Raw genomic sequence first — 144,179 nt, 5'->3', positions numbered from 1 at the left:
TCTCATATTCTTGGGCTCAAGTGTCCTTCCTGCCTCGGGCTCCTGTGTAACTGAGACAACAGGAACATTTCTATTTCTATCTGGCTTCCATCGTGTGGTTTGAAAGAGCTTCCATGGTCTCTTGCATCAGGTCCCCTGAGTAGAAGGTGCTAACACAGAACTAACCACAAAAGGATGTGAGCTACAACACACTTGAGAGCCAACGAGGAATCCCAGGGAAGGAGTTGGAGTTGTCTTTAAAGAGTTCAGAGAGGCTACCAAGATGGCTCAGCAGATCTGAACACTCGCCACAGAAGCCTGGGTGTCCACATTCAATCCCCAGAACCCACGTGGAAAAGCCAGATGCAGTGGCCTGAATCTGTAATCTGTGTATTCCTAGGGTGAGATGCAAGGTGGAGACAGGAGCACCGCCTGGACGCTTGAGGATCGGCTGGCCTGGAGTACACGACTTGGCAGAAGCAATAAGAGAGCTCTGCCTCGAGAAAGTGAGAGGAGAGAACTCCTAAAATTGTCTTCTACATGTATCCCACATCATACAAGCACATCCATATACATGTACACACACACACACACACGTGCGCATGCACATGACAACAACAATAATAATAAATAAATTTAACAGCAACAATAAAAAATTATGCCCAAAGACCCAGACCCAGTAGTATGTAAGTCTGACTTGAGTAAGGAGACAAAGAAGGCAGCCTGGGCAGAGGAGTCCTCAACTAGCCTGTCATGCTGCCCAAGGAAGCTTCAGACAGCTTGAGGAGTACGGTTCTTAAGCCAATACAATATGGCTTATCACAGAGGCTCTGTGTCTCCTAAGTAGCATAGTTGCCTTGGTGCATTCACTGCCTCAGCCAATGGGAAGGGAATCTAGGGAAAGCTTGACTGTGAGAACATGGGATAGGTTCCAGATCAGTCACCTGGTACATCATAGTCACCCTCTTCAGAGTTGGAAGAAAGCCTGAGGCTTGGCTTCATGCCACTCCAGTGTCCGTGGACTACATAAGATAGGATTTTCTCTCTCTCTGGCTCTCTCTCTTCCTCCCTCCCTCCCTCCCTCCCCCTTCTCCCTCCTTCTCTCTCTCTCTTTCTCTCTCTCTCTCTCTCTCTCTCTCTTCCTCCCTCCCTCCTTTCCTCCCTCCCTCTCTCTCTCTCCCTCCCTTTCTCCCTCCCCAAGGTCTCTGAAGCTGCTCTTACTCCTCCTCCCATTCCCCAAGTACTGGGACTATAGGTATGTGACACCACACCTGTCTTTCACGGGCTCGATCCAAATGAATGAAATTGCAGTTTCTCAATGTCCCTTCCTTACACAAGTAAAGGAAGGTAAACTTTGTGGCCCTAAAAGCACGCATGTCACACACACCCCAGCCCATCCTATTAGCACATAAGCATGTGCTGCTGTCTGCTTTGTGGGGGAGTGGGAGCTTGTATGTGCACAGGCTTGCTCAAGAAGGCAACGGATTGTCTTGTTCTAGCTAAGCAGCTGTCTTCCTTTTTCAGGAACCAGGAAAGGCCTCAGCCTTTTTTGCGCTTGACTGTTAAGGGCCCATTGCTCATGCCTAGCCTCTTGACTAGCGTCTGTATAATAAAGAAATTTGGGTACAAATTGGCATAAAGGGAGAAAGAAATACCCTGCAAAGATGAAGGCAGACACCCAGTGTCTTCTACCAGCCAAAGAAGACCAAACTTTCCCAATAAAAACGCAGCCGAGGAAGAGGCGTGCAACAGGCTCCCACGTGCTTTTAATAGGAACCAGCTCTGCTGGCAACTTGACCTTAATCTTCTAACCTCCAGACCAAGGCACCTCTTGTGTTTAAGGCACCCTGTCAATGGGTTGTCATATCAGCCCTGGAAAACTAACATAGAAGAGGAAGAACCAAGTTAACATGATAATCACCTTCCATAGTTCTTCTCCAAAGAAATGGTTACCTTCAAGATAATAATATCACTAGGAGAAAAAAAAAACAAAAACAAAAACAAAAAACAAACAAACAAAAGCAGTTGCTTATCAGAAGACGCAGTCTGCTGGGGTGATACACAAATGTTTTCAAACAGTTGGGACCTTGTGAAAAGAGCCCCCTGTCAACAGGATATTCCTGTTGGCATGGGACTCCTTATTTGCCTAAAACAACAGAGCCAACCTACACAAACAAGGAAATCACGATAAATGAGAAAATGCAGACATCATAGAAAATCATGAACGTGGACAGTGCTGGCTGGAGCACAAGAGATCAGGTGCACACAAAAGCGTGCCCTTTGAAAGCTTGAACGTTTTCCTGAGAAGGTTGCACCTGAGTACCTCTAAAAGGGAAAGCATAGAAGGCCAGGGCTGGAGGAGAGCTTAGGGATCAGCCATCTCATCTTACTGGTTGAGGAAACTGTCTTCCAAAGAAGGGACATTTGTCCCGAGTCACAGGGCAGCAAATGGCTGATGAAACTCTTGACCCCAGCTTTTCTGACATGAAGTCCATGGTCCTTCACTATATGATCCCTCTCTCTCTCTCTCTCTCTCTCTCTCTCTCTCTCTCTCTCTCTTTCTCTCTCTCTCTCACTCTCTCTCTTTCTCTCTCTCTCCCTCGCTCTCACGCTCTCTCTCTTCTTCCCTCCTTCCCTCCCTCCTCCCTCCCTCTCTCTCTCCCTCTCTCTCTCTCTCTCTCTCTCTCTCTCTCCTCTCTCTCATTCTCATGCCCTTTCCCATTCCTCTCTGTGACCCACTCTGAAGGTTTTCTGAATGAGAGCCTCTCGCTGCTTCTACTGCTTCTGTCACGTGACCCCTGAGGTAAAACTAATGGCCAGGCAAAGTCCTCAGTCATGACTCCCTGTGTCCTTAGGAATGTTTCCAAGGGAATCCTTACATCTTCAGTAACATGTGGGACAGGAGAGGCTTGAGGACATCTATAACAGCACCCAACACCCATTTCAGGGACACCAAACATTCACACTTCACACCCATGGCAGATACAGACACACACAAACACACACATGCGTGCACATACACTCTTCACAGACACTGCATTATCCCCTAGACCCTGAAGGAATGAGATTAAGTCCCTGCAGAGTATAGGCTGTGGAATATGGAGTGGTATAAAGAGGAGAGTCCCACCCCCTCCCCACTGTCTCATCAGCCTCTGTCCTAAACTTAGCCAGGTCCCTGACCTTCTCTGTGTTTCATTGGCAGTGCCTGATCTCAGGCCGTCTGTGTGCACACAGGGTGCTTCGGCCAGAGCTCACTCCTTACCCTACCACAGCCTGAGAGCCTGCCCGCAGTCCTTCTGTGTAAACCGCTAATTGCCTGGGGTGCTGCTTGCTTCTGACCTCTGGGCCTCTGTGTAGCAACAAGATCGACTCCATGGAATCTGACAGGCTAGTTGAGTCAGCTTCATTTTCTCTTTCCCATTCCCCCTACCCTCCAGAGGGACTGTGCTCAACTCCCAATCTGTTGGCCTTCTTCCCTCCACAAGAAGCTCCTTTGGCTGTGCCTCTGGTCCAGGACCAAGTCCAAACTTCTTGGCTTGGCACCTCCTTATCCAGGGCCACCCAGGAGTCCTCCTGCTCTCTTTTTTCTAAACACCTGTTGACAGGCTGCTCCTTTCTGTCCTTGTATATACTCCCCCACTCCTTGCAATGCCTGTCCTGCTCTCTCTGACCAACATCAATGGTTCTCAATCTGGTCCCCGGCTCTGAGAAGTGCTGGTACCTGGAGACTTAGAAATATAAATCCCAGCCCACTACTGCATTGGGAACGCTGGTTACAGGGACCCACAGTCTGGCTTTTAGCAGGCCATCCTGGTAACTCTGGTGTGAGCTGAAGCTGGGGAAGCCCCACACACACACTCCTGAAGGGGCTCTTAGGCAATTTCAGGTGCTAATTGTTGGTGGCAGCCTTCCCAGCTCCCCAGATTCTGGAAGTGAACCTAGAATTCTGAGCACAACCAGAGGCCTTCTGCACTCTGGTGGTGTCTCCATCCACTGACGGATGCAACCTTCCCACAGTTAAATCCGGCTCTTCCCCAGTGCCCAGATCAGGGCCTGAGAGGGGATGAAGATCCCCATAAGTACTACCCTTGAGGTTTGTTCAGGCTGTAGGCAGACAAGGCATCATGGGTGTTTACTTCGGAACTTTGCTTCACCGCTTTCCCAAAATTCCATGGGTCCCTCCCGCCTGCTAACTTCCAAATGACCAGAAAGCCTACGAAATCGCGAGCATTTCATCTGTTAGATTTTGCATTCAGTTCCCTAATATATCATTTCTCCTCGCCCTCTCTCTGACAGGTCTCCCGTATTCCAGACTGGCCTTGAACTCGCCTTAGAGCTGAGGCTGTCTTGAACTCCTGACCCTCCTACATTCACTCTCTGAATGCTGGCACTACTTGGCTTACACTGCTACTGCTAGTTTTAATCCATGCTAGTGATTAAACCCAGGGCCTCGAGAATGCTAGGCAAGCAGCCCTCTACTCACTGAGCTATGTCTCCAACCCGATTTTCCTTTTTAATTATAGCCAAATCTATGTAAAAGACAGAAAAAACTATCCTAACATTTTTATATACAGAATATTGGGTAGGCTCGTTCTATGCTGGTTTTATGTTTCCTTCTGTGTTCTGTAGAAGGAAGGGTTTGTTTGGGCTCATGCTCAGAAGACAGTTTACTGTAGGGAGAATGCATGGTGGACCACTGATCACGTGGTATCCAAAGCCAGGAAGCATTGATGCTGGTGATCTTTATGCCTGTTTGAATAGGCAGAAACAATGACAAATTACTTGAAAGCAATTCAAATTTACTTGAAAGAAAATCAAGCAATCAAGTATAGCCATTGTATTCCTACTGAGTCATGGACCCCTCCAAGAGACATACATGATACCTTTGAGACTCCTGGATGTAAAGTTCTGTGCTATGGCTATTTCAAGCATCGCTGAGAGAACTGTACTGTGACCCCATGAATCGGGGGGCCTAGTGTGATAGTCACCACAAACACTGACATCATGCTCGCTAGGATACACGCCCTATACTAACTGCTTTCCAGCACCCCGTATCTAGAAAATGATATCATCTCTACATTGCAGAAGGAACAAGCAAGGAATCAAAGCAAATTGCTAATGAGCTGTGGGACTTGGGCTGCAGACCACAGAGTCACTGTGTTGAAACCTCTGTTACTGCCGAGAGCCCAGATGCCGGCGCTCTGGAGGTACCCACATCTTGTGGGAGTACAGAAGTCACATTGCCTTCTGGCTCTGGGCATGTTTTCCTTCACTTTGTATTTGCGGATTAAAAACAACCCATGCAGCCTGCTCACCACCAGGCCATCAGGTTACTCTTCAGTCTCAGCCTGTGTTGGGCCCTGTGGACTCATCACCTTGTTTAGAACACTATCAGGGCCCGAGTCTTCCGTCTACCGCCTGGTTCCCCCACCTCCACCCCGGGGCACAGTATGCCCTATTTCTCTCCTCAGATCCAAGCTTCCTCCTTCAAAATAAGCATAGTGTGAGTCTACAGTGTCTTCCTTAAAGCTCACCCATCCAGGTACATCCCAGAACTCAGGCTTCTGGTTTCTGAAAGGCGAGAGGCACACATAGAATGTATAATAGGGCATCTCCACTGAAGTCTGGGGCAGCGCCCTGATTTTTTGCACTGAACATGAGTATTCATACTGGTTAAGATAAAAACGAACTCATGTTTCTCCAGACCAGCCCTTATCACCAAGCAAGTCACAAAAGGGCTTTCATTTTTCCAGAGCTTTCTGGAACGTGGAATACCAGAGACTGTGAATTTAGAGCTGCCCCTGCCTTTGAGGGTTGCTACAGGAACCAAGCACCCTCGTACTGTGCTTTTTTGCTGAGTCTGTCATCCACAAGAGGTACAAAAACACTTGGCAAGAGGTGGCTCATCTCTTCCCCCATCCACTTGCCCAGTCTGCCCTTTTCTCAAGCCGCTTCCAGACTACCTCATTCGATTTGTATATTTGAAATCTACCTTCGTTTGCTGTTCCTACACCTGTTTTTGAATTCTTCCCTTCCTCCCTTCTTTCCTTCCGTTCTTCCTTCTGTGCTGGGAATTGAATCTAGGGCCTCAGGCTTACTAGGTATGGACTCTGCCTACCCTGTTTGCTGAGAGAGGGGCTCCCATAGCCATGCTAGCCTTCAACTTGATATAAGCTGAGGATGGTCTTGAAATCCTGGCACTCTTGGTTCCAAATCACCTGTGCCGAGAAGGATGTTTCCCATCCTCCTATTGACTGGAGTCTTTCCAGTTGTCTGTTTCCAGATGTGTCCAGTTGTCTGTATCTAGCCTTACAGCTCTGGACTTCTCTTTCCCCAAAATCCATGATTATGTACCTCACAAAATCAATCCGAGCTGGCTCACAGAACCCCTTTGTGGGTTCCTGTCTATCACATCCTGTGTTCCTTGGTTAACTAGCCTGTGCCATTTTGTTAGGGCTGTTTAAGGTAAACTTCTTGCAAAAGTGTGGTCACAACTCAGGGACAGTTATAGAGGGATGGGCACGATCGTGTCTCTACAAGATAGCCCACCCACATAGCTCTCTGTTTGCTGAATGGTGGCACAGGAAGAGCGAACCAGCTCAGCCCAGCAGTCCCTTGGGGAAGAGCCCAGGGCAGGTCCCTCTGGAGCCTGGCACTTCCCTGGAGTCCTGCAACTCCACACACGTCCAGGGAATGCTACTGGAAGGCATAGAGGTGTGGGCAGGGCAGAGGCAAGGCGCCATTGTGTACCTACTTCGGCTGGCGGAGCCTTGTTGTTGCTGTCATGACAATATTGCATCATGGAATGGGAAAGGCCCTTCCCTGATCTAAGCCATTATTATGTGGGTCCTATTCTGGCCACAGACACCACGTGGGCAGTCAGGCCTCCGCTGTTATTTCAGCCTCAGGGGCGAAAACATCCGAACAGTGGAATCTTTTTTGTTCCTGGCTCCAGTCTCGGAATGTACAGACTTTGGATTCACCGTCGCCTCCACCACTCATCACCCCAAGCACAAGGGCTCCCAAAGCACCTCTCTCCTTCCTGAGTCTGGCTCGCAGCTGGTAGCCTCCCCATCATCTTATCAGGTGCTTAAGAAAATTTTAGAAATCCAGGCAACCGCTGATAGCACAGCACAGCTGGATTGAGTGAAGGCGAAAGAACCTTGGTGGTGGCAGCAGAGCCCCCAGGGCTCCAGAAGAAGGTTCCTAGAGGCCCCCTGAGTTGGGTAGCAGCCAGCATGGCCAGTCCTGCTGGCGCCCCTCGTGGAGATCGTTGGAACTGCATGGGTTCTTTTTTTTTTTTAATTTATTTATTTATTAAAGATTTCTGTGATGTGGCTCTGTCGCCGGCTTTGATGGGCCAAGCGGGCCTCTTCAGAGGAATGCAGACCTGTCTGCACCCGAAAACCAAAACCGTGCCCAAGGGGCGGGGCTGAGCGGCTGGAAGAGAGGCCTCACCTCACCTGGGCGGACGCGGCTTCTGGAATGAGACCAGGCCGAGTGGGCGCGGGAGGTGGCTCCAGGCCCGGGGCCAGCACGCAGCTTTCCCACGTGTGCACAAGCAGGCTTCCTCAGAACAGATCCTAGGAAGAGATCAGGAGGCCTCTGAGGAAGGCAGAGTGTGGCATCCCTGTCTTCTTCGACCCTCAGGCTGACTGGGATTTGGAGGCTCCAAATCTAGAACCCTTCCTTCCAATTCCTGCCAATCATCACCCACGCTGGGCTCCTATTCCTACCCAATAGGCATCCGTGGTTAATGAGTGTTTCACACGTGCTTCTAATACGCACCATATTTTGAAGATAGAGAAGGGTGATTTTTTTTTTTCCCCATGGTACCGGGTTTATGGAACTCAGTGCTCACACGTGCTAGGCAAGCTCTCCATCACTAGGCTACGTCCCCGGTTCTTTTTCTTATTATATATATTAAGATGTAGGTTTCATTATATGGCCCAGATTGACTTGTAACTCCCCATCCTGTCTCAGCTTCCCCAATACAAGGGAGGGATTACAGACATATTCAGTGGTGCTCAATTTTCTTCATTGTTTGTTTTCTGTTAATAAAACGTAAGTTAACTTTACTCATTTCTTTTTTCCTTTTCACAGTGGACACGCTGAACGTTTAAAACGGCACCTTATTATAACTACAGAAAGCCTTAAAGTACTTCTTGGTTCTTCCAAAAAACTTGTTCCCCACCCCGGGGCCTTTAAACTTGCTGGTCCGGACTGTCTTTCTTTCTGCAGAAGTTCCTTCCTCCTTACTAATTCAAGTCACAAATCTCACACGCCCAGCTCCTTCCCTCTTTTCTCAGACCCCTTCCAGTGAAGGTCTTCATGGTAGGTGGCATTCTCTTTGTGTTTTATGGGCTGTCTGTCCTCTCTCACCCCAACCTTAGAACATAAGCCCCCTGAAAGCAAGACCTTAAATTCCGTATTGGCTAAGTTGCCCTTGGTCCCCACAGTAATTATTGCTGAGTGGGTCCTGAAAGGCTCCTTCAGGAGGGACTGCTTCTTTGCCTCCGTCCTAGGCCTCGAGCAGGAGATCTTACTGATGGTCCCACACTGAGCTTCTGGGTTGTGGAAAGCGGAGAGGACATGCGCCTCACCCTAACCGCCTTCCATTTTGCCAGCTTCCAACCGTACTTTGGAGTGAACGGCTTCCGCCGTGCCTAGAAATGCTTCTTGTCTGAGTTCTGTCTGTTCTGTGAGATTGGAGAGTGGCTGTCTCTCTCTCCAAGGCCCAAGGTCCCCTAAAAGTCGCTCTCTAAGGGCCCTTCCTGCCCAAATGCAAGGATTAGGGATTCTGTTTGAAGATTTAGGTCCCTCCTAAGGGCAATTTATTCTGCTCCTAAGTCGTGTAGCTGGCATTGTCAGATCTCCATGAACCATGCAGCCAGAGTGCTCGGGGCTAAAGGTGTCCTGGTTAATTTAATTTCTTGGCTGAAGATCAACGACAGAAAGCATCCCTATTGAAAATACAAATAGTATGGGAATCCATTCACCGGCACTAAAAAGCGACTTCACTGGACAAAACTGACCTGTTCTTAGAAAATAATCTGGCATTATTATCTCCTCCTTAGAATTAAAACTGAGCCCTGGGGCAGGGTCAGGGAGACCCTTTGAATGGGCCTCGCCGTGACACACCTCTGAGTGACTTTAAACTGAGCATAACCTCCGCCTCCAGTGGATCTGTTTTCTTGGGGTGGGGGGGAGGGGAGAAGAAACGGGATGATATCACCCAGCCTCCGGGGATGTCATGGGAATGAAGGTCAATAGGAAGAATAAAGTGCTTAGCACAGAGCCTGGTGTGTGGCAGGTGCCTGGCACTTGATATTATCTGCCATGTCTCTGAGCACCACAACGTGACAGAGCCACATATGTCATTAAAGAGGGGTGAATGCCAGGACAGGGCTAGCCTCTGGTCTTGGCTTGCCCCCAGACAAGCTGCCTTACTCCTTGGTCTGCTTCCTCTTTAGTAAGATGAGGGGATCAGGCTAGCTCCCCGCTTGTACATGGAGGTTGGAAGCCCCTGAGTTTTCTATGAGTCTTGGAGGTGTTCATTTGTTTGTTTCCTTCTTCTCTGGACCTTGGTCTCAGCTAGTCTGGAAGGCCAGGCTCCTTCTTCCCTAACCAGGTTCATTCCAGGCTTTCTCTTCCCAGGGAGATCCAGAAAAGCCGACTTACTGCCCAGCTCAGTGATTGTAACCAACCAGCCAAAGCCTGCCTTTATGGCAGCTGCATAGGCTGCCTTCCCTTGGGAAAAGCTGTCCTGTGACGCCCTCTGGAGGAAGGAGGCTTCCTTTGTGGTGCCACCAACTGCGCAGGCTCGTCCTGTGCTCTGGGAACTGACTCAGGCCAGGCCTACAAATGTAGACCTCCTGGACCCTTCCTAACTTTGCAGCTGAAGTCCTAGGCAGGCCCCCTCCCCAATCTCCTGCTTCTAGACTTCTCCTGAGAGGCTCGCTCCAGCCTCTGTTTAAAACCCTTAAAGTTTCTCATGCTAGTCTGTCTGCTAGACACTCAGAGCCCTCTGCGAAGGCACTGAAAAGGCTGGTGCTGTGTGGGGGCTGACTTCCTCCTAGGACTCCCTCTCCATTACCATCAGCTAGGTGTTCCAAGCACAGCCACCAGATTCGTTCCCCAGCTGCTCCGTGTGCACCCACACTTCCCAAAAAGTTTAAAATAAAAAGGCTGCCAAGTTGAAATTGACGAGTGTATAATTAAATGTCTACAAAAGGTAACATTATGTCAACTGTCTTTGCAACTGGCCTCCCCTGTTAGGTAGCTATATATAACTCATTTAATATGCAAAGTGGGTGAATTTTAATGTGTCTAATAGAATGTGGGCGTGGGGCCTTGGAAAATAACAGTGCCCAGGGCCCTCCAAGGTCAAAAGGCATCCTACCCTTCACACCTTCTGCCTTAGCCATCCAGAAACACTCGCTGCTCCTCCCACGGACTCCCCTCTCCCCAGTTTCTAGGCTTTGCACCTGCAGTTCCTCTACTCCCCGTACCTTCTAGCTATGCCCACCCCTCACCTTCTCCACCGTCTTGGCTGATTCCTGTGGATTTTGAAGTAGACATTTCAGGACCCACACAGTGAACTCCTTTTTGAGTTCATAACTGTGGACTTTTTGGCAAATCAGGAAGCCCTACACTAGCATCTTCTGCTTCCCTGATCATCTCTGCACTGGCCCGAATCACCCTGGTGACTAAGACTGAATATCATTCAGCCTTAATGTCTCCACTACTTGGCTCAGTTCCTGGGTCATAGACTCTAAGTGATGACTGGTACATGCCCAAGGATTAAGAATGATAGACAGATGATCAATAGATGAATGGATGGGTGGATAGGGTAGATGGGTGAATATTTATTTAGATGGAATGGATGAGTCATTGGATGGATGAATGGAGGGAGGGATGAGCAGATGGATGAATGTAGATGGGTGGGTGGATGATGGATGAGTGAATGAGTGGATTGATGGATCATGATAGATGGTAGATGCGTGGGTGCATAGATGAGTAGAAAGGTGGGTGGTGGATGTGGGGGTAGATATGTAGAAGAATTGATGAGTGAGTGGAGAGATAGGTGAGTGGATAAGAAGAATAGATGAATGGATAGACAGATGGATGCGTTGATGGAGGAACAGATAGCTGGAAGTATGTATACGTGTGTGTGTGAGGGTGGATGGGTGGGTTGGTGGAAATGCAGAAAGTGCAAAGCTCCAGCACTGAGTATAAGACAGGAGACTGTCTCTGACACCTAAGTTTTCTCTCTTCCACGCTGTCAACTGACCATCTAGGTTCTTCTAAGTACATATGTCTTCAGGGAGCCAGAAGCTCCTACTTTCACCCTTTAGTTTATGATCTGACCATGTTCCGGTTCTATATTGTGTTTTTATGTTTAGAAGAGCTAAAACTTAGCCAATTATAGAATTATAAGGGGTTAAAAGGGCAATGTGTGGGACTTGATTTAAAATAACCCAATATGTGTAAAGATCGGGGCATAGGGATGAGGTGACCATTATGGGATAGAGAAGATAAATTTGTGTGTTGACAGGCCATAGTGGTGCACTGCTTACTGGCTTGTTCTTCGTGCTTTCTCAACTTGCTTCCTATAGAACTCAGGATCACCAGCCCAGGTTTGGCCCTACCCACAATCAAGCTAGGCCCTCCTCCATCAATCATTAATTAAGAAATTAGAAAAGTCTTACAGACTTGCCTGCAACTCAATCTTACAGAGGCATTTTCCCAATAGAGGTTCCCTCCTCTCAGATGACTTTAGCTTGTATCAAGTTGACATAAAACTAGGTAGCACAATGATATACTCTCGGTTTTTAAGCTAGACACTTGCTTCAATTTATTTCAAGGAAATACTAGTCCCACCCCCCAAAAAGAAGATAAGAAGAAGGCATATATCAGGAATAAATATATGTCAACTAGGATGTATTCAACAGTGAATAACTTTTACTTTTCTTAATTTTTGAGATTATACAATAATTATACAACATTTCTCTCTTCCCTTTCTTCCCTTCAAGCCCTCTCAGACACCTATCCCTGCTCCCCTTCCAAATTCAGGATCTTTTCTTGCATTAATTGTTATTGCATGCATATATGCAGATGTATATACATGTATATGTTTCTAAATACAACATGATCAGTCCATATGCTATTACCTGTATATGCTGTTACTTTAAAAAAAGAATAAAAGTACATTCACAGACTTAACAACAGCATTTGTCATATAGTTATCACGGAGTTTGGAGATGAGCAAGTCAACGCAACAATCATCTCAGTATCGCATCCAAAAGCCCAAGGTCCTCTGGAGTTCAGCTCGGCCACCCTCAGTGTATTGACTTTTCACTCTCTGGTTTGTTTGTGTCTTCAGCTTCACAAGATGCCAAGTAGATTACCAATCGCACTTAAGGCAAAAGGAGCTATTTCTTCCTACTGAGAAGTGTAACAGTTAAACTATCTGCAAACCCATAGAAATGTCTCTAGTCTCACGATTAGAGAAGAAGGATTCCCCCCACACACCTATGAAATAGTCGGAAGCATTTCCGAATCTGTTCTAGAAAATGATTTGATCTTCTTCTCACACACCTCTGACCACCTCTACAGCCCCATTCACATTTTTGTCTCTCTGGATACAAGGTACAAACCACAGAAGCTGAAGAGCAAATCTTGGGAAAGAACAGGGAAGTCATTCTCTGAAAACAGCTTAGGTTTGAATAAGAGAGCATTTTCAAACCTATTCAGTTGCAGGAATAGAGAGTTGAACCATTCAATGGGCAGATTAGAACTACAGCCACTGGAACCTTGAATTATAAAAATAAATAATAAATAAAAAAAATTGTGTGTTGATGCATATGGTAGGTGGTTTTGTTCCTAGTTTTTAGTGTGTTAGAAATTTTACACAATAAATACTTTTCCTCCAAGATTTTTCTATCTTTTTTTTTGAAGCAGAGTCTCATATAGCCCAGGCTAACTGCCAACTCACTGTGTAGCCGAGGATGTCCCTGAACACTTTATACTTCTGCCTCTACCTCTACTTGTTGGGATTATAGCAAGCACCAGTGATGTGGGATGTCCTTCTGTATATGTGTTGCTTTTATTGGTTGATAAATAAAGCTATTTGGGCCAATGGCTTAGCAGAATAAATCCAGGCAGGAAATCTGAACAGAGATATAGAGAGAGAGTAGATGAAGTCAAGGAGACACTATGTAACTGCTGAAGGAGAAAGATGCCAGAACATTGATACCTTACCAGTAGGCCACCACCTTGGCCTACACAGGTTAATAGAAATGGATTAATTTAAGACATAAGAGCTAGGTAGAAATATGCTTGAGCTACTGGCCAAGCAGTGCTGTAATTAATAAAATATCTCTGTGATTATTTGGATCTAGGCATCTAGGAAACAAATGAGCAGCCTCTGTCTACAAAATGGTGCCCACCATTTGTGGCGTGGATCCACATAAGACCTATGCAATCCAGACAGACACTGGGAACAATTTCACATCCGCTCCCAAACGGATGGACAAGCTTCAGTCACCTTCCACTCCTCAGTGTCTGTGGGCTTCAGCTCAGCTATGCCCACCATCAAGTCTTCTGGTCCTTCTACAGATGACACACCCACCATATGCAATGGATTTAGCATAGGGTGCCCCTAAAAGAGGAGGAGATCCGAAAGAGGAAAAGGAAAGCAGGTTTTAAAGGGGAAAGGGCAGAGCCCACACTCTGGGATGTAGGCACTGTCTCCCTACCCTTCCGGCAATCATCAAATCAGGAAGGAAAAGCCATCTTTGAGCCACCCAAAGATATCCTTAGCTTCTCCTTCCCCTGGATGTATGATGACATCTAGTCCAAGTGGCACCTGACCTGCCTTGAATGCTCACTTTAATACTTTGTTTCTCCGACAGCCTACAGAATGGGAAAAGATCTTCACTAACCTCATATCAGACAGAGGTCTCTTCTCCAAAATATACAAAGAACTCAAGAAATTGGACACCAAAGATCACATAATCCAATAAAAATAAATGGAGTACAAACCTAAACAGAGAACTCCCAATAGAGAAATCTAAAATGGCTGAAAGACACTTGTCATCAGAGAAATGCAAATCAAAACTATTCTGAGATTCCATCTTACACATGTAAGAATGGCCAAGATCAAAACCACTGATGACAATTTATGCTGGAGAGGTTGTGGGGGAAAGGGAACACTTCTGCATTGCTGGTGGGAATACAAGCTGGTACAACCCCTTTGAATGTCAGTGTGGCGATTTCTCAGAAAATTAGGAAACAACCTACCTCAAGACCCAGCAATACCACTTTTGGGTATATATCCAATAGATGCTCGATCATGCCACAAGGACATGTGCTCAACTATGTTCATAGAAGCTTTGTTTGTCATAGCCAGAACCTGGAAACAACTTAAATGCCCCTCAATCGAAGAATGGATTTAAAAAAAAAATGGTACATTTACACAATGGAGTACTACACAGCAGAAAAAATAATGACAGCTTGAATTTTGCAGGAAAATGGATGGAACTAGAAAACATTATTTTGAGTGAGGTAACCCAGACACAGAAAGACAATTATCACATGTACTCACTCATAGGTGGTTTATAAACATAAAGCAAAGAAAGCCAGCCTACAAACCACAATCCCAGAGAATGTGGACACTAAGCGGGACTCATATAGATATAATCTACATGGGAAGTAGAAAGTATAAAAAGACAAGATCTCCTGAGTAAATTGGGAGCATGGGGACCTTGGGGGAGGGTTGAAGGGGGAGGGGGAGAGGCAGGGAGGGGAGGAGAGAAAAAATGTAGAACCCAATAAATATCATGAGAAAAAAATTTTTAATTTAAAAAAAGAAAAAATAAATAAATTTTGCAAATTTAGGGCAAAAAAAATACTTTTGTTTCTCCTTTAGAGAGAGTGAAAGCCTGGTCCACAGCTAATGAAACAATAAAATTCTAGAGCCTTCAGGGGCAGCTCTCCCTCTGCATTCTCCAGTCTCCTTGGTGCCCCAGGGGCCTTCTCTGCACTGGGTATCACCCTTCTTTCTGCTTTCTTTTCTATTCTTGCAGAAGACATATAAAATGTATCTGCTTCATGCATTTGTATCACTACACAAGCATCAATATTATCAATAATTTAATTTGTTTCACTTCGCAAATGGCTCTTTGTCTAGACCTAGTCCCTGTAGATGACACCCCTACTTTCTAACAGGGTGACACCCCCTCCCTCCTGTGTGTGTTATAAGGAGGAGCCCAGGTAGCCCAAGGGGGTCTCCCACTCGCTTACATAGTTTAAAGTGGCCTTGACCTCTTCCTGATCCTTCTGCCTCTTTTCTCAGGCGCTGAGATGACAGGTATGAACCACCATGCCTGGCTCCCCTCTTATTAACATGGCTTTCTTTGAGTGTCATGCCACACAATTTAATGGGTTTCCATGGCTTTTCCATACATATTCTCTCCCTGAATTAATGACTCTTTGTAAGTTTATATAAACAGAGTGGCAATATTTTGTGATCGACTGCCTTCTTTTAGAATAACGTATTCAAGGTTCATCTGTGTTGTCCACCTTAGAGCTCATTTTTGGGGGTGTTGTTAAATGTTCAGAACTGAACCCAGAACTTTACACACACCTGCAAGGACAACCCCAGCTCGATTCCATTACTCTTCCATTCCTTTAAAGGTACAGGCCACTTTTTCTTGGTTCATTTATCTGCCCGTGGACGCTTGCCCTGCCTCAGCCCTTCTCTACTGGTGTGAGCACAAATGCGTAAATTTTCTGTTTTGAAAACTATTGGAGATCTCGCCAGAAGTAGAATTGTTGGGTCGTGTATAAGTCTATGTTTAATTCTTCTAAAAAGCTACATGTTATTTCAATAGCAGTTGGATCATTTTACATTCCCACCAGTCTGGGCTAGGATCTAAATTTCTTCACAGCCTTGCCAACGTGTGTTATTTGTTCTTAATTGTGTTGTTGCTGGGATCTTTCCTTCCTTCCTTCCTTCCTTCCTTCCTTCCTTCCTTTCTCCCTCCCTCCCTTCCTCCCTCCCTCCTTCTCTCCCTCCCTCCCTCTCTCCCTCCTTCTCTCCCTCCCTCCCTCCCTCCCTCTCTCCCTCCTTCTCTCCCTCCCTCCCATCCTTCCTTCTCTCCCTCCCTCCCTCCTTCTCTCCCTCCCTCCCTCCCTCCTTCTCTCCCTCCCTCCCATCCTTCCTTCTCTCCCTCCCTCCCTCCTTCTCTCCCTCCCTCCCTCCCTCCTTCTCTCCCTCCCTCCCTCCCTCTCTCCCTCCTTCTCTCCCTCCCTCCCTCCCTCTCTCCCTCCTTCTCTCCCTCCCTCCTTCCCTCTCTCCCTCCTTCTCTCCCTCCCATCCTTCCTTCCTTTATTCCTCCTTCCTTCCTTTATTCCTTCCTATTATGTGGTGATTGTTTGTTGAATTTTTTTTATAGGGTCTTACTATGCATTCCTGCCTGACCTGGAACTTTGTATGTAGATCACTCTGGCCTTGAGTTTTAGGCAGTCCTGCTCTGCTTTTCATGTTCTCAGATTACATGTATGTGTCACCAAACCTACTACTGCCGTTTTTGAAATTGTTATTTTAATGCATACTCTGGGGCATCTCATTTGTATTACCTCTCTCAACATGTGAAACCTTAAGCCCCCATGATTTATTGAGCCCCTCTTCTGGGATCAGTTTGTTTGTCCTTGCTTGTCCCCCCAGCAGGGCTTGTCCTCCTCAGGACAAAACTGTGAGCGGTTTTCTCCTTGTGTGTCCAGAGCTCAAGGTCCCGTTACATCTCGGTGACTCAGATGTTGAAGTCTTGCATCTAACCCCTCTGTGGGCTGCTCCTCACAGAGCCAGGCATGTGTCTGGAGGGGAAGGGTGCTAGCAGTGCCCAAAGTTCTATGCGCAGCCTCTGGAAACCTTTGGTGTGAGGACCTGCAGGCAGCATAGCTCTTCGGTGCAATGCCCTGGGAGTGTTATTTTCAACAGTACTATCATTGTGCCATTTGGAACTGAGGTGGAATTCTTGAATGAATGTCTCTCATGCTCTGAGCCACAGGAATTTATATTAGTCAGTGGTGCTGCGTTATGGAGCTCTGTTTGGGACACAGAGCCTTCCAGGGTATATTTTTTGATGAATTTGATCTATCTTTGATATGCAGTTGCTTAGAAACAGACATCTGTGTGAGGTCCTCAGAGTCTGCCTTTTCCATGCTTAAAATCAGAATGCTATGTCTGGCTAAGCATGTGTTTTTGGGAACATTAGAAAATATGAGATTGGGACCACCGCAGAAAAATCTCAGAGTTATGGACTCTGGAGAGGTGTGGTGGTTTTAATGAAGCACAGAAATACAATGCAACCTAGGTGGTTCTTGTCTCCACGTTCACCATCTTCCCTCAAATGAGAGGATACACACTGCAGGATTGGTTGGTCTTGTCAGTTAGATTTCGACAACCCAGACAATGCACACAAACATGTCAAGTGGAGGGTGGGTTTGAAAAACATGGCCCCCAAAGGAAGTGGCACTATTAGGAGGTGTGGCCTCGTTGGAGGAATTGCATCAGTGTGGGGGCGGGCTTTGAGGTCTTTTTTGCTCAAGCTTCCCTCAGTGTAACATGGAGTCCAGTTCCTGTGGACTTCAGATAAAGATGTAGTCAGCCTCCTGTCTGCCTGATCACCACCATACTCCCGTCATGATGTTAATGGACTTAAACCTCTGAGACTGTAAGCTGCCAGCTCAATTAAATGTTTTCTTTTATAAGAGTTGCTGTGGTCACAGTGTCCCTTCACAGCAATAGAAACACTAACTAAGACAGGGATATACCAACAAAAACAGTCTTTTTGTATGTGCTGTTCCTTTACTTGACCCCCTTCTTGCCAGTGGTGCTGATGAAAGTTTAAAATGTGGCCAGCCTTAGACGTTTTTTATCTACTCATATTCCTACATCAATACACAAACATACCACTCTGTTTTCTAAACACAGGTCACAACATCTCATTATATATTATCTTACAGCTGACTGCTCTCATTTAAACTATGTGGGAGAGTTTTCAAAGCCTCAACACTCAGTCTTTGTGTGCGGGTGTGTGTGTGTGTGCGCGTGTGGATGTTTATATGTATGTGTGGGTGTGCATTCATGGTGTGTACACGTGGGGACCAGAGGTGGGTGTAGAGTGTTTTCCTCAATCACTCTCCTTTTGTTTTTAAAGACAGGGCCCATCACTTCACCCAGGACTGATTCATCTAGACTAGCTGGCCAGCCAACCCCTGTCTCTGGTCCCCAGTGCTGGGAATTCAGGGGCACCCTGTTACAACCAGTTTTGGGCATGGGTCCTGGGGCTCTGAACTTAGGCTTGCACTGTAGGCACTTGACCCACTGAATCATCACCCCAGCTGCTGGATACACAGTGTTGTTGTAGCTGATAGATTCACTTCATGGCTGTGTGGTACTTTCCGTCATGGAGAGCTTGTGACTGACTTAACTACGCCTCCAGCAGACAGACACTGAAGCTGTGTTAGGCACTTGGCTGTTGCTGTGACAGAATGCCTTGACAAACAGCAACCTAGACAGGGCGTCCTTGGCTTCTGGTTGCAGAAGAGCAACGTTCAACACGGCAGGAAGACCAGGCAGCTGCTGCAAAAGGAATGGAGACAGCAGTGGGAAGTTCATTGACTGTGTTTCATCTCCTCTCGGGAAACAGAGAGAAAACAGGAAGAGCACCAGGCTAGAAATCTTCCAAAGTCTTTCCCCAGGGAACGTCCCAGACAGCACCACCAGCTGGGAACCAGTGTTCAAACATATAAGCTTATGAGGCCTAATTCCAAAGATTGCTGTCAGTTATTCGCTATTATAGCAATTCTGGGATGAAATATGTAACCATTCTGCTTTAAAAAAATATGGAAATGTCTCTTGAAGATGAATATACCAAGGTGGTATTCAGAAATGATGAGGGACTCTTTGAGGCAGCCGTGTTGCCTTTGGAAATGTAGTTTATCTTGGTCCTGGATAAAACTCAACTATTTTCCTACAAATTAAACTTGGCTGGATAGAGCACAGGTTGGAATGCCTACAGCAATCAGTAGTAATGTAAATGATCTGAGAAGTGGGTATAAATCAATTGAGGGAAGCCGGGGCAGAGTAGCTTGTCACTCTGTCCCTCTGTCTATGTGGCCTCTATTCCAGCCAACACTCAGGAGTTCTTAGTTCTGACAAATACTCCATGAGAACCTGAGTCTTGCAAAATGTGAACTCTTCAGGGTATCCAGTGTCATTGCTTGCTATAGTGTGACTCTGAAGGAGTCCCGAAAAGCCCACGTGCTTATTTACTTGGTCCCCAGAGTGGCCCTATTGGGAAGGTGTAGGATCTAGTGAGGAGTCTGCATATCATTAGGGGTATGTCCTTGAAGGGGTTAATGACATCCCCGTCGTCTTCTTTCTCTGTCTCTCTGTCTCTTTCTCCCCTTCTCTCTTTCCCTTCCTCTCTCCCACTCTGTTTCACTTCCTTACTACAAGATAAGTGGGTTTTGCCCTGCCATGATGATGTGGGATGTCCTTCTCTATGCCGTGAATATGTTTTATTCCCATTGGTTAATAAAGAAGCTGATATAACCAATAACCAGGAAGAATAGGGCCAGGTAGGAAATCCAAGCAAAGATACAGGGAAAAAGAAGGCAGAGTCTGGGAGATACCAGCAGTCACTGGAGAAGCAAGATAGGAGGTAACAAGCCTCAAGCCTCACAATAAAATATAGACTAATAGAAATGGGTTAATTTATATTGTAAGAGCTAGTTAGTAGTAAGCCTGACCTAAAGGCCAAACAGTTTATGACTTATAATATTAAGACTCTGAGTGGTTATTCTGGAACTGGTGGGCAGGAGAGATACACCCAGTAACATCACATAGTATTCACTGTAGTTCCAACAGGCAGAAAAGCAGTGTGTTCAATGGTTCATGGATTACAGTCACCCGAAGCCAAAATAAAGCTTGTGTATGTGTGTGTGTGCGCGCGCGCGTGTGTGTATGAATAGTGCATGTTTGTGTGAGCGTGTGCACCTTTGTGTGTATGCGAGAGCCAAATATCCACCTTGTATTTTGAGACAGTGTCTCACAGTTCTTCAAACAAGTTATGCTGTCTGTCTTGCAAGCCCAGATTTTCTCCTGCTTTTGCATCCCAGAGCTGATATCACAAGCATATGCCACTGTGCAGGACATTTTGCCATTTTGCATGGGAGTTGGAGTTCAAGCTCAGGTCCTCATGCTTGTGTGGCAAGCACTTACCCACTGAGCCACTCCCTGGCCCTCTAGAATCATCTACATTCACTTTCCCTTTGTTCCCTACTGTCAACTCTGCTCCTTACAATTGGCTCTTGGATGCCTTGACAGAGGGAAGGCATCAGTTACCTCTGAGTTTTCAGAATTCCTTGAAACCTCTACTTTCAGCTGTGTGCTGTTCCTCCACTAGAAGCACTCAGTCTTTTTAGAGCTGCAGGTAACAGCAACCCAACCACAGAGGCTTTACAATCATGAGTTTTCCTGTCAAGAAGCCAGGAACCTGCACCTGAGAAGGAGATCACCAAGCTCTCAGGCTCCTGCCTCTCCTGCTCCACCACTCGAAGCTCGTGACCCTCTTTCTCGGGCTCCAGGGACAGCTGTGGGGCCTCCAGGCAGGAAGTGGGGGGAAGGACAAAAGATAAAGTCATAATCCAGTTGAGCCTGTTATTTTCTTATCAGGAAAACAAACAAGAGATTCCCTGGAAGTCCCACCCACTGTCTTCAGTGGTCACCTGCAGCCCTTGAACACACAGGTGACTTGGAGTCTTTGGTTTAAGCACACTGCTGTCCTCAATTGCTCGGGTCTCATTAGCAAGGAAACAGAAGATTACATGGAGTCTGAGAAGGCTCCTAGAAGTGTCCCTCATTCTGAAGATAGCCTTTTCCTTTCTCCCAGTGACAGCGTGTTTGTTTGAAAATGTTATTTTTATCTTCGGCAATGGTTGGGAGTCCTGTCACCTTGAACACTGAGGCTATCCACGTGCTGACTCTGCCCAAAGCTGTAACTACAGGGTCTGCCAAATGCATGTGGTGACCAGGACCCTTGGGTCTGCACACTGATTGTTTGGTCTGGAATTGAGGGGCTGAGGCTCTACGTGGCTGTGAGGGAGATAGTGGTAGATGATGTCTCAACCCACAGGTTTCATGGGGTCCAGTACCTCCTGTCTGCTGTTCCTGCTACCTTTCCCTTTTGTGTGTGTGTGTGTGTGTGTGTGTGTGTGTGTGTGTGTGTGTTCATGTACACGGTGTTCTCATGAAGGTCAGAGGACAATTTGCTGGAGTTGGTTCTTCCACTTCGTAGGTCCTGAGACTTGAACTTGGGTTGTCAGTATTGATGCCCAGCACCCTTACCCACTTGAGCCAGCCATTGACCCCATTTTAGTCTTTTTTTTTTTTAGTTCTTTTTTTTTGTGTGTCGAATCATTTTTTTTTAAATTTTTTTTTATTGAGAAAAGGAGAAAAAAAACATAAACAAAAAAACAAGTTTCCACCTCCTCCCAGCCTCCCATTTCCCTCCCCCTCCTCCCACCCTTCTCCCCCTCCTCCCACTCTTCTCCCCCTCCCCCCACTCCTCTCCCCCTCCCTCTCCAGTCCACAGAGCAGTCCGGCATTTTAGTCTTTTTTGATGTTATTGTTAGAAATCTTTTTTTTTCACTCTGTGTGCCTCTTCCCGGTCTCTCTGTCTCTCTCCTGGTGGCACTGCAGATTGAACCCTGTGCCCCTTACGTGCTACTGAGCCACTTCTCCAATCCTGCCTTCTTACTTTTGACTTAAAAAAAAAACAGTTTATTGTAACATAAAGCACAAACACAGGAAAACCACAGCAACCAAACGCTGGTTCAATGAATTATAATAATGTGGACTGCACCTGGAAACCAAAGAAGGGACTTTAATTAAACACTTTCACTCCCCTTGGACAACTCCAGGCATTGTTCACGTCCCAGCTACATATTATTATGGTTGCCATCTCCCTACATAGCATAGACCATGTACACACATGAGTGTCCCAGCTAGGCAGGGAGGCTCCCACCTGCAATCCCAGCGCTAGGCATGGTGGCTCACACTGGTAATCCGAACACAGAGGAGACTGAGGTAGTAGGACCAGCAAGTTTTCAGCCAGCCTAGGTTACACAGTGAACTTCAGGCCAGCCTGGGCTATAGAATGAGACGTAGTGCCCCCCCCCAAAAAAAAAACAAAAAAAGAAGCAGGGAGGATGGGTGAGATGTCTCAGTGTGTAAGTACACCTGCTGTGCCAGCATGAGGACCTGAGTTCAAATCCCCAGCACCCACATTTAAGATAAAGCCAGGCACAGTCACACACACCTATAAGCCCAGGTCTGTGGATAAACAGATGAGGGGATTCCCTGAGAGCCACCAGCCTAGCTCCAGGTTCAGTGACAAACCCTGTCTCAAGAAACAAGGTGGACAGTGACAGAGCAGGACACCAGACATCCTCCTCTGGCTTCCACCACATAGACCACACACACACAGACACACACATGCACAGCAAAACCCTCCCATCATGAACTGACCCACATGAAGGTCAAGAGCTTACCCCAAGGATAGCAGCGCCCCATCATGATGGAGCCCTGAAGCAGCATCACTTGGGATATGGTGGTGATAATAGCAACAGGAGCCATTTCTTCCCCTAGCCCGTCACTGTGTGGTAGGACTTCCTGCTTCTCTGTGTCCCATTTCTGGACAGAAGGTGAGGGCTGGGCATTCTGGGACACAGAAGCAGATGGCAAGTGCAGGTAAGGAATTTGGAGAGTTCCATAAAGACTCCCATGTTCAAACTATGGCCAGGACTTGAGGTGTTGTTTTTACATTTGATTGGAGGAGACACAGAAGTGCCCCTGGCACCCAGTTCTGAGACACTGTGTTAGGAACCATTTCCAGAGAGGGTCTGCCGTGTGAGCCTCTCTGATTTTCATTGCTGATGTTTTAGACATTTTTCACTCTGTATCTCAGGGCTAGTCACGAACTCACCACGTAGCCCAGGCTGGCCTCAAACTCACAGCTGTCCTGCTTGAGCCTTGCAAACACTGGGATTAAAAGTTTCCTCTAGCATATCCACCTGTGGCGGTTTGACCTGGAATGGCTCCGGAGACTAGCTTGTGTGAGTGCTCGGTTACCCGGGAGTGACACTCTTAGGAGGTGTATCACGGGGAGAAGGGCAGACTTGGAGGTCTCAGATGCTCAAGCATGGCCCAGTGGCTCACTTGCTTTTCCTGCTGCCTGCTGATCGAGATGTGGAACTCTCAGCTCCTTCTCCAGCATCATGCCGGCCTGCATGCAGCCATGCTTCCTACCATGACGATAATGGACTGAACCTCTGAAACCCTAAGCCAACCTCAACTGTTTTCCTTTGTTTTCCAGTGGTCACGGTGTCTCTTCACAGCAATAGAAACCCTAACTAAGAAACCAACTCTATGAATTATTTTTGTTTGTCTGTTTTTGAGGCAGTCTCAAGCAGCTCAGGCTGGCCTTGAACTTACTAGGTAGCTGAGGATGACTTTGAACTTCTGATCCTCCAGTCTCCTTCTCTTGAATAAGGGAATTATAACTGTAAACTACCACATCTGGTTTATGTGATACTAGCTGTGGATTAAATCCAGGGAGAGCTATGCATACGTATGCTAGAACAACAGTCTACCAACTGATCGCATTCTTGACCCCCCTAACAATTATTTTGAAGTATTTAATTCTCTGTTATATACTGCTTTTTGCTTAAAGCAACTAGAGTGTTTAAATTGAAACTACTTGGATGCTACTGAATCCAATTAGAGAAGAGCCATCATTGGGACCGTGTTCATTAACTAAGATTACATGCAATTTTCCCACTAAAATGAAGAAGGTGAGCTAAACCTGCTGCTGTAGGCCTGTAACCCTAACTACTCAGGAGCCTGAGGCCAAAGCATTGCAAGCTCAAGGCTGCTGGGCTATGGAGTGAATTCAAAATCAACCTGGGAAACTTAGCAATACTATATCCCAAAATTGAAAATAAAAAGAAATTTGAATGGCTGCAGAGGTGACTCAGTGGTGGAACATGTAAATGTGGGATCTCCAGTGCTTCAAAATGAAAGAATACGAACTCACCGAATACTTTCCTAATCCTGACAGTCTGCTGTGAATTGTGTAGAGATTCTTAAAAAATCATGAGCATCCTGCTCACCTCAGCACCTGAAACAGAAGTGTCAATTTATGTGGGGCTTGCTGCCATTTTTAACCTGACGCCCATGGCAGACATTACTAATGAATCGTACACTCCTTTGCCTTGAGACTGGGCATTGGCTCTGTCTATCTTTGTATAACACATCAAGTGGCCATTTCCAGTTGATTGGATTGGGAGGCAAGAATAAAGCAGTTTAGCTATGCCGGCCTAAACTAATGGATTTGAAAGTACCAAAACATTTATGTGGTTATGTGGTGGCTTGGATGGGACTGGCCCCATAGACTCACAGGGAGTGGCATTATTGGAGGTGTGACTTTGTTGGAGAAATGGGGGTGGGCTTTGGGGTTTCAGAAGCTCAAGTTATGCCCAGTGCCTCACCCTTTCTTCCTGATGCAAAACTCTCACCCATCCCACCAGCATGTCTGCCTGTGCGCTGCCATGATAATAATGGACTAAACCTCTGAACTGTAAGTCAGTCCCAGTGAAACATTTTCCATTATATGAGTTGCTGTGGTCACAGTCTCTTCACAGCGATAAAACTCTGAGACTGTAGGGAACGTCAGAGTCAGCTCAAGATACCCCAAGACCAGGTTCTCAGCACAAAGGAGGCTTATTTGCCCCAGAGAAACAAAGGGCAGGGATAAGAGACAAAGACAGGAGACAGAGGAAGAGGGAGAAGGAGAGGGAACAAGGGAGAGGGGAGAAAAAAAAGAAGGGAGAGGGATAAGGAGTCTTAGTCTCAGGGGTCTTAGTCTCTGGATAAAGAGGAGACAGACATGGCACATAACAAAATGACAGTTAGGATGAGGTGTTTAATTTTAACTGGGCATTGTTAATTAGGAGAGCCAAAGGAGGTTTCAATACTTTGGTAGTTGGACCTTGGTAGCCAGCCTCAGGAGGAGGGATTTGTGGAGGCCCAAAGTTAAGAGCCTATTTCCAAAGGTCAGATAGTTGGAACTTACAAGGTTATTGTGCTTCGACGCCAACAAAGGCCCACCTAGGTGTTGGTCAGAGAGTTCTGCTCTCTCAAGGTTATTGTCAACAGGTGTGGTTAATTGTCAGTCCTGTACTCTAGGAATAGAGAAGTAGATCTGTTCCTACCTCAAACAAAAGTCTAAGGACCCAACTAAGTTCCAGTTCCCTTTATGGAGATAACTTGGGATTCCACCCAGGGAGTGGTTTGCCTACAGAACGTTTTGGTCGAGCGTGTCGTGTCTGCAGGACTTGTTCTAGCAACAGAATGTTTAACTAAGGAATGTAATCCGTGACCTTCAATTGGTCTGTTCATTTCCTTGTATTGTGTATATGCAGTCTTTTGTCTTACTCTTACCTTTTGGGGTCCGGGGCATTTTAAACACTTGGAAATTAAACTCAGGCGAATTTTCAGTACTCACAGAAATTCTGTTCCAAGACTATCCTATGTGTTTATCTGTTTAATTATTTTCATTGGTGTCTTCCTATTTTTTTACTATATTTCTAAATCCCCATGCCTCTACCCTCACAAGAGGTAATTTTTGTAGAGGCTGGTCAACAACAGGTATTGGCCAAATAAAGGAATAGACTTTAATAACTAGCTTCTGGACTATAATCTAGCAGGGCACAGGGAATGGGGGGGGGGGGGGAGGCAAGACCTGCCAGAGCCAAGCTCACCATGCTCGCCATGCTCAAGCTGGCCAGGGTCCCTTCAAAGACAATTAAGTCTTTTCATGATTTGCCTTTGAGTGTTTCGAGCAGGGCTCTGTGAATGCTTCAGTAGAACCCAAAGAACCTCAAGAAGCTTCTCTAGCATCAGGAGATAGAGTCGTGTGAATAATGATATTGCAAGAACTGAAGGGATGACGGGAAGATGCACCTGAAGTGTCCTGGGGATGAGCACGTCCTGATGGGAGCTGGCAGGACAGTCTTGGAGGACAGCTGGCAGGACAGTTTGGGCTTTAAACTTACAGCAATATGGAGAGAAAAGAAGAGATTGTAGGTGGAGAAGGGGAACTGACTGAACAAATACCCAGAGGGCAAAGCAGAGGTCAAGGTGAACAAAGAAGAGAAGAGGTGGTACCACATGGAATAACAGACCGGGAAGTGGAGTGACCGAAAGGTTTAGAAGATGCCCTGGCCTAAGACAGCTCAGGGCCCTTTGGCTTAAGGATGCTGGTTTTTGTCTGTAGAGGAAAGCAAGAAGGAGGAGCTTGAAATGGAAGGATGGTGGCCACGCGGGCACTCTTAAGAACAATGACTTTGTCGGGCAGCGGTGGTACACACCTTTGATCCCAGCACTTGGGAAGCAGAGGTAAGTGGATCTCAGTGAGTTCGAGGCCAGCCTGGTCTACAGAATGGGTTCCAGGACAGCCAGGACTATTATACCGAAAAACCCCATCTCAAAAGAACAAGGACTTTGTTGTTCAGTGAAAAATGTGTGGAAAACGCCAGATCCTAGGAAGAGTTGTCACTGGGTGTGCATCACACATCAGACAAGCCCCAGGCCACAGACAGAAACATACCTGCAATGGAAATTTTAATACAAAGATGGTTTTGAAATTTTTCGTGAAATCTACTAGATTTATCATCTTAACTTTGTTTTTCTTTAAAGACAGTGTCTCTCTGGATAGCCCAGGATCATTTTGAACTCAGAATAATCATCTTGCCTCAGGGTCTTAAGTTCTGAGCTGAAGGCAGGTGTCATTTTAACCACAACTTTTTTTTAAGACAGGGTTTAGGTATTCCAAGCTGACTTCAAACTTGGAGAGTTATAGCAGGGCAGTGGTGGCACACACCTTTAATCCCAGCACCTGGGAGGCAGAGGCAGGCGGATCTCTGTGAGTTCGAGACCAGCCTGGTCTACAAGAGCTAGCTCCAGGACATGCTCCAAAGCTACAGAGAAACCCTGTCTCAAAAAGCCAAACACCAAAAACAAAAACCTTTCATAGTTAGCCAAGGATGACCTCGAACTTCCAATCCACTCCCATTCCATCTGAAAGACTAGGAATACAGGCATGTACCACCAGGCGCTATTTATGTGCAGTAAAAATCGAGGCTTTTTATATATTAGACAACATTCTATTAGCTGAGCATCCCCACAGCTCCGTTTGGACCGTTTTCAAAGTGCCATTAGTGACCGCAAGTACATTCATATTGTTACACACAACTGTTAGTGTTGTTCTTTTTTAAAAAAATGCTGCAAGATCCCCGCGGCAGTAGGCAGCAGAAATGCTGTAGGTCCCAAATGGTGGCGGTGGGCCATGTGGCGGCAGACAGCGGGCCCTGGGAGCAGCCAGTCCCAGGCAGAGACGGCTGCCGGTCCTGGAGCGGTGGTAGCAGGCAGTGGGCCCCAGGCAGAGACGACTGCTGGTCCCTGAGCAATGGCTGGTTCCAGGCGGAGAGACATATGGTGGGCGGGCAGAAGACAGAAACATGGATAGACACGACATGCAGGGTGAGGTTGAATGTTTATTCAGGGGGTTATGGAAGAGGAAGGGTGAAGGGGGGGGACAGAGAGAGAGGGAGAGAGAGAAAGAGAGAAGAGGAGAAAGAGACAGAGAAGGGGGGGAAGCAGAGAAGTGGGGAGAGAGGCAGAAGCGAAGCTGCCTCTCCGAGAGGAAGATGGAAAAAAGGGCGAGCTCAGGCCAGAAGCTGAAGATCAGCCTGCCTAAGCGGATGGGGAGGGGGAATGGGAGTGGCTTGTCTCTTAAAGGGACCAAAACCATAACATTCCCAGATCTTCCTTATAATAAAAAGCATGCATGTCAAGGAAGCAGAAAAGGAAGGGCCCAGGGCTGGAGAGATGGCTCAGAGGTTAAGAGCACTGGCTGCTCTTCCAGAGGTCATGAGTTCAATTCCCAGCAACCACATGGTGGCTCACAACCATCTATAATGAGATCTGGTGCCCTCCTCTGGCATGTGGGCATACATGGAGGCAGAATGTTGTATGCATAATAAATAAATAAATCTTAAAAAAAAAAAAAGAAAGAAAAGGAAGGTCCCAAGATGGCTGCGGGCAGGTCAGAGGTAATGGGAGTGGGCGTGGCTTGTCCCTTAAAGCGACAGGAAAGCACAACAGTTAGTATCTCTGGTACAGTACCCAACAGCCAGCCAGCAGGTGAGCTAGACTGTCCCCACCTATTGGATTCTGTTTCCCCAAAACCCACTTGGCAACCTATCCCCCACCTACCTCATCATCCTCTCCGGTGGCCATTCCTTCCCCGAAACTCCAACAGACTCCATAGCTCACACCAGTTAGAAGTACAGCACCCGGTCCACTGGGCTCTATATTCTGGTTTGCAACTTCCGAAGAAGACTTCGGCTTTACAGGAGGCCAGGCTGGGTCTAGGCACCAAAGGCCCCACAAACCTCAGCAAAGAAAGCCTACTGGACCCGAAGACTTGTCAGTCACCAGAATCCTGGGCCCACCTAAGCCAGAAGACAAGAGAGGAAACAGAAAACAAAGAAGCAACTGTTAGCACCATCGATCTCCAGAGCTCCTTTTAAACTGAAGTCTGTCCCATGAAGCACTAACCTCCCATTTCTCTCTTCCTTGTTGTTCTTATGCAGTTAAGTATTTTAGAGAGCTTGTAAAATTGCAAAGGACTTTGTACAAGGGCAATGTGTGGTCAATATTCAAAAGCTGGGCAGACTCTGAAGGATGCCGAAGTCAAGGGGACAGCTGAGAGAAAACAGGAACTAGGAAAGAACCAAGTGCCTAGCTAGTAGGGCTATCTTCTCTTCCCCTCTCCCTCCCACAAAGCTGAGATCCAAGGCTACGGGATCAAGCTGCGTTCTGGTACCCAGGAAGCTGGCCACGGGGCATGCATTACAGGCATTGGAAAAGAAGAGCCCTGCTGGTGGCTGGAAAGGTCACTAGAAGGTGCAGGTATCATTCAACAGAAGCAGTTTCCTGGCAGAGGAGAATTTGCTGGAAGTCGCGGGTGAAAGCCAGCTCCGTGCCACGAGTAAGGAAGAGTGCTGGCAGCCCTGTCTGCACTGGTGAATGTTCACTGAGCCAGTGGGCAGCAGCCTAGGTGGAGAAAGGAGATAGGCTCAATGCTGCATTCAAAGGCCTTGAGGGTTCAGTTCCAGTATCTCCAAGCAAGGCTAAGATCCATGGATTGCCCCTAAGAGGTGACACCTTGGTAAGTGGTGAACTAGAAAGGAGTAACTGGATCGTGGCTGTGTGGACAATTATTTGGATTCATGGGGAACACCCACAGTTACCTGAAGTGGGGATGGACCGCACTGCCAATGCTGTCTTGAGTTTCCAGAGTTTTGCAGTGTTGTGTTGTGTGTGTGTGTGTGTGTGTTCATGTGAATGCACTTGCTAGCATGTGTGCAAGCCAGGTGTCATTCCTCAGGAACCAGCCATTTTTTTTTTTGAGACAGTCTCTCACTCTTTTACCAGAAATTTCCAATTCAGCTAGGCTAGCTGGCTAGAGAGGTCCAGGGTCCAATCTCCACTTTTACTGGGATGGCAAGAACCAGTGTACTCGGCATTTTTATGTTCTGGGTTCTGGGGATGGAATCTGGTCTTCATGATGTCTGGTCACATGCTTTCCTGGCTGAGCTATCTCCCTAGTCCCAGACTGCGGTTTTCATGCTGGGTGACTAGTCAACCATCTAGATCAGTGATTCTCAACCTGCAGGTCGCGGTCCCTTTGGGGTTGAATGACCCTTTCACACATGTCACCTAAGACCATCAGAAAACACAGAAATCACACATTATGATTCATGGCTGTACTGTAGCAAAATTACAGTGATGAAGTAAGCAATGAGAATAATTTTTGGTTGGGGGCTACCACAGCATGATGAACTTTATTATTAGTAGTAGTATTAATTATTAATTATTATTTTTGCAGAGAGTCTATGGGTACCACCATCCCTAGATTTAGCATCTACATTTCTATAAGATGCTTGGATAGTTTATAGGCACCTTGAATACGAGGCATAACATCTTTTCTGTGGTTCTTTAGAAAAACACACATCCCTGGCCTCATTGATGAGAGTCTCATGAGCTTCCAGGAGAGTCTGATGTTGCCAGTCCCTACAGGACTTAGCTATAATTAACAAGACCCTGACATACCATTTCTCTAACTTGGCTGAACACTGGGAATACTCGGCCAGCTTTAACCTAGCCAGTGTCTGATCCTACCCTCAGAAGTTCTGATTTAAACAGGTTTGGGTGAGGCCCATTCAAACTCTGGCACTTCTAAAATCTCCCGAATTGGTTGCCACGGGCAGCCAAACAGTCCAGGGCAGAGGTTCTAGGTAAGTAGCCAAAAGCAGCCGGCACGTCGAGTTAAGTTGGCCCACCCAGTGTTTCACAGTTCAACTGCCAACATTTAAAAACAGAAATTTCACATAGGTATGCATATGAAACCCAGGTTTCCAATTTCTCTTTAAAAAACCCTAAACCCAGCACCCTCAGCCCCAGTACCTATGAAGCTACCATGAGTCAGTATGACATAGTGACTGCCTTCAAAAGCCCCACCCACCTGATCCCCACTGTTGTCTTCCCTCTACTGTTGCCGCAGTAGGCAACACTCTGCCAGCCCAGAGGGAACTCTGGAAGGAGGTGCTGGACCCTCTCCACTGGAATCTGTCCTTTCTTGGCTCTGCTGCTTGGCTAGGGGACAAACAGTTCTTTCCAAAATCAGGTTTCATATTTTTGAAATACAATCAGCCAGTGTGTTGTAAATCTGGGTATTTTGCCCGTGTGCCTTTATCTTAGATTTGTTACAACCTGCATAGCATTGTTTTACAGGAGCTCTTGGATGTTCAAAGATAAATGATGATCTCTTGTTGGAGAAATCTTATGATCCACTTGGTGAATCAATGCCCGGCCAGCTTTGCTATTTCAAGGGAACGCTTCAGCCTAGATGGTTAACTCCAGACATCGGTTGTTTGCATTTACACTCAGAATCAGAAATCTTCACAGCTCACAAAGCTCCTTCCCAGGCAGAGAAAGACTCTGTCTTTCATAGAGTCTCCAACGTGAACCAAAATAGATGAGGGAAAGGAAGGCTCAAGGAGAGTAGTGAGCTTCTGAGGCTGGCATGGGCTACTTGTCAGGACTTTCGGTCTCTGTACTGACTCTGAAGCACTATCCTTGAAGAAGAAAACACTTCTTGGAGAGACCTCAAGAGAACCATGGCCCTCGCCCACCACAGGACATCAGTCTGGAAGCCAGAAGGTTCTGGAAATGCTCACTTCTGCACATCTGCTTCCGGACCTCACGCTGCTCATATCAGATGGTTCTTGGAAAGGTCTTAGTTGTTCAGAACAACAAAAGTTCCTAAGAGCTGTGCCTTAGGGTTTCTATTGCTGTGAAGAGACACCAAGACCATGGCAACTCTTACAAGGAAAACATTTATTTGGGGTGGCTCACTTATATTTTCAGAGGTTCAGTCCATTAGCATCATGGTGGGGTGCATGACAGCATCCAGGCAGACATGGTGCTGGTTATATCTTAATCAGAAGGCAACAGCAAGTGAACTGTGACACTAGGCAGTATCTTGGGCACATATGAGATCTCAAAGCCTGCCTCCCCAGTGACACAATTCCTCCAACAAGGTCACACCTACTCCAAAAAGGTTACACTTACTCCAACAAGGCCATACCTCCTAATAGTGCCACTCCCTATGAGATTATGGGGGCCAATTGCATTCAAACTACCACAGGATGCTTCAACCAATAGAAAGAGTAAGGACGGGAGAGTTCTCCATACCTGTCCAAGAGCCACACAGCCTCACCCCACCATCTTAACCAAGGACAGTCAGATGCATCTGACTGTTTGAGCTTTATTCCCAACCAAAAGAAAGGGATGTAGATACAGCGAACAGACAAATAAAAGAAGAGGAGGATGGGGTGTAAAGAAGGCATACTCGACCTCAGTAGATAGGATCCAGGAGCTCAGAGTGGACAGGAGGCTGCTCAGAGAAAGGGCAAAGAAAGTCGTTGAAGTAACAGCCTCTTTGAAACTAGCAAGCAGGTACCATAGTTTACTAGAAGTGTGTGTGGTTCCAGGTAATCGTCTCCCACTCTACCAAGGTTATTAAGATGTTGTTCTGATCTATACAAACTCACTCCCTTGCTGGAAGGAGTGGGACCATCCCTACACATTTGGATCCATAAATTTATATAAACATCAATATGGTTATTAGCTGTGCCTCCAGTCTTGAAAGCAGACATAACAGTCAGTGGAAATTCTCTGTTTCCATTGCTCATGTCCTGGTTCTTGCTTCCACATGTCTCCACTGGACACCACCTCAGATTCCCAAACAACCTCCCCGATTCTTCTTCTCCTTCAGACTGACCCATCTTCCCTATTTTAGCTACAGACAGTGAGCATCTTGTTGCCTGTACCCAGGAATCAACTGGAAAACTAAGGTAACAGATGGCAAGGTACTTCAAGCGGTTGGTAGCAAGTAAAGAGTCTGAATCATGACCCCCTGGGAACAATTCACTGCACGATTCCCTGGAGTTGAGGGCATGATACTTCCTTGTGGAAGAGTCCAATCCAAGGTTCAATGCCACACCTGCACAGCCTGGAATCAAAACTGAGTGAAGGACATCAGGATTGAACACGCATACACCTCTGAAGCTGCTGGTAGAGGAAGCCCTTGATTGAACAGCACCACGGAGGTTTGTATACCTAACACAGTCAGGTGGGCCAACAGGTGAAGACCCCATCGCCTGATCCTCAATCAAAGGGCAATGTGTGCTCAGGAAGCAGAGTTGATAGACAACTTTGACACAGCTCTCAGAAGCTCAGATCACTAGCAGGGAAGAGCAGCTGGAGGCCAGGACTCCAAATAGTCCCAACAGCTCAATCTTCTAATTGGTTAAATTTAGCTCACCAGAAGTCATTTGCAAAAGTGTAAAATAGATACACACCGGTTCGCCGGGCGATGGTGGCGCATGCCTTTAATCCCAGCACTCAGGAGACAGAGACAGGCAGATCTCTGTGAGTTTGAGACCAGCCTGGTCTACAGAGCTAGTTCCAGGACAGACTCCAAAGCCACAGAGAAACCCTGTCTCGAAAAACCAAAGAAAGAAAGGAAGGAAGGAAGGAAGGAAGGAAGGAAGGAAGAAAAATACACACCGGTTCAGAAACATCTGAGATCTGAGAAAATGGAAATCATTAAATAGAAGAGGGTCAGAGGTCATCAGTAGTGGAGTGTTCATTTAGACAAGGTATTTGGTAAAGGAAAGGGATGTCCACGCAAGAGTATCTTCTGAAATAATTGGCTTTGTCTACACCTGCTCAACAAGACAGCCACCAATAGACAGGTTAAGAAACAATGTATCGGGGACTGGAGAGATGGCTCAGAGGTTAAGAGCACTGACTGCTCTTCTAGAGGTCCTGAGTTCAATTCCCAGCAACCACAAGATGGCTTACAACCATCTGTAATGAGATCTGGCGCCCTCTTCTGGTGTGTGGGAAGCAGAATGTTGTACACATAATAAATAAATAAATTTAAAAAAAGAAACAATGTATCAGTGTACCTAGTCTTACACTGAGGTCCTTGATACATTTGGATGATAAATATGTGTCTATTTTCATTCTTCCACATATAGCCATCAGTTTGACTAGCACCATTTGCAGAAGATACTATCTTTTCTTCAGTGTGTCTTTTTGACTGTGGGTGGGGAGGGGGATCAAGTGTCTCTAGGTGTGTGAAACTATTTCTACGTCCTCAATTCTATTCCTGTTATCTGTGATCTACATATCTGCTTTTATGCCAATATGATGCTGCTTTTACTACTGTAGCTTCATAATACAACTTGGTCTCTAGGATGGTAGTTCCTCCAGCAGTTCTTTTAATTATTCAGGATTATGTTAGCTAACCTAGGGGGTTTATGTATGTGTGTATTTCCAAATGAATTTTTTTTTAATTTATTTATTAAAGATTTCTGCCTCCTCCCCGCCACCGCCTCCCATTTCCCTTCCCCTCCCCCGATCAAGTCCCCCTCCCTCAACAGCCCAACGAGCAATCAGGGTTCCCTGACCTGTGGAAAGTCCAAGGACCATCCACCTCCATCTAGGTCTAGTAAGGTGAGTATCCAAACTGCCTGGGCTCCCCCAAAGCCAGTACGTGCAGTAGGATCAAAAACCCATTGCCATTGTTCTTGAGTTCTCAGTAGTCCTCATTGTCCACTGTGTTCAGCAAGTCCGGTTTTATCCCATGCTTTTTCAGACCCAGGCCAGCTGGCCTTGGTGAGTTCCCAATAGAACATCCCCATTGTCTCAGTGTGTGGGTGCACCTCTCGTGGTCCTGAGTTCCTTGCTCGTGCTCTCTCTCCTTCTGCTCCTGATTTGGACCTTGAGATTTCAGTCCGGTGCTCCAATGTGGGTCTCTGTCTCCTTTTATCGCCTGATGAAGGTTAATATTCAGGAGGATGCCTATATGTTTTTCTTTGGGTTCTCCTTCTTATTTAGCTTCTCTAGGATCGCGAATTAGACGCTGAAATTTTTTTTAAAGATTTATTTCTTTATTTTATGTACATGAGTGTTCTCGCTGCATGGACGCCTTTACACCAGAAGATGGCATCAGATCCCACTACAGATGGTTGTGAGCCACCATGTGGTTACTGGGCATTGAACTAAAGACCTCTGGAAGGGCAGCCAGTGCTCTTAGCCGTTGAACCATCTCTCCAGCCCTCCCTATGACATTTAAGAATGTTCTTTCAACTTCTGTGAAGAATTGTGTTGGAATTTTGATGAGATGACATTGACTCTATAGGTTGCTTTTGGTAAGATGGCCATTTTCACAATATTAGCCATACCAGTTCACTTGCATGAGAGACCTTCCCATCTTCTGACGTCTTCTACAATTTATTTTTTCAGTGGCTTAAATTTGTATTCTACAAGTTTTTTGTGTGTTTGATTAAAGTTATTCCAAGGTAATTTTTTTTGGGGGGGGGCTATTGTGAAAGTATTATTTCCCTGATTTCTTTCTCATTCGTGCAAGGAAAGGCTACTGACTTTTATGTGTTAATTTTGTATCCTGCTACTTTGCAGAGAGGATTTATTAGCTGTGGAGGTTTTCCAGCTGATTTTTTAGGGTTGTTCATGTATACAGTTATATCATCTTCAAACAAAGATACCTTGACTTCTTTCTTTCCTATGTTCATCCTTGATCTCTTTCCGTTGTCTTACTGCTCTAGCTAAGGCTTCAAATACTATACTGAAGTCAACAAGAACTTGTCTTGTTCCTGATTTTAGTGGAAATTTTGAGTTTGTCTCCATTTAGGTTGATACCAGTTACAGGCTTATTGTAAATTATCTTTATTGTGTGGAGATATGTTCTTGATATCTCTAGTCTCTCTAGAAAAATGGTCCTCTAACCTTTCTAATGCTGTGACCCTTTAATATAGTCCATCATGTTGTGATGACCCCCCCACACCTTAAAATTATTTTCATTGCTACTTCATTACTGTAATTTTGCTACTGTTATGGATCAAATATCTGTGTTTTCTGATGGTCTTGGGTGACACCTGTGAAGGGATTGTTCAACCCCTAATAGGGTCATGACACACAGTTTGAGAAATGCCACGCTGGACTTTTTATCACAAAAGGGATGTTGAATTTTGTCAAAGGCCTTTTCTGCATCTAATGAGATGGTCGTGTGGGTTTTATCTTTTAGTTTATTGCCAGGATGGATTACATTAACTGAACCATCATAAATCTCTTGGATGAAGCTAACTTGATAACGGTAAATAACCTTTTTAATGTGTGTGTGTGAGTATCCAAATACCGATTCCATGGGAGACATTCCTCATGTCCACCACATCTCACACGCACAGAGTTCTGGATTGGATGCCCAGAATCACATAAAAACTAAGCATGCTAGCTCATCACCCACCGAAATCCCTGTGCTCAAGAGGTCGAGAGGTGGAAGCAACAGAAGTTCTAGGTCATTCTCTGCTACTTAGAGAGTTCAAGGCCAGTCTAGGAGATTTGGTGTGCAGGAGAAAGTTTAAGACAGACAGGGGTCATGCCCAATTGCACCGTGCCTGTTTCTTAGGTTAATTGTGTCCCCTTCCTTCACACCCCCTTCCAGTAACGACCAGATTGGTGACTATGGGACCCTTCAAACTGATGACTCAGCTGACCGTCACCGTTCTGCAGATCCACGTGAGACAGCTACTGTAAATTCTTTCCCCAAACATGGGGTGAGAGCTCTTGCTTGCCTGATGCCTGATTCCATCCTCCAGGTGGAAGCAATTAGCGGCAGAGGCCTGGACGGCGGCAGTTTGGAAAGGATTCCATGCTCGTGTTATGTTGGTTCAAAACACATTTCCATATAAGCACAAACATCTGTCTCCACGCTCCCTCTGAAAGATTCTCTGCTGATAGCTTCTTGGCATGCTCACTGAGCAGGAGGTCTCCTTTCCAACACTTTGCTCGCATGGGAATAGGATTTGGAACGCCGTCGGGCCGGTAGACTGCACGGTGTTGGGAGTGTGTGCACTGTCCCGTTCCACCTTCAATGTCTTTGCCCACAAATTATGTCACTTCATCTTCATCAAAGTGCCATGGGGAAGGTGTGAGTGCTACTGTCACCATAAAGGAGAGACACCTGAGACAAGGTCATGCTAAAGCCCAAATACCTCAGTGGTCACTGGTACACCTAGGTCGCCAAGCAAGGAGTCTTGACCCTAACATCTAACATTCTTAACCATCATCCATTCATTCAATCCTCCATTTGACAGGCATCTACTGGGACCGTCACACAAGTAAGTGCGGTGCCAACTTCTGAATATTCCGCAATGAGTGAGACATGGCTCCGCCTTTGGCAGCTTCATCTGATGAGCTGAGAGGCAGGGCTGCGCCGCATGTGTGGGAACACTAGTAATATACCTTGGAAAATGCAGGGAACCTGGGGGCTCCTGCGGGTATTGGGGACACATCAAAGAGGCAGAATAAAGAGAGAGGGAGAAGCCATAGAAAGAGCTAGGGAGAAGACTCAGGGGGTATTTTGTGACATACAAACATAGGCCATGAGTTTAGACCCCATCACCCACACAGAAAGAAGGCTGTGGCAGCAAGCACCTGCAATCTCCGTACTGGAGCAGTGGGTACATGAGGATCCTCATGGCGTAGTGCCAGTCAGCCTAGGCGAATTGACCCATTTTAAACTACAGGCTCAGTAAGAGATCTTGATTTAAGGTGGATTGCTGGCCTGGTGTCTCAGCTGGTAGAGGTGCCACCAAGCCTGACAACCTGAGCTTAATCCCTAGGACCTACATTGGGGAAGGAAGGTATCTACTTCCAAAAGTGGCCTTCTGGGCTCCAGATGTCCACGGTGGTCCTTACACCCTGTGTACATACATGCACAAGGATAATGCGGGGAGAAGGAGCAGGATGAGAGAGGGCAGGATGCAAACGTTCCAGAGGCATGGATCCTTGACACTTTCAGGAGACATCAGAAACCACAGTATGGCTGAAGAGCAGCATGCACGCTGGAGAGTGGAGGAGCGTGGGGTGGAGGAGCTAGAGGGCCCTTGATGGTTCGAATCTGCATTCTCAGTCGAGCTGGGCTTGTTCCAGTCGGCTCTGGGCCACTGAGTCATCTGTGTGGATATTCCTGATTTTCCTGTTCAGTTCACAGCAAGTCAGCTGCTCCTTGAGAGCAGTCACCTCCACACTCGGATTGTCTCCTCCTCACAGACGGTGTTTGATCTGACCCAGTTATTCCAGAACATTGCTCAATCTGAGCCTGGCTTCCACAGAGGCAGCAACAGATAAGGAGGAGAAGAGAGATGGTTGAGCAATCAGGGAAGCACCCCCAGGCTGTGTTCAACAAGAGCGACTGTGAAGTTCACATTCCTGGGATGATGTCTGCTGTTCTCTTGGGCAGGAGTAAAAGTTCTCCCTGCACTGACTGAGCACGGGTCTGGGCCTGCACGGAAGTGCGTCAGCAGCTATAGATTAATTAAATGGAGCCCAGTGGCCAGTACATGTGGGTGGAGACTGTCCCAGGAAGGTACTCCTCTTCTGGTCAGCAATATTTTGTTGTCCCTAAAGCCTCCCCTAGTCATCAAAAACCATTGGGTTTCCTCTTGTCCCTCAGTTAATAGGGAGGGGTTGGAAGGGGGGTTGTTCAGGTAGTGGGGTAAATAGAAAACCAGTTTAGCATCCTTCATTTCCTGCACCGATTTCCAACCTCAAATACAGCACATACTGGCCAGTGACTTGCTCAGCTCCTCAAAGTTTCAAAGTTTACATCTTATCATCCCAACCAAGACCCTTGAGAGCGTTCTATTGCTACCCAGAATTGCAAGACTGGCTACTCACTGTGTTTGTTCTAAATACACCACAACATACAGCCAAATCCAGGACCTCATGAGAGCCACCCAAGAGCCTGAGGGTAGACCTTGCCGCCTCCACTTATGGTTGAGGGAAAACATGGGTTTCCTCTTTGTGGCTCCAAATGGTTACTACCAAGAAATTGAAAGAGGAAGGGCTCACAGAGACTGGGTAAAGGTCATTGGCTCTTTTGTACCAGTTTCTGTGGTCAGCATGGTCTTGTTAGAAGCAACATGCACTGTGAATCCCGGAAAGTCGTCACCAAGCACAAATGCCAGAGACAGTACAAACTTGGTCTTCAGTACACGTGGCAATTCTGACAGCAGCATGGGGATGGTTTGCAGAGAAGGAAAACAAGCTCTAGAGAAATCAGGTAGCTTGTTCAAAGCCACAGAAGTAGTACATGAACCCAGCAATGTGCTTTTTCCATCCACTCCGCTGCTTCCATGGTGACATCACCCTATATGAAGGGCCTTCAGGAGGTTATACTTGGGTAATGAGAGCTATTCTCCAAGCTTCTCCCTCTCCACTTTAGTAACCAATTGTAACGCTGGCCTTCAGGCAGTCATGGAAATACTCCTAAAGACCAGCCAGTCTTGCTTGTATGAAATATGTACATGAAAGAAGAGAATAAGACATCATTATGCCTATGTTTCTTTTGTAAGTTTTTTAGATTTATTTATTTTCTGTATATGAGTGTCTTGCCTGGATGTATGTGTATGCACACGTGTGTCTGGTGCCTGGGGAGGTCAGAAGAGGGCAGTAGATCCTGTGGAACTGGAGTTACAGGCAGTTCTGAGCTACCACAGGGATGATAGGAACTGAATCTGAGTCCTGTGTAAGAACATCAAGTGCCCTTAACCACTGAACCTTCTCTCCAGCCCTGATACCGACTTTATTTTTCCTGCAGGAGGACTGCTTTGAAGACAGAGACAGAGGAGAGCTCTCCCAGGGCGATTACAACTCCAAGGTCACCCTGGGGCCTGGAAAACCCAGAGCTGCCCAGGCTTGGGTGTAGTCCCCTACCTGTTAATCCCCCTCCTGGGATTCTGCACATCCTTCCTCCTCCAGTTTCCATCCTAGGTAGTTCTACAACATCCCTGGGACCGGGATCCCATTGCTGCCACCCTTCCCAAATGACCAGGCCCATAGTTCTCAGCCGTCCTGGCCATGAGCAACTTAGACTTGAGGCCAATTTCAGAACGTGTATCTTCCTCAGTGCTGCTTGTGAGTCTCATCCCATGGCTCTGCGTGGAGAGTGACCTCATCCTAGCAGGCTTGTTCAGGTGGCTGCAGACTCTTGCCAGGTTTTCTCTAGAACACTGTGAGTTCTATTAGACTCCTGTTGGTCTGAAATTTTCCAGTCTTCTCCAGATAGTCAAATGAATGTGCTCCATCCCCTCATTTCTCGGTGACAAGAGATAGCACAGCACTCCCTCTGAGCTTGGTGGTGGTGCCTAGGCTCAGGCCATACAGGGCCTGCAACACCAGAGTCTGGATCACCCAAGACTGTGTGCATAGCAAAGGTTCAAAAAGGTCACTCCAGATGCCCATGACAAGTGAAAGTCCAAAAGTCAAAACAGCCTGAATCCAACAAAGAATCGAAGATGACAATCAGGAGCTATAAGAGGCCATCATAGCACCACGGAGCACACCACCGCTCACACATTCTACAGTAGTTCACCAAATGCTAACCAGAGAGATTAGAAAGATTCTATTAGTTCACAAATACTAAGCCAAATGAGGTGGCTCTGTGTTGGGATATGCTCAGGTTGGGCCTAAGGTCAGGGTGTGAGGCTGGGCTTAGGTTTAGTGGGGCTGACTTGTGATAGGGTTAGAAGTGTCTCTCTTGGCTTTAGGGAGATGGGGCAGCCACATGGATGCCATTATTTCCCTTGTTATCCATGTGGGATAAGAATTAAGCCCAACAGTTGCTCGCCATGCTAAAGACAGTTCCCTTGTGTAAGTCTTCTGTTTTCCAGTAGTCACCCCCACTATTTCTACAAGAAGAGACTATAAAAACCACCCTGACACGATCCACTCCTTTCTGGGTTTCTCTCTCTTATCTGCCTGCCTGTCTGTCTATCTATCTATCTATCTACCTACCTACCTACCTACCTATCTATCTTTTTCATGCAAACCCTGGAGAAACCATGTTCTTCTTATCACAAGATCCTAGACATTGCACAAGTCACAGGTGCAATACTGTCAATGTCAGTTTTGCTCAAGACACACAGGTATCAGTACTTCTTGTTGCTGTGACAAAATAGCTTCTGGACGGAACTTAAGACAAGAGCATGATCATATAGCGCATTGTGACCGGAAGGAGTGGTGGCTTGGTGAGACCTTGAAGTGCTCTCTGGTCCCAGCAGATCTGGACACCTGGTCCCATTGTTCTCTCTCTCTCTCTCTCTCTCTCTCTCTCTCTCTATCTCTATCTCTATCTCTTTCTCTTTCATCCATACACACACACACACACACACACACACACACACATATATATATATATATATATTTTAAGTAGTTAGAAAGGAAAAACCCTAAGAAGGATGTCCAGAATATCCCTATTCTGTATTTGATGGCTCAATAATGCCTTCTTTTAAAGAAAGGCTTAATGCCAGACAAGTAACCAGTCCTAGATGTCAGAGCAGGACTAGCACTGACTAGAGCTTCACAGTCCCTTGAGGAACCAGAGTTTGGGCTCCAGCAGTCTCAAAGGTCAGTGTGGGGGTAGGGTTATAACTTCTGAGGTCCCCACAGTCACTGTAGGACCAGGAGTCTGTACCCTTATGATGCCAGAATATAGATGTGGTCTTTAGGTCCTATCCTCCACCATCAGCCAGTGCACAGATCTCAGTGAGTCTGATGTTTGAACTCTTGTCTTGAGCATGTTCAGAAAAATCCAAAGAATGACTTGGGTTTTGACTCCAGTTGGTCTTCTTGGTGCTCAGCTTGCAAACTTACCCTTGATCCTGTTGGCCTATAGCCAAGACAGGATGACCTCAGTGACTCCATTTGCCAAACAACACCAAGTTTGACCAGCTGACCTTCTTACAAACACCCCTCCAGGGAGAGTAATTGAAAACAGAACCTCCAATGAATTTGGAAGAAGGGGAAGTCAACACTAAAGACAAACACATTCAAATAGATATGCAAAACATTACAAAAAAACCTCAATGGATAGGTTACAAACACCACCCATGAACCATCCACAGCTGACTAACTCCCCTGTAAAGGAATAAAAAAATCACAGAGATAGCTGACATGTGTAAGATGGAATTTGGAGTCTTACTCTTTAAAAGAATTAGGGGTCACATAGAAGATTCAAACACACATGCACACGAATTAAGGAACTCTGTCTAAGACTTCAACAAGATAGTTTCCAAAGTGACTTCAACAGTTAGTAAATTGAAGGAGAAAAGTCCCAAATGTGGATTAAAAATCAACAAGGAGGTTGAAACATCAGAATACAACCAAACAGAAATACTTGAAATGACAGAGATACTTAATCAAATACAAACCACATCAGATAGAATTGTTAACAGATAAGGCTGTGCAGAAGAATGAATTTCAGGAATGAAGGACAAAATAGAAACAATATTACAAACAGACATATGGAAGGAAAAATATTAAGGAGCATTAATGGTATTTCCAAGAATTTTGGGGCACATTCAAGGGGTCTTTCTTAGTTTCGGTTTCTATTGCTGTGAGGAGACACGAAAAGACATGGCAACTCTTATAAAGGAAAATATTTAATTGTGACTGACTTACAGTTCTGAGGTTTAGTCCATTATCATCATGGTGGGACATGGTAGCATTCAGGCAGAGATGGTGCTAGAGAAGGAGCTGAAAGTTACACATCTTGATCCAAAGGCAATAGGAAGTGAACTATCACTCGCTGTAACTTGAGTATAGAAGACCTCAAGTCCCATCTCCACAGTGACAGGATTCCTTCAACAAGGCCACACCTACTCCAACAAAGCCACATCTTTTAATAGTGCCACTCCCTATGGGGGCCATTTTCTTTAAAATCACCACACTGTCAAACCTGGGAGTTCATGGTGTAGGAGAAGGAACAGAAATAAAACTAAATGGAATCGAATATTAATGGCACATGGTGCACAGACAAACATACAGGCAAAACATTCATACACATTTTTTTTAATTTAGAGGAGATTATAGGGGGGAAGATAATGTAACAATTTTAAACATTTATGCACCAAATATCAGAGTTGCTAATGTCATAAAACAAACATTAAAAGGCATAATTGACCATATAGGCCATGACACAAAAGTAGGGATTTCAACACCCCAATCACATATTTAGATAGGTTCTCCAAAACAAAAATAAGCAAAGAAACTTCAGAGCTAAAATATACTATGAATCAACTGGACTTAAACACACATATAAAGAGTATTGTGCCAACACATATAGAGTGCATAATTTTCTGAGTGGCATATGGAACATCCTCCAAAATTGATGATATCATAGGACACTGTGGTGGTTTGAATGATAACAGCCCTCATAGTAAGTGGCACTATTAGGGTGTGTGGCTTTGTTAGAGTAGGTGTGGCTTGTTGGAAGAAGTGTGTCACTGAGAGTATGTTTTGAGGCTTGTGAAGCTCAAGCTATGCCTAGTGTCTCACTCTCTTTCTGCTGCCTGCCGATCCAGATGGCTCCTTTTCCAACACCATATTTGCCTTTGTGCTGCAATGTTCCCCCTGTGATGACAACGGATTAAACCTCTGAACTGAAAGCCAGCTCGAGTCAAATGTTTTCCCTAAGAGCTGGCCATGGTCATGGTATCTCTTCATAGCAATAAAACCCTAACTAAGACAGATACAAATCAAGTCTTAACAAACAAAAAAATCACAATAAGTCTTTTTGTCCTATCAGGGTACAATGGAATAAAAATAGAAATTGGCAACAACAACAAAACTACAGAAAACACTTGAAGGTTAAATAATACAGATTTTGAACAAACAATTGGTCATTTGAGAAATCAGAGAGCAACTTTTAAAATGTCTAGAGTTAAATAAAAGTCAGAACCCAACCTATGAGAGCTCTGAGGTGCAGCCATGGGAGCCCCAAGAAGAAAGTTTATAGCAGGAAGTGCTCACATTTAAAATGCTGAGAGATGGCAAATAAATAACCTAATGATGCACTTGAAGGCTTTTGAAAAACAAGCAACCAACTACAAACATAAAGAAAGTGGGGAAGAAATTAGTGAGGTAGAGACTAAGAGAATAATACATTATCAACCAAACAAAGAGCAGGCCCCTTGAAAAAGTTAATAAGATTGACAAACTCTTAGCTAATCTGACAAAAAGAAAGAAGGAAAAGGCATGAATCAACAAAATTGAAATGGGAAGTGTGTGGTTACAACAGACTTCAGTGAAGTCCAGGACATAACTGAAGAATATTTCTTAAAATATTCTTTGAAAATATTGGAAAACCTAGCAAATTAGATAAATGTCTCTATACATATGACCTACTAAAATGAAATCCAGAAGATATAAGTAATTTAAACAGACCTATTACAAGCAACAAGATGAAAGATATAATCAAGTCTCCTCTCCAAGAAAAGCCAGGTGAATTCACTGCTGAAGTCTATCAAACTCTCAAGGAAGATCTCATAGAAATTCTTAACTTGTTCCACGAAATAGAAAGTGAAAAAACACTACCAAATTGAATCTAGAAAACATTACCCATTACCAAGCCAGACACAGACAAAAAAAAAAAAAAAGAAAATTACAGAGCAATTTCTTAATAAACATAAATGCAAAGTTCTCAACAAAATACTTGCAAACTGAATTCAGGAATACATTAAGAAGTCTATAAAGGGGCTGGAGATGTGGTTCAGCAGTTAAGAGCACTTACTGCTCTTCCAGAGGACCTGGGTCCAATTTTCCAGACCCACATGGACCCACTTCAACCATCTGTAATTCCACTTCCAGGAAATCTGATGCCCTCTTTAGGCCTCCACAGGAACCAGGCAGGCACATGGCACACAAACATACATGCAAGCAAAACAAAGCAAAAAGATTCTGAACTTGACTAAATTCCTTGATATAGACAGAAAAAAAAATCATTGTATGAGAATCCATTTCCAATACATTTGCAATTGAAGATAATTACATAAAATAAAGAGAAAAAATGTTTGGGGGGAGAGGGTCTCACTGTCTCTAGAGGAAAAAAAGGAAATGCACATGTAACTGTTGATAACAGTTGAGGAGAAAGGAAGGTCTGGGTATGAGAGATGACAGCAGACAACCTGTAATCCTAGTATTCAGTAGACTAAAGCAGGAGCGTGGAGAGTTCAAGGCCAGCCTAGGGCTATAAAGTAAGACCTAGTCTCCATAAATAGATAAATTAAATGACTACATTAACCTGTAAATAAAAATATAAGTGGGGAGGTTGTATTTCTTCCTCACGGAGATATGCATCCCTCTGCCTCTGCCTCTGCTGGAATTAAAAGGCATGTGTCACCACACCCGTCCATTTTTTCCTCTTTATTTTTCTTCTGTCCCTGTCAAGGGATTGACTGACTTAGTTATATCATATATTTTGAGACATAGTCTCTTCATGTTGCTCAGGCTGGCCCCAAACTCTCAAGCCTCCTGCTTTAACATGCCAAATGTCTGAGACTACAGGCATGCACCATGATACCCAACCTCTTTTGGAGTCTCACAAACCTTCTCATAGGGTCAACCGCATTGTTTGTAGGACCCAGTGTGAAATGGAAGGGTAAGGCCTTCTGTTCAAAAATGACTGTGAACATTCAAACAGCTACATCAGAGGAGTAAGGCAATTAACATGAGAGCTATTTGACATGGGCCAGAGTCAGGCATGGTGACAGACTCTAATCCCAGCACTTGGGGGTCTGAAGCAGGATGACCATGAGTTTGAGGTCATCCTTGGCTATATAGTGAGTTCAAGGCCAGTCTGGGTTATCTGAGACACTGCCTGAAATTAATCAATTAACTCACTTAAAAATTTAAAAACAAACACAGTGTAAAGCCAGGTATGGCTGCCAAGGCTTCTGGCCCGTCATGCTTGCCCTGTGGTCTGCATCCACACACTTTCCTCATCTTTCTCTAACGCCCCAGTCCCTCACTGTTATCTCTTCCCAGATATGTTCTTTCCGTCACCCTCAGCCTCACGCCCCACCTCTCCACCTTGGGTTAGCCCGTGCACCCCCTATTGCAAACACGTCCTGACTCTCTGTTCTTGTGTCTTTCCGACACTGGAGCCCCAGGGTCACCAGTGTTGTTCTTCTCCACCTGACATCTGAGTCATCCATGTGAAGGGGCGTGGGCGTGGTCAGGTGCTCCCATTGTGGTTTGTTCTTCCCAACCAAGAGCTTCTCCCAGTTTTCTCTGAAGTGTCTGAGGGTGGCCAGATGTGGCGGGGCACACCTGGGATCACAAACACAAACATGACTTTGACGCCAGCCTCGGCTACCTAGCACATTTGATGCCGGCCCTCACTATGGAGCAAGAGCTTGTTTCAAGAAACAGAAATAAATGGCGTAAAATAAGTAAAACGAATGATGCAGGACGTCACCCTTCCCCAAAGCAGACACTGACTTTCTCCAGAAGAAACACTCTGCTCTCTGAGGCGGCACATATGTCTTTCTTATTAAGGCGTGGTTCTCAACCTGTGGGACACGACCCCTTTGGGGGTTGAATGACCCTTTCACAGAGGACAACTAAGACCATCTGTATGTCAGATATTTACATTACGATTCATAACAGTAGCAAAATTACTGTTACAAAGCAGCAACAAAAATAAGTTTGTGGTTGGGGGTCAGCACAACATGAGGAACTGTATTAAGGATTGAGGCATAAAGGTCACCCTGGAGTTACTGTGTTCTGAAAACCTTCTGCTTTGTCTACTTTTGTTCCAAAGAGCTTCTAGGTAGCTCGATTTTTTTTTTCTTTTGCTTTCGTTTGGACTTTTTGAAACAGGGCCTCGCGTAACCCAGATTGACCTTCAACTCATTATTTAGTTGGAGCTGGCCTTGAACTCCTGGCCCTGCTCTATGTCCAGTGGTACTGGGGTTAGTAATGTGCATACCACATGTGGCTCCCGATGGTTTCTGACTGAGACATCTAGAACCATTTAAACAATATTTTCCCCTCATTTCTTTCTTTGACAGAAGGTAGACAGAGTTACTGCCATCCCAACGTATTTTGCTAGGTCAAAGAGCAAGGAGGCAGGCTGGCTGGTGGTGCATGTTTATAATTCCAGCACCAGGGAAGCTGAGCCAGGAGGGAGGAGGGCCGTAAGTTCAAGCCAGCCAGGGCTATATAAAAAGACTCAAAGGAATAAAACAGAAAGCAAAGAGCAAAGACGAAAGCCCGCCTCTGAGGGGCTGGGTGGTTGAGAAAGGCCTTTGTGGTACTTGGTCAGGTCTTTGTTTATGTTTTGATCTGTCCCTTTGTTCCTTGGCCACAACACTTCCTTCCAGGATAAGCAGGAGACTTCAGCAGCCTCTAAACTTATGGTGAAGGGTCAGTGGGAGCAATACATTGCCCTGCCGTGGGCATTCAGCCATTACACCATTTTTGTCCCGAAGCTACACTGTCTACTCTTGTACCCTAGCCATCCTTCAGGCCACCTCGTCCCCGTCTGCACCACGTGAAACCCACATCCCTCCACCACAGACTGTCCCCTGTGTATCTGCATACCCGGCTTTCCCTCTCATCCCTTAGTCTTGCCCATCTCCTTCAAAGCTCTCCGGCACTGACTCTTCTCATTCTGTCAGCCCTCTCTTCCTCTTCTCTCCTCCCTGCGCAGAAACATCCCACGCCTCCCATCCGGACATAATCCTCCCTTCCCATCACCCTGACCTTATCGTTGCGGTTTTCCCTCGCTTTACAGCCGAATGAATTGAACAAATATCCCTCGCACTCTGTCTGCACTGCCTCACCTCCCACGCATGCGCAGCCCACGGCAATCTGGTTTCCTCCTGACCTCGCCACTGAAACCACTTTGACAAAGCCTCCTTTGGCAGAACCCAGTGGGCGCACTCAATCTTTTTCTCACTGTACCTCTCCAGAAGTGTCTCTGGTTAAATACCTCTTTCTACATGCAGCTCGCTCCCCAGGGTTTCCACACCTTCCTCTCCTCATCCTCCTCCTCTGTTTTCGGCACTCTGCTCTTGTGGAAGCACCTCAGTTTGGACCTTCCCCCTTTATGCCTAGCCCCAATCATGGAAAGAGCATAGCGAACAACTCACAAAGCGGGACATGAAATTAGGGTTCCACTAATGTAACTGATAGCCAGGAGTTAACCTGAACCCCCCAGCGTCACGTTTAATCAAGAGCCTGCTGAACTCAGCACGGAGGTACCTCAGCACTTAGATGCCATGCTCTACAGCATCAAATAAATGAGAACAATTCCAGTCTATGAGTCCGGAGGGAGCCAGGCTTGCGGACAATTGGCTTATTATCCCTCCGTTCACAGCCGCTCCCGCTTTTGAGAACGTTGGTCCCACAGCTCTCTCAATGCTCTCTCACCCCAAACCATAGCCTCCATCACCAGGGAGTGTGCTATTTCTGAGTCTTTGAAAAGAGAAACTCCGGTCCCTGTGTCTGCATGCTTTCACAGATGACGCGCCCTCCCATGTCTTATCTGTGGGTTCTGTTTGTGGTTTCTCTTGCTGCCCTCTCTTAAACCACCTGTAACCGTGACCTCCCCAGACACTCCACCAAAGTGGAGTTATCACTTATTGCTGCGACTTCTGTGCCACAAAATCCAATGGTCAGTTGTTGGGGTCCGGTGCTAGCCCAGACTCTAAATTATTTCTCCAGACCAGACCCCAACATAAACTCTCTCTCTCTCTCTCTCTCTTTTTTTTTTTTTTGTTTTTTGTTTTTTTGTTTTTCGAGACAGGGTTTCTCTGTGGCTTTGGAGCCTGTCCTGGAACTAGCTCTGTAGACCAGGTTGGTCTCGAACTCACAGAGATCCGCCTGCCTCTGCCTCCCGAGTGCTGGGATTAAAGGCGTGCGCCACCACCGCCCGGCAAACTCTCTCTCTCTTTTTTTTTTTTTTTTTTTTTTTTTTTTTTTTTTTTTTTTTTTTTTGGTTTTTCGAGACAGGGTTTCTCTGTGGTTTTGGAGCCTGTCCTGGAACTAGCTCTTGTAGACCAGGCTGGTCTCGAACTCACAGAGATCCGCCTGCCTCTGCCTCCCAAGTGCTGGGATTAAAGGCGTGCGCCACCACCGCCCGGCTCTCTCTCTCTCTTGACTAGCATGGAGGCACAGGAATAAAGACACAACTCACTTGGCTTCATCGGGAGGGAGATTCTCAGTGTTCCCTCATAAAGTCTTGAGTTCACATCCTGAAGAATTCCTCCCACTTTATTCTCCAAACAGCCTTATATATCAAAACATAAACTGAGGGATACAATCATTAGCATTCTGTTTCCTAGGTAACCAGGTGAATGTCTTTTAGTCACGTCCACAGCTACCTATCTGCTCTGTATGCTAGCTGTCACGTAGGCTTGAATCAGAATCTCTATCAGGCATCCTCCAAATTACAAAGAAAGGAGTAAAACAACCTCCTGACCTTTAGTTAGATATTGACTGCCTGTCTGGAAGGTTATGTGACCCCTCAGGTGGGGGAACTATGGCTTCATAGCCTGGCTGCCATACCATATAGAAATATGGGCCAACAGTCAGTTCTCAGGCTTCCTGCTCCATCCCCTGTAAGCAGTGGAGATATACTCAATTCTTATCTGTCCTTTACCCTCCTCACCTGGCTTTCAGGTCCTCTTTCTCCCTTGTTTTGCACCTCGCTGTTAAGTCCTTGGCAGTCTTCCTCAGCCACTTCAAGAGGCTTTGGCACTGGTGATATTTCTTCTCCTCCTTTCTGTTGGCGTTAAATCCCCAGTAACCTTAGTTTCCTTATTATCTCGAACCAATGATTCCTAGATCCTAGATCCCTCTACAGTCTTTTGACATCTCTCTTGGGCATCGGAGAGACACCTCAAGTTCAACGTGTCCAAAATGGAAGCTAATCTGTTTCACCCATGAAACTCTGCTTCAGGTGAAGGGAGTTCTGATTTTCAAGTAATCAAGATAAAGAGCTGGTGCTGTGGTTTGAATGTGAAGCTCATGTATTTCAGCATCTGGACTCCAGTCGTGGTGCTGTTTTGGAATATTGTGGAACCTTTAGGAGGGATAGCCGAGCTGGAGGAAATGGACCACTATGGCACATTGAGGTTCATAGACCAGCCTCACTTCCTGTCCACTTTCTGTTCCCTGACAGCACGACCAACAAACAGGCCTCACTCCATGACAGACTGTGCCACCTCACACTGCAAACCAAAATAAATTCTTCTCAAGCCATTTCTCACCAAGTTATAGTCACAGCGGCGAGATGAAAGTAGCGAACCTACTTTGGTACCCCGGCCCCTCTCTGCCTGCTCGCCCCTCTGGTCCTCCATGCTCAGTTGTTGGAGAGTGCCAGCAATGCCCCCTTTAGAATCTGACTAGACTAGAAAAACTTTCCTGCTGCCTTACTCTCTGACGCTGGTCCAAAATTCTGTCATCTCTCTCGAGTTGAGACCAGCCTCTCCTCCTCCTGATGGCACTTTTGCCCCCTACCCAGTTGGTTCCCAGCCTGAATCTGAATGAGTCTGTCAACGCTTGCATTACCTACAGTCCCACTTTTCCTTGGACCCAGCATTGTCTCCTGTTTCATCCAGAGTAAGATCTTGGCCTCCATAATCTGTTTCCAGTTTCCTGTGTGTCCTTCCGTTCCTCTTCCCTTTACTCTACCCCAGGCCAGAAGAGAACATCAGATCCTCTGGAACTAGCGTTAGGAAGAGTTATAAGACATGCTGGTCTGGGAACCGAACCCAAGACCTCTGGAAGAGCAGTCAATGTCCCTAATCACTGACAAATCTCTCCAGTCCCAACTAACTAACTTTTTTTTTCTGAGACAGAACTAGCTCTTGTAGACCAGGCTGGCCTCGAACTCACAGAGATCTGCCTGCCTCTGCCTCCCTTGTGCTGGGATTAAAGGCGTGCACCACCACTGACTAACTTTTAACATATAACATTACTTACTTTTAGTTTTCTTAGTTTAGTTATATTTGACTATTGGTTATCGATATTCTGTTCTTAATACATTGTCTCTGTCTCATCTGTTTTTTATTTTCTTTTTTCTTGATTTCCTGTTTATTTTTATTGTGTTTTAAGATTCCATTTTCTCTCCAGTTTATATTTGAAAAATATTGAATGTGACCTCCTGGCAGTGGTGGCATATTTCTTTAATCCCAGCACTCAAGAGGCAAAGGCAGGTGGATTTCTGTGAGTTCTAAGCCAGCCTGGTCTACAGAGTGAGTTCCAGACAGCTAAAACTATACAGAGAAACCCTGTCTCAAAAAAAAAATTAGATGTGTTCATTTTTTATCTTATATGTGAGTGTTTTGCTGGTATATTTGTATGTGCAACACTCGTATGTCTGGTTCCCTTGGAGGTCAAAAGAGTATGTTGATTCCTTGGGCCTGGAGTTATGAACGTTTGTCTATGACTATGTGGTTGCTGGGAATCAAACCCAGGTCCTCTGGAAAAGCAACAAGTGCTCTTAACCACTGAGCATCTCCAGCTCTCAATCTTTAATTACTAGCTATGATGCTTTATTGCAATATCTTTGTGTTCAGTTTAAGAGGCAGAGTATCTTTGGGGGTGAGTTGGGCCCCAACTTACTGTGTCGATTTTAAGGAGCTTGATTATGAAACAATTTGGTGTGGTTTCCATCATCTTTCTTGTATTCATTGAGCTATGGAATTGTGTTGGGGCTGGTAAGGTGGATCACTGGTAAAGGTCACACACACCTAGTGACCTGTTTATTTTTGTGTTTTAAGATTCCATTTTCTCTCAATCTTTAATTTAAAAAATATTAGATGTAGCAATATTTTGCAGATCCATGCAATCCATATAAATATAAAAGAAGAGAACTGAGACCACAAAATTGTCTTCTGACCTACACATACACACACACATGCAAATGCATGCACACACACACACACTGCCCATCAGCTATTTAATTTGTTTTTTTGGCTGACATCCACATTAGAACTTCCTTTTCATATTGAATGCTCAGTTCTAATTGAGACATATTCCAATTAGAAGGAACACCATGGAAGAGGGGGTAGAAAAACTGTAAGAGCAGGAGGATGGAGAGTATGGCTGTGGGATGGGGGTCTTCTAAGAGTCTTCTCTCTCTATCTCCCCAGTTTGGGGCTTACAGATGTGTGCCAGTGTACCCGGATTTGTCTCATAGGTGCTAAGACTTGAACATTATTCCCGGTGATCTGACAGCAAACATTTTATTGACTGAACCATCTCCTCGGCCCCAACATCTTAGTTTTGAAAGAGAAAGGTGTATTAACTGTTTATGGATTCATGGAACTTCATCTAGAAACTAGGATTGCCCAACCCCATCCCTTATTTTACAAAGCTAGAAATGAAAATGAAAACCCAGGAGAATGATGGTACACAGCTGTGACCTCAGCATCTGGAAGGGTTAGTAGGAAGTCAGAGATTTCAAGGTCAACCTGAGCTACACATCAAGTTCCATGCCAGCCTGGGCTACAGAGCTAAAACCTCTCCACCCTCCCTCCCCCTCTCGTGTGTGTGTGTGTGTGTGTGTGTGTGTGTGTGTGTGTGTGTGTGTATCCAAGTTAGCAAGTTGCTAAGTATTTGGGGGTCCCTTACCTTGACAAATACACCATAATAACGACAGGATTAAGAATATCTAAATGCTAGAGTTTCCAGTTAAACTCAGCAAAATTTCAAAGATGGTTGAATTCTCTGTCCAGCTGCTGTGCTGAGGGATGAGCAATGTTTAAATTGTTAACAAAATGAGGATACACATTCTTCCTTAATTATCATGTATTTGGCTTGTATAACACTTTGGTCTCTATTCCCTATAGCTGGCAGGATTTGGATCATGATTTGCCCTTATTTCAGCAAACTTGACTTCAGATCCTAATGATCCCAGGGGCAGTGCAAGATCCAGAGACGAGGACTTAGAAGCCAGGAGAGCAAACAGACATGAACGGAACAGGACTATGGATCCCTAGGAACCTTAAATCCAATCTCCTTTGCAAATCAAGCTGTTAGCACCCAAGAGCTATTTGCTCTGCTCTTGGCTGCCTTCCACACTCGATTTTGATATTGAATACTGAGACCTAATTGAGGCATCTATATCATTCCCTCCAAGGCCCAGGGAACATCAGGGGGAAGGAAGACCTTCAGAGCTGGAGGGTAGAGAGGGTTTGCTGTGCATGCTGTCTTCTGGATATGTGATTATGGGATGGATGGCTGTCACAATCACAAATACACAGCAGCTGTGGCTACTATGCCAGGCCCACATGCGCGTGCACACACAGTGCACACAGAGAGGTGGGGGACTAGGAAGGTTTCTATAAGAAAGCAGGCTGAGCAAGGCAGGGGAAACAAGCCAGTAAGAACACTCCCCCTCCACAGCCTCAGCATCAGCTCCTGCCTCCAGGGTTCCTGCCCTGCTTGAGTTCTTGTCCTGACTTCCTTCAATGATGAACAATGATGTGGAAGCAGAAACCAAACAAATGCTTCCCTTCGCAACTTCTTTTTGAACATCGTATTTCATGACAGCATTAGAAAGCCTAACCAAGACACAATCACATAAGTGCGTTAAACATGTTGAAATTGTAACACCCCATCTACCCTCTTATCCTCCTCCTCCTTCTTCCTAACTTACAGAACCCAGCACCACCGGCCCAGAGATGGCACCACCCACAATGGGCTTGGCCTTGATCACTAATTAAGAAAACGGTCTACAGGCTTGCCTACAGCCTCATCTTAAGGAAGCATTTTCTTAATTGAAGCTCCCTCCTCTCAAATGCCTTTGGTTTGTGTGAAGTTTCTACCCAGAATAATGAGCATACAAAATATCATTAGGAATCATTCTATTGTTCCTGTTTTTTTGACCAGTATTATTTGCTTTTCCACTGGGTCTCTGGATTATCTAGTCTCTGGTCTTTGGTCACCCAAACAATATCAAGTATGGGTTCTATCTCCTGGAGTGGGGGCCTTCAGTCAAATCAGACATTAGTGGGTTACTCCCCCAAGCTTTGTGCCACCATGGCTCTAGCCTATTTGGCAGGTGGTACAGATTGTGGAGCAAAGGTTTTGTGGTTGGGTTGGTGTTTATGTTTCTCTTTTGCTAGCCTGCAGAGGTACCTTCCTGTACCAAAGATACTAGAACATGGTGGTGAAGTTTCTATGTAAGTACTTGCTCAACCTCTCCATGTTCAGTGAGTTGTACGGGTGTTGGCTTCAGCAATGGGGCCTTGCTGTCAGTTTGTGGAGAGCAACCAATTGTCTTAACAATAGGATGGGTTGTTTGGGGATTTCCATGGAACCCTCTTAGCCAACAACTCAACTGGATGCATGATGGAGGAAGGTCATTGGTTAAAAAATAAAGAAACTGCCTTGGCCCATTTTATTGGTTAGGACATAGGTGGGTGGAGTAAACAGAACAGAATGCTGGGAGGAAGAGGAAGTGAGCTCAGACTCCACAGCTCTGCTCTCTGGAGCAGAGATGCCATGCTCCCCTCTCCCGGGCAGACGCGATAGCTCTGCTCTCTGAGGCAGATGCACATGATGAAGCAAGCCGCCAGGTCAGACATGCTGAATCTTTCCCGGTAAGACTGGTGCTACACAATTTATTAGAGATGGGTTGATCGGGATATCAGAATTAGCCAGTAAGGGCTAGAGCTAATGGGCCAAGCAGTGTTTAAAAGAATACAGTGTCCGTGTAATTATCTCGGGGCATAAGCTAGCAGGCGGCCGGGGTGCTGGGGACGCAGCCCCGCCGCTCCTATTACTACAGATGCAGCCCAGTCCAGTACTGGAAGCTTTGTTTGGTGACAAGGGGTGACCATCTGGGACTCCATATCCCTCATTCTCTGGAGACTTCATGAAGGGATCACCTTCATCGATTTTAGGAAGTTTCTGCTGTTCTGGGTTTCCATACCACACCTCAAATGTCCCCCAATTCTTGATATCTCTCCCTGTATATTCTCTCCCTCAATCCTCTCTCCTCTTCCCTTCATCACCTGAACCTCACATTCCTTCCCTTCTGATCCCTATTCCACCCATGAAATCTATTCTATTTTCCCCTCCTCAAAAGGTCCTTGTATCCCCCTGGTCCCTTCCTCTATGCCTAACATCTATGGATTGTAGCTTGGTTATCATTTATTTAATGACTAATATCCACATATAAGCAAATATATACCATATTGATATTTCTGGATTCAAGTTACCTCACTCAGGATAGTTTTTTCTAGTTACATACATTTTCCTGTAAATTTCATGTCATTTTTACTCCATTGAGTAAAAGTACCACATTTTGTTTATCCATTCTTCTGTCGAGGGACATCTAGGTGGTTTCCAGTTTCTGGCTATTATGAATAGAGCAGTAATAGCTGAGCAAGTATTTTTGTGGTAGGATGAAGCATCCTTTGGGTATATGCCCAAGAGTGGTGTAGTTAGATCTTGAGGTAGATGAATTCCCATCTTTCTGATAAACTGCCATAATAATTTTCATAATGACTATATAAGGCACCAGCAATGGATGAGTGTTCCCCTTGCTCCACATCCTGGACAGTCTGAGCTGTCATGTGTGTTATTGGTCCTAGCCATTCGGCAGGTGTAAGATAGAATCTCAAATTTGCATTTCCCTGATGGCTGAATATGTTGAACATTTTTAAAGTGTTCCTCAGCCATTTGAGTTTCCTCTATTGAGAATTCTGTTTAGAAATGTACTCCATTTTTCCCATTGGGTTTTTTTTAATATCTAGTTTCTTGAATTCTTTATATATTTTGTATATTAGTTATCTATCAGATGTGGAGTTGATAAAAATCTTTTCCTATTCTGTATCCTGCCACTCTGCCCAATGACGGTGTCCTTTGCCTTACAGAAGCTTTTCAGTTTCTTGGGGTCTCATTTATTAATCGCTGATCCTAGTGCCTGCTCTATCAATGATGTGTTCAGAAAGTCTTTTCCTGTAGCAGTGAGTTCAAGACTATCCCTCCACTTTCTCTTCTACTAGGTGCAGTGTATCGGGTTTTATGTTGAGGTCTTTGATCCAATTGGAGTTGAGTTTCTGCAGGGCAAAAAGTGTGGATCTATTTGCATTCTTCTACATGCAGACATCCTTTCTGACCAGCACCATTTGTTGACAATGATGGCTTTTTTCCCCAGTGTGTATTTCTGGCTTCTTTATCAAAGATCAGGTCTCCATAGGTGTATGGATTTATGTCTGGGTCTTCAATTCGATTCCATTGGTCAATGTATCTGTTTTTATGCCCATGCCTTGTTGTTTTTATTTGCTATAGCTCTGTAGTACATCTTGAAATCAGGGATGGTGAGACACCCCCCACACACACACAGCCGTTCTTTTATTGGTCAGGATTGTCTTAGGTTTGAAAAAAACCTATCCTGGGTTTTTATTTTCCATATGAAGCTGAGAATTGTCCTTCCAAGATTTGTGAAGAATTGTCAACTAAGCTTTTACATGGGTGCCAGGATCCAAACTCAGGCCCTCATGTTTGCCTATTGAGTGACCCACACCCACGGTGGCATCTCTCTAGTCCCTGTCTAACACTTTAAACAAGTAAGCTTTCTCCCGTGTTCCCTACAAGCCTAGACTTGCTCATCTTTTGTCATGAGCCAGTGCTGGGCACAGAACATCTACAATCAGCGCTGAAGTTCACAGGATGAGCAGTCGGAGGAACAAGGAAGAAGCAGTCTGGCAGAAGCAAAGGACAGCCGGCGTGAGCGTACCTGGGGATTTCCCCAAACCATGGCTTCCCTCCAGTGACTAGGTGACGCAGGTGTCCCTGCACAGGTGTGGCAAGAGATAAGCTGACAGAGAAGTAGACCTAGACCCTGACAAAGGATTAACTGAGGACAAGACTGACCTGGGGCTTACAGGGCGGGGGTTTTCCATAAAGGAAACCCAAACCTTCCGCAAACAGGAAAGAAAGAGAATCCTCTCTAGTGCCTCACGGATGACTGGATAGACAAGAGCAGAATCTTTGTTGTTAGCTGAATGTCTGCTTCTTGGTTCCGAGGCACAAGTTTTCCTCCAGACAGCCCTGGGTTGCCTCAATTTACCAGCTTACCCTAACTATGGCTAGAATAATTTCAAATAAACATGATCTCATGGAATGGGAAGTGGAAAATAAGGATGGTGAACCAGAAAACCAGAAAAGTCTGGACTATGGGGACAAAGTATCAGAAAAGGGGGGCAGGAGAGTAATTTTTGTAACTTGTCTGTAACATGGCAAATGTATTCGCAAGCTTCTTGCTAAAACTAGGAAGAAGAATTCCTTAAATCACCAGAGGCCATGTGGAGAAGAGCTGTGTGGTGTTCATGGTTTCTAGATCACAGGGGTGGCGTGTCACCAAGTTCACTATGTTTAATAGACTGGGTTCCTTTTTCATTTTCAGGAAGGGAAAAATATTCCCAAGTGTAACTTGGTTTCCCCAGACCTGTAAGGACCTTGGGTTATGAGGTTACATGACAACAGCATTCAGGCCATTGTTTAGTCCACATCTGGGAGAGACAAAGTAACAAATCCTAAAAGTATCCCTTGCCCTGGGTCTGGGGAGATGGCTCAGTTGGTAAAGTACTTGCCTTAGAAACATGACAACCTGAATGCAACCTCCCAGAACCGCATTTAAAAAGAAAACGTTGGGTATGTTGGTGCACCTTGTAACCCGATCCCTGTGGGGAGACAAGGGAACCCCTGGGGTTTGTCAGACAGCCAAGCCCTGCCTACCAGGTGAGTTCCCGGTCAATTCCTAATTAGTAAGAGATTCTCTCGGCAAAAAAAAAAAAAAAAGAACGAGGGGGCTCCAAGGCTAAGAGTACTTGCTGCTGTTGCAGAGGACCTGAGTTCAATTCCTAGCACCTGTGCACAGCATCTCACAACAGCCTGTAATTGCAGCTCCACGGCATCTAACACCCTCTTCTGACCTCTGAAGCCACTTGTATATCTTTACATATCAACACACACATATATACAGAAAGACAAATACATTTTTACAAAGGTAGATGGCACCAGAGATACAAAACCCAAGGTGTCTTCTGGCCTACATGGGCATGTTCACATGTATGTGCACAAACACACAAGCATGCACGTAAATGCACACAAAAAATGAAAAAAAATACATATATATATATATATATATATATATATATATATATATATATGGGGAAGGAAGGAAGGAAGGAAGGAAGGAGAGAGAGATGTTTTCTTCCTAATTCCTTGAACCTGTGAGTATAACAGGTTATGTAGGTTACAGGGCAGGCAGGAGGAATTGGGGTTGCTAGTTAGCAGACCTTGAACTAGAAAGGTTAGGACTATGGAGATGGTTCAACAGGTAAAGAAGCTTGACTCCAAGCCTGATTAGCTGAGTTCAATTCCTGAACCTACATGGAAAGAGGAGAAAACCAACTCTCACAAGTTGACCTCTGACCTCCACGCTCATGCACTCCAACACAAAAAATAAATAAGTAAACATTTAAGAACCAATTTAGATAGGACTGTTATCCTAGGTTCTCTAGGTGGGCTTAAATAAAACCAGTTATAGAGCTCTCCAAAGAGGGAGATGGGAGGACCAGAGTTCAATGACAAGAGGCCTGAGTGATGTAGCCACAAGCCAGGAAATGTGGGAAGCCTTTGGGGAATCCGAAAGACAAGGAAATAAAGTCTTTCCTAGAACCAAATAGGAAGATGTCCCCAAAGACAGAGTTTTAGTGCAGAGACACAGATGTGGGACCTCTGACTCTTGGAGCTGTACCATAATGCATTTGCTTTCCTTCAAACCACTGTTTGTGCTCATCTGTCAACAAAAGTGAGATAACTATACCGTAGCTCCCTCCTGCTGGGAAGTGTGGCCCCTTCTCGCTAATCCTGTCTCCCTGTTTCCTCTGAACAAACACCAAAAGAACTCACAAGGATCTCTGTGAATTTGCAGCCAACCTGGGGTACGAAGCGAGTTCCAGGGTAGCCAGGGCTGTTACCCAGAGAACCTCACAAGTTTCCCCTCACTCCCACTCCAGAAGCTTTGGTCAAGCTTGGTGACAATGTGGCATGGCTACTGATGACCGAGAGCTCCCGGGCCCATCCCAATACACTACCCCGCAGGAGACACTGAGCATCAAGCCCTGTATCACCAAGGTAACCCATTGTCCTGCTGACCTTATCCACAGTCTTCCGTGGAGGAGCAGAGAGAACGTTCATTCCCATGCTGATTCTCTGGTCGTCTGGGTTCTTCCAGGCTGCTCCCATCCCTGCTCAGAGTCTTCAGTGAGGGCCTACAGCTTCATCCCTTCAAACGGCAGAATCGGGAAGGGCTAAAGGATGTAGCCCCTGGTGCCCACTCTGCCTCCATGGTAATGTGAATTGTCTCCCATTTCCCCCGCCATGATGGTCTGACATTCTCTCGACATTCTGCCTTCCCCACTGTGATGTCTGTCTCAGTTTGGTGTCTCCTGCTGTGACACTACATGGTCAAGAGACCCCGTGACCACAACAACTCTTACAAAGGAAAGCATTGCATTGGAGGTGGCTTACAGTTCAGAGGTTCGGTCCATTATCCTCATGGTGGGACATGGCAGCATGCAGACAGCCATGGTGCTGGGGATGCAGCTGAGAGTCCTGTATCTTGGAGGCAACAGGAAGTGGTCTCAGCATCACACTAAGGGAAACTGGAGGAAAAGAAAGACCTCAAAGCCTGCCCCCACAATGCCATACTTCCTCCAACAAGACTACACCTACTCCAAAAAAGACACACCTCCTAATAGTGCCACTCCCTTTGGGGGTCATTTTCTTTCAAACCACCACAATGGCCTAACATTTCTTCCACTCTGCCTTTACTGCCATGATGGTCTAACATATCGATTAGCATCAATGTGAAACCTGACCTTTTTCTGCTGGGAAATGTTGTCAATGACACAAAAGCCAATAAATGCACCGGCCATTGGTCCACTTCACCATGCCCCTGACTCTACCTCCAAGCTGCCTGCCCTTAGGCAAATACCTTTGTGCACACGGAACTCAATGGAAGTGCCCAGATGCCAACAATCTCCAGTTCATCTCACACACACCCTCCACTGGCAGAAAAGACTTTCAATGTGGCAGTTGTCTACCCTTTCAGACCCCTAGTTCTCCAATCCAAGTTTCACTGCCATGAACTCCATGAAAAACATTTTCTCCCAAGGGGAAAATGGCTCATTGGCCCATTGGCCCATCAGCCCTGTAGGGTGCCACTTGGGCAGTAATGAGAAATCCATTGCCTTGGCAGATTGTGTCAGTAAAGGTTGAGTTATCAAAACAGTACCTTTGAAGAGAATTACTCTTCTCTCCCCCCCCCCTTATTTGTTCTCCCCACAAAGCAATTCCAGTTTTCCTCCTTTGTGGGCCTCAGAGAATGCAGGGTCCCCCAGAGCAGGCCCACCTCTTTTGCAGGACCCAGGTGTTTGCCTCTGACAAAGCACAGGCAAGGAGAGGGAGTGAGGGCTCCTACAAACCGGGCCAGGCCCCACCGATCAGACCCTATCTTTGCAGCTGAGTTGCTTGTGCGAACTCATTTGCATAATTTGGTTCAATATTTACTGAGCCAGCCTCATTTTCTGGGTTGTCTTTGTGGCCAACAGCTGGGAAGGCTGCAATTTCAGCATGATGAGCACGCTGGGAAGTCACCAGGGGTTCACACTGAGACGCAGCTTCCAAACAGAGGCAACCCTGGGGAGGTCCCATCTTGGTCTACCCCAGATCTCCGCAGCTGGAAGTCAGCTGGTCCAACTGCAAGCCAGGCTGCACCAGACACAGCTATATCCACAGTGGCGGCAGTGGCGGCACTGGTTTAGGTCTCCCTCGTTACCTGAATGTCATAACAGCTGACTGAGGCTGAGAACTCCAAGTGGAATTCCTCCCTTAATCTTCAAAGCAGCCCTGGGAGGGAGCAGATCAGTTAGGGCTGTTTCGTGAAAAATCAAACTTGGTCAGCCAAGAAAAGCCCATGGAGGGTGTTAAATTAGCATAAAGCACTGATTCAGGGTGGGAATGACATCATTATGTTTCACGTTTGCCCCAGCTAACTGCTGACTTCATCTGAGCCCAAGCTCGGAGTGGAGAATCCTGGCTGCTGTTACCCAGGCTCCATCCACATCCACCTGGTTTAAGTGAGTGGGAATTGTGAGGCTTCTGCTAGTCTTGAAAGGCACTGGATTGAGTAGGTTTGAGTTACTTTCTGGACACAGTGATTGATTTAGCCAATTGGAAATGGAGGTTTCTCTGTCCTGCCCATTTTACAGTCGCTTCTAAATAATCATTCAGAGGCTTATATTAAATATTAGTGTTCGACCAATAGCTTAGGCTTATTGCTAGCTAACTGAATATTTCTATCTGTTTTGCTACATGACTCAAGGCTTATTACCTCATTTTACATCCTGCTTGTTCGGTGGCTGACTAGCTTCTCTCTCCACTCTGCCCCTCCTCATCTGAGTATTCAGTTTGATTGTTCTGCCTAACCTTATCCTGCCCAGCTATTTGTTAAACAGCTTTTATTATTAACCAGTGAGAGGAATACATATTTACAGCATAGATCATCCCACAGCAGCCAGTGATCATGTGTCCTTCTTCACTCCCAGCTCCAAAGGAGGAAGTGGATCCAAAATAAAAAATCATTAAAGTATTTGGAATGAAATGAAGGGAATGGTGTGTGTCTCATGGAGGCTTGTATCCTCTGTATTATTCTGGTAAGAAAATGGCTGGGCAAGATGGTGATCCCAGCTCAGGAAGCTGAGGTAGAACAATTGCCCAAACTTCAAGGCTGTCCTGGGCTACATAGTAAGTTACAGAACAGTCTGAGCTACAAAGTGAGACCATGGGCTAGGGATGTATTTTGTTGGTAGAGTGCTTACCTGGCATGCAGAGTCCTGGGCATCCTCAGTACCACACAAACCAAGCATAGTGACCCACACCTGTAATCCCAGTACCTGGACTCGGGAAAAAGAGACAGGAGGATCAGAAATGAAAAGTTATCATCTGCTATATGGTGAATTTGCTGACAGCCTAGGCTGCAGGAGGTTCTGAAAGATGGATGGATATATGGATGGGTGGAAGGAGGGAGGGATTGATGGGTATATGGGTGGATAGATAGATGGGTGGATGGGTGGGTGGGTGGATGGATGGATGGGTGGATGAATGAGTGGGTAGATAGCTTGCATTAAAAATAAATAAGAAAAGGGACATAGAAAAACCACTAAAATATGTATGACTAAGAAGTGTTTACTCTTCTGAGGGTTCCATCTTGATCATTTTCAAATAGTCAATCTGTATCTCTAGTTGGTGTGACAGAGACTCTTGCACTACATTTTAATGTTCTGTTGTCTTGAAATTCATCATTTTTTAACTAAGAGATATATATGTTTACCCCTGGGATAGTTAATTTTATGTCAACTTGCCAGGCCATACTACCCAGTTGTTTGGCTAAACATTATTCTGGATGTTTCTATGAAAGTGTTTTGTGGATGAGATTCATCTTAAAAGAGAGCTTGGCTGCTTCTCTTTCTCCCTCCCTCTGTGAGTTCACAGCAAGACAGTAGCTAGCCATCTGCAGACCCAGGAGGGAGCCATCAATAAGAACCCAATGAGCTGGTGCCTTGAACTTAGACTTCCAGCCTGTAGACTTGTGAAAAATATTCATGCGGGATTTAAACGGTTCAACCTGCATTTTGCTAGGACACCCTGAGCTGACAAGACTGTCATTAGCTGCTCTCCGAGGCTGCTGGCACTGAGGTCAAGGCCTGGAGCTCAGAAGCCATCAACACGTACGGGTTAAATAAGTAACAGCACGAGAAGACTATCATTTTCCGAGACAAAGATCTGGCCAGAGTGCGGCTCTGCAGTGGTGACAAGTTCCTGCGTGTAGCAGGTGCCAACAGTGGCTCATAGAAGTCTCAGAGGCTCTCATGGGGTCTCAGAAGATGTTCCAGGAGTCGTCTGGGGACACCTTGTTGTCTCTGGAGGAAGGCTCCTCCTTCTGCTTCTGAACAGAACATGTCTCTTTGCTGGTATCTGGAAAGTTGTACACACAGCATTCTCAGCGAAGGCCCTGGATGTCTTGTGAGTAGGTCACCTGATAACAGAGCATAGGTACATGTGTGTGGGGGATGGCATGTGGTGGGTGCCATGTAATAGCTGTGTTGAACTAAGGGAGACTTTTATGGATTGCCAGCATTCCTGGGTCTGGACAGTGGGGGCAGGTAGAGCCAGGCAGTGGGCTCTGAGTGGTGCTGTGGCCAGCAGCTGTTGCTAGGAGGGGGCTGAGAAGGTGGAAATCATCCAAAGGTTTAGTCTGTGCATTCTAATAGTGTCAGGCTCCTGAGGGGCTGGCTCCCAGTCCTTGGAGGAACAAGTTGCAGTGTGTGTTAGGGGTATAGTAAAAGGCCCTCATTCAGAATCAGGGACTTGTATAATGATCAGGGCAGAAAGTAGAACATGGTTCATGTCCATTTTGGGGCTGTGGGGAGGGGAAGAATCTGGAATCCATAAGGACTCCCAGAACTCTAGCACCCCAGGGACTGGGTCTATTTAAGAGTTATAGAAGTTGTCTAAAGGGCTGAAGAGATGGCTCAGTGGTTAAGAGCATTGCCTGCTCTTCCAAAGGTCCTGAGTTCAATTCCCGGCAACCACACGGTGGCTCACAACCATCTGTAATGATGTCTGGTGCCCTCTTCTGGCCTGCAGACATACAGACAGAATATTGTATACATAATAAATAAATAAATAAATAAATAAATAAATAAAAGTTGTCTAAGCCCACTTCCTAGGTTGTAGGCAGGTAACTGGTAGATGTCAATACAAAAAACGGGGGGGTGGGGGTGCCTGAATGGTGGCCGTCCTGGGACATATAACCTGGTTTCATGTGACACCATTTCTTGGGAGATGTGACCAAGCATCTTCTCACCCCAGATATGGAGCCAACCACAGACCAACATAAGGAGAGCTCCAAAACCCAGTTTGGTGAACCCATGAGTTTAATGGGGTTACTCCTAGGAGCAGGAGTGACTCAGGGCCACCTGCTACACCTAGAGCCCACCCCACAAGAGCTGAAAACCCGAAGTTCACTTCCTACAGCACTTGCGGGCAGCTCAACAGTTGAGAAAGCGTCTCTTCTGGGCAGCCTGGTTAATCTGGGCCCCTCTGATACCATAGTGAAAGGTCTCTGATACCATAGATGACACTTGAGACGATTGGCTGAAAGATTTATTGAGCACTGTGGACAGACAGACCGATAGACAGCAGCATGCTGGGGACTCTCAGGAAAGTTCAGACCCCAACACCAGAAACAAACCGTGCAGGGGGGACTCTCTGGAGGGAGGAAGTCAGGACCTATGCGTCAGAAGTGGGAGTTCTTTTTTGTACCTTGCTAAGAACAGGATGGTTTCAGCCAGTAGCGAGACTCTAGGATGTAAGGAGCAGGATGTGTGGCCACCAACTCTGGTTTGCTGTAAACTCACCCCGACCCCAGGTGAGAGATCCTGGCACCGGGAAATCTATCAGTTAAGGACTCATGAATACTGTGCCAGCGTCTGGGAAAGGGGAAAGGCTGGTGCAGGTATCGTGGCCTGAGCCACGGCATTCTGCTCAGATGCCTGGCTTCTCACATGGCCTCGGCAGTCCTCGACAGTCCTTACTATTTATAGAAACTTGGCGAGGGAGGGGCATAGTATGCCCAGTCAGTTTCAGGGACTTCCTGAGTCTTATCTAGTGTGTATGGCGGATGGGATGTCGTAACGTGGAGCAGATTGCTGGACGACACCTGAGGAGGGATGAAATTCTTCCTGAAAGGATAGAAAATGGGGAAAGGCCTGCGGTCCACAGATTGCATATGAGCATGTCACCGTCCCAGGTCACTCGTTATCACCTCTACTCCCCAGAGTTACTGCCATACTTAGCGTTCTGTCTCTGATTGTTGTGTCCCCAAAGACGCCAAAGCTCCCTCCCTGGCACCTTTAATGTGAACAGGTTTGACAGAGGATCTTTACAGAGGATCAAAACAGCAGAGGTGGTGCAGGCATGCGCCATGGGCTCCGCGCACTATTTCCTTTTGCTGGCGATCCCCGTGCTGAGGGATCAAGGCCAGGATGGCTCCATGAAGACTTCCTGCTTTAAAAGACAGAAACTCATTGGCGAATGCCTAACTCCATGTGGTTGTAAGGTTCTGCAACGGGGAATTATGGACCCTACATGTTCAGGACAGTGCTTCTGCAAGCTAAGATTGCCAGCTAACTCCGGGAGCTGGGATAAGGGCCTGGAAGATCCCCCCTCCCCCCCCCCCCCCCCGCCCCCCAGTCTAAAGGAGAAAGCAATTCTATCCAATTCTATCCACACCTGGGCTTCTCGATTCCAGGACTGTAAGACAATAAAGTGCCATTTACAGAAGCCACCGGGATGTACACACAGGTCTTGGGACAGCCACACACAGGAAAGGTTTAAGCCTGAGAGGGCCACTGTCCTGCAATTTCTGTGTGCCCACTTTTCCCAGGTTTGACGGTTAATTAAGAATGACCTCTACGTGGATAGATACAGGAAGAGACCTCAGCAGACACACACACCTGCAGACGTTATCCACCAAAGCAGACAATGTGCTGGAGGGCAGAAGGTAGGTGTTGTGTTTCCTGGTGATCAAAACAGGAAGTCGAAGTACCTACAACTTGCTCACAAAGGCGACCTGTCCAGCCGGCTCCTGAGATAAGGGCAAAGCTGCCTCTGTTGGCTTGTTTCTGTGACACACCCTCCCTCCAGACGAGTCTGTCTTGTCCTCAGGCCTCCACAGGGTCGCCTCTGCCCCTCTGCAACCTCAGCCTCAGTGGTCGGGCACACATCTGAACTCCTTCTTCAGGGCCGAAGGGCACTTCTCACGGGTTTCTGACTGTTCCTGCTCTACCTGAGCCCAGTCTTGTCTCCTGACCCCATTGACAGCCACCGCCCCTTCCTCTGCGACCACCATCCCTGCTTGGTGGTGTACCTACAGCTTTTTTCAGTGTCAGACCCTTCCGCTGGGTCAAACACCTCTGCTATTGCTGGGGTACAAATGTATTTTTTTTACTTACCTACTTGTTTGTTTGTTTGTGATGGTGGGGATGGAACCCAGTGGTTTAAGCATAGTGAGCAAGTGTCCCATCACTGAACACCACACAGCCCGACCTGGCTTTTCTTCCTGTCTCTTGAATGCAGCCAGTTCGTCCCTGACTGGATACTTCTCTTCTGTCCCTGAAAGACACTCCCCACAGGCTGTCCCATAGCTGCCTCACGCGGGCCTTTGCATCACTGCCCTGCCGCGTTCTAAGCCTCCCTCTCAGAGAAAAACCCTTCCCTGATCTTCTCCAGAAGAAGGTGTCCTTTGAAGCACTCAGCAGCATCTGAAACCACCAGCTCGTGTTCAACTCATTAGACTCCAGCAGGACAAAAACGCCTACTCCAGGTAATTCAGTCAACAGAAAGAATTCCAACTGGAAATCAGCAGGAACGAGGGACACACTAGGAAGATATGGTCCAAATGCAGGAAGCCAGCCCATACAGGAGGAGCGATGGAGGAGAAGGAAACAGGCAATGGGAACTGGAAGAAGGGAAGCTGCTGCAGGAAACGGACTGAGGAATGAAAGGAGCAGGGGGAACCGGAGCCTGAAAGGAGATATGAGGCCAGCCCGAGATGTCGGATGTTAGGAGCAATGAGGAGGAAGAGGAAGAGGAGGAGGAGGGTAAACCTGAGCAGAGCTAGCTGGCAGTGGAGCCTGGGAAATGGAGTCTTCCAGGCAGTGTCCCCTGTAACGGTGAAGCGAGGAAAAGTGGAGATAGATCTGCGAGCTGAACAACAACAAGCTGCACACTTGGTCACCTGGACAGGCAAGCACCTGAGACCCTTGAGGACAGAGCCTATTGTTTTTCCTCTCCAGCACCTGGAGAGGTGGGCGGGCACAGGAGGCTTCCAATGCATTTGCGAAAGTGAGGGAAGAACACTAATGGTTGTTAGTTGTAGGTAAACCCAGCCACACTAAATTTGGTTGTGAGGACTAACTGAGAAACTTCAGCAAGTGCCCTGGGCTAAACTTACTTCCTGTAAGGGACCCCCACAAGACGGCACACATTGTGAACTCACCTGTTTTCCAGTCATACCTGACCATGCTGTTCAGCCCTAGGCATATATGACCCCCTGTAGACTGCTGTGCCTCTCAATACGGTGTCTCTTTAGAAAACCACACACTTTCTCCAACTAGGTGGCTCGGCGGGTAAAGACACTTGCCACTATATCTGACAAACCAGAGAGTGACCCACGGGTCTCACACAGTAGGAGAGAACCAACTCCTGCAAGGTGTCCCCCGACTTCTGCATGCTCACCATGGCAGGCACATGTATTAATGAATTAATTCAAAACGGCGTGTACCTTGTCACGCCTTTCTGTTTTCCAAGGACCTTTGCAATGCCCGGCTCAGTTGTCTCGCTCGGCACATCCCTGTGATTTCAAGAATAACCATGAATTAGAGAGAGGGCACACGTACCAGGCCCTGTCCTAAAGCTTCGCCACGATCCCCTTCATCCTTCGAGGTCTCTAAAGCTGATGTTAAAGATGAGGAAACGGAGGCACAGGCAGATCAGGTGACATGCCACATGTCACAGGGGTGGTGTACGGCAGACCTGCGTCTAACCCAAGCCACCTGGCTGCAGTTAACCACAGTCTAGCGAGAGGAAGAGCTTTCCTCCTGCCCTCTGTGAGGTAACTAGATCGGAAGGTGCACAGGATTGCAGGAAGTGAAGTGGCAAAGAGGTGAGGGTGGGGTTCTCCTGTGTCCTGTAAACACAGCTTTGTTTAGAGTTTTCTCTTTTCTTTCCTGTTTGTTTGGTTTTTGTTTGTTTGTTTTTCAAGACAGGCTTTCTCTCTGTAGCCCTGGCTGTCCTGGAACTCACTTTGTGGATTAGGCTGGCCTCAAACTCACAGAAATCACCTGTCTCTGCCTCCTGAGTGCTGGGATTAAAGGCATTTGCCACCACTGCCCACCACTGGGTCGTTTTCTGTAGTGAGATCAATGGGCGTCAGAGGGCAGCTGCTGCGGAATCAGGACACAGAGCAAACTTCTGCAGTCCGTGTGAAGCTAGACGGTGTGGAAGTGGAAAAGGCAAACCAACTTCTCTTTGCTTCAGGCAGCATCTGTGAGGCTGGAGTGAGGATAACCGGCAAACAGCAGAAGGGCTTTCTCACTTAGTCAAGGATCTAGTCTAAACTTGGCTGGGAGCTTCCACGTGTCACCCACCTGAACGTGCACAACAGAGAACCCGAGGAAGCTGGATGGATGGGCCAACCAAACGCAGCACATGGCTGAGTCTGGGTGAATGGGAGCATTCCCCTGTGCCAGCATAGAGGAAACATTCTGGATTCAACAATGACCCAGTCAGCAAGTCACGTTCTGAAGCTCCCAACACACACCTGGGGCGAGAGCAAGTGACACCTGAATAGTTTATGACCAGAATAACTTCTCTGGGAAAACAAAACAACATAAGACAGAGGGTCAAATGTTTGCACTTGAGTCCAAAGCTTCAGAGGCCAAAGCAAAGGTGGTAGCTTGAATTGTGTGTGTGTGTCTGTGTGTGTGTAGCATATGTATGACAGGGTGTGTGTGTGTGTGTGTGTTGCATATGTATGACAGGGTGTGTGTGTGTGTGTGTGTGTGTGTGTGTGTGTGTGTGTGTGGTGCATATGTATGACAGGGCTCCAAGGCCAGAGGGGATATCCAGAGATATCCAGGTGCCTTACTTTGTCTTTCTCGACCTCCTCCCTTTCAAACAGGGTCTCTTACTGGGCCCCAAGTCCCTAGGTTTTCCTCTAGAGTCGCTGGTCAGCGAGTTCCTAGGACCCACTTGTCAGCACTGGGGTTGCCAGTGTCCTACACTCAGCTGTCCTTTTGTTTGTTTTATTGAGACAGGACCTCACTATGCAGCCCTGGCTGGCCTGGAACTCACTGTGTAGACCAGGCTGGCCTCGGACCACATAGAGATCCACCTGCCTCTGCCTCCCAAGTGCTGCTATTAAAAGTGTGTGCCCCGCCTGTTTTTGTTTTTGTTTTGTTTTTTTAATGCAGGGTCTCAGCATCCAAATTAGGTCCTCATGCTTGTACCCACAGAGCCATCTCCTGTAGCATGAGGACCTGCTCATTGGGGGTTTCTGTCCTGCTCGGTTCCCACAACCTTTAAGCCCCAAAGAAAATCACACAGAGGCCTCCATAAGATCATAAACAGATTGGCCCATTAGCTCAGGCTTCTTATTAGCTCTTGCAGCTTATATTAACCCAATATTCTTATTTATGTTAGCCACATGGCTCAGTACCTTTTTCAGTGAGGCAGGTCACATCCTGCTTCTTCGGTGGTCTGGGCAGGACTTGGGGAAGAGCTTCCTTCTTCCCAGAATACTCCTGTTCTCATTGCTCCACCTCTACTTCCTGTCTGGTTTTCCCGCCTATACTTCCTGCCTGGCTATGGACGAATCAGCGTTTATTTAAAGCATGATTGACAGAATACAGACAATTCTCCAGCACCAACCTCCCCAGACCTAAAATCACAAAAGGTATCAGCAGGAACTCAAAGATTGTCTAGCTTGGTTAATAGTGATATGCCAATGCTAGCTTCACTGTATCAAATGAGCCATAGATTCATGATGTGCTAACTAAGGATAACTGTGAGAAAGTACTCAAGATTCTCTATATCCTCTTTGCAACATTTTCTGAGATTCTAGAATTACTCTAAAAATTGTTACAATGTTTTTTTCTAAGTACTAGGGATTTAGCCTAGCTAGGGTCTCGAAAGTCTGATCTATGCTGAAGCCAAAATAATTTCCCTATTGTGTTGTAGCTTTGCCTTTTACAGTAAGGACTTTTGTCAATCAAAGATAACGGATGAGAAACACACACAAAAAGATTATTTTAGGGCCAACAAGATGATGTTGTGGGTAAATATGCTTTCCTCAAAGCTCAGAGACCAGAATTTAATTCCTGGGACCCACGTGGTAAAGAAAAACCGACTCCCAAAAGCTGCCTTCTAACCTTTGCACAGATGTTGTGGCACAACTACAACATACAACATCTACACATATACTAAATAAATAATAAAAAAGTATATAAGATATAAGTATGTTTAAATGGTTTTCCTTTGGGCCAGATAGGAGCCAGTTTTATCAACATCCATTTGCTATTATAAATATGTTTTCTGGGAGCCACTGCTTTTTATATCGTTTCTATCATTTATGCATAGATCTATTTTAGAATTTTGTATTTTGGAATGGTGTTGTGGGAGCTGTGGGCTGCATTCCTGCTGCCCTGCTCCCAGCCGCCTGGCTAGCTTATGCCCTGAAATAACAACACACAAACTGTATTCATTTAAACACTGCCTGGCCCATTATATCTAGCCTCTTCTAGGCTAATTCTCACGTATTAATTTAGCCCATTTCTAATAATCTGTGTAGCACCGCTAGGTGTACTTACCGGGAAAGATTCAGCATATCTGATCTGGCAGCTTGCTTCATCATGTCTGCCCGGAAGAGGGGAGCATGGCGTCTGAGCTCACTTCCTCTTCCTCCCAGCATTCTGTTCTGTTTACTCCACCCACCTATGTTCTACCTATCAGGGCCAAGCAGTTTCTTTATTAATTAACCAATGACCTTCCTCCATCAGAATGGGGCATGGTGATGCCCACCTGTAATCCCAGTACCTGAGAAATGGAAGCAAGAGGACCAAGAATTGAAGATCATTCTCAGATACATTGTGAGTTCAAAGCCTGCCAAGCTACCTAAGATCCTATCTTACAAAAACAAAAAAGGAGGAATATGAGGGGGAAATGGCTTAGTGGGTAGAGCACTCGCCACACAAGCAAAAGGTCCTGGGTTTGAATCCCTAGAGTCCATGTGAAGCCAGATGCAACATCAGGTTTCTGCAACTCCAATGCTGCTATAGGACAAAAGGCAGAGACATGAGAAACCCTAGAAGCTTGCAGGCCGGAGAGCGTGGCATAGACAGCGGCAAACAGGAGGCCCTGTTTCAAATGAAAGAGAAGGGAAGAACTCACAGGCAAGGTTTCCTCTGAACTTTGAGCTCATGAAACTTCATTCATACATGTGAACATGTGCATACATACATGCAATAAAAAATGATAGTTATTTTTTAACTATTTTAATTGAAAAGGAATTTTCTACTTTTTCATTCATTTTTTTCTTCACTCTTGATAATTTTATAATGTACATACTGAAATATGATCATATCTACCTGCATCTCCTGTAGCATGAATTCTAATTGGTCTTAATAATAAAAACTCAGAGTCAGCTATCAAGGGTAAAAGCTGAAGAAGGAGCAGAGAAGCAAAGCAGCCAACCACTAGAAAGTTCTTACTTCTACAAATGCTCAGACTGAAGGGGTGATCCTGTCTCTACAAAACCTCAGACTGTACACTCAGACTGAATTCTCAGACTGCACTGAGCTCCTGTCTCCTCCTGCTTTATATTCCTCTCTCTGCCCAGCCATATCACTCCTGTCTCCACCTCCCTAGTGCTGGGATTAAAGGCATGAGATCCCAAGTGTTGGGATCACCTTTGTGTGAGCTCTGCTTCTCTTTTAGACAGATTCAATTTTGTGTAGCCCAGGGTGGCCTTGAACTCACATGAACAGGCCACATGGACGTATTTTCATTAAGTGTCTATTAAATTCCAGATTCAATGGTTGCGGTAACATTCAATAGTTCAATTCAATAGTTGCTGTAACATGTGGGTAAGTTTTGCTCATCAGATTATTGAAGGGCAAGTACAAGCCTCTCCCTTTTCAGAAGAGGAAATGAAGGGGTCTCTGTTTCCTCCCCTGTTGCTATGGGACAATACCCCGACAGAAGCAACTGAAGGAAGGAAAAGCTCCTTTTTCTCTCAGTTCAAGGTACCATCTGTCATAGCACACATGGTTTATAGAGATGGAACAGCTTACCCAAGTGTTCAGAGCTAAATGAACAGCTACTTGGTCAGAACATTCACCCCCTCGTTTCAGGGGCTTGGAAAACGAAAGCCGCTCATCTATTTTATTCTTTCATTTACAATGAAAGGGGAGGGTCACAGGAGGCTTCATGGATGTAGTTAATCTGTTACTTAAAATCCTTGATCACTGATTTTTTTTGGGGGGGGGGGGGCAAAAATATCCAGGCAAGAGAGGTATGAGAGGGACTGAGAAGATGACTCAGCAGGTAGAGCAGACTGCACATGCCTGAGAAACCAAGTTCAGGTCCCCAGGACCCACGTGAGACTTAAACACAGCGGCAGACACCTGTAGTCCTGGGTCATCCTGCATGGGGCTCGGGTCATGGGAAGCGCCAATGCATTGTGGGAGAGGGAGAGCCTCAAAACTGGGGAGAGGGTTGGAATATGTGGGCGAGTCGCCCGCCGCGAGATTGAAGCGGGAACGATGGGAAGGCGTGTCCAGAGGAACAAACCTCTGAAAGGCCAGTTCTGTTTTTCTGACCCCTGAAACACACCCAGAAAGGGGCTGGAGATATGACTCAGCGGTAAAGAGCAATCACTTCCAGAAAACCGGGGTTCAGTCCCCAGCACCCACATGACAGTTCACAACAGTCTGCAACCCCAAGATCTCACACCCTCACACAGATACACAAAACACAAATGAACATTAAAAAAAAAGACAAAGGGGGCTGGAGAGATGGCTCAGAGGTTAAGAGCATTGCCTGCTCTTCCAAAGGTCCTGAGTTCAATTCCCAGCAACCACATGGTGGTTCACAACCATCTATAATGGGGTCTGGTGTCCTCTTCTGGCCTGCAGGCATACACACAGACAGAATATTGTATATGTAATAAATAAATAAATATTAAAAAAAAAAGACAAAAAGAAAAAGAAAAAAAAAGAAACACACAGAGACTTCCATTTGTATTGTATGAGCGTGGGGGTGCGGGAAGGGGGTGCACAGTTCGAGACCACAGCGAGGCCTAGTTCCGATTTCCTGGCTTGCTGCAAGCCCAATTGTAGTAATATGGGGAGCGGCGGGGCTGCCTCCCCGGCACCCCGGCCGCATGCTCGGCTAGCTTATGCCCGAAATAACAACACACAAACTGTATTCATTTAAACACTGCTTGGCCCTTTAGCTCTAGCCCTTACTGGCTAATTCTGTTATCCCGATCAACCCATCTCTAATAATCTGTGAGAACCGGTCTTACCGGGAAGATTCTAGCCTAGTCTATCCTGGGTCGGAGCTTCATGGCGTGTGTCTGCCCGGGAGCGGGGCATGGCGTCTCTCTCAGGCGTCTGCTCCCGAGAGGAGAGCTGTGGAGTAGTGTTTACTGGATGCATGAAGATGCAGGAAAGAGCAGCAAGTGTTTGGAGTTCGCTTTCCTCAGCCTCCTCCCACCCTTGCCCAACAGTTGCCTTTCCCCAAAGAATCAAGAGTCTAGAGAGGGCTATTGCTCCAGCTGGAATGCAGCTCCTGGGCTGCACCAGGGATGGATAATGGGAATGAGGGGCTTTCAGGGGGATCACAGGGGGGGGGGGGATCTGGTTTTGAGCTCTTGTCCACGCCAAAGCTGAAAGACCTGCCCCCTGGCTGCATGAGATCTGAGTCACTGTGGGTGAGTTTTAAACGTGAGCGACGAACAGGTTAGCTCTCTCAAATTGACAGCCAGCTTACGGCAATATAAACAAGAGAGCTGTGAGCGAGCCAGCGAGCGTCCATTGGACTCCAGCTCTCATTAGCCCTCTGTATGCTCTTCCCTCCGAGCATGTGTCAGGGCAGAGGTCTAAGACCATCTCAAACACCAAAAGGAAGTTCCACTGCCTCCTTGACCCCCACTTCTCTCCACAGATCAGCATGAAGTGGAGGCCAGGAGCCAGGGGTGAGTTCCCACCCAACATCTGCGGCTTCTAATTAATTGGACAGCCAGCGCACACAGCTGGCTTGCTCTTTCAACTTCGGTTTCCTTGCGCAAGCCAGGGCGGTCTTCAGCTTGCAGTGCTGTAGGTCCCGTTCCACCGCCCTTCCACAGTAGAGCCTGGGCAACCCAGGCTGCTGTGTGCCAGGTCTTCAGGCCAGCATCCTTCCTCTGACGGATAACCTGCTTTTCCAAGACTCCAGAGCAGCCAGCTCTCCCTCACCTGTCTGGGCCTTCCTGGTGCTCCTCACCTGAGAGTCTGCGAAGTTCCCCCTCACCACAAGGGGGCGAGCCAGGGCAAAATGAATAGTTTTTCTCCCCTTTTCCAGATGGCCTAGTTTGGTCCTATGCTGGTTCCCTCGCTGTCTGGTCAGAGTTGGTGAGCTCCCATTAGCTCAGGTAAGCTGTTTCAGTGGGTATCCTCATCATGGTCTTGATCTCTTTACTTATATTCTCACTCCTCCTACTCTTCAACTGGACTTTAAGAGCTCAGCCCAATGTTCCACTGTGGTTCTCTGCATCTGCTTCCATCAGTTGCTGGATAAAGGTTCTATGATGAGAGTTAAGGTAGTCACAATCTGATTACAGGGCAAGGGCAGTTCAGGCACCTTCTCCACTATGGCTTAGGGGCTTAGCTGGGGTCATCCTTGTGGATTCCTGGGAATTTTTCTAGTGCGAGGTTTCGTGCTAGCCCCATAATGGCTCCCTCAATTAAGATATCTCTTTCTTTGTTCTCCATCTCTGTCCTTCCTCCATCTTGACCATCACATTCCCAAGTTCTCCTCCCCCCTTCCCTTCTCCTCCAACCCCCATGCTCCCAATTTTCTCAGGAGATCTTGTCTATTTTCCCTTCCTGGGGATTCTATGTATGTTTCTCTTAGGGTTCTTCTTGTTACTTAGCTTCTCTGGGGTCATGGACTATGACTCCCTATCCTTTGCTTTACAGCCAATATTCATCTAAGAGTGAGTGAGTCCATTCCGTGCTCATCTTTCTGGGTCTGGGTTACCTCCCTCAGGATTGTTTTTTCTAGTTCCATTTATTTCCAAGCACATTTCAAGATGTCATTGATTTTACTACTGAGCAGTACATTTTCTTTATCCATTCTCCAGTTGAGGGGCATCGAGGTTGTTTCCAGGTTCTGGCTATTATGAATAATGCTGCTATGAACATAGCTGAACAAATATCCTTGTGGAGAGATGGTTCCGCCGTTAATGCTAGGCTCACAACCAAAAATATGAGTTCGGTTCCCAGAATCCAGATGCTTTTCATCAGCACTGAGGGTGGTTTAACCCTCTTCAGCGTCAGACGAACTAACCCAACCCAGTAGCATTCAAGTCACAATTCCTGGAGTCCTCAGCGCCCACACCCCCACCCCGTGTAACTGAAAAGTTTTCGTTTTCTACTTTGACCCAATGTCCCTAAAAACAACCATGGAAATAAAGAACCGCGATCAGAGGTGTGGCTGTCCCTCAGAGCACCAAGGGAGCAATCCTCTCCGAGCACTAGACACAAAAGTCCCCACAGAGCCTTCAGTATTCAAGTGGGATCTTAAGGGCGCATAGGAGTTCATCAGAGAAAGGACTACAGGAGCATTTCTGGGCTGGAGTGGTTAGTATGTATAAATATGCTGAAGCTTACAAAGACCTAAATGAATAAGCCTGGGCCAGCGTGAAAGTGTGCACTGGATCAGGTTTGTGATGGAGGTTGAAAGCCAAGCAGAGGGTGGACATGTGGCTAGGCAGATAGAATGCGTGCCTACGTGGGCTTGATCCCACGGACCACATTAGCTGAGAGTGGAGGCACATACCTGCGACCCCAGCCATTAGGAGCCTGAGGCAGAAAACCCTGAGTTCTAGATCATCACTCGTACACAGTAAAAGAGAGGACACGTGGATGGAGCCTTGCAGAACCCAGCAGTGCATCCCAGGAACAGAAATGACCTCCATCAGGAGGAAGAGACAGACTCAGTGGCTCATCTTAAAAGCCCACCAATGAGACACCGCCTTATCTATTGCAACACGATGTCTCCTTGTTTTTAGTGACCATGATCTATCGCATGGACCAGAATTCAGATCAGATCATGAATGGCAAGCGAGATTTTTTTGTTGATCCTGGTTTAAGTAAAATTAGCTTGCATCACAGGCAATATGATCTAAATTTAAAAAAAAAATCCAGGTCTATAAATACTGCCAGTGCTTTTCCTTTCTAGAGCTGTTTGGACTTAATTACCAATGTCCAACTTTTCACAAAGATGGGGAATGCCACCTCAGAATCTGTGGAGCTTGGATTTTAGTTAGAGAGCTACTTATATGGATCTGGAAGATTCTCACTAATATCTCAGAAGCAAGACTTACTTGTTTCAATTTGTGTTTATTAGCCAGAAAGAGACTATAGTCAAATATATTTTTTTTTAAAAGTGTCTGCATTGCCTTGATTATACCAATTTAATTAGAATCCTACGTGCACCCCACCCCATCCCCCACCCAGGAACACAGGCATTGACAGGTGTGGCCCTTCCCTTACTGCAGTACATTTCAATATGGTGTACAGTACCAAGGGAAGAATATTTAACACTTCTCCAAAAAGAAAATGATCAGGGGTGGGGGAGTCAAGCGGGACATTTTTGAGGTTTTCCTGCGGGTGGGAAAGGGGGGGTCCTGTAGCAAGGAGCATCCCAGAATCCCATCTTCCAGCAGACTTCTGAGGACAAGAGGTAACATTTCATTTTTCTGGATCATTTAAGTCTGAAATGGAAAAGCCATCACCTGCCATGGCAACGCTCAAACTTCTGGGTCCTAGAGCCCTCCTGCCCTTAAAATCCACCGAGAAACATGAGGCTTTCGTTCGTGTCGGTTTTCTCTTACATTAAACATCCAAAAGTGTTGGTTTTTTTTTTTTTTTTTTGAGACAGGGTTTCTCTGACGCTTTGGAGCCTGTCCTGGATGCACCTCCACTCTCAGCTCTTGTAGACCAGGCTAGCCTCGAACTCACAGAGATCAGCCTGCCTCTGCCTCCCAAGTGCTGGGACTGAAGGTGTGCCCCATCACCGCCGAGCTATTTCTTTGTTTTGAAACAGAGTCCAGGCTGCCTTGGAACTCCTGGTTTTTAAATTTAATATTTAAAATTTAAAAGTGTCTTTTAATAAAAGTAATGACTTTTGCAGGGGCCAGAGAGATGCCTTAGTAGTTAAGAGTGAACACGACTCTTGCAGAAGACCCAAGACTGGCTCCCAGTATCCATGTTTGGCGGCTCATAAGATCCCACACTTCTGGTGGGACCCCACACTCAGGCACCTACAATCCAAATAAACTAATCTCAAATAATGGGAGTGAAGAACGACATTCATTGTATTAGAGCTGTGCTGATCTCTCTGCCTCCTAGCTCCAAGGATGACTGAGGCTCACTTCTCTGGGTCTGTTCAGGGGACTTCAACAGGGGAAACCTTACCCAGCCCGGACACGGACGGGATTGACAGATCGATAGTTCTTTCTCCATTCCGTCACTTCACCAACCTCTGAGATAGGCACTAAACCAAGAGTGGCTCTGAAGACAGCTGAGCCTTGGTGTTCTGACACTGGCCCTGTGGACACCCCTGAGGGGTCCTCACTTCCTCCTCTGTAGGAGCCGCTGTCCAGCAGCAGCTGAAGAAGCAGCAGAAAGTGTAGACATGCCAGAGTGCTGGAGACTGAGCTCAGAACGCGCAAGGGACAAGACCTACAGGATGGCGGTGATGCAAGGGATCAGAAGCCAGTTCACTTTTGTTTGCCCCCAGCTCTGCCACGTTGTAGCTATGAAGCTTTGCCCTGGCTCACCTCAATGTGTCTGTCCGTAAAATGATAACATGACTGCCTATAAGCAAAGCACTAAGCACAAGATAAGGGCCTAAATTTGTAACCACCAGGAACCTTTTGTGTGGTCAGAATGGGACCTCATGATGACAGTGTTTTAGTGGTGAAAGTCCAGTCTGTGGTAACTTGCTTCTGGAACATGAGTGAGGTTGAGTCCCAAATGCATGGAAATCTTGAAAACTGCCATTACCACACTCCTAACTAGAATCTATGGCCTCTGCAATGTGACTGTTCAGCTAGCAAGGCCAAATTGAAGTTACATTAATAGACATGATTCCCAGAACAAGGGGTGAGAGCTTCTTCTGAGCTCAGACCTGCCCTGGGTATTCATCAAAATGGAGGTGTCCTACAAACTCAGCTCTACTGGACCAAGTTCTGGTTTTTCAACATGGGGATTTGACCAGCAGATAGCAAGGAGTCAGGGAGAGACACCAGCACTTTTCCAAAGCCTCATTTTCTCTTAACTTTGTATGTGTGAAGGAATGGGGGTGCGGATGTCCATGACTGTACACACATATGTGGAAGTTGGAAGTCAGCTGGAAGGAGGCCATGCTCTCCTCCCACCATGTGGGTTCTCGAGACTGGACTCAGGTTCCGCAGGAAGCTCTCCTGTCACCCAGCATTGCTCCAATGGTTCTGTGCACAGCAGTCCGCAAGGCCATCAGAGCAGCACTGAGGCAGGACACTGGTGGCACTGCTCAGCTCTGTACTGTGAGACTGGCTAGCTCCTCACGGAGCCAGCAACCATCTCAGTCCTACTACCAGGTTAATGGGCTGATATGATACCTCAGGTCTCCCCTTCCAACTTCTTGGTGCCTTTTAGAGCTTAGGTAGAAAAGGCAAGGAGTCCAAGGCCACAGCAAAGGCAAAAGCTGCCATACCAGACAGTGTCATCTAGGATCGTATAAGGTCTTCTCTGTGTAGTCCTTGACTGGCTTGGTCAACACTCCAACGAAAGGCTTAGCGCGGACTCCACAGCACTACCCAGGCCTTCCTCTTCTATTACTGCATATTAATGAGCCGAACAATAGAGCTTTGGAGTCAGGGTTTACTCTACGGTAGGCACAGAATTGTCATAGGAGAGGTGGGGGCCCTGGTGGAAATGATAGGATCAGGGAAGAGCTCCCTAAAGGGGTTATTTTACATATTTAGATATAAAAAGGTGGCAGCCATTCTGAATCAACATGACTGGCTATGAAGCAGAGAGGTTCCATGTGCCAGGGCAGAGAGTAAGATTCTGAGGACCGACTCTTCCTCAGGCAGCAGTCACGGCGGGACAGGAGGATCTGGTGCAGCGGGAGATTCACCAGGACAGGACAAATCGGGAGTACGCTGAGACCATCACCAGCAGCATACCCACCACACCTTCTGCTAACCTGTTAACTACAACTCAGGTCAGCTTTTCAGGGCAGAAGCCTGGCGGGCTCACCTCCTTCAAGCAAAGAAGCATCCAGAGACAAACTGGTTATTTCACATCAGCACTCCTGGTTTTTCTCCTACAGGTGACAAGGACATCTTACAGCAGCTGCCTTGGAATAGGATGCATTGAAGTCGCGAGGATCGAAGAAGAGTCTGCATTGAGAAGGATAAACTAAAACAGACTCTGGCTATAGTGGACATTAGTGCGGTAGTAAAACTGAAAAGGGTTCTCCGAAGTGGACATGAGGTTATGAGAGTTCTTTGTTCTGTTCCATTTTTTTTGCAAATTAAATGTTAACTAATTATTTATTATATATCATTAAACTATCGTAAAAAAAATTAAAAAAAATAACAACAAAAAAAACCTATTGTTTAATCACACACACACACACACACACACATTTGGTACTGCATTGAACAATGGGGTAAAATGATAAAAGCCACTTGGAATTGCAGTCTTAAGAATGAGTAGAGTCATGGGCCATGGTGGCGCATACCTTTAGTCCAAGCGCCAAAGAAGCAGAGGCAGCTGTATCTTTGAGTTTGAGGCCAGTATGACTTAAAGTTCTAGGACAGCCAGAACTACATAATAAAATTTGTCTCAAAAAATATAGAAGTGAAGCTCTGAATGACTAATTGAGTAAATTTTAATTTCTTTAGAACTGGAGTGAGTGTATCAGCCAAAATGATCAAATAAATCCAATTGACCAAAAGAAAAATCTAGGAAAAAAAACCTTAAAACTGTACACTCAAGCTCTTCAGGGACAGTGCTCAGAAGCACTCATTACCATACCATCATAGGCTTTCCTGCAGTACAGCCTCTAACAAAACTCGGCTGTCTCAACCCAGCAACAGGGTTATCTACCTTTATACATGCGGTGTATGCCCAGGCCGGAGTCCTTAAAGACAAAGCTCACGCCAGCAGGTGGGTCCCATGTGCCAAGCATGTCTATGCAGTCCATGCAGGCTTTCCTTACTGAGGAACAGAAGTGTTGTGAAAGTGTTGAAGGCACAAGCACACTACCAGAGAGTGAAATAAATGTGAAGCTTTTTTAAGTAATAAAAGTCAAGGTTTGGTATATAAAAAGAAAAAACTCTCCACATGAGAAAATGCTGGGAAGTTATCCCAAGCTCACAAAATAACTGAGCACAGCAGCCCACAGCTAAGTCTAAGGCATCACTTCCCCGTTCTGAGGTCACATCAAGTGCTGCTGTGTGTACCAGCCTCTGTAACACCTTGAAAGCAGTTTTCAGAGCCAGGCACTGGCTGCCTTTAATCCCAGCACTCAGGGGGCAGAGGCAGGCAGGGGGATTTCTATGAGTTTGAGTCCAGTCCTGGTCTACAGATGTAGTTCCAAGAGCCAAGGATACACAAGCCCTCTCCAAAAAACAAGAAAACACAATTAAAAGAAAAGCAGTTTTCAAATAATTCGCATTTGAAATTGGAGTGGGGGCTCTTAATTCACAACCTAATCCAGCGTCTGAGTAGCAATGCAGCTCTAAGGACCCATGTAGTATGGAGGGCTATCAACAGAAAGCAGTCTGCAGGGGCTAGTTACAATGTCAGCACAGGTGTGACCTAGCCAGGGGACACTGAGTTAGCAGAGCACTGCCTGGGTGTGCCTACGGGTCCAAGCCAGCGGCTCCCAACCTTCCTTCCCAATGACACACAGCTTTAAGAGAGTTCTTCATGTTCCGGTGAACCCCAGCCATAAAATTATTTTCAGTGCTATTTTTTAAACTGTTATTCTGCTGTTTTGAATTGTAATGTAAATATCTGATATACCGGACATCAGATATGCTAACTGCCACAAAAGGAAAAGGGTTGATTAACCCCCAGATGCACAAGTTCAGAGCCACTGGCCTTGGCAATCAGAATCTGAATCTGTCAATTTAGAAGCTGACTGCTCTCAGCAGTGTTGGTAGCTATCATCCGATCTGTTTTTGATTTTTAATTTCAGGAGGGGGTGCTTGGATAGCCCAGGCTGGCCTTGGATTTACTATGCAGCCAAGGCTGGTCTTGAAGCCTTGATCTTCCTGCCAGCTCATCCTACGTGCAGCATGCACCTGAATGGAAGACAGGCAGGTGCAGGGACATCCGCTTTCTCCAGCTCCTATCAGCACTGCCATTGTGTTGTCTTGCGCACCAGCAAAACCCAACTGCAGGACACCAGCCTTTTCAGGTCTGCAGCCTTGCTTTCCGCCAGCTTTCCCACTCATCAGTCCACAGACTTTCTCATTCCTGTCTCTCTCAACCTAGTTTACTGGTCCCATGTTTCTGGAGAGCACCGACTCACATAAGTTCTCTTAAGAAGTACAGAGGAGAAGTAAGGGCGAGTTTCCCAATCTTTGCACCATAGCAAGATAACAGTTGGTCCTCCCGAGTCCACGATTCCTCATCCATACACTCAACCAAGTGCAGATCAAAAGTATTCTAAGCTGGAATAGTGGAATAGAGACAAAGCCACCGCAGACTACACGTCAGGTAACAGGCCGGGCAGACTCACTCCTCACCCTCATCTGAAGATACACCTGAGCTGACCATGTACATTTGTCACCTAATAGTGTTAACAACTACTTAGAGACCATTGATTGGATATTGCAAATCATCTACCAATAAAACATGGGCATTGAACAACTTATACACAAAGACATTTTATGAGGGGTTTGGGCATCTAGAGACTATGGGATTCTTGGAGTAGGGAGATCCTAGAAGCAACTTCCCATGGGTATCAAGAAAAGACTTGTGTAACACGCAGGGAGACGCTACCTATCGAATCCCAGGAAAGAAACTCTGAAAACAAAGTTATTTCAAAGCAGTTAACAGGAACAACATGACTGGGGCAGGAGGCACAAGCCTGGATGACAGCTCTTTAGTCTGTTCTGGAGGATGACTGTGGATGGCAGAGACCACACTACACACTGGTGTCTGTGCTAAGAACAAGATCTGAGACAACTATGCAAACTAACTAGGCTGACAGGGAAGTCATGGGCTCCCGGCAGGACCTGCTCTGTTCCCTGCCTCATCACCACCCTGACCATTTCCTCAAGCAAAATGAACCTGGGAAAAGACACGGAAGCCTGGATCAGCAACTGCTCTCCTCTTTCTCTCATTCTGTGACCCCAGGCCTCCAATTTCCTGATGCACCCACTAACATCCCTCATTACGCCAGTGTGTTCTGGACTAATTCTCATTGCCCTATTCCGAGAACTATGTAGCAATGGGCAACTTTAAAGCAGCCCGAGGCCAGAAGACCAGCACAACAGCAAGAGATGATCCAGGGGAGAAGGCAAGGCTTTAGGAACTTGTGATGCCCACGTGAGAAGCAAACGAAGTGAAGGCCTGAAGTCAAGTGTCCCAGTATGCCAAGGCGGGAAGCAAATACAACGTGGCAAATGAAGCATGGCCAGAGAACAGGGAAGGCTGACCAATCTGTGCCAGGCTTTCAAAGCTTTCAGTCTGTTCAACCCACAGTAAAGCTCATCTGCAGACATAGCCACTAAATGTGCAGTGAGCATTTCACCCCACAGAACTGGACTTTTAAACTGTCTAAAAGGTTACACAGAGGAACTTTGTCTTGAAAAACAAAATATGAAGACTGTGGCCTGATTCAGAACAAACCATAAAGGACATGGCCAGGAAGTGCTCACTCACCCGTTTCTTCAGAAAGCAACCACTGCTTGCCCTCTGGTCTTTGCAGTATACCACGCTTAGGCTGGGTACTGGAAAGTGTCTTCAGGAAACTCCATGTGTTGGCTGAGAACCAGAACCCTGCCACTAGCCTCCTAAATTACATCAACCAATTCCTGATGAGAATAAGGGCTGGAGATGGAAGCTATGGCACTTCCCATCAATACCTGTATATAAGAATCTTAAAAAATGAGAAATGCCATGTCGGGTGTGTTGAAAATACTTTATAATCAATTCCCTAGAATTCTAGCCATCTAGTACAGGGAAAACATAACAGGGTAGAACATTTCAGTACTTTTAAACAATGAGACAAAATATTTGACTAGAAGAAGGTAAAATAATTTTACAAATATAAATTCAGGCTTCCTCATATTTTCTACAGAGCAGCTAAACAATAAAAATACTAAAGAGGCTAAGACTCAAAATTCAATAGTCACATTAAGAGATTTACCCCAAACTACCTGTAATTTTAATAGTAACAGTAACAGCAACAGACTTGAAAGCCCACTTCACTCATGTATGGAGTCTTGGTTGAGGAAGAAACGGCCACACTGGCCCAAGCTGTCCTCTGGAAATCATTATTCCTACAACTTGCAGTTTTGTGTCCAAGGACACAAGTTCCACGTCACTTTCCAAAGAATCAGCAGCCACTATTTTTGTCAGTTCCGTGGCCAGTCTTACACAAATATCCTGAGCCATGAGGGAACAGAGAATGTCATGAAGCAAAGGGAAGTGTTCCCTATCCCACCGGAAATGAGTCACCCTTCTTCCCCAACCCACTGCTGCTCTGCCTGGAAAGAGCAGTGCACTTCCCAGCCCTGTTTAATTCTCCTGAGACTTCACACATGATTCATTGTAAGCCACACCAGCAGTACACCTTTCAACAGTCTGCCACATTTACGGAATAAATACATGAGAATTAAGCATGGCAATTTGTGAAGGAAAATCAGGGTTTCGTTTATTTTCATGAAACAGGTTATGAGCGCATGAGGAGCAAGCGAGTCACCACCGAGTGGTGCTAAGGACACTGCAGGACACTGAGCAGGGTCTGCAAAGCCATCTTCCCACATGGAATCACATGGTGGGAAACGTTACTTCTTTCAATTCAGGAAAAGACGACTTGACAAATTCAACAAGATGACACGTGGCCCCTCTTTATCAAACAGCAATACTAATGGCGGGGCTTCCAAAGAAAATCAGAGATGAGCAAATTCCAAATAAAAGCCAACACTGTGATTGAGATTTTTCTTTTAATATGCCACGAGATATCTTGATTGTATATTTTCCAAAGTTCTTTCCAGCTGTATTTCCCAATCATACAAAAGTTTTCGCCCGTCTTTAAATGCAGTAAACTTTTCAAAATGCTTTTCTAAATGCTGGAGTATAGCCCCACCCACCTCCTCTCTTTGAAAGCAATGTAATACTAATAGATTTAATGGTAATACATTCTTATCCAATAAAGACATCCACAAGTATCAGAAGCCAATTTTGAAAGATTTGCTAATTTTGAACTGATTCAGCATTTTGTGGCTTTTTTTCCCCCAAAGGCAGCAGTTTGACTCATGACCTGCTGATCATTGCTACTGAGGAAAGGGAGGGGGAAAGAGACTGAATGATGCATTTCTTCATTGGCCCCAAAAGTGCTAATTTCACAAAGGGATACATCAAAAGCAAACATGCAATGGTTGTTTTAAATTTTTTACTGCAATACAACAATGAAGTAAACAGTAATTAGACACCTACCAATCTCCCCCAAACAAATAAAGAATGTAAACAGGAAAATAACTCTGCCTATATGTGTACAGCTTCTCAAATCATGTCAGAGGGTCTCACATTCAATAATCAGGAAATTTTAAAATAGCAGTAATTATTTTCATTTTAAGAAAAAGTCCCCCTCTACCCTCCCTACCCTAAGTACTGAACATGAAGAATGGGCTTCCTTTTGCATCAATTTCATATTTGTGTGAAGCAGCAACAATGACCATCAATAATTTGGCATTTCTGTTTACAGATGCTCCAATTTTGTTTCCAATTTCAAAAAGCCATTATCCAGTGTTGCCATAAAACAGACTATAGATTCTAGGTAGCAAAGATTCAGAAACCAATGTTAAGTCAAAGAAAAGAGAAAGCAGGGCATCACACTAAATTTCTGGATCTAATATACTAGAATGAAACCCAGGAAATGTTACCTACTGTTTAGAAGAATAAAGACCTGCAAAGGCGGATGTTTGGTTGTCTAGTATTTTACATTGTGTGGATCTGCAGCATCTGCTAACTGAAGCAGACATGCATGGTATGTATCCCTGCCCTGTGTCCTAGCTCCCTCCCTCCCACCCCCACCAACCTACTACCGTATACCAAATATTGTGGATATGAGCCCAAGTCACCCCAGACAATCCAGTGAACAAAGTTAGTGTAATGCACTGGTGAGTGAGATACAAAAGAGTCCCTTCAATCTTCGTCAAAGTTCTGCTGTAGAAGAAAGTTGGCAGCCAAATTCTCATTCTTCTCACAAGCAAAATATGCTTGAATCACAAGTCCTTCAGGAAATCCTAGTGCCTTTAACTGGAAGAAAAGAAAGCAATTAAACATACAACTCATCGATTATGGTCTAGTTTGCTTTCTATACTAGGACTGTAGCAGTGCCACTGAACACCTCAAACAAACAGTACCACAGAAAATGCTCCTGAAAAATTCACAAGTTCAGCCCCATTTGAATCTAGATCATTGTTCAACACTCTGAGGGTGGAGAGAACATTTAATAATGTCCAAAATTTTTTTACACATTGTTCCAAATCCATGAGATTAAACCAACAGGCACAATTATGTTAAACATCTTCTGATACCCACACTTAAAAACCAATAAGTAAGTAAATGAGCATGTAGAAATCTGGGCTCAAATGGCTTTAGTACAGGAAGGGTTGAGAGAGGGAAAGCACATGAAAAGACCTTAACTTGCACATCAACTTTTTGTAAAAATGAATACTTCATTTCTTAACATAGTTTGTATCTTTAAACACTTTATATTAAAAGGGGGTGACCAACTACAGTACCATTGCACGATGTATTCTGCAATAAAGACAGTGTTCCCCATTCGTATGTACTTAAATTTGTAGCATTTTTGAAACACTAATAAGCTATTTAGTCTACACTCTTATTATTAAAATTATTATTATTAAAATTACCTGAGACCCAATACTTAAACACTCAAGTCAAATAACAGCTTACTTTTCTACATACGATTATTACTTCTTAGTCGGATGAATACCTTCCCTAACCATCAACAACTTTCTATTACATAGTACTTAAAAGATAATTATTAGAGACAAAAAATACCCAAAAAAACAAAACAAACAAAAACAAATCAATCAACAAAACAATCAAAGTAGAAAAAACTAAAAACATGAACGTGCTGTTTTTAAATCACTGCTTGGTCCATTAGCTCTAACTTCTTTTAATTAATATTTTATTTTTTTACTATAAAAATAAATGCCAATCCAAATTTCCACTCCCTCCACACACCCTTTCACATGAACGTGTTTTCTAAGTTGTGTCCAAACTAAAACAAGGTTAGTTGAAGTAACAGATCAAGAGATGGGACAATCCAACTACATTCCTCAATGAGACATAAACTTAATTGTTACCACAGAAGAGGGATGTTTTTATGACTTAAGAGGGGACCAAGAAGACATGATAAACATATGTAGCAAGAAGCCAAAAATATATAAAACAAAAAAGTATCACTGGAGAGAGAAATCAGCATTTCAGCTATATCTAGAGACTCCAATGCCACCAGTACCAGCAACAAAAGATACAATCAGAAAGAGGACCAACAAGGAAATCAAAGGAATTAACACTATAAGGCAACTAGCCTTGACAGCCAGAAAATGTTTAACAAGAGCATATTACAGTCTCAAATATGTACAGGATATGTTTCAGGAAAGATGGTCCTAAAACGAGACTTTGTAAGTTTAAAGAACAGAAGTTATGCAAACTCATTTCTGAGACTGTGATGGGACGGTGCTTAGAAGTGTGTAGGCCTAGAGCTATACACAATTCATATTAAGACAGGCCCTGCAGGGGTAGGATTCAGTCCTCAAGAATATGTGAGGTTCTGGGTTCAATCCCAAGTGCCACCCACCAAGAGTGTGTGCATGTAAGTGGGTAGGGTCGTTTACTGATCTAAATGCCTACTTTAACAAATTAAAGAGACTAAAACCAACCCAAAAGCATTTTTGAAGGGGAAGGGTTAGTGGGGCCTCCTAATTTTACTTAAACAATTTTAGTTAAAGAGCTTGAGACTCTCATGGAACTCCACCCAGCATCAGTCCTAGGTGGTAGCCTTGCTGGGGAACTGTTCCTCTGGCTCTTTTATTCACTCATAATTTTCCCAGTAGGTAATGAGCACAATGGCGGTTGGGGGCTGGATCTGGGCCTGGTGGAGCCTTCCTGAGCCTATAAAAATATGAGCTGGAGAACAGAAATACAGAAAAAAGGCAGTACCCCATCCGTGTGAACACCTTCAACTGTGGTTTAATGGTTGTGTACTCAAAGGGTTTCACAAGATAACCTGTGATATATATTTTAGCAGGTATTTTATGGAAAAGAGAAAGTGCTATTTTTTGATTGACTGAAATTAAGTTCTATATAGCCTGGATATATAAACAAAAAGCTAATGTTTTGCTACCTTAAAAGCAAAACAAAAAAACTAACTCAAAGTCAACCAGCAGGGAAATAATAAAGACTAGAAAGAAATGCAAGAGATTTAATATTAAAAAACAAAACAACAAAACAGTAACTTTAAAAAAAAACTGAAAGAAGGGAGCTGGGAGGAATAAGGGAAGGGGAAAATGTGGTCTGGATGTATTAGAGAATATTTTCAATAAAAAGCACTGAAAAATCAGTAACTGACAAATTAAAATGGTCAGGAAAAAATTGAAGATTCAAATTGCTAAAGTAAGGGATAAAATTCAGCAAACATTACTGCCTTTCCGACAATGAAAACTACACAAAATGAAATATGTAAGCACAGAAACTCCCCCAAGGAACATGAAGGATGGGTGGTGACTAAGTCTATCAGCTCTTCAAATAATCAAGACCAATTCTTAAATTCTTTCCAAAAACACCCTCCACTCATTCTGTAGAGTCACAATTCCCCACAATACAAGACACCTATCACCAGGAAACTATGAAGCAGCAGCTGTTTTGAATATAGGCCTAAAAACACTCAACCGAACCCCAGAAGACTGAATCAAACAACATCATCTACTGATTAGTGAGATTTGCTCCAAGAATGCAATGTTGACTCAATATACACAATAAAGTACTTCTTAGAAGACGATCACGTGACAAACTGAGAAAAGCAACAAATGTACCACCTGTTATGACAAAAGCTCAACAACCTGACACCACAGAGGAACACCTTCCTTAACCAGAAAACACCACAGAAACAAACAAATGAATTCAGCAAGATTTTAAGAATCTAAGATCAACACACAAAACTGTTCTTTGTAATTACAAATAGTCTTTGTAACGTTTATCTTATTTTTAAAAATGAATATTTTAAAAATAAAAAGAGTAATTACCAATAGCATAAAAAAGAATAAATATTAGGAATAAACTCAAAAGTAGTACAATATTTTTAACTTACACCACTGAACTGCCTTAGTAAGAATTAAGTTGTTTTGTCCTCTTTGTTTTGAGATAATCATACTACATAGTCTAGGCTTCCAATTGCACCTCCCAGGAGCTGGGATCACAAGCTGCTCATCACACCCACAGACTTAAGATTGTGAACAGCAGTCTCAGGGGGCTCAGTGGTGCATGCTGCACTCCCAGCACTTGCAAATGCAGGCAGAAGAATCATGACTTCAAGTTCACCCTCATCTACATATCAAGTTGAAAGCCAGCACAGGATTTGAGGCAAAACTGCCTCAAATGACAACCCCTCCACCCCCCAAAAAAAAAATCAAAGAGGAAAAAAAAAAGATACAGGACATTTCTCAAATGCATCTCCTGGCTGAACATAAATAAAGGCTCTAAACTCAGCCATCTTTAAAAGTTTCACCCCTAGAAACTGGACAAGCTGATCCTGAGATTTACACAGGATGAGAGATCTGGAACATCCACAACAATTTTAGAAACAAAATTGGAGCACTCAACACCTGATTTCATATTTTCTTAGAAACCTGAAGTAAAGGCAGCGAGGAGTGAGGTACTGGCCTCAATGGCATGTGAATAAACATGGACCAAAGCATTAAAACTAAGTTCAAAAAATAACCCTGACACATCCATGGACCACTGATTTTTTTACAGAAACACATAACTTCAACGTCTTTTCAGCAAATGGTGTTGGGATACATGGATATTCACATGCAATCTCACTCATATTCATTAATAAAAGAACACAAAATAGATCACAGACCTACACATAAGAGCAATCTGTGAATTCTTTCTAAAAATTAGCATGCCTTACTTTCACTTGGATTAAACAATGCTTATCTACAATGCAGAAATGAGAAATCAATTTAAGCCTAGACTCAAAGAAAATGAAAGCCAGACATGGTGGAGCACCACACCTTTAATCTCAGCACTGGAAGGAGAGGCAGAGACCGCAGATCTCTGTGACCATATAAGAGTAGAGTTCCATCTGATTTCCAGCTCAAAATACTTTGTAGCAATAAATGGGCAAGTATGTTACTTTCCTGTCTACAAATGTAAGAATGAGAGGTAGGTTTACTGATCAGAGTTTAACAAAATCTAGGTTATTGCATTGCTCAGACCTGCACTGGTCCATTATTGAGGACAGATAGTTAAAATAGGTAGTGTCTGATGTTTATTGTATACCACTCTTGCATAATTCGCATAGATATTTATTTAACATTTTAGGGACAGTAGTGAAGTAAAATTTGAAATTATTTTGAATTAGGTATAGTGCTTTAATATTCTGTGTTTTATACCAATGAGAACTGTAATCCATTAATATGTATATATGATTTATAAAGAAGGCCCTTTGCTGTAGAGGAGGAGGGCACAAACACAAAGAGTAAGAGGTGGGGCTACAAGTCCTTACTGCAGTTGCTAGGGCAAGGAAACAGAACTGTTTCTGGTGTACAGAAATGCTGCAGCTGCATCCCAGCAGGAGCCACCAGCCCAGGTGCTAGAGTAGCCAAGGAACTCAAATCTACTTTGACTTCAACTCACCCGTTCTATAGCTTCTTTTTCCTGAGGTGTTACTTGAATGTAGTTCATGTGCCCACTTCCAGCATCTGCAATTCCTCCGCTGCCACCTCCACCGCCACCTCCGCCTCCTCCACCTCCGCCACCTCCTCCTCCACCTTGACCACCTGCTTCCTGAACCGGTTCATTTAGCATCTGGATAAAGTGTTCCTGGTGTTGGCTAATTTGCTGTAGTGATTTGAAAAACACAAGCAAACACACCATCAACACACCAATCATAACTGTCTTCAGGAAAAAGATAACTCTAAATAAGAACAGAAAAGGCTCAGCAAGCATGGTGATTCACTGAGGCCGAGGCAGAACAATCACTGAATCTTAGGCTTGCCTGAATCCAGTAACAAATTGAATTTAGGGCCAGTCCTTTCAAGTCAAAAAGGAAAAAAAAGAAAAGGAAAATGATTTTTTTACATTATCATTAAAGAAACAAAATAGTTCTGAGAGGCAAATGGAGAGAACGCAAATTCTGTAGTATAAAAACAACACAACATTACAACTCCATTTTCCAAATTAGCAAGGATCATCACCTGCAGCAACTGAGGGTTCTCTCGACCTATCTGCTGTAGCAAAGCTGGAAGCAGGGAAGGATTCTGCTGGATAATTTGTCGCATCTGTTGAAACTGAGGTTGATTCCTTAAAAATTCAAGGGGGTGACCTGAAATACATTTTAAAATAAAAGTGGTAAATACATAACAAAGAGGGAGGGAAACCATACCTTCAGACAGAAAATACTTCAAATGAAAATGACTTGAAAAAAAAAAAAAAAAAAAAAAAAAAAAAAAAAAAGAAAATGACTTGAGTTCTCAGGTGCAGTAGAAAAAATAAGTCACAAACTCTCTAAACCCCCATGTGCTCCTTTGCTCTGCTGAAAGTTTTACTACTAGCAAATGGACAGAACACTAAGAAGCAAATTCACTCACAATGCCCTGTGAACCATTACAGCAAATATAAGAAACTGGTGTCCTGCATCAAACGGTAATCATGTTATTGTGACTGCTCACAAAAATATATATACACACACATAACATATATACGCATTATTCCTATTTATGTGTCATATTAAAGTGAGACTCGAGACTAAGCTACCTAACAGGTGATGAATAGAAATACTAAAATCGAAGCCAGAGCTGTGCCTCCTCTTTTCACTATGTAACATAGAGTCCTGACTGACTGCCAAAATGAGAGCAAAAAACACACACAGCCTTTCCAAAATTGGCAGTCCAATCACCAAGATTTTTGTAGCTTTGAAATTGCACAGTCTTTTCCCCGCTTGAGACAGGGATTCTCTTGTACCCTGGGGCTCTCTGGGAACTCCGCTGTGTAGACTAGGTTCCCTCAAACTCGAAGATCTGCTTGCCTCTGCCTCCCAGTGCTAGGATTAAAAGCACACACCACCACACCCTGCCTGCATCTTATGCATTTTTATAAAGTGAGCCTTCCATACTAAACTCAAACTGTGAAGAACCAACTAGTGAAGTAAGCTCTGACAACACAGCAGCACCAGTGTGCACTACCACACACGTGGTTGAATCTCTCTCTCTTCTGTGAGTGAGGACACGACTTGAGACATATCCAAACCAAAAAGATTGTTTCAGATCAAACAATCTTATACTCAAGATCGTCTGCCGTCAGAAACAGTCACTACCTCCAGCACTAGTTGCTGTCGTTGCCGTTGTGGTCGCTGCAGCTGCTGCCACTGCTGGAGACTGAGGAGTTCCAGTACTCACTGCTTGGGGAGGAGGGTCAACCACAGCCTGACTTTCTCTATCTCCTGGGATTCCCTGCAACACAATTTCCAAGCTTTCAGACATCTCACAAACACACGGGCTAAATATTATACACAGTAAAACATTTGTGGCTTATTGAACATCATTGTCTACACGTAAAATAACATCTATGACATCAAACATAAAAGGTTATCAATCTTAGATGGTTGATACTGTGTAGACCCCAGTGCTGTATGCATGTACTGTATGTAAGGCAGCACAGTTCAACAGGATTTTCTACAGTAATAGATGTACTATTCAGGAACAACCACAATCCACACCCAATTAGACTCTAAGAATATTAATAACTAGGCATTCCCTCTGTATGGGTGTCCCAGACGACTTTCCTGAGTTGTCACTCAGCGAAACAACATTAGAACATTTAGAGTAAGAGGGTGACGGCTCTGAAGTGACTCCTGGCGGTAGAAGCGTCTGACGAATGAATACCAGGCATCTCTGGCCAAGGAAAACAATCTCTACTGACTCATGTTTCTAAGCCAAGCATCATCTAGGAAGTGCCTCATATAAAATTTCAAAATTGACAAAATAGGTATAAAATAAATTTCAATAGTTTAAATTTCAAATGATGCTTTTTGTATGTTTCAAGCACTTGTTTTTTTTTTAAATTATTACAGCTTAAAAGTACAGAGTTTTTATTTTGATGAACAAGATTAAACAAATGGCAGTTATAGCTATTTAAAAATCCATCAGTCTTAGACTTTATCAAGTGGTGGTAAGTCCATTTCCTATTACACACAAGGCAAACCCACTTTAGGAAAGACAGGCAGTGAGCAGTGGCTAACAGTGCACCTGCACTACAGGTCCAGCCGGCTCCTGATGGGGAATCACTGAAGGCTAAGACTACTGACTGGCAGGTCCAGGGTCCAGAATTTCCGTCAAATTGTCAAACAGAAATGGTAATGGTTCTTTTGCACTAAATATTTCATAACAGATTATGTGAACAACTAAAATCTACTAAGATGTCAGCCTACTCTATTAGAAAGACACCCTCTCCAGAGCTCACAGGTGTGGAAGGCACCACCCAGAAAGCCACTTCATAACTCACTGCCATGGCATTTTCTAATGAAAATCACCTCAGAATCTTTTCAAAGGGTACATTTTATCAACACAAAATGTTAACAGCAAACTATCTAGCATATAGTATTTGCCACTAAATTGCTAACTCATCTTTTAAAATCTTAATTTCTTTAGAGTTTGATATTAAAGAGAAAAAGTGAAATATACTTCTCACCATTAGAAGATACTCCACAGCTCTGTCGGGGTTATTGAAACTGGCTCTCAGGGCCGCAATTACTTGCTCTCGTTCGTAGCCCATTGACATGATCTCAGTTATCATATTCTCGTAAGATTGACCTGTCACTAAACAGGTGTGGGGGGGACAAGGAAAAAGTACATGAACATTCAAAAACCATTCTCTCCACACCTCTTAACTGTATGATGTCTATAGTGTCTCATATACTGTTGTGTTAAGCAAAGACAGCAGTATGAAAGTCAACAAGTAGTCAGATGCCCTCCCTCAAAAAGTGTCCGTGTTCTAATCCCCATAACCTACAAAATACATAGATTATGTAACAAAGGGAAGTGTCTTTCCAGCAGATGGGCCTGATGTCATCAACAAGAGAGACAGAAAGGTAAGAGACAATGAAGACAAAACAGAATGAGAGCTCTGTTGTTGTCTTTGCAGGTGAAGAACCGGTTTGCAAGCTTTTAGAATCTGGAAGTGATAAGGAACTAGATTCTCCCAGTCTCAAAAAAAAAAATTATTGACTTCTTGATATCGGTCAGAAAAAAACCGTGTCAAAAATTCTGACCTACAAAAATGGCCTGAAAATTGTTTCATACCACTAAGTTTGTGGTAACTTACAAGAGCAACAGAAAATTAGGTGGCTTTATAAGCACAGTAGAAATATCAGCTACAAATACAAGGAAGAATTCATAGGTCAGAGAAGGCAACCTGCCCAAAACAAAACACAAATGGGTTGTTCTTGTAATCTTACATTTGAAAGGCTGCTCTGAGTTTAAGGTCAGTCTTAGCTTCAGAAGTTCAATGGCAGTATAGGACATAAAGACAAGTTCTAGCTCACAAGAAACAAGTCATTTTTTGCATATATTTCAAACAATCAAGTCTGGTGTGATAAGGTTGGCTTTTATTTTTTTCTTTTGACACTTTGTATTTTCAAACTGATGGGGAACAAGTTAGCAAGATACAATTTCACACCCAAGGATGGGATTACTTGTGTTGTAAGTGAGTCACTGGGCACAGGCAATCTCCAATCTTCCCAGGTGGATGTTATCTTGCCTAAAAGAAAGCTACACCCACTCAATTCACCTCTATTAAAACTATCTTCTTTTCCATTTATGTTCTGGGTACCACTGCCTTTCTTACCACCCCAGAATTCTTCACCCCCAACTCTGCCCTCTAGTTTAAATGACCAGCAGCCATATGCCACCAGTAAACAACAGCAAGCACACTGGTGCAAACGAGTGAGGGTACAAAGACTTTTGTAGAGGCTGTAGATTTCCTGTTTGCAGTTTAAATAAACAAGTCTGCAAATTCAGAGGAAGATGAGTAGCACAATTACAGTGGGGAATCCCTACAGCACACATGGAGTATTTAGCCATTCCCATAGTCTAAATGTTTAACTGTGGCCTAAAGCAGAACCACAGAAAACACATAATTATAGAGTCAGGAATAATGAGACTTTACTAGAATGCTTGAGAAAAACGGTTCAAGATACAGACCAGGAAAAGAGGTATAACAAAAGCCAAATGGGAAGCTAACGAAGTGGGGACTCAACATAGCAAAGAGATTCTGGAATTACAAAGCTGAGAATGATCTAGGTGACATAAAGACATAAATATAAGGGTGCTAGCATTCCTATCTGTTGGCTTCTTAACCAAGTCATAAATTGTTCTGATTCCTACACTCTGAAACATGAGCAAAATTATGTTATGTCTCTCCTTAAAATGTGTGTAAGTAAAATCAACACCACCACCAGAAACTTAGACATAGCAGTATCAGCAGCAAAAGGCATAATTTACTTGGCTCCTGCTCAATAGCACCAAAACACTCTATTGTGGCAACACTGGTAACAGCCAGAATCTCCAATAAACTTAGACACAAGTGCCAAGTGGCTCTGGCTCTGAAGCTGCAAAACGGTTATGCATTCTCTATGTAATCTTCTCCAGTTCTCCCCAAATCTTTGTAACAATTCTCTACAACTTACAGTTTTCCATATATGAAATAGTATGCCTTCAGTCTCATGAAGGGATACTTACTGATAGTATTTGGAGGCAGTTTTGTCCCAGGATGGTCAAAAGATGAAATTCAGAATATGGTACACCCAGGAAATCTTAGTTTGACTATTTAAAACATCTACATTTTTTTTTCCTGTCATTAAATACAACAAGAATTCCAAGGAGTTAAAGCCCAACTAGCTCAGAACCAACTTGTAATCCCAAGGGTTGTCAGTGCCGTCGGAATGTAGCAGCAGCTACTGCTGCTAAGGAGCCAGAAGCCAGTCACAAAGGGGAGTGCACCTATCCCAGCCCTCCATCTACACAGGAACAGGGATGCCAGCCAATAAACATAAAAACATGAATTGTATCAGAGGTTTAATAATAGGAAGAAAAAATGCTAACAGATTAGAGATGAAGGGAAAGGGGAAGACTTTATTAAATAGTCAAATCAAAAGTTGGGGCAAGAAGGCCTTTTTGCTATTTGCCCATATAAGTAACAGGATGCAGCCAGAAATCCAGAACACCAGCACACTGGATGAAAGCTGGGGGTGAACAAACAAATGTGAAGCACATAAAAGAAACCAGCAAACCCTTCCAAAGGCACTTACTTCTGCAATAAGCCTATACACAGACCAAACTTGTTAAGACCACATACATAGAAAACTCATAATGGGAAAATAATTAGCTTCAAAGGAGTGTGCTTAACTGCAAGAGGAGATTTTAAAGAATTTAATATGGAAACCAAAGTCTCTAGTACTATGATCTAAATAAGTCATGTGTAAGTGACCATGAAGCTGATTACAGTGTGATCCTGAAGGTGAAACTGCACTGTCTGATGACTTCTTTTGTAAGTTAGACACTCACCAAGGGCACTTGTTGCATCTTCAAAAAGATTTGACCGGGAAGAATCTCCTGGTGTACTGTAAAGGGTTTTTAGAAAAAAAATCACATTTCAAAAAGTATGCAAAATCCACTTAAATTATTATAGCAACTAATTTCTAAAGAATTCTTTATTAATGCCTACAGGTAAGTCAGTCTCTTAGAGATTATACCCAAAGCTTTACCTGTAGGATTTATGGTTAAGGTAAGACTACTTCTGAGACTCTGTCATTCTAATTAACATTAAAAAGATATAAAACAATGCCTTTAAAGAAAGTGTGCTCTAAGAAGTATGAGAATAACCCATAAATCAAGTCACAGCAGAAGAAATACCAAAAGTAGCCACCTGTAGAAACCAAATGAGGCTGGCGAGTCTTTCACAGTGAGGTTCTCTGAGTAAATTTCCAACAATGATAGGGAAAGAAAGCACACAAGTTAAGGAATACAGCATACACAAAGGAAGAAAATGGGGTGAGGTACAGCTCTTTCTAACCTAAAGAAAACCAACTGTAAAGGTATAAGGTCCTGGGTTAAACCCAGGCAATGCACTCACATGCACATGTGCATCCCTATGTTTCCGCTTTGTGGGGAAATCAGAATTAAGTTAAAATAAAAGGCTGAAATATAAGACTATAAAACACCACAGAGATTCTGACAGTGGACACACAAAATCATGTATGACGAAGTAGAGGTGAAGCCATCTAGCGGAATCTAGAGGAATGAAGATAGAAAATGGGAGGAGCAATGAAAGGGGGTGGAGTTATAGGACAGACTTGCCCAGTATACAACATATACTTATGAATACTAATTAAACAACAAAGCAATTACAATTTTTACTTTATTTTCGTGTAGGTGTGCATCCCTAAGTGTATGCAAGCATGTGCACATGTGAAGTGCCTTGGAGGTCAGAAGAAGCATTAGATCTGGACCTGGGGTTACAGACAATTGTGAGCCACCATTATGCGTGCTGGGAACTGAACCCCAGATCTTCTGCAAGAGCAACTAGTGCTCCTAACAGCTAAGCCACCTCTCCAGGTGTGACAGCAGTAGTAAACTATTACACGCACTCCATATATTTATACTGCATTCCAATTTTAGCTTTTAAATTACATTTTTTAAATGGACTTGTGTGCAAATGTGTATCTGTGTGAGCACATATGGATAAACAGAGATCAAGAACTATTTTCTTCTGTTTCCTACCCTGTTTAAGAACCTCTCTGTGACCTGGGCGGTGGTGGCCTATGCCTTTAATCCCAGCACTCAGGAGGCAGAAGCAGGCAGATCTCTGTAAATTTGAGGCCAGCCTGGTCTACAAGAGCTAGTTCCAGGACAGGCTCCAATGCTAGATAAAAAGGCTGTCTTAAAAAAAAAAAAAAAAAAAAGCAAAACATTATTTTGCCCTTGTCTTTCACTAGTTTCTAACTTTAAAATATTAAAAATATTTAATATTAAAATGTTAAAAATAAATCCCTTTAAGCATTTAAAACTGTAATGTACTTTAAACACCATTCCTCATGTCATGGATGTGCATGTATGCACACAGATACTTCTTATGTTGTCCTACAGCCTCTGTCACATAGTGGAAAAGTCCTGACTGGGTGTGGCAGAACACTGCTGTAGTTTCAGCACTCAGTAGTTGGCCTGCTCCAAGTTCAACGACGACAGTATGGTAAAACAGATTTCGGGTTGACTTAATGTGTTGTTAAACAACAATGAACTCACAAACATAAGTGCAGTTTCCTTTCTTCCTTCCTTCCTTCCTTCCTTCCTTCCTTCCTTTCTTTCCGGGATTTAATATATTTTGTCTATATATGTATATGTACCACACATAGGTCTGGTGCCTACAGAGGCCAGAAGAGGGAGTCAAATCCCCTGAGTAACCAGATAGTTGTGAGCCACCATATGGGAAATGGGAAGTGAAAACAGGTCCCCTGCAACATCTCTCCAGCCCACAAGTGAAGTTTCTTTATGGCAATCATCAACAGTACCCTCTGCACTGTTCACAGGTAGTTTATCAAGAACAAAACTGACATGAAAAAACAAATTATAGGAACAAAATGTTTGGCCAGCAGTGATGGAGAAGCCTTCAGTGTACCTCCTGACACCTATTCGCTGAGTTCTGTGATTTAAAGGACACATTTATCTTGCCTTCTAGACCTTCTGTCATTCTCTCCAAAGTTACACTATTTTGAGAAAAAAAGGACAGCCAAGTGTACACTTCAGTGATGTAGAGAAGAGCGTGGCCCCTGCACAATGACATGCAAATTCGTGAAGTGTTCCATATTTTAAAAAGAGACTAAGCAACTAGTATATAAGTCCAACTAAGAAGTCTACAGTTAGCCAGACATAGCGACACACACCTTCAGTACACTCAGGAGGTAGAGGCATGTGCATCTTTGAGTTTAAGACCAGCCTAGTCTACAAAGTGAGTTTCAAGATAGCTAGAGCTACAAAGAGAGACTCCATCTCAAAAAACCAAAACAGACGAAGTCTGCTTTTCTAAATCACTAGCCATCCTTTTCTAACTTATTGACTCTCTGGAGACCTAAAATGTTAATTTAAAATTTTTATTCTTTGGCAATTTCAAGTGTGCATGTATTCACTGTATCATGACCATATCCACTCATCTGCTGCTATTTCACACAATCTCATACACATATAATATGTAATTAATGTTTCTTGATTATATCCACTCAACTCTCTGCTATTACCTGTCCCTCAACTCTCCCCCTCCCACCTTCACGTCTCCGCTAAATTCCTCTCCCACAGACAGACTTCGACACAATGGTTTAAGCTGATTCTAGTGATCTTCCACTGTGCAAGAGCAGAATGCATTCTAGATGTACATGGGGAGAAAGGGTTTAAGTTAGACAATGGTGTCAAAGATGCTGGGTGGGGGGTAAGTGTTCTAGGTTAACATAAGAAATATATTCCCTAAGTTTTGTGCTATTTCTTAGTAATGGGCAGGAGATTCTACACTCTCCCAAAATACAGCTGACTGTATGAGACAAGGTGTCAGAAGATATTTGATTACACTGTGTAAAGATATGTTACTGTGACTGGCTTAAAAAAAAAGCTCAACAGCCAATAGCTAGGCAGGAGGTATAGGCTGGACTTCAGGAGAGAGAGGAAGGAAGAAAGAAATGGAGAGGTGCTAGGAGACACGGAGAGGAAACAGGAGGTGCAAGAAGGAAGAGAGGTAATGCTACATGGCAGGACATGGATTAATAGAAATGGGTTCATTTAAGTTGTAAGAATTGGTTGAACAAGCCTAAGCTATAGGCCAAGTTTTCATTAGAAGTCTTTGTGTCATTATTTGAGAGCTGGCTGGCAAGACAGAAAAGAATCATCACAACATGGAAGCCACATTTAGGGGCAAAACGCTAAAACAAAGTGTCGGGGTCCAGTGGCAGCCAGGACCATAAACTATTTCTCTGGACCAGTCCCCAACATAAATTAAAACTATTTTTCTCTTGACTGGCGTGGAGGCGCAGGAAAAGACACAACTCACATGTATTGCTAGCTGTCATGTAGGCTAAATTAGCACTTCTTTTCAGGCATCCTCCAAATTAGAGAAGGAGCAGAGCAACACCCTGACCTTTTGTCAGGCTAGCGACAGCCTGTCTGGAAGGTTATGTGACCACTTCAAGTACTAATTATGGCTTGATAGCCTGGCTGCCACACCACCTTTTTGTTCATTACTTCCATGCTATATATTCACTTGCCTGCCTACTGGTCCCTTAAACAGTCTCAATCACCAGAGCCAATGTTAAGGTGCCACAGTATAGTGTTCATGAAACCTTTATTTTAAAAAACCTTTAATAATGCCCTCCAAATGTAATAGTAGTGATGCTAAGGAATGAAATACGCTGGAGAAGCTTTCTTTAGTGACTGAATGAAAGCTCTCAACTTAACTGGGGGTGGAGGGGTACAGACTAGCTAATCTACAGGACCATCATACATTTTAAGACAGTATACTTCAAAGACTTATTTTTGGAGACAGGTCTCTCTATGTAGCCCTGGCTGTTCTGAAACTCACTATGCAGACCAGGCTGGGCCCAAACTTAGAGATTCACCTGCCTCTGCCTCCCAAGTGCTGGGATTAAAGGCGTGCCAACTACACCTAGTTCAAGAAACATTTTTCTTTCAGACATAATCTTGCTATGAAAGCCCATTTTGCCTCTGAACTTGCAATTTTTCTGCTTCGGCCTCTGAAGTGCTCAGATTAGCCATGAACACAACAGCTGGTTCACATCCTAATCTCATTAGTAATTAATCTCTTACTATGCCTAATTTATAGATTAAACTTTACCAAGGGCATGTCTGTATATGGGGCAAACCTGCACACACTGCCAGAAACCCCACAGATGTTTTCCATGCTTTCAAAGCATTTCCAATCACTGTCAGTTTTCCGCAGTGGCTGGCTCGGACTCCTAGTTCACGTAACTCCTTCTACTTGTGTTCCAAGCTATAGCTCAGTCCAGTTTCAGATTGGCTGTAATAGAACTCATATTTTAGATAGCCCAGGAAATCCCAAAATTACTATGACTAAATCATCTGCTCTGCCCATAATATTATCACTGAAGGAACACCACCCCAAATCACCCCACAATCCTATAAAAAAACAAAACAACAAAACCCTGCAATTCTTCCTGATTCTTCACATTTGATTCACCAGGTTTCAGTGAGGAGTGATGACTTTGGTAACAATGAGGAAGAGCTCTGGCTAGGAGGCTGTAGCCAAGAGACTGCAAAAGCTGCAGGTATCAGGCATCTATCTCCTGCTGTTTCTAGGTGCTGGGTCAACAAAAGAGGCAAGTAACAGCAACTACTGCTGATCTTACCTGACAGTCACCACACCCGTGCCACTTTCCACCTTAGATAATCTTAGTGTGACCTCCATTTTATAGATGAGGAAAATGTCCAAAGACCTTAATGCTGTTCTTAAAGTATAAGAGCTAACAAAGGTCAGAACAAAATACAGTGCAATACAGCAACTGAATTATTTACTGATATGGAAGGATGCAAATGTTACATATATAACAATGGCCACAAACAATTACGACAAATAAAAATGATTGGCTGCCAATGTTATTTACAATTACTTTTTTTTGGTAATTTATATTTCTTAAACATCTCTACTCAGAAGAAGCTTTCCAACACATCTTTCTAAAAACTCAAAACATAAAAATCTGTATGATAGAATGTATACCTATATTGTTAATAGTAAACTATCAAAGTAGTCACAAACTGGCTGGGAAGAAAGCTCAGTTGATAAAGGTGCAAGCACAAGAACTTGATTTTAGATCTCCAGGATCCACGGCAGGGTGCAGTGGCATGCCTTGTAACTCCAGCACTGTGAGGGTGTTAAAGGGTGGATCCCAAAGGTTCACTGGACAGCCTAGCCAAACTGGCAAGCCAAAGACCCTGTCTCAAACAAATAGGGCAGAGAGCAACAGAGGAAGATACATTACATCAACCTGTGTACTAAACACACAAGCATGGTACATGTACATACAAGCAAGAAAAATAGACATAAGGATATGACACAGAGTTCACTTAGAAATAAAAAATGTGGGCTGGAGAGATGGCTCAGGGATTAAGAGTACTAGCTGTTCTTTCAGAGGACATGAGTTCAATTCCCAGCACCAATATGGCAGTTCACAACTGTCTATAACTCCCGTTCCAGGGAATCTGACACCTTCACATAGACAAAACACCAATGTACATAAAATACAAATAAACTATTTAAAAAAAAAGAAATAAAAAAATGTAACATAGTTTGACTTTTACAAATTCAGAAATATGGCTACTTTGTTATTTAATTTCTTAAAACACAGTCCTTACCTGTCAGCTGGTGCTGGGCTAGTAACCACTGGTGACTGTGCTGGCTTTTCTGCAGCTTTCTCAGGCTGAGTTGCACTAGCAGGTGCAGGTTCAGAAGATGCTGTAGTTGAGGCTGGAGTAGTAGATGCAGGTGTGGAAGTGGGAGCTAAAGCAGGGGTGGGGGCTGGAGCCTGAGCCACAACTGTTGCCGTGGAAGAGCTAACTGCAGCCGTGGTGGGAGCATTCGATGGCTGAGTTGTCGCTGGCACTGGGGCTGTCACTGCTTTGGGCTAGACGTGTTAAAAAAGCAAAGTGAATATAAGGTATTACGTGATCATTCACTGGACGATGACAACAAGAACAGTCTAATAACTAGTAACCTAAACATCATTTTGTAACTGGATGATAAATGATCAACATTAGCAAATGAAAGTGCTTCATTACTCCTCAGAGTTCCTAGGATACATTACATTATCTTAACTATCAAGTGCATTTAACATTAGACTCATCTCAGTCCTTATAGCAATTCAGTATAAAAAAGAACACAAAGGGCTGGAGAGATGGCTCAGAGGTTAAGAGCATTGCCTGCTCTTCCAAAGGTCCTGAGTTCAATTCCCAGCAACCACATGGTGGCTCACAACCATCTGTAATGCCCTCTTCTAGCCATACACACACACAGAATATTGTATACATAATAAATAAATAAATTAAAAAAAAAAGAACACAAAGAAATGTGTCTTAAATATAGAACACACATACCCAAAAGTACCATATAGTTTTCTAGCGCTTTACTTATGCACCTTGTTTATAATTTTAAAGACTATATTGCCACTTAAAAGCATTATCAAAATAAGTCTTTGACATTGAAGTTAAACACACACACACACGGAGCAAAATGATGTATATACTCTGTACTTCCTGAACTAAGAGCACAGCCATAAAGCCTTCCGAGCAGCAAATGCAATTACACATAAATAAAAGTCATAGTGAATTTTATTCTACCTAAACCCTACATTCAGTCTATTCAGTCCATTACTTTTCTGTAGACTTAAGTTTACTATTTTAACAAAAGATGGGTTTAAAATCTCCCACTATCCCAAGTCAGTAAACTACAAAAGCAATGAGCTCAACTGTGTCTTGCTTAACTTGAGCTGTTAGGCGAAGCTAACAAAGTCATGTGTATTTTAAAATACTTTAAAACACCGCTAGCATATACTCCCTTCTCTTTTTCTAATTCTTTCTCTCCTTCCTTATTTATTTAGGTTTTCAAGACGGGGTTTAGTGAAGGCTCTGGAGATAGAACTCAGATTCTTAGGCTTGCAAAATAAGGAAGCACTTTACTGGCTGAGGTTTTGTCCCTGCTCTCAAGCTCTACTTTAGGAAAATAAATAAACAAGCAAACACACAAATAAATACAAAGCTTGCTTTCATAAAATCACCCAATATATTTCAACATCAGGAAATCACCAAACAGCTCTTGCTCAAAAGCTAATTACAAAAATCATCCCATCGCCGGGCGGTGGTGGCGCATGCCTTTAATCCCAGCACTCAGGAGGCAGAGGCAGGTGGATCTCTGTGAGTTTGAGACCAGCCTGGTCTACAGAGCTAGTTCCAGGACAGGCTCCAAAACCACAGAGAAACCCTGTCTCGAAAAACAAAACAAAACAAAAAAAATCATCCCATCATTTCTTTAGCTGTCTTTCTCTTTATTTCTTAAAACTCTTCTCCTGACTGAAAACTGAACTCGCACTCAATTCATGTTTTTTTTTCCTGCCCTGAGTCTGTCAGGTCTAGCAAAAATATCTAGTGCCTGAAAGGCAATATATTGTAAGCTACAGAATGAAAGACATTAATTTGTTTGCTAAGCATATTTTTAAATAATCATGTGGTAACTTAACTACTCTAGCACCTCTTATAAAGCAGAGTGAACATAGATTAAGGAAAGATGATAACTCTTCATGGGCTTTAAGGAGTAATGCCCCTTAAAAAATAAGGCACATTGTTTTACAAAATGAGTTTAGAGCTACAGATATCTAGTAACCAGCCTTACAGGGACCGTGGTAGATCTGCCTGTATCCCACATGCTGTGCTACAGAGATGCACACAACTCATCGGCTCTGGACGTGGCCACTGTGTGCTGATTCACATGCATAACAGTACAGTGGGAAGACAAAACTTACTTTTGTCACCATAACCACCACAAAGTTCTTCTCATCAATTTTGTATTCTTTGAGAGCAGTGTCATCACTGAGGATTTTTCCTAATAATTCAGAGGAGAAAATGTTATTTAAAAATACATTAAGCTGTCTTACAAAAAAATTACTCTTAACATTAATTCTGTCAAGTAAAATGTCTAAGAAAAACTTGAGCATCCAGCTAATAAACATATAAATGGACATGTACCACTTTAAAAGCATAAGCATCTGATGAAAAAATGTCTAATACCTTCAGCATATAAAACACCAACTGATTTGGCTTTTAATTTATTAACTATTTGAAGTCAGCCCTACAATCAGGGAAATCATAAAGACAAAGAAAATTAAACATTTTCAATTGCCTTGTCACCTTCTCGAAAATATAGTTTTTTTCTAAAAGAAGGGATGAGCAACTTCCTACTTAAAACACTAGACACTTGGGCTGGTGAGATGGCTCAGTGGCTAAGAGCACTGACTGCTCTTCCGGAGGACCTGGGTTCAATTCCCAGCAACCACATGGCAGCTCGCAGCTGTCTGTAACCCCTGTTCCAGAGAATCTGACGTCGTTATATCAATGTGCATGAAATAAGGTTAAATAAAGTTTTAAAAAAAAAAAACACTAGACACTTGATGAATCAGAAATGTTCCAATGTTATTTTTTAAGATTTATTTTTTAAATTATGGATACAGAGTTCTTCCTGCATGTATCTCTGCAGGCCAGAAGAGGGTACCAGATCTTATTATAGATTGTTGTTATCCACCATGTGGCTCCTGGGAATTGAACTCGGGACTTATTAAAGAGCAGGTAGCGCTCTTAACCACTGAGTCACCTCTCCAGCCCCATGTTCTAATGTTTTAAAGCAAAACAACCACAAACAAAATAAGCCAAGTGAACAAAACCTTTCATAAAAACAGCAGAACATACAAGAAAAGAGAATAGTGGAGCTCAGTGAGCATGGTGCAGAATACCAAAGCTATGCTTGGGTCAGGACTCCTAAATGGTTCCTCACTTGAATTTAGTTCTCTATTCTAAAAAAGCTATTGCATAAAAATCAGTATGAATTACACAAAAGAGTGGGAATGAGATCAAGAGGCTAGGCACCAAAAATTATAGTTCATCCCTTTTGAATCCTGACAACAATGGAGCTAGATCAGTGTGCGATCATTCTCGCCTGTCTCTCTCCTAGAAGGAAACATGCCCAGCAGTGAGTGATGCATACCTGTGTTGTTGCTGATATAGAATTTCTCTGTGTAGCCCTGGCTGCGCTGGAACTAGTTTGGTAGAACAGCTGGCCTGGCCTCAAACTTAGAGATCCATCTGCCTCTGCCTCCCAAGTGCTGGGATTAAAAAAGGTGTTGAGCCACCACCGCCTTGTTTTTGTTTGTTTTCTTTTTGATGTAATCCCAAGGCTCGAGAGGCTGAGGCAGGCGTAATTCCATTAGTTCTGGGCCTGCCTGGTCTCGATTGTGAGTTCCAGGACAGAAAGGGATACAGAGTGAGACCCTGCTTTGAAAACACAAAAACTACAAAAGCTCCATGAAAGGAAACAAACAGGTTAAAAACTTATTTCACTGGGCTGGAGAGATGGCTCAACAGTTAAGAGCATTGCCTGCTCTTCCAAAGAACTTGAGTTCAATTCCCAGCAACCACATGGTGGGTAAACAACCATCTGAAATGAGTCCTAGTGCCATCTTCAAGGGAACAAATGAGTTTTCTCTACTAAATTTTGCCATCAAGTTTATTTTTTAACATATTTTCCTGAGTCTCAGTGAGGCTAATTAAATTTGTAATTTCCTAGTCGTGTTCTTGGGTGCTTTTGTATTGGGGCTTCCTTTTCTTACGAATTTAAAAATACTCTATATAATTTGTATTTCAATTTGGGGGGGGGTGGTCCTATCATTTAATCCTATTATGAAGATCTTCTGATGCATGGAACAAGCCTTCACTCTCCAACTTTCGTATTAGTCAGCTAGTGCACAAGTTCTTGACAGACTGAAAGTCATGAATGACACAGAAGTCAGTCACAGTACTCATAATCACTCCATGGACACAGAAGGCAAATGTGCAGAGAGAAGACTGAGTATCAAAACATAATTTAAAAACTACTTCCACCACTGTTATCTATGATCATGTTTCTGACAAAGTCAACTCAAAAATACTATGATTTCTAAGATAACAATTTTCTTTCTTTCCTTCCTTTCTTCTTTTTTTAGACAGGGTTTCTCTGTAGCTTTGGAGCCTGTCCTGGAACTAGCTCTTATAGACCAGACTGGCCTCGAACTCACAGAGATCCACTACGCTAGGATTAAAGTCGTGAGCCACCAATGCCCGGCATTAAGATAACATTTCTAAAACTAAAATGTCAAATAAGCAAAGCATTGGAAATTAATTTCAGAATTGCATTCATACCTGCATAGATTAGCTTCTGACCCGCTACTGGAAAGGCGTCTTTCCCCTTTTCAGATTCAATCTTCTCTTTCAGTGCCTTTACCTATAGGAAAATTTAAAAATAATAAGAAAATTAAGCCTAAATTTAAAAATTAAAATGTACACTGAAACAGAATGCAAGAGGAAATTCTAATACATTTTAATTAGTGTAGAAGGCTAAAGAGATGGCTCAGCAGTTAGGAGGCTGCTCTTCTAGAGGACTGAGAGGTTCAAATCCTGGCATCCACATGGCAGCTGACATTTTAAGTTTTAAGGTCTTGTCTTCCCAATATTTTACTCAAAGACCTACCCTGAATTATTAGGTGCCTCTGGCATGAACTTTATATCATGTTCCACATACATAGATCTAAAGCATGCATGATAGTTGGATTCAATCCCCAGCACTATAGAAAAACCACAAATAGTCGTTTTTTTTTTTTCTTATTTAACCAACTTAAAATAAAGAGTCTAAGATTCTGGAGCTTTGTGTCATAAAATGTATAAGCTTATCATTTAGATTAAGAAAGGTCTAGGACCAGGCATGATGGGGCAGCCTTTAATCCCAGCACAGGGAAGCAGATCTAAATGAGTTCAAGGCCAGCTTGGCCTACAAAGCAAATTTCCAGTACAGCTGTGACACAGAGAACCTCTCTCAAAACATAACAGAACAAAACAAAACAGAAATGCCTTCTTGCAGGGCATGTTGGTAAAGCACTCTGGAGGCAGGTGGATTGCTAGGGGCTTGACCTGGCTAGCTTCATGTCAACTTGACCAACAAGCTGGAAGGAGGGAACCTCAATCAAGAAATGTCTCTATAGGCTTTTTCATAGTGACTGATGAGGGAGGAACCAGCCCATTGTGGGTGGGCCGTTCCCTAGGCTGGTGGTCCCAGGTTCTATAAGAAAGCAGTCTGAGCAAGCCATGAAAAGCAAGCCAGAGTAGCATCCCTCCATGGCCTCTGCCTCAGCTCCTGCCCTAACCCCCTTAGACGATGGACTACAATGTGGAAGTGTAAGCCGAATTTATAAACCCTTTCCTCCCCAACTTGCTTCTGTGCTCATATTCATGACCATAGAAACCCTAAGACAAAGCTCAAGCCTGCTCTATGTAGTGAGTTCCAGACCAGCTGGAGTTGCACACATAATAAAGCGAGAGGGGGGGGGGGGAGGGAGAGAGGGAGAGAGGGAGAGAGGGAGAGAGAGAGAGAGAGAGAGATTGAGAGAAAGAGATACTGCCTTCTGGGGCTAGCAAAATGACTCAGTAGGTAAAGGAAGGCTCTTGCAGCTAAACCTGAGTTTAATCCCCAGGACCCATGGAAGGAGAGACATGACTCCTATAAGCTGTTCTCTGAACTCCTCTTGACAAACATGCAAATGAAACAAAAAGTAAGTGCGATCAAAACCAAAAGTCTTTTAACCTAAGAGTTCTAAGAAATAAAACATTTCAGTTGAAATAAGAATCATCGATGTTGTAGGCAAATGTATTATAATGATTCATTATAACCAATCAGAAGACAAGTGAAACAGAACATCATTTCCCTAGCACAGCTTTGTTTTGTTTGTTTGAGTGTGTGTGTGTGTGTGTGTGTGTGTGTGTGTGTGGTTTTGAGACAAGTTTCTCTGTAGCTTTGGAGCATATCCTGGAACTCACTCTGTAGACCAGGCTGGCCTCGAACTCACAGAGATTCTCTGCCTCCCGAGAGCTGAGACAAAAACCACCACCGCCCAGTGTTTTTTTTTGTTGTTGTTGTTTTGTTTTGTTTTTTTGGCTTTTTGAGACAGGGTTTGTTTGTGGCTTTGGAGCCTGTCCTAGAACTAGCTCTTGTAGACCAGGCTGGCCTCAAACTCAGAGATCGGCCTGCCTCTGCCTCCCGAGTGCTGGGATTAAAGGTGTAGACCACCAGTACCCGGCTCAAGTACAGTGTTTTTAAGCCCACCTGAAGGTGTTTCCAAGTTTAGCTAAGGCTGAGAGCCGCTGGGCTACTTAAATGATTCTCAACAAGTAACCTGGCCTCCTTCAGTATCAGTCGCATCTGTAATGGATGAACTTTACAGCATTTCAATTCATAAAATTATGTGTCCACAGGCTCAAGAATTAGAAAACGAATCTAACCAACTCCTTGACCTGACCAGAAAGTAGAGAGGCTTATGAGGTAAAAAGACAAACATGGCTCTTCTGATACCTTAGTGGAACTATATTACTTTAAAGACACAAAAATCAAGGACAAGATCAACCTGGAGATTCCATTCGGGCGATGGTGGCGCATGCCTTTAATCCCAGCACTCGGGAGGCAGAGGCAGGCGGATCTCTGTGAGTTCAAGACCAGCCTGGTCTACAGAGCTAGTTCCAGGACAGGCTCCAAAGCCACAGAGAAACCCTGTCTCGAACCCCCCCCCCCCCCAAAAAAATTTTCCTAGAATACTTTTGAAAACTGTCTAGTGGTGATCCTTTGCTTTCTACGAAAATTCTTCTGAGATAAACAAGAGTTTGTGTAATTTATTTTTATGTGTAATAGGGTTTCACCTGCATGTATATCTATCTGTACACCATAAGTATGAAGAACTCACCGGAGCCAGAAGAGGACACTTAAAGTCCTTGAGGGCTGTTGTGAACCACCATGTGGGTGCTGGGAATAGAATCCTAATCTTCTGGAAGACTAGCCAGTGCTCATTACTCCTGAGCTATCTCCCTCTAGTACTCTCTGTGCAATCGAAGTGAAGGTGTAAATAGAGCCAGGCACAGAGGTGCACACCTGTAATCTCATCTGGAATCCTGTCTGCTATCAATCAGTGAGTTGCGTTTCATCACAGCAATGCTAAGACAAGCTCTTAACCCACTGACTGAGCCAAGAAATTTTTTTGTTGTTTTGTTTTTTTTGGGGACAGGGTTTCTCTGTAGCATTTGGAGCCTGTCCTGAAACTTGCTCTAGACCAGGCTGGCCTCAAACTCACATAGATCTACCTGTCTCTGCCTCCCCAGTACTGGGATTAAAGGCATTTGCCACTACCGCCAGGCTAGAAACTTTATTTTTATTTCCTGGATCAACACAATATTTAAAAACTAAGACCATGGAATGTATTTTATAGGCCTACACAATAAACCCCTTTCTAATTTTGTATATCAAAAGAACAAACCCTGTGAATTACAAATAAAAATATGCATATACACCAAGAGGACTCATTATTTAATGCTAAATTTTTCTGAAAGAAATAAAAAAAATTAAAAAAATATTAAGAGGGGCTGGAGAAATGGCTCAAAGTTTAAGAGCACTGAGTGCTCTTCCAGAGGTCCTGAGTTCAATTCCCAGCAACCACATGGCCACACACAACCATCTGTACTGAGATCTGGTGCCCTCTTCTGGCCTGCAGGAATACATGCAAGCAGAATACTATATATGTAATTAAATAAATAAATCTTTAAAAAAAATAGCAAGTTCCGTACAAAAACACTAAACCACTTAGCTGTAGAAAGAACTGGAGTAAGGCAGAGGCAGGAGGATTTCTGTGAGTTCGAGGCCAGCCTGGTGTACAAGAGCAGGCAACAAAGTGACACAGAAACCCTGTCTCAAAAAACCAAAACAAAACAAAAAACAAACAAACAACAACAAAAAGAACTGGAGTAATCATTAAACAAAGAAAAACCGACCATCTGAGTATGCAACTCAAGCAGGAAAATAAGGAATACAAATGAAATGAAGAAGCGGTACAAAATAGTACTGCACCTGTAAGAAAACAGTACAATGACAGGGCAGAGCTTCACAAGGCAGCCATTTACACCTGCAGGTTCCACATACAAAGATTCAATGGTGACTGAATGTTTCTACTCTCAGAGAACACAGTATGACCACTACTTACAGAGCGTTTATCACAGCAGGTATTCAAGCCATCTCGAGATTTACAGTACAGGGAGAATGTTCATCAGTGAAATTTATCTAAGGAGGGACTTATGTACTGGAGAATTTTTGTTTGGGGCTGAGGAGTGGTCTGGAACTATCTGCCTGCATATAGCTGAACTATGACTACAATTAGCTCTTCTCACCTACACTACATCTCCAGTTGTGCTAGCTAAATGCCAGCAAGCCACCAAGTTCTGAAGACACCCAAGCAGCCAGGAGAGATCTGTATGGGATATGGGAAGGAACTGAAGTTTCTAGTCAATAGCGAGCATCAAGGAGTTAGCCATTTGAGGCAGCCACTTTGGAAGGAATCCTCCTCCAGTGGGCAAGTACTCATATGGAAGGTATTTGTGAACATGCTGCTAATACTTATGACCACTGACACAGCCATTTTAAAGGCAATGTACCTGCCATTAAGCCAGTAATTCAATACAAATGAGATTCTCCCATTGTGTTTCCAAGGCAGTTATACACAGCTTTGTCACTAAAATCTGAAAACAAATTTAAACACTCATCAAGCTGGAATACTAATTATTACAAACATTCATTTGAACACTGTGCAGTGTGCGTAAATGAGAAACATTTACAAAATCATGAAAGGAAAAAACCTAGTAGCCGCACAATTTATGTTTGAAAACAAACCTACAGCTGGGAGGTGGTGGCACACACCTTTAATCCCAGAACTCAGGAGGCAGAGGCAGGCGGATCTCTGTGAATTCAAGACCTAAACAGCTAGGGCTGTTGCATAGAGAAACTCTATCTCAAAAAACAAAAAGAAAAAAAGAGAGAAAAAGGAAAAGAAAAAAAAAGAAAAGAAACCTAGTATAGTGGTGATTACTACTTGAAAGAGATTCTAAAGAGGTAACTCAAGGGAATGGAGAGATGGCTCAGCAGTTAAGAGCACTGCCTGCTCTTCCAAAGGTCCTGAGTTCAATACCCAGCAACCACATGGTGGCTCACAACCATCTGTAATGTGGTCTGGTACCCTCTTCTGGCCCGCAGGCATACACACAGACAGAATATTGTATACATAATAAATAAAAAATATATATTTAAAAAAAATAGAGAACTAAAGCTTGAAATAAAATGCTGTATTGTGCCGGGCGGTGGTGGCGCACGCCTTTAATCCCAGCACTCGGGAGGCAGAGGCAGGCGGATCTCTGTGAGTTTGAGACCAGCCTGGTCTACAAGAGCTAGTTCCAGGACAGGCTCCAAAACCACAGAGAAACCTTGTCTCGAAAAACCAAAAAAAAAAAAAATGCTGTATTGCTTACCAATACTTATTAACAATATACAAAAAGATATTGCATTTTTAGATCAAAAGATGAAGTAGGCCGGGCTGGAGGGATTGCTCAGAGATTAACAGCACTGGCTGCTTGTTCTTCCAGAGGTCCTGGGTTCAATCCCCAGCAATCACATGGTGGCTCACAAGCATCTGTAATGAGATCTTGTGCCCTCTTCTGGCCTGCAAGAATACACGCAGGCAGAATACTGTATACATAATAAATCTTAAAAAAAAAAAAGAAGAGTAGGCAAAGGGGGCACCTACCACTATATAATCTAAATTAAAATACCATTAAATGGCTCAGAGAGTAAAAGGACTTGCTTGTAACACAAGTATAATTTGAATTCAAACCTGACGATGTGAGTTTGGATTACTGGAATCCGTATAGCAGTTCTACTTTGTGGGCACATGTCTGTTATCCCAGCACTCCTACTGTAAGAAGGGGCAGAAAAGAAAATTAATCAATCTCTCTCTCATGTGCGCAAGCGCACACACACGCACGAGCACTTACAGGCCAGTTAGCCTAAGTGTGCAACACACCTGCAAATAGTCAGCAAATAAGAATGAAGTGGTCAACCTCAGGCCCGGGGTTAGATCTCAGAGACTCACAAGGTAAGAGGAGAGAACAAGTTGTCTTTTGATATCTACATGCACAACAGGGCATGTTGGTGCCAACCAAGACACACACACACACACACACACACACAGAGAGAGAGAGAGAGAGAGAGAGAGAGAGAGAGAGAGAGAGAGAAATTTAAAAAAAAAAATCCAAAGCCAAATAAGTTTACAAAGGACTTCAAATTTATACCAAAATTTCTTTGGATGGTATCCTTGGTATCTGAAAAACCTGACACAGACACCAAAGATTGTTTCCTAAATTTCTCCTCCAAAGCAGATCCTAAATAATTATAGAAACAAAACTGATTATAAGGTGTCTATTAACAAACAGTGATCTCAGCAATTGGGAGGTAGAGACAGATGATCTCTGAGTTCGAGGCCAACCTATGTGTGTGTGGGGAGGAGGGCGCAGTGGGGAGTCGAAAAAAGGAAAAAAGAAAGGTGTCTACTAACTGCAATGGAAAGAGGAAAACTACACCACTGAACTTAGTGAGAGACTCATAAAACAGCACCTGATACTAGAGCATTATGTGAGAATAGGCAGTAAACAAAGGCTGTAGAAAGTTCTGCGACCAAGCAGGGCAAACTAAGTTTGATTCCCAGATCCCACATGGTGGAATTAGGAGGAGAGAACCAATTCCCACAGCTTGTCTTGTCCTCTGACCTCCACATGAGGCCTGTGGTGTTTGTGGAAAAATACATAAATGTAATTATTTTTAAAGGCAATCTTCATTGGAATTATTACCCAGAGGTTATTATTTTAAATCCTGAATCTATTATTTTTCCCCACAGAAACTATGTAAAATGTTCCTAAATCAACATATACACATCAATTTAATTTGCTTTTAAAATACATTCCAGATGTTACAACCTTAACGAGATCACAGCAGATAGAAATGGGAGAGTGTATAAGGTTAATTCCACACTAGCTATAGCGTTTAAAGTTTCTAAAAAGGCAAAAATAAGCCATTTTATTGTGTAGGTCAGGGGAACCCGCCTGCCTAACCAAAGCAAAGAATGAGAAACAGCCTTGCTCACTATTGGAGCATCAGTATCTGATTTACATTCATCAGTCATGAGAGCAGATCCACCTACACTGCCTGGATGAGCCTACGCGATGTTATTAAAGAGTTTACAGAATTCATTCACAGTGAGACTGGCTTCACTACCCAGGTGTTTATAAGAAACAGGTGGTACAGCATCATTTGGCAGGGTTCACCCTGCTATAGGAGGTCAAAGTTTAACACATTCCTTTAAAAAGCAAATTTCATGCATTACCTATGGGGGGAATTTAACTTTTAAGTTGAAATGGTAAGACCTTGGTTCCAGCTTATCCCTTTCAAAGCCACTGACAATGTAAAGTTGAAAGAGTATCATTTACACAAGCTTTTTCATAGAAAAAATGAAAAGATTGATCAAAATAAAATTCATGAAAGTGGATTTTTATTTTTAAACAGCACAACTTCTTCCACAATTTTTACAATTCTTTCACAATTTTTAGGCAGCAAATTACTTGCTTTTCATATCAACTCTAAAGGAAGCAGGTAATTGATGATATTCCCTTTCTAAAAAGATTTTTTTAAAAACACTATACTCAACGACAAAAGACAAGTACACAAGAGAAGAGCAAGACATGAAAATAGTGAAACAGAACATGTTCTTTGAGTTTTATTGTAAGGTGGAAACCAAGAAATAGAACCACAGTTTAAAGGGAGTAAGGGGAAGGAGAATTTTATTATGATAGGGATGGACATATGCATACTCTAAAACTGAAAACCCAAAGAAGCAGAGATGCTGGGGTCAAGTATGAAATACTCCCAGCAGGTTCACATGTTAAAAAAAGTCTACTGCCGGGCAGTGGTGGCGCACGCCTTTAATCCCAGCACTCGGGAGGCAGAGGCAGGCGGATCCCTGTGAGTTCGAGGCCAGCCTGGTCTACAAAGGGAGTTCCAGGACAGGCTCCAAAGCTACAGAGAAACCCTGTCTCGAAAAACCAAAAAGAAAAAAAAATAATAATAAAAAAACAGTCTACTACTGGCAGCACTATCTTGGAAGATTCTGGAAGGGAGAAAAAAAAATCACTGAGGGGCATTCCTTTTAAAATCAACCTATAATTTCTATTCTGCTTCCTGATTTCATGAAGTGAATTGCTTCCTCCTCCATAAGCTCCAGCCACCATGATGTTCTATCCAAGTACACGAGGCCAAGTAACCGTAGGATGAATCCTCTGAAACCATGAAGGAAATATATCACCTCTCCCTTATGCTGCTGTTGCTCTCTTGGATATATGTGGTCACAGTCACACAACGTGCCTAATATGTGTCCTTTTCAGAAGAAAGGAGATAAAATACAGTGGAAAAATGCAGATTAACCTTAAGTGGTACATCCATAATAGACTGCCTTCTACAATTTAAAAAGAAAACCACCAGTAACAAGTAGGTAGTTGTAGTAGGGCCTTGTAGATGTACTGTCAAAATTATCAAAAAGAAAAAAAAGCAGTATTGCAGCTGAAAATAACAAATAGAAAATGAAATCTTCCTGCAGCAGTGGAAGAGGGAGTGGAGTACAATGACTGTCGGGTAAGAACTGATATTTACACTCAAGAGTCTGAGACAAGTTCGTGCAACTAAGTATTTGTCTGACTTCACAAGTCCAAGTGGAAACATCAAAGTGAATTTTAGAGCTTCTCTAATACCCAATCAAGAACAATGGTGCAGAAGTAGGACCATACTGCCCAGCACTGTTGACATCAAACTGTATATACATATCATTTCAAATCCACAGCATCTTCAAAAGGCTATCAGGTAACATTTCCTGTGCTGTTGTCCTCATTTTACAGAAGAGGACACAGCTGGGTAACCTACCCAAGGTCACAAATCAGCTACCTGGCAGCACCCCAACTCAGTCTGGGCGCTGTGCTGTCTTCCAAGCAGGTGACCCAACTCTTGATAAGCAATGATAGACGTGACAAGCCCAAGATAAAGGTCTGAGAGCCAGAGCCAGTGAAAAGGAAATTTCTATCAAATGCCTTTTAAAAAATCTCATTAGTTAGAATCAGGAAATCAAAACAGAGTGGAATGCTAAAAACATTACTGGGTGTGTGGTGTTGACTGAGAAACGCTCCACATGCTTGGACATTTGAATACTTGGTCCCCAGGTGGTGGTACTGTTTGTGGAGGTTATGGAACCTTCAGGAACCTTGTGGAGGAAGGTCTCTGGGGGTTGCTTTAAGAGTTAGCATAGCCTAGGCAGGCGGTGGTGGCATACGCCTTTAATCCTAGCACTTGGGAGGCAGAGGCAGGCAGATCTTAGTAAGACCGAGGCTAGCCTGGTCTACAAAGCAGTTCCAGAATAGCCAGGACTGTTAAAGAGAAACCCTACCTCTAGGGGGAAAAAAAGTTTATGGCCTCATTCATTTCCAGTTCACTCTCTTCCAGCAAGGGGATGAAAAGGGGTCTGTCTTTCAGTTTCCTGCTCTGGCCTTCTGCTGCCAGGAATCCCTGGCCACTTTGAACTCTCCCTCTAGAACCATAAGCCAAAATACTCTCTTCCATAATCTCTTCCTTATGGGTGTCTTGTCACAGCAACAGACAGTAACTAATACACTAGAGTTGGGGAAAGTGGCAGTTACCAGGAATATGGAGAACTTCTAATAATGGGACTGAAGCTGAGACAGAATACAGACCACTACATACAAGACAAAAGAATAAAAGGCCAAAGTACAAGACATCTTTCATTGATAATCAAACAAACGTCATTTACTTTTAATGACATATGTTAACCACATTTTTTCAGCAATGTGGGTTTCCTTTTAAAATAATGCCTACATCTATGTTATGAAGCTGAGAATACTATGTTCAACTTCATGTTTTTAAAACTACAAATAAGGAAAAAGGATAATGGCAAAGGTAAAAAATACTATCTGTCCATTGCTACTACTCTACTTTTGCACACGACATCCACTTCGATACAGCTTCTAGCTCCATTTCTACCAGGATACGGCTCACTAGGGTCAAAGACCTACAAACCACCCAAGCCAAAGATCAGGTCTGTTTTTATCCTTTTCATCTCTGAAATAGATATAACTGACCCCCTTTTCTTCTTAAAACGCTTACATTAGCCAGGTGAATTCCATTAGTTGTAGGCCAGCCTGGTCTGCAGAGCTAGTTCCAAGATAGCTAGGGCTGTTACAGAGAAATCCTGTCTCAAAACACCAAAACTCTTAAGATTATTCCTGTTCTAGACTTTTCTAAGAGAGTTTTATACCTCCACATATTAAGACATGCCAGAATCCAATCCTAAATTCCATGCTATTACTTGCAGCATCTCTATCTACCAAGGCTTCAGTCACCAAAGTACATAAGTTAAATGACTTACAAAGGATAACTTAAGGATACTGCTCAGATTTCTCAAAGACTAGGCCCTGCAATGACGACAGAGCTCTTATCTACTCATATAAATTAAATGGCTATCTCCCATCTAAAGTTCTCTGTAATCCAGACTCAACAAATGACATTTCCACCTCAATGTTCCTACACCAACCCCCAAATCTGTTCTTTTTTTTTCTTTTTGATTTTCTTTTCTCTCTCTCTCTCTCTCTCTCTTTTTTTTTTTTTTTTTTTTTTTTTGGTTTTTCAAGACAGGGTTTCTCTGTGGCTTTGGAGCCTGTCCTGGAACTAGCTCTGTAGACCAGGCTGGCCTCGAACTCAGAGATCCGCCTGTCTCTGCCTCCCGAGCGCTGGGATTAAAGGCATGCACCACCACTGCCTGGCCCCAAGTCTGTTCTTTTCAGTCTTCCACATTTCTGGAAAGAAGAGAAGTATTCACACAATTTACATTACCAAATTAACAGTGTCAACACACCAAAAAATTGTTTCCAATTCTACCTAGCAAAATATCAAGTTCAGCTGGTCAGTGGTAGCACACACCCTTAATCCCAGCACTCGGGAGGCAAAGGCAGGCAGATCTCTGTGAGTTCGAGGCCAGCCTGGTCTACAAGAGCTAGTTCCAGGACAGGCACCAAAGCTACAGAGAAACCCTGTCTCGTAAACCAAAATAAAATAAAACATATCAAGTCCATCTCCAATCTTGGCCAAAAGTTCAATTGCTTAAAATTACTGCACAAGCCCCTGAAGAGCCCCCACCTTGCTTTCTTTCTTGTCAACTCCACTACCCATTTCCCACACAAGAACAGAGAACCTTAAAGAGAGAGAGAGAGAGAGAGAGAGAGAGAGAGAGAGAGAGAGAGGCGGGGAACTCATGACATTCAGGTAGAATAGGATTGCCATAGGTTTGAGGCTGGACTAGGCACAAAAAAACAAGAGGAAACCCCACAATTTTTCAAAATGCTTCTCATCTTTGAACATCCTACAACAGCGTAATTGCTCTGAGCCCTTGTCTAACTCTCAGTTCCTCACCATTACCTCAAAAACACTGGGTCTTTTAGATTCCCAACACATTCTTAAAATCCTGAAGTCTGTAATCTAAAGGTTCTCCATAGAAAAGATTCCTTATTTTGCAATATGCTATGTTTAGATCTCAGCTTGTTGCTCAGACATCACCTTCTCCACAAAGGCCTTTCTGTGACCTACTGTGAAGTAGCCACCTAGTCAAGGACCATCAATCACATCATCCATCATCTCACCCATTTCAGTTTCTACAAAGCACTTAACACACACACACATACACACACACACACACGCAGAATGTCAGCAACTTCATAGTTACCAGTAGAATGTATCCACCAGTGAAAATCTTTATTGAATGCATAAGGAAAATAAAAAGCCTACTGTGAGCACAGAAAGTAAAAGCTGTGAGAAAACCCAAACCAGATTTTCTAATCTTACTGTATCTTCCCTATCTATATGCTCAGAACCCTTGTAATATAATTTAACATATTTACTATTCATGACTAAATAACCTAGAAAACACTGGCTATAGAAAAAAACAAATAAACCAAAACAGAAATCACTAAAAAGTAATGGCTAGCAAATATTGTATACAGAATAAAAACTAAAGCAGTTATTTTATAATAACCTCCAAAATCACGCAATAACCACAAAGGGAGGTAATCCTTTGTAAATCACTATATAGCAAACTACTGATTTAGAGATATAAATATCTTTAGTTATTTTATCAAAAGCACAAGAATGCTGGCAAAATGGTTCAGCAGATAAAAGCACACAAGCCTAGTGACCTTGAGTCTTATCCCTAGAATAGAACCCACAAAAGCAGAGAACCAACTCCCCAAAGTTCTGATCTATACACACACACACACACACACACACACACACAGTGAAATGTGCACTTCCAAACGGACACACAATGAAAATAATTTAAAAGCCCAACACAATGTGTGCACCATACATAAAAAACTGAAAAGCAAAAACAAAATACAAATATAGTTTTATTATTACTTATAATGTACTCACATTAAAGTTCTGATATTTGAAGAACATCACAGATTTAAGTCCTTCTGTCCATGTACTCTCCCTACCTCATCTTACTCAAAATATTTAACTAGCATCAAGCGCAAGCAGACTGCAGTATTAACTTGTATGCTATATACTGTCAACATTTAGTGATACATTAAGACACTACACCAGGGGCTGGCAAGAGGACTCAGCAGCCAACGGTGCTTGCTGAGAGATCTGATGGTCCACGTTGGATCCTCAGGACCCACATGGTGGAAAAAGAATACTGATTCCTGCTGGGTAGTGGTAGTGCAGGCCTATAATGCCAGCACTCAGGAGGCAGAGGCAGGCAGATCTCTGAGTTTAAGACCAGTCTGGTCTACAAGAGCTAGTTCCAGGACAGGCTCCAAAGCTACAGAGAAACCCTGTCTCAAAAAAACAAAACCAAACAAAAAAAAATTAATGTGTTACTCTATCTAAAAAGTTGGAGCTTCTGCCGGGCGGTGGTGGCGCACGCCTTTAATCCCAGCACTCGGGAGGCAGAGGCAGGCGGATCTCTGTGAGTTCGAGACCAGCCTGGTCTACAAGAGCTAGTTCCAGGACAGGCTCCAAAACCACAGAGAAACCCTGTCTTGAAAAACCAAAAAAAAAAAAAAAAAAAGTTGGAGCTTCTGTAAAGGTGATGGTGAAGACAGTAGATGGTAATAGCCAAGTAAATGGCACAAAATGGTAACTGCTAAAGTGTGGTGGGGTTTCAGTGGTGACTCAGAAGTTACCTGGTTTCAAACTCCAACACCCACATGGTGACTGACTATCGTCCAGAGCGCCACTCTAGGGGACTCTGATGCCCTCTTCTGGCCTCCACAGGCACTGCACACAGGTGGCACAAAGAACATGTGCAGACAAAACACCTATACACAAAAATTAAAACTTTCTCAAACATTTTTTAGTCTTGCCACTTAAAAAAAATCAGAGGTGCCTTTTCCCTTTAGCCACTGATTCTCAACTAGGTGATAAGACTCCCAGAAAACTCATACCATGGTTTCACTGTCCCTGTGCTCAGCATCAGAGTTCACTCAGCACTGACCAGTCCAGCAAGGAACCAATCACTCCTTGGTTGAGTCCTTAGCTCTCAATCCTTTCTCATTTTGTTCATGTTCACATCATGATGCTAAGAGTTTCTCTGTGTAGCTCTGGTTGTTTTGGAACTCACTACGTAATCAGGCTGGTGTTGTGGAATAATCTTTTTCTATACTGTGAATGTGTCACCCAGACTGGTCTAGTAAAAAGCTGAACAGTCAATAGCGAGGCAGGAGTTTTAGAGCAGAGGATGCTGGGAAGAAGGGTGGGATAAACCAGACACAGAATGAGTTGGTGGCACAAAATGGGACAGAGGGAAAAGCCACGTGGTGGACTGCATATCAATAAAATTATGGGTTAATTTAAGTTATAAGAGCTAGTTAGGAACAAGCCTAAACTATTGGCTAAGATTTCATAATTCGGGACTGAAAAGATGGCTCAGAGGTAAAGAGCATTGACTGCTCTTCCAGAGGTTTTGAGTACAATCCTCAGAAACCACACGGCGGCTCACAGCCATCTATTAAGAGATCTAGTGCCCTTTTCTGGTGTTCAGGCAAAAACATTCAGCCAGAATACTGTATATATAATAAATAAATAATTAAAAAATTTCATAATTAATAAGTCTCTATTTCATAATCTGGGAGCTGACAGGAGAGCCAAAAAAATCTGACTATACACTGGCCTTGAACTCAAAGATCCACCTGCCTCTGCCTCCCTAGTGCTGGAATTAAAGGTACCATGCTTGGCATTCCCAAGAGTTCCTAAATAAAGCACCTTAAATTACTTAATTTCCTCAGTCCCTTCTAAATAAAAACTAGTTAAGGGCAAACCTGAAACCAGTTCCATGGGCAACTGTAAATTGTAGACATTCCTAAAATCCTAATTTTAAAACATATTCATTTATTCATTCATTAATTGGGGTGGGATGCCAAAGTGTCCAAAACAGTGAGTTGTCAGAAGAAAACTTCGGGACTCAGTTCTCTCCTACCACAGAGGTCCAGGGGTTTGAATTTAGGTCATTAGGAACTTTTATCTGCCCCATCTACTTATAAACCCCAAACAGATCTACTTATAAAATCTCTGGTCACATTTTTTAAACAAAGTATTTAGTATAATCCACTGTTAAAATAATCTTCACTTTTATTTATACTGGAACTCTAAAATACTGCATCAAAAAAAAAAGTGAGCTGTGTGTGGTGGTGCCCACCTTTAGTCCTAGAACTGAAGAAGCAGGGAGCCAGGCAGCTCTCTGTGAGTTCAGGTACAGCCTGGATTACAAAGTGAGTTCTAGGACAGAAGGAGGTACACAGAGAAACCTGTCTAGAAAACAACAAAAAAATATCAACTAATCTCTAAACCCTGCTGGGCAGTGACCACATAGCTTTAATCCTAGCAGAGGAGGCAGAAGCAGGTGTTTTTCTGTGTGTTCCAGGCCAGTCAGGACTACATAGTGAAACAATGTCTCAAATACATGCATGAATAAACTAACAAATAAGCAAACGAAAGAGAAAATGTGTCTGCTAATCAAACTCACTAAAGATGTAAATAAAGAAGCCATGGTCCAGGGCTGGAGAGATGGCTCAGAGGTTAGGAGCACTGCCTGCTCTTCCAAAGGTCCTGAGTTCAATTTCCAGCAACCACATGGTGGCTCACAACCATCTGTAATGAGGTCTGGTGCCCTCTTCTGGCCTTCAGACATACACGCAGAAAAGAATATTGTATACATAATAAATAATTAAAAAAAAAAAAAGAAGCCATGGTCCAAATCTTGTCTAGTGTGCATAAAGCCCAAAGTACCTGTACTGGATTCCCAGCAAAAAGAAAAAGGGGCGACATGGAATATGGAATCAAAACATGCCTTAAAAAACTTTTTGTAATACTGGTTTTTATTATACATTAACATCAACAAATTATTTGTTCTAGTAACCAAAATTGAATAAGTCAGTAACAACTCACCAAACATGTATTTCTAAAAGTGTAAAATATTGCATCCCCTGGAAATAAACTTGTAAATAATAAGCACATTTAGGAATTTAATATTGCACTGGCTCCAAGATAATAGTAGACATGTGGAAGGCCTAAAGTGTGGTACAAATTTTATACAGCACGCATGAGCGCGCACACACACACGTTTATTTCAGTAGTATGAAATTACACAAAATTACAACAAATTCAGGCATAAAAAAATAAAGTAAAACCTATTTCTCTGCTTTAGTGATTCTGGGACAAATTAGTATTTTAAGCTCAAAAAAGTTAGCTGACTTATCCCATCATTTATCACCCCCAATGAACCAAAGCCAAGTAGACATTACATATTTTGCTTAACATCATTAAGCTGACAACTGTGCTGCGATGTTTTTCAAGGTTTGGTGATGGACCTTAGGGACTCACACATGCATCTCCAGCCCTGCACTTTCATCTCTTTTGTTTCGAGGCAGAGTTTCTCTGTGTAACAGCCCTGTAGACCATGCTGGCCTACAACTCAGAGATGCGCCTGCCTCTGCCTCCTGAGTGCTGGGATTAAAGGGCGTGCCACAGCCGGCCTTTTCTTTAATGTGATGTGCATTGCGTTATTGGCATTTCCCTGCATATATTATTGTGTGAGGGTATTAGAGCCCCTGGAACTAGAGTTACAGACAGTTGTGAGCTGTCATGTGGGTGCTGAGAATTGATCCTAGAAGAGCAGCCAGTATTCTTAACCGCAGAACTATCTCTCCAAGCCCACACTTTCATCTTAATTTACTATTCAGTATTCTCAGTAGTAAAGGAAAATCCGATAGGTATTTTATTCTATTGGGCCACAGTCCACTAGGTTATAACCACTAATTCTGAAGAAATGGAGTTCTCATATGTAAGTGGTATTTTCTGTACCTTCAAGAATTATTGCATACGGAATCACTTTGTGCCACAATTTCAAAAATGTCGGAATTCTCGGCTTCTTATTAAAGATGTAGGGGACTTTAGAATATCCGATAAGATAGGTAAAACCTAACACTGTGTCTTCATAGACACGTATCTATACTTTAATTACATAGCAGGCCTCATTTACAAACCAACTAAAGGCCATTTAATCCTCACATCTCTGCTGGTACTATTCCTGCTTCAGAAATGGAGCAGGGTAATTTGTCCACGTCGTAGTAAACGAGTTACAGCGCCACAAACAGAACTCGGCTCTATTTAATTAACAGCACGTCAGTGGATCTTCAACCAAAATAGGATCAGTCATTTATAAAACAAAACAAATAGGCAGTCACTTGCTGGCTTACTACAATTCCACAGCACGTGAGGAAATTTACACGCATGGCATTTTTAGATTCCTGACATGAAGTTGTACTAACTTCAATATAGTATATCTTTTTTTTTATAGGCAGAACTGGAGACAGCATCGGAATTTATCACGTGAACTCGTTAAGTGTAACCGGCTTTAACCGCAGAACACAAAAGTTTTTATATTCTTTTTTTTCCCTCCCTTCAAATACTACTGTTCTAGGAACCCGAGGAGCGTGCAGGTTCCCAAGACGACGGGGAGAACGTTTAAATCCGGATCTGAAGGTTTAATGCAAAAATTCTTCATCACCAACGAGGCCTGAGAGCGTGATCTACCTGTGGGTGTGGGTCCGGCGGATGGGGGGGGGTACGTAAAAACTATCCAAGCTAGACATAAATAAAAGGGCTCCTTCTAAGAGGCTAAGAATTCATTTCCCCCCACCATCTCTCCTTGGTGCAGACAAAACCAGGCACACTGAAGGCCATCACCTTGGGTAACCAACCGGCCCCTAGATCTCCGCACCCAACCAGGTCGTGGGAGGGTGGTGGCGACGCCTGGATCGCCCTCCCCCACCTGTGTGTGCACTTCAGGCCAGGCTCCAGCGCCCAGGCCGCCAGGCCTCCCCTCCCCCTCCGGCCCCACGACCACGCGCTCCGGGCCGCGGCCTCCAGTGTCAACGCGGGTCGGTGCTGCTTCACGCCATCTGCCTCCAGGCCTTCCCGGTCCCCGGCCCACAAAGCCCGCGGTGACCTCACGCCCCCCTGAGGGGCCCCCTCCCCCGCCACCTCCGACCCGGGCCCGCGCTTCTCCTCGCCCTGCCGCGCGTACCGTCTCCTCCGGGTCGATGTCGATCTTGAAGGTCTGCTGCTGAAGGGTCTTCAGAGTGACCTGCATGGTGCCTGCGCCGGGGCCTGGACGCCCCGGGGTGGCCGCGGTCCTCGCGCTCTCAGGAGGAAGGCGGTGGGGGTGGGGGCTTGTCACATTCGCCCAGCCGAGTCTCGCTCGTCCCGGGCCCCTCGTCCCCTAGCCGCGCCGCCGGTCCCGCCGCCTTCCCCGCAAGCTCGGGCCGCGGTGCTTCCTCACGCGCCAGCCACCGGGCCCGCAGAAGGCGCCAGGGACTCCCCGACGACCGCAGAGAATCCGCTACCTCACCACAGGATGGTGGCCGCCATCACCGTGACTCGCCGAGACGTGCCCCCTCCCCCACCAGGAAAACCCGGAGGATGGGGCCAGACCCGGGCGATCTGAGCAGGCGCGGGATGCGGCGACGCAGCGCGCAGGCGTCAACAGGAACTCCGCCCGGGAATTGGAGGCGGGGCGATAGGCGGGGCTGGAATGCCGGCGGCGCGCTGCGGACGTGCGCAGGCGCACATCCCCTGGCCGCGGCGTTCGGGGCGGCCTAGTCCGGTCCGCCCGCCTTCGGTCGCTCCGCCTACGTCCAGGCTCCGCCTGGCGGCCCGAGTTGCGCTATCCGTAGCCGGGGAACGGCTACGTGGAGACCGGGCTGAGTGGCTGCGGAGCTGGGAGCCTGGAGCCTAGAGGGCAATGGAGCGGGCGGAGCCTTAGTGGATGGATTGCCTGGGGCCCGCCCTGATGGGGTGCACGCCGCGGGCCGGGCGTGTGTAATGCGGGTTGCTTCTCTGATCCTGGGACACTGACTCCAGCGCCGGACTGCTTGCTTGCGAAATTTTGCGTGCTAATATTACTAACTTTGGGATCTCCGACCTGTAAAGAAAGGCGTTTTTAAGAAGGAGGCCTAACTGTATCGCGCCTTTCACTGCTGCGTTTTCCTCTCCCTGTTGTGGGGTTGTTGGTGGATATTAAGCAGTTGCTCTCCGTCTCACCCTCAAGTGGTTTCCTTTGCATTTGGGCCCTTCTAATCTTTGCTCAGATGTCGCCTTCTTGGTGAAATCTATCCTGTCTACCCCACTTAAAGTAGCAGCGTCTCCAGAAGCCATTGACCAAATCTACTTTTCTATGTAACATTATCGCCTTCTGATAACTATACAGTGCGTCTATTTAGCATGCGTGTCCTCCCCTCCTTTACCCTAACCCCCAGGCTGCACAAAGGCGTGGATTTTGTTCTGTTCACCAGAGCCTACAAAATGAGCCTAGCATGTTGTAGTAGGTACAAGGTAAACATTAGAGGAATGGGTGGACATGAATCTGGTTCCCAGGCAGTAAAAGTGAGACGTCACTCATCTCACTGGTGATAGAGAGAGTGGGATGATGCGTGTAAATCTTTGTGTTAAAGTTAAGTACTTAGCTTTAGCCGCGTGTCCCTTTACACAGAGATAAGACTGGAGTGCTGAGGTGTCAAGTATTAAGCACCCAGTCACCAGAATAGTAAGTGACACCATAGGTGCTCATATGCTGCTTCCTTCCTACTAGCACAGTGACCTCAGTGATGGCTGTTCGACTTAAAAAGTGAAGATGAATACAAAGAAGTCACAATCAGATCACAGTGAGGACAATTACAGATGACCCCTTTGAGCCAGCATCCTCGAGACAGTATCACTGTTCGGGTTTTCATGGATTCTAGAAGCTAGGCTATAATTCTTCTGTGTCCCAGCACTGTGGTAAATGTTTAATTCTCTGCCTCCAGTCTTCCTGTGGATCTAGTCTAAGTCACCAGGTGATCTCAACCCTTGCTCTGAAAACCTGGTAGCTGGAATTTCTGCCTTTAGCCATAGGGTTAGCCAAAGGCAAAAGCAGTATTGTTTGCAGTGTAATGGGATGCTAGGGGGCAAAATAAAACAGAATTTGACTTCCTTATGGACTTTACCCTGCAAACCTGTTTCTTTTCTCCTAGTGTCCCCGAAATCGTGACATCTCCATCTCTCAAGGTACTCAGACCAAAGCTTAGAGGCCATCCTTAAGTTCCTTTTGTTCCTGACTCCTGCTCCCTAGCCACCACATACAAACCATTGTCAGTCTTACCAAGTTTACTCTCCAATCTGTACCTTCAAGTTCAGCCATTTTTCCTCATTACTACTTCTACAACATCATCAGTCGCCAATCTCCTAATGAATCTTCGATTCCAATTCCTACCCCCACAACAATCCAGCAGTCAAAGAAGCACCCAATATCCAATATGTTAAACTTCAGATTTTTTGGTTTTTTCTTCTCCCTCTCTTTGGTTTTTCAGACAGGGTTTCTCTGTGTAGGCTTGGTTGTATTGAAACTCTTTCTGTAGTACAGGATGGCCTCGAACTCACAGAGATCTGCCTGCCTATACCTCCCAAATATTGGGACTCATAAATCAAAAGCCGAGCAGTGGTGGCACACACCTTTAATCCCAGCACTCAGGAGGCAGAGGCAGGCGGATCTCTGTGAGTTCGAGGCCAACCTGGTCTACAAGAGCTAGTTCCAGGACAGGCTCCAAAGCTACAGAGAAACCCTGTCTCGAAAAACAAACAAACGAACAAAAAACCCATAAATCATGTCACATTTATTCTTAATCTCTGTGTTGGACTTCCTGATAAGACAGAATGACACAGTAATGAATTTAAGAGGAAAGTTATCTTTTGGCTTATGGTTTGAGAGGTGTCAGTCTATAGATGCTTGGTCATGTCGTTTTGGGCCTGTGGGCACACAATATGTTGTATTGGGGTGGGGGGCTGGCAATGGAGCTGCTGCTTTGCGGTATACAGACGCTAAGAAAGGGAAGAGATGGGGTCTCCACTGCCTTCAAGAGCATACCCCCAGCAACCTAACTTCCTTCCACCTCACATAGCTCTGCTGGCTGGCAGCTCCACCTTTATCACACGAGTCTTAGAGAGGAGACATTCGAACCAAACACTCAGGAGACATTCAAACCAAACACTCAGGAGGCAGAGACAGGCAGAGCTCTGTGAGTTCCAGGACGGACTCCAAAGCCACTGAGAACCCTGTCTTTCTTGAAAAACTTAAAAAAAAGAAAAACAAAACAAAACAAAAACCCAAAAGATTCGGTATTGGCATAAGAACAGACAGGAAGACCAATGGAACTGAATAGAAGACCTGGATATCAATTCACACGTCTTCGAACACCTGATCTTTGATAAAGAAGCAAAAAATATCAAATGGAAAAAAGAAAGCATATTTAACAAGTGGTGCTGGCATAACTGGATATCAACATGTAGAAAAATTAAAATAGACCCGTATCTATCACCATGCACAAAACTCAAGTTCAAATGGATCAAAGACCTCAACATGAAGCCAGCCACACTGAACCTTATAGAAGAGAAAGTAGGAAGTACACTTGAACACATTTGCACAGGGAACCACTTTCTAAATATAACCCCAGCAGCACAGACACTGAGAGAAACAGTTAATAAATGGGACCTCCTGAAACTGAAAAGCTTCTGTAAAGCAAAGGACACTGTCAACAAGACAAAATGACAGTCTACAAAATGGAAAAATATCTTCACTAATCCCACATCAGACAGAGATCTGATCTCCAAAATACACAAAAAAACTCAAGAAATTGGACACCAAAAGATCACATAATCTAATTTAAAAAATGGAGTACAGACCTAAACAGAGAACTCTCAACAAAGGAATCTAAAATGGCTGAAAGACACTTAAGGAAATGTTCAACATCTTTAGTCATCAGAGAAATGCAAATCAAACAACTCTGAAATTCCATCATTCATATATATATATATATATATGTATGTATGTATAAAATCAGGGAGCTTTGTGTTGTAATTTAATAAATGCCACCAAGTGAAGTCATGCCACACTACAGGACTCACATGGGAAGTTTATTGGAAGAGGGAAAAAAAAGGCACAGAAAAGGGGGTTGAGAAGGGGCAGAGTACGGTTCCTAGGGACAAGAGTAGCAGCAGATATAAAAAGAAAAAGAGAGAGAAAGTGAGATAGGAGGTGGACAAGACCCACCTTTTAAAAGGGAACGTAACTAAGGTGCACAGGGGAATGCTCTTAGTGGCTGCAGCTGAGGACATATCCTATCAAGACCCCAAGGGCAGGCCGGTACAGATGCCTGAATACTAACACTTTGGAAGGTCCTTGTTTAAAGGAAAAAGACCAAGTAAAATGTTTTAGTCCTCTTCTTTTTCTCTTTGGTAAATGAGATTGTCATATGGTTTATGAAGTAAAGTGCATAGGTCAACAGGCTGATAAGATAAAAACGCAGGTCAGAAAAGTTCGAAGAAACTCTCACTCCACATAAACCACAAGGAAGTGAAGGTGTGTGTTTTTGCTGTAAATAGTTCATGGTCTTGTTTGTGAGGTTTTATTCTTAGCCAATAAGGTGAGGTGTTCCTCTCTCTCCCAAGTCCCCTTTGTTTTCTGTTTTTTAATACCAGAATGAAAGTGTGAGACCTGAAAAACATTCAGTCACTCAACACAAGTTTTGAGTTTCTTTGTGCCAGCAATTGTTCTTCGAGGAGACAGAAAGAGACTAAACAGTCATGTCAGAATTGTTATATTGTAGTGGGATAAAAAGAAAAATCAGAAAACCCAGAGAAAAGTATATAATGTATCAGGTGATAACTGAGTATGTGAAAAGGATCAGTTGTGGTCAGGAAAGGGAAAGTTACTATATGATGTTCTACCCATGGTTCATTTCCTCCCCAGCCCCCAGCACGGTCGCCTCAAGAAAATAGGCCCATTTAGAATATCTTTCCTGCTGGCAGTGGAGCCCCTTCCCTTTAATCCCAGTACTTGGGAGTCAGAGGCAGATAGAGCTCTGTGAGTTTGAGGCCAGCCTGGTCTGCAGTGCGGGTTCCAGGGCAGGCTCCAAAGCTACATAGAGAAGCACTATCTCAAAAAAAAAAAAAAAAAAAAAAAAAGAATACCTCACTTGCTTACTGAGGCACATCCTGAGAGTTTTGCGGGATGTTAAATTTAATTCACATAGTGATCACTTTGGCAAAGGAAATTTAATTTTAAGGCAGTATAACATTTAGACTTTGGCGTGGATATTACTGGCTGTATTTAGCCAGCTTTACAGTGAGAATTAGGAACAAAATGCAGAGTAAGTTTTTTTAGCTGTGGGGGCGAGTGGGGCTAGGAATATGCAGTTTAAACCGGGAAAGACTGCTTTGAGAAGGGACTCACAGGTAAGTGATTAAGTATCCAGCCGTCCAGGCACTGAGAGGCCACTGCGGTATTGGTTCCAGGAGGCCTGGAACCTGGAGGTTACCCTCCCTGCAGCTGCTCCAGCTGCCCTTACCTATGTAATCCAACCATTTTGGTCACCTGACCTTTTGGTCTTGGGCCTCCTGGCTGCTACCCCTGGTTCCCCTTCTATGCTCTCTCCCTTTCCCTCCCCTCCCTTCCCATGTGGCTCAGGGTTGTGTCTCTCTGGACTCTACCAGATGTCCCTGCCTCTGGCTATGTTCTCCCACACATCCACAATGAACTCTCTTCCACCACACCTAGGACCAGTCATCTTCCTTCCTCATGTTCCTTTCCTTAGTTCTTTTTTCTTTTCCCATTTGTCGTGTTAATCCTGAGATCCGCCAGAGGAAAACCAGTTCCACTGTTTTGGGCCAAATTCAAAACAAATTTTTTGTTAAAATGTTAAATTCTGACCACGCTGAAATTTGGGCCATGAGAATTTGGGTACATTTGTGCCGCCAAGTTATTCTGCCTCACCCCGGGGCGCAGAACACAGGGTCATATGATCACACAATCACAAACCGAGTCCTCTGAAAATACCAGCTTAAATTCATCTTTTCTTAACTAATTTTTCTCAGCTATAGTGATAGTGATGACAAAACTCATTCAGCTGGCAACGTGGTGACGCGCAAAGTCTGAGCTGATTCCCTCCTGAATCCTAGCGGCGCTTTACTAGAGCTCCTTCAGGGGAAACTGAAGCGGAGCTGACTTCGTTTAACACGCTGGCTGCTTTGTCAGGCTTTTAGGTCTGATGTAAGTTATTCCAAACCCAGTTACGTCTCTCCACCCTCATTCTCCTTTAAAACTCCCCCTCCCCGTGTAGCCGTATGAATGAAAATGAGTTCACTTGTTCCTCCTCGCACTGGCCTGCTTCCGATAGCTAGTGGCCACAATGAAACCTAAGGCTGCACTCAGGGGTCCTGGAAACAAGCTGCTACCCTCTGCATGATTTTTTTGTTTTGTTTTGTTTTGTTTTTCGAGACAGGGTTTCTCTGTGGCTTTGGAGCCTGTCCTGGAACTAGCTCTGTAGACCAGGCTGGTCTCGAACTCACAGAGATCCGCTTGCCTCTGCCTCCCGAGTGCTGGGATTAAAGGCGTGCGCCACCATCGCCCGGCTTCTGCATGATCTTTAACAAATCCCTGTGGAGGGCTGGAGAGATGGCTCAGTGGTTAAGAGCATTGCCTGCTCTTCCAAAGGTCCTGAGTTCAATTCCCGGCAACCACATGGTGGCTCACAACCATCTGTAATGAGGTCTGGTGCCCTCATTACAGACATACACACACAGACAGAATATTGTGTACGAAATAAATAAATAAATAAATATTAAAAAAAAACAAAAACAAATCTATATCTATATCTTTATATAGCCCCACACGCTACCAAGTGCCTACCAAGCTCAAGTCCCCCCAAACTTCCTGTTGGTCTTCGGTTGGCACCCAGTCTCTCCAGATCTATAAACTTTCCTCCGTTTCTTGCATTTTCATTTGATCTCATTGTATCTAACCTGACCATCACACCTGGACTTGAGTCCTCCTGCCCTCAGAGCTCCTCTAGAGTGTGTCTGCTTTGGCTTGTGGCCTTTCTTAGAGCTAGACCTTGTGGGGCCCAGGGCAACCTGGCCACACATAATGGGGCCCAGACCATGTGGAGTCCACAGCAGCTTGGCCACACTTGGGGCCCAGGGGCCCAGACTCCAGAGCTGCCACGGTTCCAGGAGAAGTCACAAGCTGCCACCACCCACGAAGGGCCAACATCTAAAGGGAAGTGCCTGACATTCCAACCTTGAGATAAGACCACCAGATGTCCCTGAGCCCAGGACTCAACTCTTCTCCTTTCCAAGATCCCTAGACAAACATCAGTCAGCCAATCAGGGAAATAATCTCACCCCAACCTCTACTATGATAAAAACAAACAAACAAACAAACCAAAAAACAAACCTACCCAGATAGGCTTGGGACTCCCTGCTCTAAACCACTGCTTCAGACAGACCTGGCCTGGAGAGTCCAAGGCTCTTTGCTTTTATGTGCAGGACTCCTAGTTGGTTTTTGGGAGACTCTGTGATCTGGGCATAACAGTCAACACTAAGATTTAAAACACAGGGCTGGAGAGATGGCTCAGTGGTTGGGAGCACTGATTGCTCTTCTAGAGGACCCGGGTTCAATTCCCAGTATACCCATATGGCAGTTTACAACTGCCTGTGACTCCAGGATCCAGCACCCTCACACAGATATACATATAGGCTAAATACCAATAAAATAATTAAAAAAAAGATTTTAAACACAAGAATATTGTTATTGGCGAGAATAATAACAATCAGATGCCTAGCCATTGAGCAAAGGCTCCTTTCATAATTATTTATTAATGAAATACATTTTATAGACATAAAGCCTCTCCTCAAGTTCTAGACTGAGGAGTGTCACAACTCAAAAATACATTTAAAAACAATTTCAATTTAGCCTTAAAAAATTAAGGGTTGGATAAAGCAAAGAAAACCAGCCCACCAATCACAATCCCAAAGAACTTAGACAATAATGAGGACACTAAGAGAGACATACATAGATCTAATCTACCTGGGGAGTAAAAAAAGACAAGATCTCCTGAGTCAATTGGGAGCATGGGAACCTTGGGAGAAGGTTGAGGGGAGGCGAGCGGAAGGGAGGGGAGCAGAGAAAAATGTAGAGCTCAATAAAAATCAATAAAAAAAATAAAAGAAAGGAAAAAAAAGAATAAACCTAAGGGAAAAAAGTCAGCACTTTGTGATCTTGGAACTGGTTTATGGCTCAGAAGAAAGCAGGCTACATGCCACCAGTTACTTTGTCTCAAATTAGTTGTTTCTCTTTTGTTATTCTTAGTGCACACATATTTATTCGTCTATGCACTTCAATAAATATGAGCTGCTGAGTCAAAAAAAATTCAGCATTGGGTGATGGTGGGGCATGCCTTTAATCCCATCACTCAGGGAGTCAGAGGCCGGCGGATCTCTGTGAGTTCGAGGCCAGCCTCATCTACAGGATGAGTTCAAGAACAGTCAGGGCAGCCGGGCGTGGTGGCGCACGCCTTTAATCCCAGCACTCGGGAGGCAGAGGCAGGCGGATCTCTGTGAGTTCGAGACCAGCCTGGTCTACAGAGCTAGTTCCAGGACAGGCTCCAAAGCCACAGAGAAACCCTGTCTCGAAAAACCAAAAAAAAAAAAAAAAAAAAAAAGAAAAGAAAAAAAGAACAGTCAGGGCTACGTAGAGAAACCCTGCCTCAAAACAAAACAACAAAACAACAACAACAACAGTAACAACACAGAAAACCACTCTAACCAATCAAACAAAACTTTCTGGCTACCTGTAGTGACACATACTTGTAACTCCACAGAGGGATCAGTTGACCCCTCCAAGAAGACCGCCATGATGGAAATCCAACCCTGGTTTCTGTATACAGCAGGATGGACAATCAAGGCTCTGTCAGGTTGCTGAGGTCCATGTTGTAGGACCCCATGTTGTCTCTGTCACGCCATGGTCTCTATTCATGGACATATCATGCTTTACTTTTGTTTCCTAACTGTTCATTCCAAACACAACAGTTAAATTCTTTTTTGTTTGTTTTGATTTGATTTGCTTTGTTTAGAGTCAGTGTTTCTCTGTGTAGCTTTGGAGCCTGTCCTGGGAACTCGCTCTGTAGCCCAAGCTGGCTTTGAACTCACAGAGTCCCACCTGCCTCGGCCTCCAGTGTGCTGGGAATTAAAGGTGTGCACCTTGCGGGTTAGATTATTGTTACTCCCCCTCCCCAGATTCTTTTATAGTGTAAATTCGACAAATTAGCTTTCACTCAGAACCTCTAATGGATGCCCTGAGGGTGTAAATCTGGAGTCCTTTAAATTGTCTAGAAGGCCCACGATTGGTCTTTCTCAGCTCCTTTCTTTTCTGGCTTTCAAGCTACACCTTTCCCAAATTACCCTCCACATTTTCTGTCCCTTGGACCGTGTGGACCCGTCCCCACTGAGAATTTCATTCTTCCTTCCTTCACCTGCCTTTTTCCTCTATGTTGCCAATCTTTGCCTAAATGCCACCTTTTCAGTCAACTCTACTCTAAACCTTAATCATCCTGTTCAATATGACAGAGGACAACACTTTCTCTCCGGAAGTCCCTAATGTTCTTTATCTCACTCTCCGCTTTCTCCCTCTTATTTTAGTTTCTTTGCAATATTGAGAATTGAATCCAGGACCTTCCTCATGCTAAGTAATCACTACCACTGAGCTAAAGCCCCAGATCCCCGGGAATGGTGTTAATTGTGAACTTGACAGGGTCTAAAATCCCCAAGGAGACAAGGATTATTTATTTAGGTTAGATCACAGTGAGCGTGTGTGTGTGTGTGTGTGTGTGTGTGTGTGTGTGTGGTCATCTTGATTACATAGATGGACATGGGAAGACCCGCCCACTGTGGGTGGCACTGTTTCTTGACTAGATTCTGTACTGAATAAGTGCAGAGAGGGAGCTGGACAGCAGCTTGCATTCATCAATTTCTGCTTCTTTTATTTATTTATTATTATTATTTATTCGAGCCAGGGTTTCTCTGTGTAACAGCCCTAGCCCTAGCTGTCCTGGAACTACCTCTGTAGACCAGACCAGGCTGGCCTCCTCGAACCTCACACACAGAGAGATCTGCCTTCCTCTGCCTCCTGAGTGCTGGAATTAAAGGCGTGAACCACTGCCGCCTTTTTTTTTTTTTTAAATTTCTGCTTCTTGATTGTGGATGCAGTGAGACCAACTGTTTCAAGTTCTTTCTGCCTTGATAAATGATGGACTATATGGTTGAACTATGAGTTGGAATTAAGCCTTTCTCCCTTAAGTTGTTTTTATCAGCGTATTTTATTACAGCAGCTAAACCAGAAACTAAGATAGCCCCCTTATATTTTTGTTTGTTTGTTTTTAGGTAAGGTCTTGCTAAATTACTTAGGCTGGGCCTGAACTCACAATACTGCCTCAGATGTCAAAATAGCTCGGGTTTCAAATTTGCACTGTAAGCCTTTTCCCTTTAAATGCATATCGCTTTTAAATTTGTTGCACCTATTGGTTTGTTGTTGTTGTTCTAGACAGGGCTTTTCTTTTCTTTTTGTTTTTTGTTTGTTTGTTTTTGTTTTGTTTTTCGAGACAGGGTTTCTCTGTAGCTTTGGAGCCTGTCCTGGAACTAGCTCTTGTAGACCAGGCTGGTCTCGAACTCACTGAGTTCTAGGATTAAAGGCATGTGCCACCACCACCCAGCTAGACAGGGCTTTTCTATGTAACAACTCTAGCTGTCCTATCTAGTTCTGTATACCAGGCTGATCTCAAACTCACAGAGATCCGTCTTCCTCTGCCTTCCAAGTGCTAGGATTAAAGGCCTGCACCACTAGTGCTGGCTTGTTTTTTGTTTTTTGTTTTGAGACAGGGTTCCTCCGAGTAACAGCCTTGGCTGTCCCAGAACTCACTTTGTGGAACAGACTGGCCTTGAACTCAGAGATCCTCCTGCCTCTGCCTCCCAAGTGCTGGGATTAAAGGCGTGTGCCCCCACCATCCAACTGTACCTATTGCTTAAAAATGTCATCTTTCCTGCAAGAACCCAGGTATCTTGGTTGATTTTGCTCACTCACATCCTTTAAACACCAAGAAGTGGGACTGGACAGAGAAAGGGCTCAGTTAATAATGAAAAGAAAGTGTAGTCACTGGTCAAAGCAAGCAAATCCAAACACGCTGGTAGTGTGTGCATTAAAATTAAACAGTTCAGACTTAATCACTACCAGTGATATCAAAGTGGATTGGAGCGTTTCATGGTTTGGCAGTGAATTTACTTTTGTTACAATGGTTTGGGAAGTCAGTGAGTTGTGCATGTATATGGCAGCCAGCAGAGTCATGAGGGAGACAAGGAGGTAGCTCAACCCCACACGATCAAAGAGCCAGTGCTGGTTAAAAGTTTGGGAGTCTGACCCTGAGTCGTTTATTTTAGCCACGTTTGAGCATAACACAATTTGGTGTCAGTTTTTCTGATGATAATTAACACTACTATCCCATGTGCACAATAGAGCACAAAGTAAGCCAAATAACGATCAGCCGTGACTGCATTGAAATTCTTTGCAAAGTCCAGGACATCTTCCCAGAGATGGGCTCTATAGACAGGCTGAGAAAAACAAACTCACGGTAAGGGTCTGGGGGAGGGTTGGGTGTAGTCTTGGACACACTGCCTAGAAGTCACTGGGTTTTAACCAGGTCTGCTCCCGGCCTTCTGGGTGAATGGCAGGTCTCTTCCTTTGAAGGAGCAACTCATGTGACCAATGTTCCTGATTCTCCTAGTGCTTATCTACAAGTATACAGACCTCTGTGCTGTCTATATTTAGTCTCACAGATAGTTTGTCTATTTATTTAGACAGGAACTCCTGAACTCGGGATGGCCTTGAACTTGTCACGCAACTGAGGATGACCTGAAAGAACTCTTAAAATGCACCAACTTCTAATCTTTAGCTTCCTAGGGCTGGGATCACAGGGGTACACCACCGTGTCTGGCTCATACAGATGATTCTTCTAGAATCTCAGCTCTTATAATCACCAAAGCCTTGTCATGAACATCCTGGAAACAACCTTCCTTGGTTTAACCATCTAAATAAGGTTTGGTAAAAGGGTTTGGGTTTCACGATGTCATCGGCAGTTACTAGGGCAACGGCCTGACATCCCTCCTTTTTATGTTTAAACAGTACTGTTTATGCAATTCAACATTCCTTTTTCTTATTTGAACTGATTTTCTCATCAGTTTTGCAAGAGAGTTAAAAAATTATTAGCAATACATTGTGAAATAGTTCTTTTGCTAAAGTTCAGTGTGTTTAAAGAGTCTCCCTGAGACCCCAACCCACAACATCCACAACATTCTTTTTCCTCATTCCGAAAGTGTTCTTAGTTTTAGTTAAAACTGACTTTTTTTTTTGTTTTTCGAGACAGGGTTTCTCTGTAGCTATGGAGCCTGTCCTGGAACTAGCTCTTGTAGACCAGGCTGGCCTCGAACTCACAAAGATCCGCCTGCTTCTGCCTCCCGAGTGCTGGAATTAAAGGCGTGCGCCACCACCGCCCAGCAAAGCTGACTTTTACACATACTTTAATTCAAATATACTTGGTTTATCTCTCTATAGCTAAAAAACATACCTAGCCTTTTGCTTAAATCATGTGTATTTCGTACTTAATTTGTTCTCACTTAACTCTCTAGCATTTTGGGTGGAGATACATGCATGTGGGTCCCATATCAGACAAGACTCTGAGACTCTACCTGAGGGTGCTTAACAGAATAATTAACAAAAGTACAAGATTTGTGTTTTGTGTTGAGATGAAGGAATGTTCCAGAACACATTTTAGCTTTTGGTCTTTTACTGCTGGTTATCTGACCTATGTGTTGCCAGAATGTGCTGAGTGTTCGATTGCAATTAGAATATCATCTTCTCATAAAGTAAATTCTGAACAAATTTACATAAATCTGGAAGAAACTTCAGAGCACAACATTTTAAAAAGTTGAAATGGAAAAGTGCAGGTTCCTTTTTCAATTGACCTGATATTGCTATTTGTAATTTTTTTTCTTTGCACTGTAAATTTACTGGTTTTGCAGAGCTGTTGCACTCTGTTTTTTTTTTTTTTTTTTTTTTTTTTTTTTTTTTTTTTTTTTTTTTTTTTGGTTTTTCGAGACAGAGTTTCTCTGTGGTTTTGGAGCCTGTCCTGGATCTAGCTCTTGTAGACCAGGCTGGTCTCGAACTCACAGAGATCCGCCTGCCTCTGCCTCCCGAGTGCTGGGATTAAAGGCGTGCGCCACCACCGCCTTCGGAGCTGTTGCACTCTGTATGAGTTAATAGCTTCAGATCCAGGTGTAGCTGGTAGAGTGTCAGAGTTCCAGCTCTGAGGGGGGGAAGGCTTTGTTACAGCTGTGAAGGGGAAGGCTGGCCCCAGCAGTAGTGTTCCAGCTCTGAGGGGGAAGTTTCTTCTATGGAAGTGTTATAGCTCTGAAGGGCAAGGTATACTGGCAGCCTGGAATCATGGAAAACCACAAAGCCACAAGAAACAGCAAACCTCGCATAAGAGTTTTATTTATTATTTCTCTTTTAGATTGACTCTCAATCTTGTGTAGCCTTGGGTGACTTTGAATTTACAGAGATCCATCTGCCTCTGCCTCTGCGGTGCTGAGATTAAAGGTGTGTGCTACCACTGCCTGGCCTTTATGGCTAACTAGTGTGGCTAGCGATGCACTCTGATCTTCAGGGAAGCTTTATTTGTTACAGCACTAACAAAATATCACCATAATGCAGGGGCCCTGCAATTACTAAGAGAAAACAGTAACTGATATAGTTATAATGAGAAAGAAAAAAAAAGGAAGAAAGGAAAGAAGGAATGGAGGAAGAAAAAAAGCGAAAAGCATCAAATGTACAAAACTGGGAGCCAATTCTATTAAATACTTAAATGTGCAAACATGAGGAGCTAAATTTAATACCTAGGACCCATGTAGAAAAACCGAGCATGCTGGTATATACTTGTAATTCCAATGCTGGGGAGTCAGGGAATAGAGGATCCCTAGGGCTCTTGGGCCAGCTAGCTTCAGGTTAATGAGAAATCCTGACTTAGAAAACAGGGTGGACAGCTTGCTTGTGATGTCTGAATTACCCAGAAACTCTCTCGTTGTTGAAACTCTTCCCGGGCCCTCTTGGACGTCCACGGAAGGCCATCTCGGTCCTGTCTAGCTGGAGCAGTCCCCTCCTCCCCATCTGTTTTCCATTTTCAATCCTTTGGCGAGGGAGCTGCTCTCTGACTAAACACATTCTTTTCAGTCTTTGAAAATGATCTTTACACGCAGCCAAACAGCCATCATTCCTGCTTTTGAAACGATGACCTTGAAGTGAAAGCCGGCACCCAGCACGCACCTAATCATTCCTCTCTTTTTTAATGGTATTTTTGTTCTCAACATTTATTTACTGTAGCTTTTTGTTTTATAGATTTCACAGCCTCTCCAGAGGCTTTTGTGGCGCTTGGGTGTGTTTTTATTTCCTTGACACTTAGTAGTTGATGTCATTCAGCAAGTATAATAGGTTCTGTTCAAACAGATCCATGATGTCCTGAACCTTCCTTCCTTCCTTCCTTCTATCCTTTCTAATAGGTTGTTCCTACATTTCCCATGCTGACCTTGAATTTGCTATGTATCCCAGGCTTGCCTTGAGCTCACTGTAATTCTCCTGTCTCAACCTCCTAAGTGTTGTGGTTGTGAGTAGTGTATGTGCACAACCACACCCACTGTAACAGGCCTTTTCATATAACGAGATTGTGGTTTGTCGTGGACATTATCGTACCCTCCACAGGGATTCCCCAAGCTCCCATATGTGGCTTTCTTCCCATAGCTTTCCCATTTCATGTCTTCTTTCTCTGTGAGAAGAGAGCATTAAGTGGGGGAATTGTGGGATAGCAGAAACGAAGCTTATTTTAATGCTTTTGGCTGGGTTGCTAGCAAGGTTAAAGGACGAAGTGGACTTTATAAACTTCATGACTTCCATCCACCCTGAGGATGCTGTAGAGAGTTTGACAAGCTATTAGAGCAATTTCACAAGCTCGTGTGTGTAAACCACTCTGTGTACAGAGGTTTTAGATTTTATCCTCCTCAAAAGAAAAAAAAAACTGTGTGGTGGTGGTGCACACCTTTATTCCCAGCACTTGGGAGGTAGAGACAGGTGGATCTCTGTGAGTTCGAGGCCAGCCTGGTCTACAGAGCAAGTTCCAGGACAGGTTCTAAGGCTACACAGAGAAACTCTTTCTCAAAGAACAAAAACCAAAGCAAAACAAAAAAACCAAAAACACTGTGACTAAGGCAATATAGGGAAAGAACTGTTTAATTGGAATTTACAGTTGTAGACAAATAGGAATCTGTCATCATGGCACGGAGCATGGTAGCAGATGGGCAGCCATGACATGGAACATGGTAGCAGACGGGCAGCCATGACATGGAACATGGTAACAGGCATGCAGCCATGACATGGAACATGGTAACAGGCAGGCAGCCATGACATGGAACACGGTAGCAGGCAGGCAGCCATGACACGGAACACGGTAGCAGGCATGCAGCCATGACATGGAACACGGTAACAGGCAGGCAGCCATGACACGGAACACGGTAGCAGGCATGCAGCCATGACACGGAACACGGTAGCAGGCAGGCAGCCATGACATGGAACACGGTAGCAGGCGGGTAGCCATGACACAGGAGCAGCACCTAAGAGCTCATAGCCTGATCCTCAAACAGAAAGCAGCATACTGAGCATGGTGTGGGTCTTTTGAAACCTCAAACACAGTCCGAGTGACATACCCCTTCCAACAAAACCACACTTCTTACTCCTTCCCAAATAGTTCCAGCATTTGTGAACCAAGTATTCGAACATACAAGTCTATGGAGATCATTTTCATTCAAACTAACCATGGCCACAGAGTACTTTCTATAAGTGAGAAGTTACCAGTGTTTGTCCCAAGCCCGTATTAACATAGTTATTGGACAAGGCCTTTCCTAGAGAACCATGGTGAACATTGTGACAATCTGCATACTGCTTCATTCTTTGGATTTTAATGTTTTTGTGCTCACAGGTCTCCTGGCATTCCAAAGGTCATCACAACAATGGACAAGAATCTGCTTAGTTTTTAGAACACCATGCCATTCAAACTTCTAGTTCGGGCAGGATCAACCTTAATTTCGTCTGTAAACTCACCCAGTACCTATTTCCTACCTTAACCACGATGAGAGAAGTGGTTTTTCTAACTGACTTGTGGGACAATCATAACAATATCTTACCATGAAAACAGCAATTATGCTTTCAACAGGTTGAATACCTACCATGTGTTATATATACTGCCTGGCTCTTTACATGTGTTTTTGTTATTTTGATTGAAAGATATTCTTTTATGGTTTGGATATTGTGTTGGTTTAGAAAAAAAAACTGGCTCCAATAGGGAGTGGCACTATTAAGAGGTGTGGCTTTGTTGAAGTAGGTATGACCTTGTTAAAAGAAGTGTCACTGTGGGTTGTTCTTTGAGGTCACCTATGTTCAAGCTATGCCCAGTGTGGATCACAGACTTTTTCTGCTGCCTGTGGATCAAGATGTAGAACTCTCAGCTCCTTCTCCAGCACCATGCCTGTCTGCACCATGTCTTACCATGACGGTAATGGACTAAACCTCTGAAGAAAGGCACCACCTCAATGAAATGTTTTCCTTTATAAGAGTTACAGTGTTAGCCGAGTGGTGGTGGCACACGCCTTTAATCCCAGCACTCAGGAGGCAGAGGCAGGTAGATCTCTGTGAGCTAGAGGCTAGCCTGGCTACAAGAGCTAGTTCCAGGACAGGCTCCAATGTTGATTGCCTTGGCGGGTTACTTAGTCTAGAGTTTGTAACCCGCCTGGCAGTTCAGTTATTCCAGGGTCCTGGAGAGGCACTATCTGGAAGATAATGGGCTAAGAGAGAAGAATGAGGCTAAGCGGGGGTTCCTGTCAAAGCCTCCGTTTATTAGAGATGGGGTACAGCTTATATAGGGTAAGGAGTTGGGGGGTGGGCACAGGGGCCTGGGCTCTTGCCGCTTGGTTCACTTTGGTCACGTGGTCCAGGAGGTTACCTTTGGTCAGGTCACGTAGGCCAGGAAGTCCCAACTAGGAGTTGACACACCTAGTTCTCTAGATAGTTTGTAATGTGGGGCGGGTTCCGCTAACAGATAGCTCTCCATTAACAGCCAATTTGGGTGTGGGGTAGGCTCTGTCAATAGAACGATTCCTAACACGATTAGGGGTGTGGGGTTCTCTGCAGACTCCCCAAAGTGATGGTTCCTGCAATGATTTTAGGAGGACGCGGCTCCTGACACTCCAAAGCTACAGAGAAACCCTGTCTTGAAAAACCAAACCAAAAGAGAAAAAAAAAAAGAGTCATGGTGCTATCTTCACAGCAATTGAAACCCTAACTGAGACAGATTGATTAGGTGGTATGAGAGATTTTAGGAGAAGAGGGCTAGTTGAAGGAGGGAGACCACTAGGGGTAGGTCCTTTGAGTTATCGTGGTCCCGGCTCCTTCCTTTCTCCTTTGGCTTCACCTGCTACCATCAGGTAGCACTTCTGCCCTGTGATCTCAGGACTGTGGTGGTCTGCTCCACCCTGGGTCCAGAACCAACAGAGCTAGAGTCTATGGACTGAAAGTGCTGCGCTCAGGAGCCAAGATAAATCACTCCTCCTGCAGGCCATGTTTGGTGTTTTGATTGCCAGTTTAGGAATCCTTTGGGATTGGTTAGTGGGAGGTTTTGGCGAAGGTTTGTCATGGCAGAGAAACCGTGGGATGCTGTAAACAGAGCTCACTTACAGTGTGATTCTGCTAGAACACCAGAAACCCATGGAAAGTCTAATAGTGAAGACGACGCTCATGAGGTTCCAGTTTCAGATGAGAACAATGACTGAGAATAAGACCATTCATGTCACATTCTGACAAAGCACTTGCTGCACGCTGTCCCTGTCCTGAGGCTGAACTGAAAAGTAACGGACTAATTAATCTGGTGTAAGAAACGTCAAGGCATTGCAAGTGTTCAGGCGATGGCATAGCTATTGTTGCCTGTGTTTGGCCAGATTTACAGTGAGAAACAGGAACAAAAAGCAGAGCAGAAAGACTTGACAGATTTATGGTTCGTCCATAAAAGCCTGTGTAAAGTTAGCCTAAGAAAGTCATGGTTGTGAAAGAGACTGGGAACTTTAACAAGAAGCCAAGTATTTTGCATAAAGGCAATAGGAAAGATGCCATGAAAGCATCTCTGAAACTGGCCGGACTGCACCCAATGCAGGTACAAAGGTTTAAAGGTCTTTCTTTTTGAAACTCATTTAAAAGCCCACCTAGGAGAAGAGAAATCTGGGTAGTGTTGCCGGTCCAGAAATGTCTAGGACAGTGTTCATCATTTCCAGCCACCCTGGCATTCAGAAGCTACCATGATCATGGTTCAAGTGAGACAGACTGCTGTTTGAGCTGGTTGAGGGAGATCCAGGCATCATTCACGTATTGCTGGTTTTATAGGTATACAGAATGCAAATGAAGGGGTCGGGGGAGCCAGAACCCAAACCTTCCAGCAAGCGTCAGAGGGTAAAACAATGTGTGTAGCAGAGCCAGGCTTTCCGAAGGGGACTGGTGAGGCGTGCAACTGTAGCAGGGGGTTCTGAACGGTTCTGGAGACCCCAGGAAGTTAGAGATGCTAGGAATGTGGACTATCTGCCAGGCAAAGCCAGGCGCCATGAATGGAGTCAGTGGAAGGGAGAGAGGTCTGTGTGCTGCAAACGGCCAAGCCATATGAGTGGCCAGGACCTCAGGGGCACACATCTCAAGGCTACGTGCCCTGATGCCAGCCATGAAACTATAGATGCTGATTCCACTTTAATCTAATTTTTCTTTATCTGTTTAATTGGGGCTGGCTTACAGTTTCAGAGGTTTAGTCCATTATCATCATGGTAGGGAGCATGGCAGCATGCAGGCAGATGCTGGAGCAGGAGCTGAGAGCTACATCCTGATCTGTAGGCAGGAAGAGAGAGAGAGAGAGGGCTGGAGAGATGGCTCAGAGGTTAAGAGCATTGCCTGCTCTTCCAAAGGTCCTGAGTTCAATTCCCAGCAACCACATGGTGGCTCACAACCATCTGTAATGAGGTCTGGGGCCCTCTTCTGGCCTGCAGGCATACACAGACAGAATATTGTATACTAAATAAATAAATCTTTAAAAAAAAAAAGAGAGAGAGAGAGAAAGCTGGGGCCTGGCATAGGCTTTTGAATCCCAGTCAGTGATACACTTCCTTAACAAGGCCACACCTACTCCAACAAGGCCACACCTCCAAATCTTTCTTAAATAGTGCCACTTTCTAATGACTAAGTATTCAAATATATGAGTCAATGGGCACCACCATTCTTTTTCAAACCAGCACATTTTTGATTTTTTTCTTTTATTTTCTTCCTTAAAAAAAAAAAGATATTGTCTCACTATATGGATTGAGCTGATCGATGGCCTTGAACTCACTATATTGTTCAGGCTGGCTTTGAACTCTTACTAGTCCTGCCTCAGCTTCCCCAGTTCAGGATTACTGACATGTGCCACTTTACCTGGTTTTGTTTTCTGATTTGTTTTGTTTTGTTTTTTGAGACAGGCTTCCACTGAGTAGCCCTGGCTGTCCTGGAACTAGCTCTATAGATGAGGCTGACCTTGAACTCAGAGAGCTACTTGCCCCTGCCTCCCGAGAGGGATTAAAGGCCTGCACCACTGCTGCATGGCTTGTTTTCTGATTTTTTTTCTTAAGATTTATTTATTATGTATACAACGTTGTATGCCTGCAGGCCAGAAGAGGGCACCAAAATCTCATTATGGATGGTTGTGAGCCAATATATAATTGCTGGGAATTGAACTCAGGACCCCTGGAAGAGCAGCCAGTGCTCTTAACCTCTGAGTCATCATCCCTCCAGTCCCTTGTTTTCTGATTTTTTTTTTTTAAATAGGGACTCACAGTTAAGAGTTTGCCTTGAGTCAGCCTCAGAGGAAGTGAGAATCTCAGAGGATGGAACCGTTAAGGCCGTGGAACCTCCTGGAGGTGGCCTGAATGGACTTTGTGTGATGAGATGGATATGAGGCTTTGCAGGGGCAAAACATTATGGTTTGGATGTGAGGTGTCCCCCAAAGGCTCCCATAATGAAATTTTGGGTTTTTTTAGCTGTGTTTTGGAGGTGCTAGAATTTTTTAAATTATATTTATTTGTATATGATGTATGTGTGTGTGTGTTTGTGTTTGTGTGTGTGTGTACATGTGCACACACATCACAAGACAACTTTGAGTCACTCCTCTCCTTTCACTCTATGGGACCTAGTGATGAGATTTGGGTTGTCAGGCCTGGTGGCCCAAGCCTTTACCTCTGAGCCATCTTACTAGATTGGTTAGAAACTTTAGAAACAATGACAGACTGGAAGAAATAAGCCCCTGGGGACAGGTTTTTGGGGCATCTTGTCTTTGCCCCTTCTGTCCATCATGGGTCTTTGCTACATCCTCCTCCTGCCAGGATGTTCTTTACAGTGGGTCCAGCCTCAACAGATCCCAAAACTGTAAACTGAAATCTCTGACCCTGAGCACAGATAAACCTCTCTTTCTCTCAGCTATACCTGCCTGGTATTTTTGTCACAGTGACTAACAATTATTGCTCCTCTAACAAGCTGTTCTAGATAACTTTTCCGAGTCAGACTCTTCATAAGATATTAACACCACAAATGTACACTGTTTATTTCCTAAGCATGTATCTGGAATTCAAATTCAATACCAGTGAGATCATTGTGTGTGTGTGTGTGTGTGTGTGTGTGTGTATGC

General features: G+C 44.3%; 1 protein-coding gene across 1 annotated transcript; it reads right to left on the bottom strand.

Moving 5' to 3' along the window:
- Positions 1 to 83,755: 83,755 nt before the first annotated feature.
- Positions 83,756 to 123,911, bottom strand: Rad23b (RAD23 homolog B, nucleotide excision repair protein). The gene is made up of 10 exons (XM_041657434.1): positions 123,503 to 123,911; positions 106,098 to 106,179; positions 103,673 to 103,752; positions 101,514 to 101,782; positions 95,652 to 95,707; positions 92,779 to 92,906; positions 91,406 to 91,541; positions 90,288 to 90,415; positions 89,728 to 89,931; positions 83,756 to 85,089 (listed from the first exon to the last, which is right to left on the bottom strand). The coding sequence occupies exons 1-10, from the start codon at positions 123,566 to 123,568 to the stop codon at positions 84,976 to 84,978; spliced, it is 1,263 nt and encodes a 420-aa protein (XP_041513368.1). The 5' UTR covers positions 123,569 to 123,911; the 3' UTR covers positions 83,756 to 84,975.
- Between the last annotated feature and the right edge of the window lie 20,268 nt (positions 123,912 to 144,179).

Source organism: Microtus oregoni, unplaced genomic scaffold (assembly GCF_018167655.1).
Source record: "Microtus oregoni isolate MIOR12 unplaced genomic scaffold, Mior012 000008F_ref0000371, whole genome shotgun sequence".
Taxonomy (NCBI): Eukaryota; Metazoa; Chordata; class Mammalia; order Rodentia; family Cricetidae; genus Microtus; species Microtus oregoni.
Note: the sequence above shows the minus strand (reverse complement) of the source record. Positions and strands in the feature narration are given on the sequence as shown.

Bases quoted from the DNA above. Each gene is read 5' to 3' on its own strand.
- Rad23b (XM_041657434.1), bottom strand. From the start codon at position 123,568: ATGCAGGTCACTCTGAAGACCCTTCAGCAGCAGACCTTCAAGATCGAC. The intron at 101,783-103,672 runs GTAAGTTTTGTC...TAACACGTCTAG, and splicing joins TGGTGGTTATGGTGACAAAA to CCCAAAGCAGTGACAGCCCC. The intron at 95,708-101,513 runs GTAAGGACTGTG...AACCCTTTACAG, and splicing joins AGCCCAGCACCAGCTGACAG to TACACCAGGAGATTCTTCCC.